The following is a 117,776-nucleotide window of genomic DNA, read 5'->3' on the forward strand; positions in this document are numbered from 1 at the left end:
TTTTCAAATGAAAAGTTCAGTTTTCCTCTCTCTCAGTATGGAACGTATGTATTCCTTGTGTGTTCCTTAGTGTTTAATAATTGTTGTCCATTGTCTTGATAGCAATAATGAAACTGTTATATATATATTATTGCTTAATATGTATTATGTTATATATGTTGTTAGAAGAAAATCTCCTGCCTATTTATCGGATGCTTATCAAGTGTTATATAGATATAGCTGAGTACATGAAATGATGAATAACCTTTAATATACAAAATAATGGTTTTCAAGAAACTAACACTCAATGATAAACTATAGAAAATGTAACTCACAGCCATTGTTGTGGTTTTTAGTCAGACATTTTATTGTCTTTAGCCCAATTATGAGCCATCCAGTTCGCACTAGTTTTCCAACTGTTTTTGAGAGCTTCATCAAATTTCAGACGAAAATGCTTGAGGGCATCGTTGTCCGACATATCGAGAACCAACGTTTCCCTCAGGTAATCTAGATCTTTCTCACTGCTAAGTTCTGGAATGCCAGTGGACAACATCATGGCAAAGAGTGAAATGACCAATGGACCCCAGCGTCGCAGGATCATAAAGGCACGTTCACAGTATTGCTGAAATCTAAAGAGAGAGAGTTTGAAATTGTAAAGAAAAAAAACTGAATACTATGGACAAAGGAGGTTTGAAATTAATAAGTGATATTTGACATAATCTTACTTGGTGAATTCTTGAGATTTTTGAGTGTGTCCTTTGGTGATAATGTATACAAAATCATGAGTTAAGACAAATGGCACTCTTTCACGCTTAATACCGAATTTTTCTTTGAATTTTCCGAGAATGTGTCCAAAGTCAATATGAAATAACTGTAAGAAACAAATTGAATGAGAAATAAATTTAGTTGCATAATTTAAGGTAAATGTACTTTACACAGGATGAACGAAGAAAATGTAATGGAAAATGCAACAGTACGCTTTCCTAAATAAAAACGAGTGTAGTTCATAATATTTAAAACCTTTTTAAAGTAATCATCATTGATTCTGTGACTGTCAAAAATATTTTGAGTCATGCTTGAAAACAATGAAAGAAATGTTGGTTTTGGCAAGAGATTCCCAATTTTTTGTAGTTATGGAACCCTAAATGATTAACTTTTTCTGGGAGGAACCCCGACTTTTATTTCTAAAGTATTAAATGACAATTGTGTACGTTACGTATTAACCAATAAAGGACTACTTTATTTCAAAAATATTTAATAAAAGGAATGACATTTTTTCATCGTCCTGTTATTAGTGATCGATATTTGAATTCGCAGTACTAAAAATGAATAATGAATGGTTTTCGTTGAAATGAAAACTAAAAATATCTGCTATAAACGTAGAAAATGATTATTACGGAAAATATATTAACAAATCTAGTCGTTATTTTATTTTGATTTGAAAAGTGCTATGGAGAATACTAATGCAATTTATTATAAATGCATCTCCAATTTAAAGTTTATTCTATTGCTCTTAAAAAATTATATTTAAAAAAAAAACTTTTCTTTTTCATTGGCATGCCACTTTAAAAAAATCATAAAGGTAGCCGAAATGCTAAATAAATATGTAATTGATTATTTATTTTTTGTTCTCGAATTTAGAAATTGCATTTCGGAATTTTGTATCTAAATTTTGTATTCTTCTTTGGCTGAATAATTTAATTTGAACTCCTGAATATCGTACATGCTTTAATTCAAATTATATTATATTAGGGATACAGCCAGGACTTTTCTTAAAAAACAAAAATAAGTGTTACCTGACCATTTGTCTTGATCATAATATTATCACTGTGTCTGTCAGCCACCCCGAGAACATAAGTTGCAACACAATATCCTGCACATGATAAAGTAAATTCTTCTGCAGCTTTACTCAGGCTTCAAATATGCAAAGAAAGATATTATAAGCAATTTCCAACAGCAGATCTGATCAGCAGAATATCAAAGAGTGTACTAATACCTCATGTCATCCGGATTATGATCCTTCAGCCACGATAAAATAGACCCCTTTTTGAAGGCGGAAGTGGCAGTAAATCCTTTCTCTTTTTGAATGTTTGCAATGGTGTCACTGTCTGGAACAACTTCAATCAAACCAACTTTGTGTCCCGTTGCCATACACTGATAAGGTATCATTCTATTGTAAATAAATATCATTGGTACAGTTAATAAACCCGTGGAATACACAAGGTTATTTCGAGCTTAATTTTATTTATTATATGATCAATTTTTAATTTTCTTTTACAGTGATTCTACGCTTTTGATTCTTAAATACAATTACTGTTTTACCATATTAACTTTCTTAAATACTTATAGTATATAGTATTAACTTTAAGAACATTTGTCTTAAGTTAATTAAACAAACCTGCTCTTTGCTAACAACCTCCGTTATTTAGCAATTCACCAGGCTATATATTGGAAAAGTATTTTTTAATCAACATGATACTTTTTAGGTTCATTGCAGAGAGCCCACGCACATGTAGGGTAATTAAAAAAATATATCACTAATTTCAAAATTACCCTGATTTATTTGAAGGAGTTTTTAATAAAGCGAAGTTTTATTGCAATAAGCCTGATCAAAGTCCATTTGAGTAGTTCTTTACGCATTTTTTAATTAGCCTAAAGGCATATAGACTGACAGCAATAAACTTACACATTATAGTAACTGGAAAATACTGGACACTTTACTTGTATTGCGAAATACCGACATCATTTATTAAGCGCTGTATTTTTTGATTAGTCTACGGCACATAATATTACTCATTTTTCTTCTGCTTCTGAGAATGAACATTTCGATTTGATTTTCTTTATTTAGTTTTAATTTGCTGCATTGACAGAGTCTATGTAATATATGTACTAAGCTAAAGTAAAAAAAGAACAATTAAATAACTGATCTTATCATTGAATTTTTACTTTTTCGAGAGACTAACCTTAAATATACTAAAATACTTTGGCAGACGATATTTTAAGGAACGAAATTCGACACAAAAATTTAGTTATATACTACGAAAAGCATGCCTTTTCTTTTGATGGATTTTGATGTTTGACACCTAAAGCATAGGGGGGAGGATTCCAGGCCTTTAATGGCCGTTTAATGTCAATTTCACTATGTATGTATTTCACCAGATCTCTTGAACAGTTTAAGACAATCAAATGATTTTGTCACATAATTATAAAATTCCTTTATCTGAATATTTAAAAATAGATGTATTATTTATAAATTTCTACTATTCATTTTAAGAATGGTCAAACAATTTAGAAATGTACTCAAATATTTGCCTCCTACTATGTAGTTTTAACTGACAAATTTTAAAATTTGAATGGAATCGGTCAAATAGTTCTCTACAAAAGAATATTTGAAAATACAACATGAAGTAATGATAATATTAAAAATATTTACAAAAAACTAGATTGATGAGGAACTAGATTAATGCTGCAAAAGCCGAATGCGGCAATGCTACGCCAAGCTCAACGTTTTTTAAAGCAATTTTAAGAACCTATTTTACAATAATGAGTTCTTAGAATAATAAAATTAAACAGCCCTAGAAATTAAATCTAATGCAAAAACAAAAGGAAGGAAAAAGTACAATTAGTCAGTACAAAGTAGAAGTGTCATTACAATTCGGATTTGAATGTTAATTGACATTGTTGTTCAAAAAGCGGATACTTTATGAATACGCATAATGGTACAAAAAAACAGATATGTTGTGCTGTGTTAAGCTTTAGGTAGAAAATAATTACAATAGTATATATAATACGCATTGAATGTAACAACAGCAAGCGGTACCAAATAAATTTATCGAAAGCTATATAATTTTTAAGCCAATGTTTTAATGGATTTCAAAATAAGAGTAACTGAAAACTTGTGCTACAAACAATTAAGGTTTTATGTTATTTTTGCCGTATTACTTAAATTGACTGAATGCTTACCTGAAATCTAACCCTTCATCTTTCCATAGCCTATCCATTATACGCAACATTTGTAAAATAAGCATGTCTTGCCGTAGATCTGCGGGAGAAAATAATAATTTTCAAAGAGACATGGAAATGTGATTCATATTAAACTGTGCAATTAGTTAAGACAAATTGTTCCTTAAAAAATGTTTTAGATCTGAGCATATTTAACATGTGAAACACCATCTGAAACAGCACTTGCCGTTGAATGTATGATGAATTTTTGGCGTGATAGGTTGCGTGTATTAAATTTTGTATTTTAGATAGGTCAATTGTCAAAGATAATAAGGAAGAGATGCGAAATTTAATCTTTAATAACATTTTAACTCCAAAATTAAAAGCATCCAGGATTATGATCAAAGACGTAGAACATGAGAAAAATGTAAAGCAATGCGCAGAAATCCGGAAAGAAAAAAAATTTACAATGGTGTATGTACATTTCATTCACTCGAAATTCAGTTCAGTTCATTTCGAAAATTTTTGAAAACCCTTAAAACTTAAATAGTAACTTTTATAAGAAATTCTTTGCAATTTTCTTAAAAAAACAGGCAAACTAATTAATGAACATATTTTGGTCGTGCCTTTAGCAGACCCGAGACTTAGTTTTCCTCTCCCTTCCTTTCAGTACGCTTCATGTACACTTTTCTTAAATTGTCATTTAAAAAAATGTCTGTTACTTTTTCACTAAAGTTCCAGTATTTCTAAATTTCCCTAAGAGTCAACGAGTATACCCGGTTTTATCCTACTAGTGGAGTAACTTTTGTACACTAGTGGTAATTTAACTTTTTGTATAAGAAAATTATTTATTAAAAAAATATTACATCTCTAACTTTTCTGGAGTGGCATATTGCACACAACTAAACAATGAATATTAATTCAGTCTTGACAGCGTATAGGGCGAATACTTTAGTTCCATCAGGCTTTCGAATCTTAGCTACTCTGTCTTATCTCTTATATGACTATGAAAAATTTGTTTTAATTTAAATATGTATGTTTAAAGAGACACATAAAATTTATTATTTTATCTTCAAAAATTTTTTGAAAATGAAAATATTCATAACAATTAGGAAAGTTATATTACCGTCTCCATTTTTGAATATGAGGAAGACATCCTTCCCATAAGTGTCGATATTTTCAAATGCCAACCACAATGGTCTCATCTTAGAATCAAGGAATTTACATTTTTCGATTCTAAAAATTTTAAGAGAATTATAATAAAGCGAATTGTTGTCTCAAAATTTTGAAGCAATAAATTCAGAAAGTCAAATTATTTATTTTTCAAAAAATATATAAAACTAAGTTATAGTGTATACGCAGGGCTCAAAAATTGTATTTACCGGCATGTCGAAATTCCGATTAATCATGCATTTTTTCCCAGTAAGAATAAAAAATACTATAAAATACCGATTATAAGCCCCTTAAATTTTAACGAAAATCCCCAAGATGCCTGACTGGGTGAATAAGTGAATAAACAGCAAAAAAGGCAAGGGGAAAAAAGGAAATCGATTACATTTGATAAAACCTAATTGTTACAGAATTTGATAATACAAATGATAATTTAATTATATAAATAGGTATTACATAAATTAGAACCAAAGATAGTTTTTTTTATTTTTTATTCCCTAAGTCATATGTTTAGTTATTGTGTTTATTTTTATTTAAACAAAAGTTTACCCTAATCGTTATGCACAAGAATATGCATTTAATATAAAACTTCGTTTATTGTCGTTTTAAGGTACATACGACCGTTGACGAGCTTGTACTTTCTGATAATAAGTGTTGTACATTATATATTATAAAATATGAAAAACACATTAGTAATTTTATTATAAAATATCAAAGCCACAACGATCGCTTTTTCGGATAAATTTTGAAAAATTTGATACGAGTTGGCTTGGTTTTTATTTTTATCTTCGTAGTTTTACCCTATTTCATTTAATATAATTCTGAATTACATATGAAAGCAACAGATTTGTTTTCGATATCTTTTAAATGAACGGGACGGACGGGTCATAATCAGTCGAAATAAAATTCCGTTAAGGAAATTAAATAAAATCTGCTATCAGGAAATATAATTAAAAAAAAAACATGCAAAGTTTGCAAATTCTGTAAAATTAATGAGTTTAATTCTTTCTTTCAAAATAAAGTAGCATTTAACAATGTACAAACGATAACTGGTTCAATTTTTTTGGTGCAAATTATCAGCACTATCGTTTTTAAAACACCCAGAGTTATAATCTAGTTCAGCCTTGTTCCAGAAGAGCAGAACTGATAAAACTTTTTCGTCTGCGCCTAATAATTATAAATGAACTTAATGACGACAAATTCAACTCCCAACAGTTAGGAAACGTTTGAAAATTGTATTGTTATCAGATAAAGAGTAGACATTATGAGCAATTCAGTTAGTCAAAAAAGGTCTGGAATGACGGTAAATCCACACTTGTAACGGTCTGAAAACGATTAAAACTTATATTGTCATCAGGCACAGGGTTCCAAAGTAGAAATTTGAGTGCTCTAGCTCAGCGGTTCAAAATTTTTTGCGGCTGCAACCTTCTTTCGGCAGAACCCCATTTTTATAAATATAAAGTTTAATGTAATTGTATACGTTATAACCTATAAAGGAATTTATTTTAAATATTTAATTATGTAAATGAATTTTTTTTTTATCATTAATAATCTTAAATGAGGTTTTATGTCTGACAGCTAAATTTGTAGTACTTGTGCCATATATAGCTAGTTATGAACTTGTTTCTGGTGTATATATATAAGCTGAAAATGATTAAAATAAGCCGAATTATGGTTTATTTCGAAATGAAAACTAAAAAGAACTTAAAAACTGAAGAATAAACCTTGAAAATGGTTATTACGGCAACAGATTTGCATGAAGAATTTTCATTTGAAAAGCGCTAGGGGAAACGCTAATGAAATATTTTAAAAATTCATGTTTTTTCATTGTTTGTTCAATATATTATTAGAAATGTTATATTTTCCTTTAAAAATTTCGATTCGATTCGATAAAAGATTCGATTTTGGTTATGTTTGATATTTTGTCCGTATAAAATTGCATAATTTAAATTGATGCAAAAATTTGTATTTTTGAATAAAAATTTTTTGATTCGCTTCGTGGAAAAATTGTTTGATTCGCTTAAAAAATTCCAAAGAAAACTTATGTATTCATTAATAAATTTGTTACTTGAATTCTCCTTACAAAACAATCTCTATAATTTATCAGAATACGCAAATAAAATTGCTCGTTTCAAACAGACTATTTTCTTTTTGATAATAAATTGAACTTTTAATTAAATTAGTTTTGGGAAATAAACAAAAAAATGAAGACTATGATTATATAAGGAGTTAAAAGTGATAAAAGGTTTTCGTAGGAAAGAGTTATCGATTTAGCTCACCAACAACTTTATCCGATAATGCTAAAAAATCGATTGTTGAGCTTTGTTTTGACGCTAAAAACCCAATTCTTTGCTAACGATAAAGAATAAACTTTTTTTCTTAAAAGCAGAGGTAATGGAGCTCGAGTTCATGCGTTTACTTTTAGAATAATGTGAAATTATAATATACGGCATGATAAAGGATTTATATATGAAGGAAAACGTTAATAAATATAAATTTATTTTGAGATATTTATATTTAAATAAAAAATGAATTGCTTAATTAATCGAGAAAAAAAAACTTTAATTTCAGAATGATTTTTTTAATGAACAGTGACTCGATGAAGAAAAGGAAGAAAAAAAAAGAATACAACTGTAAATAACTTTTGTTCTAATGGTCAAATTATCGCGTACTTACAGGTTCTTAGGTGAACTTTAAACATGCTTAATAATTAGTTCTAAGTATGAATTAAGCTATGAAATCTGATATAAAAGCGTATTTTCTTTGAATAAATGTATCTTTATTTTCCCAGCCAATTCGGATGTTTGACTGTTAAAATATTGAGAAGGGGGTAGCTAGAACACATGGTCTCAGTAATTCAGTAAGGAAGGGTATTAAAATTTTGGATCGTATAATAACAATTGTTATTTTACTTTTTGCGTTTGTCGTCATACGAAAAGTTACAAAAAGTTTTGAACACAAAGTATTACGAAAAGTTTTGCACACAATTACAAAACTTGTTTTTCCAAAGATAAATTTATGCAAAAATAACTTTTAATAACTATTTTTTTTAATTATTTTGTTCAACAATATCTGAAAGAGTTTCAAATAGCTAGGTATGCAAATTTTTACTTAATTTTAAGCTATGTCATTTTAAAAATCAAAATACAAAATTTGAGCAAAATCGGTCGAGTAGTTTTTGAGTTGAAAAAAAGTAGTATTTTTAAATTTTAATTTTGCGAGGCTCGATCGACTTTGCATAAGCTTTGTATTTTTTTTTATTTATGGCGTAAAATTTTATATACCTTATAATACAATATTCTTTTGGCTATTATTAAATAAAATAATAAAAAATTATAAATAATTATTAGAAATTATATTTTTTAAAGCAATTTTTTTGTATAAATGAGTCTTATAATTGCGGGTATGTTTTTTATTGCTTAAAAACAGAGGTTCTAAAGATATAGCAAAATAAGTAAACGATGAAATAAACTTTAGTCCCAGTTAAGCGCAATCTGGTAATCGCAGTTCACAAATTGCGCCTACCCTGCATATTTCATTTCAAGAATCCAAATATGTCGGAAAAAAGGTATGTTTATTCAAAGTGTATCCCACTTCATAACTTAATTAAGAGTTAGCACTAACTAATCAAATATTGAGATTGGCGCATAGTCCTTGAAAATTGGCTCATTAGAGCTAAAGTTTTTCAAGGTAATATTTTTCTTTTAAAGTTTATAGAGCAAAAACTATAAAAAAAGTGATATTTTTCCGTCGGATCAAAATCAACAATATGCAAAATCGCATTAAAATACATAAAGAAAGAGACTTGTTTAATTCGCGGCAAAAATAAATCAATAAATTAAATAGCATAGATTTAAAATTTAATAAATTTGGTGGAATTTTTATCTTTATTAAAAGTTTCCTTCCATAGATGTCGAATGTTTTTAGGGCGCTTGATTAAAGAAATTTAATTTAGTTTTTATGTTGATAGCTATAACTTTTCTAAAGAATAAAATATTTTAAGGCACAAAGCAAACCACATAGAATTTCTACGAAAAACCTGCTAAGCATCATAACGATAGTAAAATTTCATTAAAAAAACAAAATTCGGCTCAAATTTTCAAATTTTACTGCTTTTTTTTCTTTGCTTTTTTATAATGCCTAAAGACACAACGCAATTTCTGAGTTGGTCTACTATTACAATTTCAAATATAATTTTTGAAATAGAATTCAACAAATTATACTTTACCAAGAAAAAAATTCGTTATAGTTCGTTATAGTTAGAAATAGTTTGAGAAAAAAATTCTTGGTCTTTAAAATTTTAGTGTCATAGAAAAATTCATTTTGCTAACTATGCATAAATATATTTCTCTTACACAGTAACAAAGAAAGTCATCATTTTTTTTCGTGTTGGTAATAAAAAAATTGATATATCAAGCGTGTGAGCTGTGATAAGCATCAGCGTAAACGTACATATTTATAAATTTCTGAATGAAAATTCTTTTTTCGAGTCGACAACAAAAAAAGATGGAACAAACTGATCAATAAGTTTGGAAGAATTGACGAGCTAAAAGTGAATAGCTCATATCGGTATACAAAATGTTTAATATTATGTTTAATTTATACTTAAGCAGTTAAACTTCTGAATAGTTCGATCATTTGACAGTGGCAGCTCAAAGTTCTAAAAGTTGAAACTATGTTTTGAACAAAGCTGTGAATCTTCAATAGCAATTATTTTTTTCAAGCTTAATTATTGTTTTGTTTCTGCAAGTTTCCTATTGCATGTCATTTATTTTAGTTTAAAATTTTCATTTTAATTTTCATTTTAATTACGCAAAGTTGACTTACAATTGTAATTTTTTGTTTAAACACATATCTCAAATGGGTTTCACATAGTAGGTTTGCAAAGTTAGGTTTGCACTGTTTGTAAAGTAAATCATATAAGATTGCGTAACTATCATCGAGAGTTAAAGAGTGTCAGAGAACAAAAGGTGTCACCCACTAGTTCATCAAATTTTTGGTTAAGTTCATATCAATACCAGGAGTATAAATCAATTACCAGGAAATAAGTAATGAGTTAGTTAAAATGAAAAAATATTTACTTGATTTTTCCAAATTTGAATCTGGGATCCAAAGGATTATGAAGATTGCAGAAAGGATTTTTATGACTTTTACCCAATAACTTCTGAATTTTAGATTTTAGTTTCTCCCTTCCTTCCTAAAAAAATAATAAAACTTACAACTTACTTCAATATTAGTAACTTATAGAGAATTTTCCGTAATGAACGCTCTTAATTTTAGAATCCTTGTCAAAATTAAATATAGAAAACTATATTCAGCGTGAGAAACAAAAATCATATATCCAATTAACTTTTGATCAAATGGTTGGATTTCTGCGTACTTAGATGCAATTTTGCAGGTTGGAGGGGCTTAAATTAAATAGGCCTTAATAAAATATTTTTACAGAGAATATTTTAAATCGCGATATCAGATATAAAAACGTAAATCATCTAATTAAATATCCTTCTTAATCGGCGGATTTTAAATTTTTATCTTGAGCATAATATATGAATTTTCGGCCTGGTATTTAGATTTTGGTTTTACAACTTTTTCCCACTGTTTAGTGCGAAAGAATGGGAATTAACATTAAGGGACCCCAATTTTTGACTGCTAAACTGTCAGAATAATAGCTTCCAATTTATTTATGAAGTAAAATTGAAACGCATTAGCTAGGAAATTCCTGTAAGTTTCACCCACAAATATCCTGAATTTAAATGACTCTAATCCCTTCTTTGCTTTTATTGGGGATTAATTATTGATCAAAACTAAGTTTTTCCTTATTAAATATTAATTTGCAACCAATGAGCGTTTTTCCCCTAGATATTTTACTATGTTTTGAAAAATTTATCTTAACTGTAGTCGTAATGAAACATCTTGCACACACACACTGATGTTTTTACAATAATAATCAAACTATTTTATTTATTATGACGTTTTATGTTACAAAAATTAAAATAGAGCTTTCATAATACCTAATGCATGCGAAATTAAGGCTTTTTAAAATTTTGCTGAATTTTTGTTAAGTTTGTTCAATACCTATACAAGCATAATATCAGTTTGAAATATGTTCAAAACTACATACTGCCACACTTATTAAGAGCAGCTCAAAACCTATAGAGGCATTTATAGTTTTTTTTTCAATATTCAAACGTTTCGTGATTAAACCCCATATACAGTAACTCAACTAGCAATATTGAATCTTTATTGTAATAAGGATCTAAAAATTTCTTTTTATTGATTGTCAAACATATTATTTATTTCTGTATAAAAATTTAAAAAAGGCTGTCATGTTTAAGCTCCTTGAGATAAAATATATGAGACATATATACCATATTTTTGATGTATGATCTTTGATAAAAAAATTGACAAAGCTTTTTAATGCTTTTGATGAAGTAACGTGCACAATATTTGCATACATATGCATATGCATACGTATTTTGTACTAAATAGTTTCTTGACATCTTTTTAAAATCGAAGTTGTCGTATTATCCATGGCACTAAATCAGAAATTTGTTATCATTTTTTTAAAATTACTGATTTATTACTGTCTTAAAATACGTTTTTAAAGAATATAATTAAAACATTTAAAAAGTTCTGTACTACATTTTTTCTTTGATTGAAACAATCTCAATCCTAATTTTTATATATTTGTAAAAAAAATATTTCGAATACAGCATTCTAGCATTGCAAAATCTAGATTGCAAAAGTTCGTGCTGGATCTAGCAAATAAATAATAAAAGTATTGCTATAACATTGAGATTGCAGAAAAGTGTGAAGAACAAATAATCTGATTAAATGTTAAAATTCAAGCAACTTGACCACATTTTGGTCAGTGAAAAAAAAATTAATTTCTCCATTTATTTTATACCCACAATTGTCAATTTACCTTTTCATTTACTCTTTTGCCTGCAAAATTATTTTAATGCACAAAAAAGTATTTTTGATAAAGCAAAACCAATCTTCACGGCCTTCTTTGGGCTATTTTTCAAAGGTTCTTATCTTTATGAAATATTAGTTTGAAACTGTTATTAATGGCTATTACGTTAAGTTTTCGTAAATAAAATGAATAAAGTTACCTTTCTTGACAGATTTCAATTCTTGACTCTCAAAATATGAAAGTAAGCACAGTTTAGAAGTATGGTCGTAATAATTTAAACCAAAATAGCTGTTGAAAGTTCTATTTTAAAGAAGCAGTATTTTCAAATTTTAATTACTTAAAAGCTATCTAATCAATTCCCTTCAAATTTCAGATTCTTTATTTAAAATTACGTAGATTAAATCGATGTAAAATCTTACAGCTCAAATTTTTTTCGAAGTTTTAGTTATTGCCCTCTATGAAAAAGAAAGTGTTTCGATTAAATTTTTCAATATTTAAAGTCTTATCCAAACATTATATTCAAGTTAAACCTGTCTGGAGGAAGTGGGCCAGTTTTCAATTCACTGGGGAAAAGGGTATGTTCATCAACTGGCAGTACGCCGGGGATGACAGCTTAATTGCTTATGCTCCAATATGCTCTCAAGATCTGCTGGCGTTTTTAAATTCCTCTTTTTCTCCTTTTTTCGTGTCGTATTCACCAAATCTCCAACTATAAGCTGCTGTAGTCCTACTACACTTGGTCCTATCACACAAGGTGTAATAGAACTACACAGAAAGTGTCTGGCTATTTCCATGGAATCAGCCATTAGTCTTACCATGGCAAAACGGAAAACGAAAGCTCTTTTGCTTTTTTCTTCTTCTGGATTCACGTTTACGTAAAACAGTATACTCTCTCCTCTTTTTCTTATAGAATTAAATTAAATTAACTAAGTAACTTAGCTTACCTCATCATAAACTAGATTAACTTTAATTGCTTTAACTAAATATTGCTTTCTTATTATTGTTGTACTAATCTCTTCCTTTTCAGCATACCTTGACAGACAGGCTTAGTGGGTCTGTAGGGTTGTAGAATTGAGCACTCGATGCACGGAAGCCTCACGCAAGGCTTGTGGATGGCGGCTCGTTGGTTCCGGGTTCGATGGGCCTGGATCCTTGGACAATCCGAGGTCCTTTGACCTGGGAATATTTTATTACGCAGAAGGCCAAGATAACCTACAAACCAGCTTTGCTGATCACCTGCAGTGCAGTGACCAAACACTATATTGTTTGGGCTCATAAAAATATGCAAAAGCTGTGAATTATTTATTGATTTTAATGACTTTAATCAGAGGGGAGATATAATCAAATAAACATTTTATTTAAAAAAACTAACTACTTTTTTAAATACTTAAACCATTTGTACTTTTTAAAATCTAATAAATTATTTTTAACATGTTATCATTATTTTCAGCATGTTCGAGTTAAAATTACTCGTGTCTCTCAACTCAACTTTTTTCTTGGTAAAAGAGTATCAACAAAAAAACCTTCAAACAAAAAATCAAAATTGTTTTAAAATTTTAAGAGATAATTATAGAATATGATAGAATAAATTCAGTTAGTGAATGAATATGAAAATATGTTGTATTTCAATCAATTTCAATGCGTACGAACTTTTGCAATCATCTTATAAATTAATCAAATTTTTCTTAATTGAAAGAAAAGAAACTGTTAAAGTTTTAGATAGTGTTAATATTTTTATTAACAAAGTTTTTAATCAAGCTAAGTGACTCACTTTTTTAACATACACTTTACCCATCACGTCATTGTTGGCAGATCTCAACTTTCTTAAAGCTTCCACTTGTTTTTCAAGAGATTCCAAATGAGACGGTAAGCTTCTACAATAAGCTTCTAGTATTAATCTGAATCTTAAAGATGCCTCTGGAAAATCAGTCTCAGATCTAAAAGTTTATAATTCGGATATTTTATTACAATTAGTAGTTTATTTAATGCTTACATTTAATTTCTGTTTAAAATTTTTTAGGCAAAAAATAGTAATTGACAATTTTCGAGAAATTGATTCCTGAAAACTATTAAGTCACAACTTTGAGTGAGGTGAAATTTCTAAGCATAGAGTGTCCCAAAATTTTGATAGAAAACACAGATTTCTGACTAAAGATTCAGACATGTTTATTAAATGCTAAAGTATACAGCATAGAGTTAAGTATGGAACAGCACAGAGGATAAACGGCATACACGGTTTCGCTGGCTCAGCGTACTCTTTCGTTAAAAATTTCGATGACAATTACGCATGAATGTGCTAATTTCATTGATGTAGCTCTAGATTTCCAAATTCAAGGCACGGATGGCTATGGGCTTGTTGGTATAAACGTTTGACTGAAAATGATGTTATATCGCATGATTAAACTAAAAAAAAAAAAAAAAAAAACTCAGCGGCGCAACAGCCCATAGAGGGCCAAGGCCAACTGTGCCCATCTCAGTTTTCTTGACCCTGGGCTCTGGGGTGCAGAAGCAGATGTTCCGGTTAGGTGGTCAGCCGAACGCGGAACCCAAGCATGCTTGGTACCCATTTATCGACCCATTGAAGGGATGAAAGACTGAGTCAACCTTGCCCGGCCCGAGGATCGAACCAGGGACCTGTGGCACGACAGCGCGAAGCACTACCGCTCAGCCACCGGGCGTCATATATATCGCATGATTAAAGCTACTAATTCTGATAATCAAAACGAGGAATTGCACGATCAACAACTTTGTATGATTTAACAATGCTCAAACTATTACTCAGCAATGGAAACAAAGTTCTTAATTTGCGTAACACCCCGTTTTTAATTACTTGATTAATAAAAAAATAGTCATCAAGTTTTAATTCGCTTGCTTTTGCGTCTGTGACGGTGGAATCATGAAATCAGAATTTCTATGACTTTCTGATTAGCTAGAGCACTTAAATCTTTATTAAAGTTCCGTTCCTAACGTAAATTACAAGATTCAATCATTTGCTGATTGATATAAACAGCATTTATTGCCATATTATAGCCAAATAAAACTAAGCACCAGTCCAAATTTTACCAATATACGTCCAGTTAGCGTACCTACATTTTAAATACAGCTTTATGTTGATGACTATACAAGTAACAATAGTTTTTTAAATAGTAAAAATAAATATTATCATCCTCTTATCAATACTTAAAATTTTGATTATTTTTGGATATAAAATAAACTGAAAACTAAAATGGGAAATAATATACAAAACTTCTAAAAACCGAATTTAAATAGATGAATAGATATGAAAAATAATTTTATTTAGGTCAAACCTAAAACGTAGAACACATTACTCTCCAAATAAACTTCTATCACCTCTAGAAAACTCTACCCACGCCTTTTGAAATGGATCCACCTAACGTTTTTTTGTTTTAAATCTGTGAAAAATTATTTCAGTCTATTTGAAAAAAGTTGTAATTGAAATTTTCATTCTATTTAATATTGCCATACAAATTTGCAATAAATAATTTGGTGGAAAATAATAATTGCACTTTTGCAATTACCAAATACAATACCGAATTGAAGGGAAAAAAGGTACAATATGATAGTTCATATATAGCAAGGGCACAAACGTAGACATTTTATTACGCGCTAATTAATGACAATAACAAGGAAAAATACATGGAAACACTATCGATTTAGCAGAAAATGTTTTTAAAAATACAGATAAATTCAATTAATATCTCACCTGAGCAGCCAAAACAGCCTATGTCCAATGTGTCTGTTCTTCAAAGCTCTTTCCAACAGAAATTCGACTAAGCTGTTTTGTAAGTAAGATTCATGCTTCAAAGCCTGTACCAGCTGTAGTAGGTAAAGTGAGAGTTCTTCGTCAGTGATTTTCTCCAAACATTTCACAGCAAAACTTCGTACCCTACAATCAGGGTAAGCATAGTCTAGCAATTCTAATGCTTTGTAAGGCGTTAACTGAGGCCAAACCTCCATTAGTTGCGTCATCTGAAATTATTTTAATCATAAATAAAGATGCTTCATCATTAAGCATTTTTAGAATCCTTGTTAACCCCTTCCTTATTTCTCCCGTCAAAATTATGTTGTGAAGTTTCGCCCTCTATTTCTCATGCCCCGTGATATTGTCGGGCAGACTCCAGACAGCAGTACTAGAAAATTTGTAACATGTATTTTAAACAAGATGTAAGCACCAAAGGTGTAGCGAAACACGAAGATAATCTTTGACTGCCCTTTTAAGTTGGCTCACACCTGTAGAAACTTGAACTTTTATGCCTCTCATGCATTGAAATTTGTTCATTTTCAAAATTTATTCAATTGTTTCGTTTATTATTTTGCTTACTGATCGCATGCATCGAAATAAGTTTCAGTTGAAATTAATGACGAAGTAAAGAAGAAAAGAGAAAAGCACTTTTTTCAAACATAAATTGTGTTCATAAGTGCAGTTGCATAGTGTAGAATAAAAATATGTCTTTCAATTAAAATAGTAGAGAGTGTTTGACCCTGGGTTTTGGGACTAAACAATATAGTGAATTCTGTCACCCGCGAGACGCTAGACTGACTCCTTTTATTCTTACCTCCAAGCTAACTTGTTTTGTATGCAGTTACTGATTGTATATAACGGACATCGTTAGACTGTATTTATACATTCTCCACTCCATCTTCGAATGCTTACGATGTTAGAAGGAGTGCCAGTTGATGACATTTAAGTGTAAATTTGAAACGTTTTATTAAATAACATTAAACTTACAATTTGTATATAGTTACAAACATGAAAAAATAACCAATGCATTTTATAAAAAATTATCTAGGATATTGTCTAATCTTTTTCTTTTCAAAGTTTACATGTAGTTCCACTAAAAAACGAGCAAAATATTAACTCTAAACCAAATACAGCTTTTTTTTTTTCATTTTATACCAAATTTTTATTTAACCATAAAGTAGACAAGTAAATATGTTGTATTCATATAAGGAAAAACCGAAGAATATGCATCTGCTAAAAATGTCGTTGTTTGGATTTGAAATGATTGGAGGCATTATTAGACCTCTTGTACAGTCTGCCTAACCAAAGAACTCTTCCCATCATTGAGTCTGTCTGCTGCTATGGGCTGAATAATAACTTCTCTCGCGGGATCTGAGTCAAAACTTGCTCTAAATGTTTACCCTATACCACTACTTGAAATAGTTTAACCTCGCAACCGTAAAGTCACCGATAGAGCATTAGACCAGCGTTCTCCAAACGGTGGTCTGCGGTTTACTAGTTGAATGTTTGTTACCAACTGCAGATGGACCTCCACTCATCATCTCCAAAAACTTTCAAGGATTGTCACTCAGTAATTTTAATTGACGAGACCTTCTAAATTAAAAAAACATGGCAAAATAATATTAATTTGGTCAGGATCAAGAAAGATTCTAATTAACTTAAAAACTCCCTCCCCCACTAATAGGTTAGATTATTATCTGTCCACTTTATGATTAAATAAAAAATTTCATGAAAAAATTTTAATAATTTTGTTCGGAAATTAAATTTTACGCTCTTGTTGGGACGTTCTAATCTTAAGATAATGAATAGAATGTACCTGAGCGATTTCTCGTCTGTCATTCCACTTGACGCACCTCAGAAGCTTAGGCAGCGAATTCGGAAGTTGCTCGCAACAGTCATTGCGAAGAAACCACATCAATTGCTTATCCTGCTCATGCAGTTGGTACAGGGAATCTTTTTCACAAATCTGTCTCAGTTGTTGCAAATAGGATTTGCTGGCTTGAGGCTGGTTTGAAAAAAATTAAATACATAATCAACACAACTGATTCATGACAGACTTGATTCAAAATGTTACTTTTAATTTACGTAAAAGTTTTTTTACTGAGGATGAAAACTAGTCATGCTTATTTACCAAACTTAATAAAAGTTAGTTTGTATCAAAACAGATTAGGTTCAAAACAACATTTTAAAATTACATAAAATTTAAATATTTCTGAGGAGAGGTGATATGAAAAACCATCAGACTTTTCTTTTTTTTCAGATCCCCAAAGCAATATTACCCTAGTTATGTTTCAGTTAAAAGATGTATTTTGTCTCATTTGTAAAATATCTGAAAACAAATCTTGCTGATTTTTTAAACAAAAGGCTTAACTTAAATTTGTTAAACATTTGAAACGATATAAAATTGACATTGATATACATTCACATCATATTAAATTTATGTTAGCAATCTGAAGTTCATGAAACTCACCATACTGCCATTGGTTAAACTAGTTTCTTCTTTTGCATATTCCAAAATCTGAAATATAATGATATTGTCAATAAAATTTCAATATTTAAATTTTCCACCATACTATCGAGAGAAAAAAAATATGACAAAAAAACAGAATACTTTTCAATGCATTTATCACACGAATTTCATTTTATTCACCTGTGGCTAAATACATTTATTGATTCAATAATGTAATTAATGTATATTTTTTCTCCCGATTATCTGATATATATAAAGTCTTTTATCTTTATCTGATTTTAATATATAGTCTTATGTTTATACTGAATAACACTATATAACAAATTTTCAGAAAAGAAAATTAAATTCTCTGCCCGGTTTGAGAGTATTGTTTTCTACATAATTGAGCCCCCAGTATGTGGAAACGTCGCTTTTTTTTCTTTTTTTTTTTTGCAAAACTATAAACTTTAAAAAAAATTTCTTCACTCTTTTGTTAATACAGTGTTGAGTAGAATTTTTTTTTACATAATATCGCTCATGGGCTGCAATAGTGGCGCAACTCAAAAAACACGCGTTTTGGTCTAAGAGCAGGTGTGAATATGAAAATACACATTCTTTCAGCAGCAATGCTAGCACAACTCATAATGAAGCAAACAGAAGCATTTCTTATGCATTTTGTTTAGCAATGAAAACTTTAAACCCACTTATCTTAAAATTTGATTTTTTGAGTTGTGCCGCTATTGCAGCCCATGAGCGATATGATGGACAAATTACTGTCTGCTCATAAATCTAATAATGAAATTTATTTTTACCACGTACCCGCAGTCAGTGAGATTTATTCACATGGTAAACAATCGCAATATTACACATTTCTAGGTTCCTTGTCGTTAACCCTTTCATGCATATAGGCCACATATAAGAACATATATATTTTTGGCCCCATATTATTCAAATTTCCATATGTGCCGTAATTTGCATGTAATCCTCATTTGAGGACTCCAAGAGCTTCTTGGAAACCACACCAGGTGTCAGGCCATTCAACATAGTTGAAAGAATATGATCTCTTTGGAAGTAAATAGAGGATTGTTTCCCAAAGTGTGGTACGCGTACCCCCAGGGGTGCGGGGCTCGGAAACAGTTTAGCGGGGGTACGCGTTCTTATGCGAAATATCTTGCAACTTATTTAAAAACAAAGCTAGCCTTGAAAATTTACGATTATGTATTTTTCTATTGGCTATTTTTTGTAGAATTAACAGTTAATAATTAGTGGTGTCAACAGCTAGTTGCGTTTTTTTTAACTTTTGTGAATCTTTTTTTATCACGACAGCTGTTATCGCAGCAAAAACAATATCATCCTTCTCACTGATGAAATAAACTTATTAACAAAATTAAGAACGAAAAAAAACAACATATTTTTAAAAAAATATATTCATTTTTTTAATTAGTTGTAGACAGCGTCACGAAAAATTTAGAAAGGGAACACAAAACTCATAAGTTTGGGAGACACTGAAATAGAGGATTGAAGAACCAAGTGAAAAGCTGATGTTTTGTTTGAAGGGTATATTACATTACTGGAAAGGACGGTAGTATTTTAATTCTTCTTTTATACCTTATAAATGAAGTATGAATATTAATTTTTTTTCCAGGATTAAAATTTTATTGATAATATATACCACAAAAGTGTATATCCTCACTTAGACAAAATTTTAGATAATGCATGACAAAACTTTCGAAAATTACACCACAATCTTGAGATACTAAATGGGTTCAAAGCATACATAAATATTTTTTAAAACTCAAATGAAAACTTCATGCATGAGAGGCATAATTTGTAGAATTTTAATTAAAATTTATTATTGATGTGAAATATAGTCTTTAAATAAAGAGAAACCCAACATTTTGTATGTTTCCATCATGACAAAAAAATTTCCATTTTTTGTTGTTCTGAACACAAGAAATTCTTTTGCAGGAAAATAAAGTTTTTTCATATTTTTTTTCTGTAGAACCAATTTTAAAATGATATTTATTATTTAAGAGAAAATTCGTGTTATATAGTGTTGAATCTAATCAAATCTTGCTAAGAAACAAAAAATGGCGACAATATTTCAAAGTCTAATAAATCTAGACTTTAGGGTAAGTAATGGCGGATCGTAATCTGCCCTGTTTTTATTGTAATCAACTAAGTGAGGTAAAACTACTTTTTGGTCAGCAGTTTACGAGGAAAACCACTTTAGTCAGGAGTTACTTGGTAGTTAACGTTTCTTCTTTGAAAAAGAAAAATATTTATACTTTGTTAAGTATACCGAATTTTTATTCTATCATAAACAAGGTTGGATATTTATTTAAATCAATTTCAGAAAAAATATATCACAATCATAGGCTTTAAAATCGTTCTTTTTATTTTATTTTAATCATAATTATTATTATAATTATTTTTATAGTTGGCATTTAAATTTTTTTACTTAATTCAAAAATTGACTGTTAACAGAATATAAATAAAGTATTACAGGGAGCTATCGCCCGTATATTTTTGTTCAGTTTTAATTTGTTTAAAAAAATAATATAAACTTTGATTTCATACATAGAAAATGTAATGTCAACTGATAGAGGGCAAAATAGTATGAATAATATTTGTTTACTCTGATGGGACAGATTTGGAAATTTTTTCCATTTAAAACTGTTACCATGTATTTTTAAATAATTTCATGCAAGCTAAAATATAAAGTTTGATTATTGTGTAATACAAAAGATTCATCAGTAGCACTTTATTAGACATAACCCAAAATACGCATTCATGGAAATGGGCAGTGCTCAAACTATGAGCAAAAAAGTGGACAAAGCTCAAAATACGCCTCTAAGAAAGTGAACATAGCTCAAAATACACATTTAAGAAAGTACATATAGCTAAAAATACGCGTTTAAGAAAATGAACACGGCTTACTATGTGAATTTGAAAAAAAAATGGATATGGCTCAAAATAGTTGTTTAAGAAAATAGGCATAACTTGAAATACGCTTTTGAAAAGATAGACCTGTCTCAAAATGCGTATTTTAGGAAGCAGGCTTAGCATGAAATGCGCATCTAAAAAAATATGAACAAAGCTCAAAATGCGTAGCTATGAAAGTGGGCATAACACAAAAAGCGCCTTTTTAATGTTAAAGAAAGAACCAAAATGTTTTATACTTGCGTTACTGTTTAAAAAAGATCATGCGGAATCTTTTCATGCGGAAATTACCTCAATTTTTTAATCACTACGGCTAATCATTTTATTCACTCTTTAATTCTTTTAAAATAAAACAGACTTTACAATAGATTAAAAAATAAAATGAAATTCAATCTCATACTCTTAAATAGCTTTGTCAATTTCGCAAACACGCATTTTAGGCTATGTCCATTTTTTCAAAAGAGCATTTTGAGCTATGTCTATTTTTTCAAACGCACATTTTGAGCTATGTCCATTTTTTTAAACGCTCATTTCAAGAATATCGAATTTTTTTTAACACTAATTTCCGGTCACATCTATATTTTCAAATACATATTTCAAGATATGTCTATTTTTTTTCAAATTACAATTTACTATATCCATTTTTTAAAGCCCATCTATCGATCTACGTCCATTTCCTTAAACGCAGAATGAGCAATGTCGGTTTTTTCAAATGTGTAATTTCAATAATGTCTAAAGTAGTTATACACAAGAAAAGAATTTTTTTTAAAATTTCAAATGGAATTAAGCATTTTTTTTAAAAAAAAAGTGAAGCCATAGAGAGAGTTATTCGTTTAGAATAGTCTTAAGAATCTATTCAGACCAAATTATGCAGATGATCCATTAAATTTAACGAGAGAATTTTGCTAATGAATTGTTCAAGTGGCTTCTACTTTTGAATATTTTCTTCTAAGTTAGGATTTAAAATTTTTTTTAAGCGTGAAATATGATATGTGACACCTAAAAAATAGCTTATCGATTTTACATCTAATCAAAGTAGAAAATGCAAAAAATAGCGATTAAGTAAATCTTTAGAGATTATAATCGTATGAATGAATAATTGGTGCACTTTAAGTGCCAACTTTTATGAAAAATCTTTCATTTTTTAAATGGCTAAAAGTCCACTTTATAAATCAACGAGTTTTTATTGTTTATTTTTAAGCTGATAATTGTCGAGAACGTTAAGCTTCTATCAAAATGTCTTGAAATAGCACCGTTGGGTCATTTTTTTTCAGCTAACTTTTTAAACAATGAGGTATTTACGAAGTTGAAGTTCTCAGGTAAGAGGAAAACAAAACAGACACTAGAGTTTTGCATCCTTAATGTGGTATGTCATGCATCGTTTTAAATTACTGCAGTTAGAAACTACGTTCTAAATGAATAAAAATAACTCGAAAATATCAATTATTAACGGACAAAATTATTCTTAATCAAATTTCAAAAGTTTTGAATTCTAAAATTACGGCATTTTTTTACCTGCAACAGAAAGATGTTAGGAATGGAGAGAAATGTTTACTCTTATAACAGTATTAATCTAATCTTTAATAAACTGTCATCATTATGTTACCGGATAAAAAACATCATTCACTTCAAATATATATATATAAATAGCAAATAACAGTCGTCATGTTTCAATCGCCTCAAAAAATAGGTACCTATTTTCAAGACTTCTTAGACGTGAATCAGAAGGGAAAAAAAAAGTGATTTGAAAAAAAAAAAACGAAAAAAGTGCTAACGGAAAAATGAAAAATAAAGGCGAGAAACAAAACTAGAAAAACCGCAGTAGCCGAGAGAGAGAAAAAGGGGTAAATCAAGGTGAAATGCATTTCCACGCGATATGGAGAGGTGGTGAGGAACTAATGTCGTTAACAAGGGAATCCATATGAGCAGCTCTATTTATTTAATGTCTTTATTATGGTTATGTCTCATTTCTTTATGTCACGTTGAACAGGGACCCTGAGGTCCAGCCACCTTATAAGTCAAAAAACCAATCACAAGTCAATAAAATGCTTGCGAAAATAAAGGATTGAAGGGACAACTCCAAGAAAATAGAAGATGCAAAGGTTCGGTCTAGCTTAACCCCTAAAAAAAAATAGTGCGTGGAGTCCCTCCGCGCGGAAGAAGTTAAACTTCGCAACCTGCGACGTTAATTGTAGAAGAATCAGCAGTCGTAGAAGGATCACTAGTTCTATTCAACGATTTTTTTTCCTGCTCCGCTCGCTTCCGTGCTCTGTAATCACGGTAATATTGTACATTTTTCCCTCGTGGACTTCTTGAACTAGTGGAAGTGCTTGTGGTTGCCTCATCATCTCGCCCTGGAAAATGTATTTGTATTAATAATGTATGTGAATGCGTCATAATGTAATTTCAGAAGAGAAAACCTAACAATCAATTGATATTCACAAGAGACGTACCTTGACATCACCTTAAATCCGTCGCATTGTCCGTGGGATTGTTTTCACTCAAATTTTTACAATTGTTATCCACTAAATTTGAAAATAAAAAAATACTACCCTATTAAATTATATGTGTATCAAAACAAACTAAAAATATATTTATAGAAAAACAATACTCTTATGAGTTTTTTTATTTTTATGCTAGGGAGAACCAAAACAATATGGAAATGAATGAGGGAAAACTGGATCCTACCACGTGATTTCCCGGCCAATAAAAATGTAGCGTTGAACGTTTAACGCAACCTTGTTGGAAGTCGCATAAGAAGTATAACTTCAATAAAGCAAATACCGGAATCCCACCAAACCCCTAATATTTCATAGTATTAAAATTATTTATTATAAATTACCTAATCTTAACTAGTTACAATATCTAAATCATATAATAACAGATTTTTATGCATCTACCCTCTAACCAAATCCGAAATTAATTGCGATTACTAATTATCTTAATTAGTTACAATAACAGATATTTCGATGCAGATAACTATGCGCCCGTGCACATCTAAGGAAAGAAAAAAAAATTCTGAGTTCGTCAATTATTGGCATCGGTTAGATTTGCAAACCAAGAAATTCATTTCAATACAATGAATTTATTTCGATCACGCGTACGCAATCTACCTAAGAGAAAAGATGCATATGACACTTTTGGATGCAACTCACTCGCAGCCATTTTATTCATTGCGTATTTACAAGAAGCAAAACATGTTTTCAGTGCAATCAGCTGAGGTTTAAATATATAATTGGAAACTTACCTCACTGGTGTTAGGATATACAACTTGGAATGTGGTGTGGTATTTCTTGAATGAGAAACATAAAGCACCTGGGCTGTTTTTTGGATTCGGATTTTGGGCAATTGTGCCAAGGGGTCTCATCATGACGGCAGAATTTTCATCTATTTCTTGGGGGTAAGACCAAGTAGATAATGTTATAGGAGTTGATTTAAGATTATCTTTGTAATCAAAAACCGTTGTGTTCACCCATGCAATAGGGCACACAAATTTGTCCTGCATTAAAAAAAAATCAATAAATATTGTATAGGTTAGCAAACAATATCTTTTTACATTACACAATCGATCAAGAGGAAAATATACTTATTAACTTTAATCGTTCTTATTTATTAGACAATAATTTTATGCGTTTTCTTTTATATTCTGAAAAACTATTTTCCTCATTAAAAATCTCCAGCGAATCTTTCCCAAACTTTCCATAAAACGGCAACACAAATATACACTGAAGAGCTATTACATTATGACCACCCTCCATCTATAACAATGGGCTCGCCCAAGTTTTCATGGTTTCTCGTCCAGGAACAATGTTTTCATGGGGCACATTAGGACCCATAATCCTCATCGAACAATCCCTGACGTCTGTAAGCTGCTTGAACATAGTTGTAGACCAGGTTCACCCATTCAACAGCTTTTCCTGCGGGGGATGGTGTTTACCAACAGGATAATGCACCATGTCATAAGAGTCGAATCGTCAAGGATTGGTACGAGGAACATTCCAGTGACTTTCAAGTCATGTCTTCAATCATGTATTCAATCATGTCAAGTCATGTCTGACCTTAATCCAATAGAGCATTTGTGGTCCTACTTAAAAAAACCAAATTCGTGCTGCTACGCTACCCCCTCGCAATGTGAGGGAATTGCAGGACCAGTTGGTGAGCGTTTGGTACCAGATATCTCAGACTACCTATCAGCACCTTGTGGAACTAATGCCACGGCGGGTGCTAGCAGTTTTGAGGGCTAAAGGTGGTTTTACATGTTATTAGCAGGGTGGTCATAATGTAATGGCTCTTCGGTGTATATTTCCTGTATTCCCAATATTTATGAAACCTATATAACGGCAAAATAAGTGTGTTCAATTCATAGCTACCGTCTAGAACGGTGATTAAAAAAGTTTTTTCCATCATTCATGCTTTAATATAAAAATATGAATTTTAAAGTTTTTTTATTTGTTTTAACCACCACAACTAATATAGATGCACGATATATTTGCTTTCTAAGGTTTTACGACTTAAAGTACTTATGAAGTAGTACAATCATCAGAAATTATTTCTACTTAAATTATTACCTTACTATCACTTTAAAATCTTTTTAAACGACTGTACAAAGTAGGCAGGCCTGCTAATCAAATAGTTCGTTTCAAAATAGTTGTTTGCTATACAAGAAAGATATTTACTTACCAAGGGCTGCGGTCCTCTTTATTCTCCCCAAATAACATAAATGCTTCGCAATCATCTTTGTTTCATGATCATTGTCATATACAGATGATTACTTTAAAATTAAATTATATTCATTTAGAAGAGTCTAGAATTTTGCATTTTATAAATACAGGTTTGTACTTCGGACTCTATTTAAAAAATTTTGAATTTAATAATTCTGCTCAGTTACTATCGCAACTTTATTCCAAAACTTGTTTTTTTTTAAAAAATTGTTCTTAATCGTGAAGTGAATATGCATTTCCTACGATTCTAAATCTGCAAAAGAAAGACAACAATTTACTCTCCATTGAGAAGCAGCTTGGAAACCGACGGAAAACGAGTACCTCCTTAAACTCCAAAGAACTTATCATGGAACAACATCTTATACTTGATAATTTTATACCATATGTTACTAAGTTCCTCTATTATTCAATGATGTAAATTTACAACCAAAAGAAATGATGCGTTGTGTATATTTACCTGACATTTTCTAAAACGTCCATTCTTCTGGGTGGGGCTTACTTCATATATACAAAAGCATAACTTGGCCATGCGAGGTAAGTGATGCAACTCTAACTCAAAACTAAAGGTTTCATTCCAATGGTACTTTTCTTCTTCTAGACATTTTTCAGTTGAGTGGATAATGCTAGTAAGACATTCGTCACTGTAGTAAATAGCACATTGCACAGCTATCTGAAAATGCATCATGGAATAAAACAGTAATTTATGCTTATAATGATAATCTTATTACGAGATCTAATGAGAACTAATGAAAAACTTTATTACTGTATGGAAAGCTCACTGTGGAAACATTTAAACACACATAATTTTCTCTTTCAAATGGAAATATATATAATAAACCATTGATATTTTAGAATTTTGTAGAATTATTTTAGAACTATTTATATATTTTGCCACAGTCAAGTGGTTCCTAAATTTCAAGGTTACAGATAGATGGTAGCTAAAATTCCACTTTCAGAAGGCTGTACGAAAAGAACCACGGTCAGAATGACATGATATATCATTTGTAGTATACATGATATATCATTTAAGTAGCATACTGTAATCAATGGGAATTATTTTTGTGACAGAAAATAAAATAAGCTGTTCGACAAATGATGCAGTATAAGTCATAAAATGCGAAAAATAGGATTGTTTTAAAAGATATACAATTTTAAAGACGCGATGTGTGTACCACACTTTACACTTGTGGGTCGGGATAGCCTGGTTGGTAAGGCGTTGAGCTTAGGTCCAAAAGGTCGTGAGTTTGATCCCCGTGCACGAAATGGTGACTGGTTCACGCTAAATTTGTTGGGGTCATAAAATACCCCAAAAAATCAATCGTCTTTAAATGAAAGGTCGAAGTAAAACAATTTAGGTATAGATAATAGAAACCTGCCATCCGGCCTATGTAAGGGTCAGGGAATTGGCCTTACATCCGAAAGGTTCTGGGTTCGAATCCCGGACAAGTCATGGATTTTTTTTTCATTCTCTGTACCATCTGTTATTACTGTGGGAGCAACGGTGGTCCACCTAATATGATGCCCCTGAAACAGTGTCCAACAAATCTGCCTTCCAGATACCTGTATGACGAAAGGTCACTACCCAAGTGGCCATTGGAGAAAAAATTATGATAGAAACCTCAATTAAAAAGACATTTTATTCGTATTTTCTTTTTTTTGGTAAAAAAATTTCTCGATGCAAGCAAATATTGTAAAGCTTTTATTTTCTAAACTCACTTTAGTTTTAAAAGGTAAGCTTATTTATATAATAAGGAAATGGAACAAAATCATACCTTGCTTTTAATATCACAGTCTAGTTTGCCAACAAAATGCAAAGTGATGGCAATGGGATCGTCAATAGTCCAGGCAGAAACGGTTACAGATTTTTTTAGCTTCTGGAAGGTGACAGAATCATTGGTAAATGAATGACTTCTTTGCCTCTCAATATAATTCTTTTCGGTTTTCACCACGCTGGCTTCCACTAAAAACATATTAAAAAATAGTTTTATCAGGTTTTGTGTTCGAAACATCGCCACAAGGAGGGCTGTAAAGGTTTGGCTTTGCAAAATAAAATAAAATAATATTTCAAAACAATTAGGGGAAAGCTGTTATCACTTGATCAGGTTATATTATTTTAAGCTATTTTCTCCGTTTACTGTTTAGTACACTTTATGAAGTTTGAACACCGATATAGTGATGGTGAGTTAGATCGGGATTAAATATATTCCCCGTATATGAACGTCTGAATTTGGAATTTTCGTCTAAATTTTCAATGAAAGCAAACTATGGATATCAATGAGACGCTGCTAATAGTGTTTTAAATGTAATTGATAATATTATAAAGCTTGTTTTTAAACTATTTTGAGTATTTAATCATATTAATAATAAGTGTTTATTTTTTTAATTGATAGCTGCCTTCAATAAGCTTCAAATGCTTCAGTTACCAGTTGTAAAATGCACTCGCTACCCAACCATAGAAATATTCTTCGAGTTAACATTTTCTGAATTAAACAAATAATATCATTGTACCTGATTGAGTATATCATCAGTAATTAAATCTAAATTATATTCTATTCTATTCTAATTTACTTTTTTTAGATCGATGTACACACATCAAAAACCTCAAAGCATTAATAATTGCTTTAAAAATGACGTAATTATGATCTTACTCCTTAGTCGCATAGGCTCATAAGATTTTTTAAGCATTTTACTCACCTGTATTTTGCTGATATTTTATTCAAATATAAAATAACTGCCTGCCTTTTCCTAGATACTGATTGGCCCAAAGAAGGCGACCGGTTTCCTTCATTGGGTGAATGACATTTATTTTTTATTTTTTTAACATAGTATTATCATGAAGTATATGCCTAGATGAGGTACTTGGTACTTTATTTACGTCGCACTAGAGCTGTACAATGGGCTATTGGCGACGGTCTGGGAAACATGCCTAAAGATGATCTGAAGACATGCCATCGCAATTGTGATCCTCTGCTGAGGGGATGGCTCCCCTGCTTTGGTAGCATTTCCCCTAAATTTAAGAACGTATTTTGGCAGCAAAAGTAGGTCCCGCAGTGGACTGATCGTTAAGACATGGTTCCCAGCAGATCACTGAAGTCAAGCATCACTGGTTGTGGTCAGTTTGCGGGTGGGTGACCACTTGGATTAGTCTGCGCAGGGACCGAGGGTGTGCGGTATTTGTCCTCGTCGTCGTGTGCAGGTCGTCGGGCTTCCGAAGCGGGGGTGCCACCCCCTCTGAATTCCGAAATTACTTTAATTCCTTTACCAAAATTCCGAAGTTACTTTAAACTGGCTCAAATCTCAATCTTTGAACACGACAATAGGTTTTTTTCCTTGTTATTTTGTTTAAAAATTTCCTTTAAATACAATTTTTCCTCCTCATAGATTTTTGTTAAAGATTCATCGCAAAGGGATGCTTTTTAAATTTTAGAACTAACTAACTCATAACTGGTATTTTAATTAACCCAATTTAAACGCTTTTGAAGACGTTTTTCGGTGTCATTTTTTAAAAAAGGAGATTTCTTCAACAATGTTTTTTATGAATTTTACAAAGTTATTAAGTATTGAAGATTTCAGTGGAAAGAATAACGTGATAGTCTGAGTATTTTCAGAGTGGAAGAAAATTTGAAGAGTATTTGGTAACAAACAATAGAAAACCATTAACCTTAACACCGTAAGGTTCGTGGTTTTAATCCTTACCTTAAGGTTAAAAACCTTTAGGTTAATGGTTAAGGTTAGATAACCTCAGAAAACCACTTTTTAGCATATAAGAACGCAAAGACGAGAACAGTTAAAATCGAATTTAGGGTATTGAGTCTATTATCGGAAACAATTAGGAACGAAACTGAGCTTTTAACACAATAAATTTAGTTCAACAAGTATGCGATGTACTCGGGGGAAGGGATGACATGAATGGGACGCAACATACTGTTTGAGTGTTGTCGCTGTATTGATTTAGATGATCGAGCGCTTGTAAACAAGACATAAACCTTATTTCTCTCTCAGCAGTAAATTTTACGTGTTTTTCTTCATTGTATGCATCTCACAAAAACAGGAAAGAATAACATATAAACCGTAAGGATAATTTTCTCAACTTCACTAAAATGTTCCTGAGTTTGTTCCCCTTCGCTAGATGTTTAGAAAATTACGATGAAGAAGACGGTAAATTCTAAAAGATTTCGTGAATCAATAGTTGCAAAAGTAATTGGATTGTCTGAAAATACAACCAAGCCTCCTTTTAGACGAAATCAGGATAATATCAAAGTTTGCAAAAATGATTTTGGTAAAAGAATTCACTAAATATTAATTGTGAAATGGACTAATAAAAAAATCAACTTTGTGTCCAAAATGTCCTAACTAATCTGAGCTTTGCATAGAGTATTTTAATGTCTTACACTCCAAATACATTTTAATAAACAATTTTTACAATAATTCTATAGCTTTATTACATTCTATGAAATATCTGGTGAAATTTTATTTTTTAAGTATTCAAATAAGCATCACCCAAATCGGGATAGTCAACGTGATTGAAAAGCATCAAAATTGTTCTTAAACTGGACATTGTTTTGGGATTTAATCACGCCAGAAAATATAAAAATATACGATTGTTCCTTAACAATGTTTTCACCAAACGTCATAGCTATCAGAATTTCCTACAAATAAATATGCTTCATTAAGTCTCAAAATATTGCATAACTGAAAGCTACTATATCGCGAATAGTAAAGCTGGATTGAATTTTTGATAAGATGAGGTAGAAAATAAGTTTTTAATTGAGAAAAGTGAGTTTTTTTTCAATCTCCTTCTACAGCATAAGTTCTAATATTGAATTTAATTGAATAAAAATAAACCATTAATTGGCTTTTGTCTTAAAATCAAATATTAAAAAAAATCAAATTAGAATTCATTATAAACAGGTTTAAATTTCTAATATAATTTTAATTGATCCCATAATAATTGACTTAGCAGTTAAGTTCAATGAATCGAAAATTACAGAAGAGGTAATGGTAAATTTTAAGCAAAGCTTTCATAGAAAATTGACATACCTGATAAGAATATTTTTAAAATAACGGAAAATACGATGTAATAGTGCCAAGAAAATCGATAAAGAATGACACGCAAGAAATATTATGTATCACATACATGCCCTTTAATTTCCCGTAGTTCAGAATACCAATCGATCAAGTTTGACAAAATGATCAATCCATATTTCCCAAAATATCGCCATGATATTAATTGTTATAAATTAACTAATTATTTTGATTGACAGTGAAAGAGGAGGAAATTTCTCTGTACGATATCAAACCATTAATTTTTCAGAAGTCTTATTTTGACAAAAATGTCTTATATTTTAATTTTAAATTGTGCATGAGTTGAACAAGAATGATCTGCCCTAATTTAACACATAATGAGACCAAACATAATTTTAAAAAAAACTAAATTTTGTTTATTGTAAATAGGTGAAAATTAAAATAAAGGAATAACAAATCATGTTCTGCGTAACTTTTTATCTTATTTTCACGTACTAAGGTTAACGATTCAAAATACGCTTTTCAAACATATTTGTGCTGCTAAAAATTTAATTATTTCTATCTAAACTTAGCTCAAAAAATTAAAAAAAGACTGGACATAAATAAATAAATATAAAATAATTGAAAATAATTGAAGCCTGTGGCAAACTATTAAGCACCCTTCTCCTCGTTAAAAGTTGTATTTTAATTAACTTATTAATTATTTCCAATAATAGTTAACTTTATAGTCACCATTATGTGTCACGCACTCGAAATAGCTATAAAATAGCAATTGACTGAAATTTTAGGATGCGCTTATCAAAAATATTCAATTGCAACATGCTAGAAAAGGTAGAGTGTTGAATTCCTTATGAAAATCGGAACAATCTTTTTTTATTCTGTGTTCGAATCACGAACATCTTTTTATATCTTTGATAATTACCTGCTGTCACAGCCGCGGTGGCTCAGAGGAATCGAAAACTCGCCTCCCATTTGAGTGACTCAGGTTCGAATCCCAGCGACGGCTAATCGATATGAATTCTGCTCTTTAAAATAAATATTAAAATTACCTGCTGACGTGTAGAAGTGGTTCACTTAACCAAGAAAAATAATCTCTGTATCTTTCTGTTTACAGTTAAAATTTATATTCTAAAGTGACAAGATGTTAAACTATAAGTATTTTATTTCCCGAAACGACTGAGTAGTAAATTAATGATTTTCGAATATCTAAAGAAAGGCAGTTTGCAGTCAGACTGGCATCTAAAAATTAAATATCGATATTCATATTTGAAGGTTCTTTTCTTCTGTGACGTCCGTCGAGTCTTGGAACAAAGCCTAAAACTTATCTCCACATCGCTGAGGAATTATACGCGTAGATTGTCAAGTAGTACTTATGAAGGGGAAAATAATGGCCTCTCTCGGGATAATGTCTGGTGTTTCAACGATGTCACTTCTCGCTTCTGGAATTAATGTGCTTCCAAAGGATTAAGGCTCTCGCAGCTTTATTACTTTTTTTCCCCTTGTGGTTTTTCTCGCACCATTACATGAATTATTTCATCATAAGCTTCATTTGAATATGGTTTTCAGAGATTTACAATTAAGAAACTGTTCTATGCAAGGTATGTAGTTATAAAATGGCTTTAAAGTGCTTATAGTAACTGTTCTATGCGAAGTATGTAGTTATAAAATGGCTTTAAAGTGCTTATAGTAACTGTTCTATGCAAGGTATGTAGTTATAAAATGGCTTTCAAGTGCTTATAGTAACTATTCTATGCAAGGTATGTAGTTATAAAATGGCTTTCAAGTGCTTATAGTAACTGTTCTATGCAAGGTATGTAGTTATAAAATGGCTTTCAAGTGCTTATAGTAACTGTTCTATGCAAGATATGTAGTTATAAAATGGCTTTCAAGTGCTTATAGTAACTGTTCTATTCAAGGTATGTAGTTATAAAATGGCTTTCAAGTGCTTATAGTAACTGTTCTATGCAAGGTATGTAGTTATAAAATGGCTTTCAAGTGCTTATAGTAACTGTTCTATGCAAGGTATGAAGTTATAAAATGGCTTTCAAGTGCTTATAGTAACTGTTCAAAATGATTTTTTTTAAAAAGAAGAATTTTATTATTAATCCTTACAGAAGGAATTGAAAATTTCAGTCAGACAGGACAATAGCAAGTGTGTGACCTTAGACAGTACCCAAATGAAATGAACTATTTTAGGCCTTTCTTGTTTAAAGAATATTGCCCGCTAAACATTTAATTGTAGCTGGTACTACATTTCTTGTAGTTTGTAACGTTTGTTGAATTATTATTACCAGACTGCCTACACTGCAATGGAAATCGTTAATGAAAATTATATGATTAATACTTTTGTGTTAGGATTTGGAAACAAAATTTCCTCATAAGAGAGACTGTTTTTCTATATCCATATACTAATGATCCGCCGTTTGCTCGTTTATTGAGACAAAAAAAGTTTCTCGTGGGCTCGGATTCAAGATAAAATTTAATACACTTTTTTTCGATTTTTAAACAAACGTTTGATTGGTTTGCCTTGCCATTGTAAATAAAAAAAAAGCTAGATATGTCCTATTATAATACCCTGTGCATAACGCAACATAAGCAATAGGAAAATTTATGGCAATTAAACAAGACATGTTTCATCACTATGCGTATATAACTTAGCATAATAGGAAAATTATAACAATCAAATTAAGAATGTTCTATAAACTTATCAAACCTTGTAACTTATCAAAAACTGTAGGAAAATTTATGGAAATCAAATTAAATATGCCCTACTAGTATACCCTATATATACCTTAAAATAAACAATGGAAAAAACTAGGGCAATCAAACTAAGCATGTGCTTCTACGATACTCTGTATAGATCTTAAAATAAACAAAAGCTAAAATTATGGTATTCAAAATAGGTCCTATCATGATACCCTGTAACTAAGCAAAACCAACAGGAAAAATTATGACAATCAAACTAAACATGTCCCTTTATGATACTCTGTATGTACTCTGAAATAAACGATAGGAAAAATCATGGTATTCAAAAGAAACACCTCCTTGCACGATACTCTGTATAGATCTTAGAATAAACAACAGAGAAAATTATGGCAATCTAACTAAATATCTCCTACCACGATACCCTGCTTGTAACTTAGAAGACGCTGTATAATGCAATAAGTGTCGGAAATACAACCGTAACCGAACAGAACTTTCCTAACGCATGCGCTAACGCGCAGTTGTTGTTTAAACTCATTAAAAGAAGCATGTCAGTTATCTACTAGTGGCATATTTTGTAATTTACTTATGTTATTAAATGTATACATGTTTTTCAGATCATTTATTATTTGTTAAGAAATCTTTTACAGACCCCGGCGTCAAAAAAAAACCCAAGAAAGGGGTAAGTTTACCCTTTATATATCATTTTAAACTATTATTTCGAAAGCAAAAATAAGAAAGTCAAAATTTTACTTACACAGTACCTTGTCCCGTGATACAAGGACCAATTCTGGAGTCTTGTCAGATGATATGCATTCTCTTATGTACTAAAAGTGAAAAAAATCGATATCGTAAATATACTGCTACAAATCCAACTAAATAAAATATTCTACAACTTTTTTTCTTGCAGTTATCTTTTATATTCTTGTATATTAAATTATTGAGTCATGATCTCTCAGTGAAGTTGCTGAGCTGTCATTGTAAAGGCCTGAGGTTCGATCCTCAAAGACGGCTTGAAGCACACACAGTTTTAGATCAATGGACGTCACTTTGTCTGGGAAGAAATGCGGCATTGGTGCGGACCCTATTTTCATTATCATGCCGTTGGTCACGATGTGGAGCCTTAATCTACAAAACCTTCTTGCCCATGACAGTTTTTGAGAGAATCCTTCTCTTAAATTAAATAATTTCTAATTTTGAATAAAAGTATGCAAAAACCCAGTAAATTGTGTTTTTCCAGAATAAAATAAAATAATATATCGGAAATTCAATTTAGTTTTCTATCAGCGCTGCTGTTCATCCTGTCACATGACTGATTTAGAATTGTACACTCTTTTTGAAATTCAGCTAAAAGTTCAGACTATGTCCATTCATAAGGCTTCTTGTCTAGTTCACAGGTAGAAACACTTAAAATAGTACAAAAAGCGAAGCCTTTTTTTGCACTAGTTTGTAAGTTTGTACTAGATGTCCAGAAAAACTACTAAATAAAATATACTGAAATATACTGAAGCTAGAAAAGCTTCAGTGCTGAGGGCGTTTGTAAGTTTTTAAAAATTATCATCAAAATTTTGTGTTAGAAAAAAAAACTAACATCGAAGCTATGTTTTAGCAGAATTATTATATAAGTTATATTTTAGGTAAAATATCAATAGAGTTATGTGCAAAAAAATGTAATTGAAATACTAGAAACTTAATTCGTGATTTAGGAATGGAAAATTAAGAATCTCGGGAAAATGTTTGGGGACAACAACGTAAAATAGTAATGACGTTTGAAAAAAAATAGTTTAAGGTTTCATTAAAAAATTGGAAGAAAAAAAATGTCCCTTCTGAAGATTTAGTCTTTAAATCTAGCACTTAGATCACTTATCAAACAGAAAGTATGTTGTTAACGCATGATGAAATTTCACGTAAACTGGTTTACTAGTATGCTAGATAATTTAAATAATTTATTTGCTAGATGTTAGTTTCTTAAGTTCTCTTATTGAATGTCATTTTCAGCATCTTATTAGTTAGTCTAGGCCTAAGAACATTACATTTATAAAAATCAATTTATGACTAATTTTGTACTATTTTCCCTAGTCAAAAATTCCCCTATTCAAGAAATATAGCAAGATGTCATGTGGAGACTGTACGCTTGCCATCTGACAAACTGGCATCTGACATTGTAAGCAAGTATCTGGCTGTGGAATTTTTAGGATTTACAACTGCATATTTTTGAACTTATTTTCTTTTATGCAAAAAATACAATGGTTTTTTACAGCAAAGAAACATAACTACAAACAACTGATCTATAATTCCAAGAAATAGTGATTATTATTAATTATATGATCAATAACAACAAGAAAAAGAAAAGATAATGATTAGGCTTATAAATAATTACTAATTACAAAGCATGTTTATTGTTAAATTGGTTACGTGTCATTGCGATATAAAATATTTAAAATTTTGTCAAAAATCTTTTGTCTCGACATAAAACTATATTGCTTGGTTTATTTGGTTGCTTGGTTTATATTTTAAACTTTACAGTATGACATAAAAGTGAAATTAGATCGGCATTGTTAGTTTCATTAAATATGCAACTCAGACATCACAATGACAAGTAATCAATTTAGTTGTACTCTTGGCTTATAATTAAATGATTACTTGTAGTTAGAGAACATAGGATTGTTTTGTAATCATGATTTCATCTCTCAAAAAGAAATTACGATTGCTTGTAATTATTATCACAAGTAGTAGAAGCATTGTAATTGATTGCCCTTCTCCTGATATAGTAAAATACTGAAAACATGATTTTATTTTATTTTATAACAGTTGTTGAACAACCGACCCAATTTTGAGTTTACGACTACCAATGTTCAACTCCGTAGCCTTGTTATTTTGAGCCCAATCGAGAAGACAAGGGAACTCCAGGATCAAGTATCACGAAAAATTTTGCTTTCGCTGAGCTTTTTTTTGATGGAACTAACCTGCTTTTGCGTTACATAAAGAGAAAAATCACAAAAACCTCCCACGATTAATCTGACGACAAGGGGACTCTAACTCATGATTCGTCTACCACTGATGATATTTTAAGTCAGCACTGTGGTCGGTGCAACCGAATGCGGATTCGTATCGACCAGCCATAGCTGGGAGTCGAATCCAGTTTAAATCATTAAGAGGAGAACGCTATATCCCTTGAGCCACTACTGCTCCTGAAAATATGATTAATTGTAATCTCATGTATAGTAATTGTGAAGCTATGATTACGAGTAATTGATTACTTGTAATGATCTAACTGGTTTAGCCTATTGGCTAGATCAGTTTCAGGAGTCGGTATACGTTCAGAAAATACAAAACATGACTGGTTCTTTGTTTTAAACTGTCATTCCCGAATCCAAGGCAGGAGGGGAGATGATTGGATGTGGAATTCGAGATATTACTTTTTCTACCAATAGGAAAGATTTTGTTCAAGGAAAAAGGGAGATTTTGCAGCTTCTGTTCGTCTAGTGGCACGTTTGTCAGAGTAAGGTAGAAGACTGACTTCGGTCTGGTTGGTTGATTCTAATGCCACTTGCCCCACAGGCAAGCCTGCTTGGTGAAACCGAGCAAATAAGGAAGAGAGTGCGATCTTTGTTTTTCAGTGGCGCCATCTATGGCCAAGAATTCGACTTCAGCCACATCATACGTCACACCTGTTTATAAGGCGGACCCATTCATACATCCATTCATTCATCCACAGATCGTAATTTTGACCTGAATCAGAGAAAGATCGATCTCCAATCCAGTAACCCCAGAGGTATTGATTTGTTATGGGAACATGGAGGACTTTTGAAAGTCGACAGAATTCTAACGTGCATCAGTCACCAACTACACGGGAAGTCTTCGGCCTAATTTCGCTTTAATTTCACCTATAAGTTTTACCTGGGTACAATGGAATGGCTTTTATGCCTAAGAGGGCCCTACCAGGAGAATAACTCCAGACGTACATCATCCATTGTACCCAATGTCACCCCCTCGCCATTTTGAGGCAACTCGTAGGACTATAAGAACCGCGATGGCTCAGTGGTTAAGGCGCAGAACCATCATTATGAAGAACTGGGGCTCAATCTCCAGTGGCTGCTTGAATCTCACCCAGCTTCAGATCTATGGGTACCAGAACGTCCTGTGCGTAGTGCTGACCACACTGCCACAATCATGCCGTTGGTCATGAAATTATGGACCCACTTACAACGGGCTGCTGAGGGAATGCTTTTAGTAAGAATATAAACTTCAACTTACGAGTAACAATTCTTATTTATAACCAATGATTTAGAATGATAATAAATGATTTAAAGGAGTAATAATTGCAAATCTTCGATTTTTGCTCTTCTACATTAATATTATAATTGTAAAATCTTCAAAATATTTACCCGGTATTGTGAGAGTGGGCATATTCCAATGAGATATTCTTCTAACCCACATACCTTCAGAACGTGACTTTGAGTGATATGATTGTCATACAGTCCAATGCTTGGTCCTTTCTTCTGTAAGACAAGATCTAAAAGCTCCTCTGGTTTCAAACTTGGTGAAACCGAGATTTTGAAAGTAGACTGTAAGGAAAAAAAATTGTATTTGAATAGAGCGTTTTGAAAATTTGGTAGGTTGTCCCTCTATAAGATTTGTGATAAAAATTTAGTTATAATTGTTATAGTTCGAATCGTAAAATAAATAGTTACGCATAGTGATTAAAACAGTTGAATGGTATGATAAAATGCATCTAATTGTATAGAACATCTTACATTAATTGGCTATCTTTCGTAACGACAAATATAACAAAATATAAAAAATTTTGCTTAGTTTCTTCAAATGAATAATTCTAAATGGCTTGTTACAATAGCTACACAGTAATTATAAATTGCTACCAGGTGTCTCAAAAGTAATTGATGATTTGAAAAATCAAATAAATAAAAACAGGAGGAGATAGCAATGTACGATATGATATGTTCTATTTCGGAAACAAGTTATTTATTCTCATCAAATTACAAAATTAGTTAAAAATTTCAACAATAGATGGTACTGGGAAGAGACAGGAAAATTTTTAAAACAATATCTTCTATTTCTTTTAATGTTCCAGATCATTCGAAATTAATAATAATTTCATAACCATTCGAATAAATTTCAGTGGTCCAGACTTTTAACCTCCAAGCATAAGGCTTAGTGATTGTGAAATTTCTTGAAGGAAAAACTTTTAAGCATTTCCTGACAAAACCTTTAAACCCTTATTACTTGAAAATTTTTTATCTGAGAAACATAGACTGAAGGAAGTAGTTCCGGAAAAAAAGTGGAAAAAAAGAATCTAGCATTTCTCTGACCCAATATTGTTTTTATAAGAATATTGTTTTTATAAGAATCCTTCATTTTCAATGAAACTACAAAAAAACCCCCTTATTTGAACAAAATTACTTAAAATTTCTTCAAATTACATAGCATAGTTCAAATTACAATTATTACGTAGCTTCATAAATGGTTTCTTTTTCTTCTAATGATTATCTATTAAGATTTTATGAGAAAAAAACTAGAACTTCGCAAGTTCTTAATATAAATCTAATTTATGAAATTTATAAATAATAATTATAAAATTTTTTTAAAACTCTTTTCAGATTTTTTAAAAGCATTTTAGCTTCAGAAAAGATAACAATTCCAGAAGCTATCTTTAACAGTTTTCAATCGAAAACGCCTGGTGGTCATAATTACCCCCATTATTTTGGGTAACTTTACCCACTTGGTTTTTAAATTTTTACTGAAAGAGAAAGCCGTAAAGATATATTTAAATAAAACAAAATGTCTGTATGTAATAGCACTTATAATATTTAAGGATTTATAAATATTATTTAACATGTATAATTAATTAATTAATTTACCCTAATTATACTAATTAATTTACACTAATTTACTAATTAATAATTAATTAATTTACACTAATTTTCTAATTAATAATTAATTAATTTACACTAATTAATTTACACTAATTTTCTAATTAATAATTAATTAATTTACACTAATTTTCTAATTAATAATCAATTATTATAATTAATGTTACCATTTAATTTAATTGATTAAATGGTAACATTTTAGAATGTGTGCTATTTTATGTAAATATTATTAATAAAAGAGTTATTTTGAGGAACGAAGAGAATGATATAGAAATAAAACATAATTGTTCTTAGTTCAACAACCTTCATAAAGTACATTTTTAGTTGTATATAAATAAGTAATAAATAGTTACTTTTATCCATGTTTTATGATCTTCAATTATCCACTTGAACACAAGAACTGTTTACTGATTTTATATGAAACGCATTTTATCCAGAAACATGAAGTTGTGGAACAATTTATGATGAAGAGCGATATCTGTAAATTCATACCCCTCGAGAGTGTAATAGACATCTTTCATTCTTTATTTTATCAAAGAATCCGAGCTTCAACATTTAACAAAATCCAGAAAAACCACTTGAACTTCCGAAGTGGCCTCTTGTACAAGTTTATATCATAGTTGAGTGAATTATCAAAGAAAAGAAACTATTCTTTGGAGAATTGAGCTTGAGTCAAAGATGTATTTTAGGAGGAAGCATTTTTTTTAAAAAATGTGTTCTGTTGATTTATTTATGTGCTTAAATAACAAAAAGTTAAAGATCTTGGTACGTTATTATCTGATGTTATTTTTTTATTGGGGTATTTTTTTTAATTTTCTAAAACATCAAATCGAATATTAATAATAAACTAAAACTATGTAATTTTAAAATAAGTTAAACAATTTGCTACATGTTTAAACTCAAGGTGCGCCATAATCACCAAATTCAAAATATCTTTTTAGAGTCCATGTCAAGTATATATATATATATGAAGTAGGGGTTTCAAATTGAGATTTAAGTCAGGATAAAACAATAGGATTTCAAAGTTTGACTAATTGAGAAAAGAGGGATTAAAAAAGTCAAAACCCATTTGATTGTTCAAGGACGTGAAGAGGCGCTCACAAGCGATTGTTTTAAAAGCATTCAAATTTCAACTGGAAATCAAAAAACGTTTTTATATTATTTTCACTAGTTTTTTTTAATAGTGATTTCAGCCAGATTTTAAAAGTTCTTCTATTTTTCATTTAAATATTAACGTGCGTCCCCAATATGAACGCTTATTTTTACTTTAGTTTTGACGATTCTAAAAACATATATCAAGAGTGGTGATTTCGGAACATCTTGTATTTTAATATAAGAAATAATTAATCATATACATATATATATATAAATCATTATTAATCGTATATATAATAAAATAATAAATCTACGAGTAAGCTTGTCTTTCGAGTTTTTGGAAACAGAGTCACAGTTACGTACTTACGGTTATAGGCTACAATTACATAGTTTTACAGCTATAGTTAGTTTACAGCTACGCAATACAGCTACACAAAAAAAGGTGGCTCTGAACCCAACATTGGTTATCTCTACAGCCAGTTTTCGACACTTTTGATTCGAAACATTTTAGATATTCTTTAATATTCGCGTTCATATATATATTAATACAAGAACAATCAATTATAAACAATTATTTCAGGCATTTTTAAGTAGTTTTGACATTCTTTGTTTTCGTGTTAACCGCATATATATTCTAATAATAAGCAACAAAAATTTACTTAAACATTGATACTTAACCAAGGGTAATAAAAATGCTAAAAATTTAAAACTATTTCACAATAAAATGTCTTTTGCAAAAAATTTGCAAAATAATTCTTAAAAACTTAATTAAATCTTCAAATCTTAAATTGTGAGTTAACGTAAAAAAGTCTTCTTTTTGGTACTTAAATAAAGTACTCTTTTATTCAAATGCTGGCAAAATTTAATCTCAACTCCCCAAACCATTACGCGGACTCTCATAAAAAAAATCAGATTTTAATTTGTAAAAAAAAAAAAAAATCCTAAATAATAATCCAAATCACTTCCAGAGCTCTTGGTCAATTAAAAACTTGCACACTCATAAAATTCCGCCTACTCGATTGTAATTAAGATTAATTAAAATTCATCTAGAGAGATGAACAAACACTTAAAAAAGAAGTTTAAAAACAGAACACCTCGTCCGTCATAAGAATTATAATGATTTTGTCACGATCTCCGCCACTGAGAAAATCATTTTCAGTCCCATAAAACGACACTTGAGGTTTCTTTTAATCTGATGTTCAGTAAGTTCAAAAATTGCTCTCAATTTAAACTTAATGACAATTTTTTTTTTAAAGTAACATTCATGGAGTGTGATTGTTTTGCAAATATTTGCCGTGATAATCAAGCGCAAAATCAATATTTGCAAACGACCAGATGGAACTTGAGTTTAATCGTGTTTTTTTGTTCTCTGCTTATCTTTCGTACCTACCTACGCATGATTTAAAAGCGGGTTGACTTAATACAATAACTTTAAAAGAGTGATTATTCTTTCAAAATGTTTCCAGGTTAATATTTCGGAGCTTTTACTATCATTACATCAGTTGGGAAAATTTAAATAGAACCAGTAGAATGTGGAATGCAGTGGTTTTTTTTACCCGCAATTTCTTTTTAACATAGAAAATTAATTAGTTCATACTGATTTGATAATTAATTTTTCGAAAAGTTCAGTATGTTTGTTAATTTCAAGTGGTACAAGACGCAGAAAAGACTTTCTGTGTTGACAAAAGGAGGAATTAATTAATAACATTATTTAACTAAGATGTTTAAATCTTCGGTAAAGCTAAAAACCAAAGGTAATTTAAAATACACTCAATAATAAATAAGGGAAAAATTTTTTAATGGGAAATATATAACTTGAAAGAAATTGAAACACCACATATGATATTGAAATTTGCAAAATTGAATAATGAAGTGGAAATCCAATTAAAGAAACGTAGAAGAGGATAAAAATGTAAAGTTTGCTGAGTTTTGCTATTAAAATCAGATAATTTATTCTCAACAAATTTCCAAAACTAGTTATAATATATGGCGCTGCTGCCAGCGAAAAGCTATAAAACAATGTATGTCATATCCGTCTAACTTAAAATATTTGAAAGAATTAACAGTAAAAACTAAACTCGTAAAAAATAAGCTGCAAAACAGTAAAGAAACAAACTAAAATAACACTAAAAAAAGCAAACTACTTTAAAAGTAAGAAGGCAAATTACTTCGGAACATTGCTGTCCGATACTGATGGCTACAACCAAGTTGTCATCGAAAATCTTCTTTTGCAAATACGTGGGCAGTTTTGGACTGGATTCCATAGACACAGGATATTGCCGAAGTACCCGTTTTTCCCAAGATTCTAGCTCTAACTCAGCGCATACAGATTCACAAAATTGTCTCATCTGCTTACGGAAGTCATTTATTTCTGAGTCGTTCTGCTCATCAAATTCTTCAAGACCTTTAATGAAAGTAAGGAGTTATTGAAGGAACTGTTTAAGAAATCTTTAATTACTCATTGTTATATTTTTTTCGTCTGGCATATAAATTTACCAAATTCCCTAGCATGATGGCGTCTTCATAATATTTCAAGAACTTTTAATTAGAGAAGTTGTGTTGCAAAATATTAATCAATTGAACATAGGGGTCGATAAATGAGTACCAAGCATGCTTGGGAACTAAACACTGGGGGTTTCACGTTCGGCTGACCACTTAACCGGAACATCTGCTCCTGTACCCCTGAGCCCAAGGTCAAGAACACTGAGATGGGCACAGTAGGCCTTGGCCCTCTATGGGCTTGTCGCGCCACTGAGTTTAGTTTAGTTTTAGAACATAGGGATTGTCCAAATGAAAAGTGGACATTAGCGATTGCGTCAAAATATAGCGCCAATAGCAGAGCCACCATTCAATGTTATAAAAAAAGTTGAGAAGTGCGTCACAAATTTGTTTAGGCGTATCGCGTGAGAGCATTTTAAGTGAATATGAAGTCGTGCCAAAGATAAATGCGTTCAGAACAGAACAATGGGAGGTAGTACGATTTTTTTATTACAAAAGTAGGGCTTAATGTGGCCATTTAACGTCAAATGAAGGCTGTTTATGGCGAGTAAAATCTAGGATTCATAGCTGTGAACAAATTGTGCAAGGTTTTCGCAAAGAGTGGATATCGGATGTGCCAAGATCAAGGCAAGTAAATACATGATCTCCATTTAATCCATTGTTGCTGTTGACGTAATGAGGTAATTAAAGAGTTAAAATTGTTGATCTGTGAAGTATTCTGTGACTAAAGAAACAGTGGAACGCTTCGTGCCCCAAAAATTCATACTGATACACATTGTACTGATATTCACGTAATATATTTGACATATATCTGATTAATCAGTTCACGGGAGAGCATTTTAAGTGAATGTCAAATCGTACCAAAGATAAATGCATCCAGGACAGAAGAGCGGGTGTTTACGATTTTAAGTTGCACAATCTGGGAATCTAACATCAAATGAAGTCAGTAAAATTCGAGTATTTTTTGGGATTAGCGTCTGTAAACAAATTGCGTAAGGTTTTTGTGAAGGGTGGATATTAGCATCGGATGAGCTAAGACGAAGGTAAGTAAACTCATGATTCCATTGAATTCATTACTATTGTTGACGCTTAATGAGGTAATCGAAGAGTTACAACTGCTGATCATTGGTTGGCATGGTCGATAACTCTGCCCCCACATTTGGTGACCTCTGGACGTGATTTGTACATGCAGTAACGCCTACTTCAATCTGGTAACGCCTGCTTCGTTGGATGGACCACATTGAGCAGTTGACTTGCTACTTGTGATTGCAACATTATCCAAACCTCCTCACGCTGTTGCTACTCAGTCTCGTCTCGATTAAACAGAACGGCTGCCTGCATACACTCGACTGCTAATAGCAACACAGGAGCGACTATGACTGTGAAGTTAATACACCTCTCACATTCAGCACTCAAAAACCTGCTGACTCTCTCTCCCGGTCTTTCTCAAGTACAGCAACTAGTGAGATCCGTTCATCGAATTCTATCCCTGATAAAACTCTGATGGGGGAGTATTGTGGCGCAACTACCACTTCGAATATTAAACATCAATTCATTGGTATATAAGACATGCTAACTTGATTCAATCACGAGGTACCTTTTGATAGATGGCGGTTGGCATGGTCGATAGCTCCGCCCCCACAATATCAATCTTTAGCTCGATTTTACCTTCTCTTTGATTGCTTTCACGTAAACTGGTTAACCAGTTAAGCGCAAGTCTGAAGGGTGGAGTTACTATCGCTGTTGCATTTCTGTCGCTATCATTTTCATTTGGATAACTGAGGAATGGCAATAGTGGAATAGAGAATTTTTCGAGTTAGGTGATGGATCAGATTAAATAATTTTTTTTACAATCTCAAGTAACATCAACGGTAAAATTAATTTATTTGATAACACTGGATTTGTATAAAGTTTGAAGATAGAGATACACTTACTGAAAATTGATTCAGTGATCTTTCTAATTATAGATTAGCCATCATTAGAAATAGTATTTAATTATATAGAACGTATGCATAACATGATCCATTTTATACCACAAAAGTTTCAGAGACAAATTAATGTGTCATGACTCCTATCGTAAAAGAGGAGACTCTTAAAAGGAAAGACTTACAGGAGAAACTGTTATACTGTTTAACTGTCTGCACTGTTTAGGAAGAAATCATTTTCAAACAGATTGGTTGCTTTTTAACCTTGGAAACGAATCCAGAATCATAAGAGTTGAAAGGTGATGATTATTAGTAACTCTTTCAATTTTCCTTTAGCAATCAAACTGGTTTTGATGCTTTTAATCCCGCTTTCTTCAATAACGATTTGCTAGATTTTGATAAGGTTTTAATTTTCTACTAGCTTAATTATTAAGTTGCAATCACTAAAGTACATAGTTGCGCGAATGTCTTGAAAAGGATTTTAAAACTATTTTTTAAGAATGGTGATTATAAATCATCCTGCATGTATTTATTTATTCATTATGCTAGACGAAATTCACTTAAAAATCAGACATTTTTTGTGAAAGTTAAAAGTAGTAAATTATCAAGGAAATCTCTCCACCTCAAAAGATTCCTTTTATATCAATAGCGAAAATGGAGTATGATTTTATTAAATAATCCTCGATTGAAATTTCTTCTTTTTTTCAACAATGTTATCAATGTTATCAGCTCAGAAACACTTTTCTCTTGTTCTCCTTATTGTAATATTTTATCTTAGAACCTTTCCTTATGTCAGAAGTACACAATAGCTTTAACTGCACTTAAGTTTCAGATTTCAAAGCGTCTTTTTTAGATAACAAATTCTAACAGCAAAATTAGTTATTTTTATTAAAGCAATTAGAAACTAAAATCAACTATGGCTACTAACTACAAAGTACATTTAAAATACCGTTTAAATCTGGGCTGAGGTAGTAAGCCTAAAATGCGAAATATCTAACCCAGCACGATTAATTTCAAATGTTTAAAACTAAACTGACAATTTTAAATATAACAAAATAGTAATTTGAAAAATGTCTTAGAATAATAATAATCAAAAGAAACACAATAACTGTTATACTAAATGAAATTGAATAATATAATTATAAAAATTGTTTTGAAGATTGTTCCAAGCACTTAAAGTTAGTGGTGCATTCTAGCATCATAGATATGCTCAGTTCCTTAATATGTTAAAAGCTACAGTAAGTCAGTATGAGGAAGGCTGAACTTGATTGTAACGATATGTAACAATATGTAACAGTAAAGTTACTGATCTAGTTAAGCCTCGGTATGATGAGTTAGCTAGTAAAACCCCTACCAGAAAATGGATAAGAGGAGTAAAATGGAAATTGCCTTAATTATTCCCTAAACCATGAAAATTGAGAAACTTTTCTGAAAATTCTGAAAAGGCAAGAGGAAAACCCGTAACTCCTAAATGCCTTCATTAGGTGCCTCTTATATCTTGGGACTTAGTATAGAAACTGTGGCATTTTGCATAAAAAGTCTGGGAGTTCCTGATATAGTTAAGTAAAAGAAATCAGTGAGCCAGTCGTTGCATATTATCTCTGTAAGTGACATATCACTTGAAAATTTAAATTATAAATGTTTTTTAAACTGTGCATTACTCTGCCCAATAGCATTTCCTAGCCTGGAGTTCTGTTTCTTTTCCTCTACATCACCTTCCTTCTCTGCCAATCTGAGAAAAGCTTGGAAAGGTCTGACATCGAATAACATGCGATCCTCTTCCACCAGTTCGTCTTTATTTCCAGTATAGGAGTTGACACATTGGAAGACGTAGGCATCACTATCCTTAAGAAGAGAAAACAGTGGACAGTTCTGTGCCCCTTCCCACACTTCCTGCAATGATGTAAAAAAGTTAAAAAATGCCGTTAGGGGAAATCTGCAAATAGCATGACATACATTGCACAGAGCGTATCGAAATGATCAGACCATTATTATACTAATGATACGAGTTAACTTAAAGTAATGTTAGTTAATAATGTATTATTATGTATAATGATATTTTACAAACTATATTTCATACAATGAAAAATAATATTTAAGTAATTCATAAATCATAATATATAATAAAGGAAACCAAAATTATAAAAAATAACTGTTTTAAAACGATCGGACTATTGCACCAAAAATTAAATTGTCTTCAATTTCATTGATTTTTTTTTTCAAAATAAGATGATTAACATTTTTTGACATAGTTTCTATAAGTTTTAATGAACAATTCGTTTCGACTTTAGCCAAATCGGAAGCAAAAGCTTTTTTCTAGACCGTAGAATAGTTGTACTGTTTTGCGAGTAGGCCTACGTGTTTTCTTATAAGTTTTTCTAAGTTTTATTTTTGTATAAGACTCAAGTATGAGCTGAAAGGTGGAAAACTGTGTACATTATAATTTAGAAACTATTCAAAAGTTGACTTTGTAGTGGACACTAGAGAATCGCCCTGTTCAAACATGAAAAACAGATCTTCACTCTGTTTTGATGGCAAACGAAAATATTTTTCAAGCAGCTGTTGAATGTTTGCAGAATTTAAATGACCGTTTACAAATGCTATTTTAATTCTTCCAGGTAATCTGAATCTGGAAGACACCATAACAGAACCACCGTCCACTTGTCTCCCCGAGAATACCTTTCTACTGATACGTAGATTGGGCAACTAGTATTGCCAGTCTTCTAGAACATTCAGGTTGATCTTTTTCAGTTAGAGTCTAGAACAGAATGTATCTTGAAATGGATTTTTACTAGTACATCTATCGCGATTTCTTATCATTAGAAAATCACACTTTTAAGTCATTTTCTGGTCAGTTGTATTGAGTAGGCAGAATTGATACCCATCCACCGTTATCTCCGTTACGAGTGGTATCGCTCTCGACAGGATAGGACTGCAACCGAATGGAACCAGGTCATATTCAAAGATGAATCCAGATTTAATTTTACAATTATCACCATCGTGTAATTGTGTGGAGGCTCCGTAATAAACGCTTCAATTCTGCCTACACTGTACTGCAACACACCACTGCTGCAGTTGGTATGGTGGTATGGAGAGCCATCGAATACGACGCATGATCAACCCTAATATTGATCCACTGTGCCATGATAGCCCAGCGTTATGTTCGTAACATCTTTCAGCCACATGTGTTGCCAAACATAACAGGGCTCCCAGGAGACATTTTTCAACAAGACATTGCTTGGCCACACACAGAAAGGGTGTCACAAGAATTCCATCATCACATTACCACCATTCACTAGCTTGATCGATCCTCGAGCCTATTTGGAATCACATGGGATGGTAAGTTGAACAGCCTCAGAGTTTAGTCAATTATTTAGCTGTGTTTTCACAGTAACTATGGAACGAGATGTCGTAGGACAGCAAAAAATACTTGCATGTCTCAGTGTCCGACCGTATCGCATCTTGTATTTGCGCTAGAAGATAGCAAAACCTCCTTTAACTTGTATTTTTTCCTATAATAAATAATCAGTTTGCTTTGACTTTTTAATAACTTACTTATATCAACGTTGTATTTAGATATGTAAAATTTCGTTTCATCCTGTCAAATCTTTCTAGGTGTTTTAATTTTTGGCGTAATATGTATGGAAACAATATTAGAAGTAATGAAAATCTTGTTTATAAATATTGCTGGCACTGATGTAAAGATTATAAATAAAGGTTTGAAAATGTTATTTATTTTCAAATACTTAATTTATTAAATTTTTGATTTTCTTTTAGTCAGCATGTATTATTTTCAATGAACAGTTCAAAAAGTGCATGAAGTTTTCAAAACATTTTTTACAAAAACTTTTTAAAACTTACCAAAACTTTTTAGAAAATGTAAATATAATATTTTATCTCTCTATAAAAAAAAAATAGTAAGTAAATCCACCGCAGCCACTGATTTGGGTAATCAAATTTATTGTCCATGTTTCCTTTACCTCTGACGTCCTACCAGTTTTTAATAATTTTCTATTTGTTAACAATCAAAAGTATGCATTTATTTGTCATTTATAATACTAAAATGTGTTTGATTTTTCAATTGCGTTATTACTATTAATCTCCACATTGAAACTAAAAATGGGTTTAGAAAAAAGTTTCAAAATTTTCATGAACAAAATATTAAGAGCTTGATAAAAATATTTTATTGACAAATTTTCTTTCTTTAAGAATTATATTTACCAAACTTTTACTTGTTTATCGCAAAAAATATCGACACGTTAGGATGAAACAATGTTGAATGAAAAAAGAAATTCTGAGGTTTGGTAAACGCAGTCTATTATATAAAAGAAAATTATCTGTGAGTTTATAATTTTGTGATTTTGTATTTAGCGTTTTTCCTCATATGCGTCCGGCTTTGCACAGTTTCCTGATTTAAATAAGAAATATTGAATTTTATATAGTTATTCTGCCTTAAAGAATATTTCAAGATTTCCTATAATCTATACAATTTGCCTAAAATTGTCAAAAAAACGTAGTTCAATTATAATTTCAAAGAGCATTATACAATTAATGGGAGCTAGGATATTAATCCAATTGTTAATGCAATGTGGCATTTAAAAGTTGGCCAAAAATAAATAACAAACTAGGCAAAAGACTTAATGAAATTAAAATTTCTGCCTAAATTTATATGCAATTTTGAATTCTTAAGAGTTTCACATTTAAAACGAGGAGCCATTTTATTATATGTATAAAATAAAAGCTATTATTTGCATTCTAAAAACTTGCTATTCAAGATGAGAAAAACAGTTACTAAAAAAAACCAAGTCATAAGAGGATCCGGTGATTTACAATGCTATTTTAACTAATAGCTCATAGCTGTTTAGATTTATAGTAGTGATCTGGTAAATTGCCCTTTTTTTACTCGTAATCTCCCTTGATTACCCTTTAAAAACAAAACCATGCTTTAATGTTTATTTCCCTTTTTGGAACTTTTAGAAAGAAAATGACTATTTTTGTATTGCCTACAAAAATTATTTAAATTCTTTTGAGTAAATAAATATAATAAGCATTCATATTTAGATCATGCAAAGCATTAGTTTAATGTAGGGAGAGTTTAGATTTAAAAAGTTTAATTTAGGCCTTGCTCGTGTACGAGAATTCAAATTTTTTTTTTGGAAATCCATAGATTGCCATAAATAGGCTCTGTTTCACTGTAATTTTTAAAGATCCAACTATTAAATACAGTCAAACCCCGCTATAGTGAACCTTCAAGGGACTGAAATTTCGGTTCGCTATAACGGGAATTCACTATATCCGTTCCGCAAGCAATTTTAACTAATGCTTTCAAACTCCTCCTTTTTATTACATATTATTTAACACAAGATTGCCAAAGGAAGTCATTTTGACTGCAAAACAGTGATGTATATAATGACACAATTTCTCAAAATTTTGTACAATATATAATTTTTTAATTGTTAATATTTACTAATAACTTGCTATATAACTGTAAATAATCTGAAAAGCATTAAAAATTAATTAAAAAAAGTTTTTTTTACACATTATTTACATTTTTACCATCCAGTAATTTTGACTGCTTTTGGGCAATATACTAAAGTTTCCGTCTTTCTAGTGTTCAATAAATGACCAATAAAATGAAATACAAAAATGACTGAAAAATATTACGTTAGCAACAAAAATGAGTTAACTTTTATTTTTTATTACCATTCGTCTTGCGTACAATTTTTTTTTCAAATCTTTAGCTGATGAGCAATCCTCCACATCAGATATGGAAATATTTCCCGACTCTCTGAAAATAATTCATCCTGAATTTATATTATTCTGCTTTTTAAACCTGTCTACTCGGGCATTCGAACGCATAAAAGTAGTCTGACCAAATCGCTCAGCAAATTCATCTGCTTTGACTTGAAGCATTTGTTCAGATACTGGAAGATTGCGGATTTTTTGAATACTGAACCAATTTAAAATTGCTGTTCAATAATGAAGCAAACAGGAAAAAATGTTTATTGCTACATTCCAAGCTATAGATGGTTTCAAAAATCGGTATATGTATTTATTTTGAAGTAGAAATTGAATAATTATTACAAATAAATGAAGAAAACAAATCAGTCTAAGACAGAAAAAAGTTCTTAATATGCAACTTCCTCTCTTGTTTTGGTTCACTATATCCACAAAAAAATAACATTATACGTGTATAGCAAGGCACGGGACCTAACATTTCGTTCACTATATCCGGGAGTTCACTATAAACCGTGTTCACTACAGCGGGTTTTGACTGTATTAAATACAGTTAAAAATTTACGAGTAAAATCAAAATAATTGATTAATAAATGCGAAATAGATTATAGAACAAGAAGAAAAAATTGCATTTCTTAATAAAGATAAAAATAGATTTGGACTGGTGTACCAAAAAGAAATATGAACTTGTTTGTACACAATACTAGCAAAATTATTGTGATATTTTACTTTCTCTAATCTCAAGTTTGTGATGACATTTTTTTAGGAAATAATGCTTTTATACGTCACGAATTCCATCTAAACATGTACAACAAATTTAAATAATAAATGTAAGATTTTAACAGAATCAGCATGTTTTTACCAGAATGTGATAACAGTGTTTACAGCATAAGATAAGATGAAAAATTTGTTTAAACTTTCCATTTATGTTGGTAATGCATTGAACAAGTTCTGTTAAGTGTTATTCTGTTATGAATAACAAAAGTAAACAAAGATTTTTCTTGTACTCCTTTTCTGCATAAGTAAAAAATACATTGAATCAATATCTCGCCAAATCGAATACTGATTCAGGAAACTGAAAATTTTATAAAATATTAAAATGGCATTGTAAAAATAGTAAATGCTTTAAAAATGCAAATAAAACATATTTAAAAATGAAGAATTCTTGTTTTTTTCCCTTATATCAATAAGTTATTGGAAAAAGAATATTTTAATAATTTTGCCATTGTTGTAAACATATAAAATGGTACAAATATAAATCAGAATTTGTATTGTGAACGCATAGAACAGATCAATTCATGCTCAAAAAAGTTAAATTTGATAGTATATTATCTGTTATAAAATCAAATAAGGGCATACATATAAAATATAGAATAATTTGACTTCAGTTTGTGTGATGCGGGAATACAAAATCAAATGAACTAATTAATTACCAGATAAACAGTTGTATTGTTCACCACCCGAAGTTTTTAAAGGTATTCCGAATTCTAATAATTCAAAAATTTCATAATATGGAGAGAAATCAATTTTTAAAATTTAAAAAAAAGCATAAGAGATGTTATTTTTTACATTTTGAGTTATTTATAAAAAAAATCAAAATAAAAAATTATATTTTTAAAAACTACGTTTTTGTAGTGGAGAATAATAATTAAAAAATAAAAATTTGAAAAACGAAAAACGTGGGGAGCATGAAATACATAACAGTAAAGTTATATTAATGTGTGTATGCGTGCTCATGAGAATATGTGTATGTATATCTGCAATTGTAATTGTATCTGAATGTGTATGTGGAATATGTTTGTGTATATGCATGTGCATGTGTATGTATATGTGTATGTGTATGTGTATGTGTATGTGTATGTGGATGTGCATGTGTATGAGTAAGAAAATGTGTATATGTACTGTTATGTATTTCATGCTCCCCACGTTTTTCGTTTTTCAAATTTTTATTTTTTAATTATTATTCTTCACTACAAAAGCGTGATTTTTAAAAAAAATTTATTTTGATTTTTTTTTATACTCACTTCCAAAATCTCAATTTTTTCACTCACTGTACACAAAACTTTTCAACTGACATGTGACACTAATTTGAAATAATCGAATCGACAACAAAAGGCAATCGCGAAAATATCAATTTTTCTTTAATTTATTTTACTTTGTATGTCTTCTTTCTCTTCATTTTCATGCATTGTCTTCCAATTCTGAACTATGTGCTAAATTTGAAGTCTATAGCTAGTCGGGAAGTTAGTTTAAAATCTATTACAAAATTCCACCCGAACACGAAGGCAAGTTAATGTAAACGTGGTAAAAAGCAATCATCATATCAACACTATGTGACATTCAACAACTTCAAACTCTTAACCGCGTGTTTAGCATATCGATATAGGTTTTGCAATAACGTAATGAAACCTAACAAACATACAAGTCCCTTTCATTCATTTCTGTGAAACAAATATTTATGAAATATCCTATTTTTCAATTATATCTTGTTCAAATTTTCAATCTTCAATAAAATACTTTTTATTCATCCACTCAAATTTAAATACATTTTTTTAAACTTGTGTGGATAACAGTAGATGTTACGAACTGCAACCGTAACTCCTTATGCTGTCGAACTGCAACCGTAACTCCTTACGCTGAAGCAGATATGTATATGTACTCAGGCAAGGAAGTCGAACTTTCTCATCATCACTGAACTTGTAGACATTTCATTCATATTTCATTTTCATCGTCATGATTTGTTAATTAGAACAATAAAATGTTCTATTGTTATTCAAATTGGCTGTCGTCATTAGATATTTATCATTAGGTATATTCACGCCAACCCCGGACCTATATATAGAAAAGGTTGGTCGTACTGCTTATACATATAGAACATAGCAAGGTAAGTGATACCTTTCAATGATTCATTTTGGAAGTTCGTAGTGGGACCTTCATTCAAAAGTAACATTTGGCATCCCTGCCCGGACGGCGTATTTAGTATAGTATATTTGATGATAAATAATAAAGAATTTACATTGTGAATAATAGAATATAGAATAGCAGTATAGATAAACAATAAAACATTTAGAATTAGAATTGTTTATTCATATTAGAATACTGTTATATATATAAATATAAGAAACATGTCTACTGACGAAATAGCTAAGCTAAAGAAAAAACGAAGTTCTTTAAGAGCTACTGTAACGAAACAAATTAACGAAATTGATGAACTTTTGAAATTAGAACAAATTAAGACTGATGATTTAGAAGAAACTTTAGAATTTTTAATTAGTAACTTTGATTCTTTAACTAAGATTGATTCAGAATTAGAAAGCTTGTTTAAAGTAGAAGAATTTGATACGGAATTCTCAAAATCAGAAGAATACCGCCAAAAAGTGGTTCGCACGAAAATTCGCGCCACTAAAAGAATAAACGAACAAAAACAAAAGTTAACTACTAATTCTGCTAGTGTAAACGAAACATCTTCTCTTGATTCTGAAAGTGTTTGTGAATTTAAATCTAATGATTATTTAAGAGTCAAACTCCCTAAAATGACTATTAATAAATTTTATGGTGATGTAAACAATTGGTTAACATTTTGGAATAGTTACGAGTCTGCTATTCACAACAATAAGTGTTTAGATAAAGTAGAAAAATTCCATTATCTTAAAGCACATTTATCGGGTACTGCCCTTAGTTCTATTGAAGGTTTACCTATATCTGATACTACTTACGATACTGCTATTGATTTATTAAAAAACAGATTTGCAAAAACTGATTTGTTGATACACACACACATGAACAATATTCTCAACATTAAACCATTAAGAAATTCAAATGATGTGTTTGCTTTTAGAAAATTTTATGATAAAATAAATATTGAATTAAGAAGTTTAGAAAATTTGGGTCAATCAATAAAAGATTTATCTAGTGTATTGTGTACTACGATATTAAAATCCCTACCCAGAGACATTTTAATTCAAATGGATAAAACCACAAACGAAAGTGCTTATAATGATATAAACACATTGCTCACTTTTCTTTCTGATATTTTGCATATAAGAGAAAGAGCGGAAATAATAAAAAATAACACCAATGAATTAGTAGTCAATCAGCCGCTCCCTTCTCGGAAATTTGAGACGAATCGCAGACACATTGACTCTATCGGGTCTTCGAAAACAAAATACCAGCAAAAGAGTTATGATAAAAAAGAAAAGAACATATTTTCAACTTCTGAATTAATATCCACAAACGTAAAAGATAAAACTTTTTGTTGTTTTTTCTGTGAGAATAAAAAAGGGGATATTTTACATGATTCAAAAGATTGTTCTTTCGCGATGACTTTAAGTAATGAAAAAAAGGTTGCGTTATTAAAGAAAAAAGGAATTTGTTTTCGATGTTTACAAAATCGTCACGTAGCTTCGAAATGTGTTTCAAAAGTTACATGCAATTATTGTGGGTTCAGACATGTATCGATTATGTGTTATAAAAATAAAAATGCCGATGATAAAACCGAAACTCAAGATAGCGAAAAAGTACTTTCAAATCAAATTAAATACTCCCCAGTATTTTTACAGACACTTATTGTGGGGATAAAAGGAGGTGATTTAAAGGGCTATTGCCGTTTACTGATCGATACTGGTAGTCAAAACAGTTATATCTCCCAGTATGCCGCAAAAAGGTTAAAATTAAAGAAGATAAATTCCGAAGTTGTTAAGCATGGACTGTTTGGAGGTGTAGAGAAATCAGAGCTACACAATCGTTATCAATTGAACATTAGTAGCTTCGAGGGAAATTTTAGTTTTGATATTGAGGTCCTAGATGAAAAGAAAATCTGCTCTTCTGTCCCAAGGGTTCAAGATGAAAATTTAATTGGTCTTTTAAGAAATAAAGGGATAATTTTAAGTGACATTCAGGAAAATGAAAATCGATGTTTGTTCCAAGATAGCCCGGATGAAATTCATATACTTTTGGGGGCAGATAATGTTGCACAGCTGTTCACTGAAAGAATAGAGCATTTCCCAGATATTGGCATAGCAGCATTTGAGACTAAGATAGGCTGGACATTAATGGGGAAAAGAAGTGACACTGATATTTCGGATAGCACATTTTCAGGCCTCTCCTTATCTTTACATGTTTCTGACGCGAAATTGTCGGAATTATGGCGTTTAGACACAATAGGCATTTCTAGTGAGGAAAACAAAACTGAAAGTATGTTAGAAGAAGAGACCCAAAAACATTTCTTAGAAACTGTAAAACGAGACAATACCGGAAGGTATGAAGTGTCTTTGCCCTGGATTACTGACAGTTCTGTTTTGCCAAGTAACCGATTTATTGCTGAAAAGTCCCTATTCAAAACTGAAACTAAATTAGTTAATTCGAATAAAAAGAAAGATTACGAAGAAATATTTGACTATTGGGAAACTAATAAAATAATTGAAGTAGTAAATGACGAAAAGGAAGAAAGGGTTCATTTTTTAGCCCACAGGCCGGTATTCAAAGAATCGAGCGAGACCACAAAAACCAGGCCAGTTTTTAACGCCTCTGCTCGCGCTAAAGACTCCCCTTCACTAAATGACTGCCTCGCTGAGGGTCCTAACTTAATAGAAATAGTCCCTAGCATATTAAATCGATTTCGAAAATATAAAGTTGGATTGTCTTCAGATATAGAAAAGGCTTTCTGCCAAATAAAAATCGCAGATAAAGATCGTGACTTTTTAAGATTCTTGTGGTTTGACTCAGACAAAAATTTAAAGACATACAGGCACAACCGCGTAGTGTTTGGACTTACATCCAGTCCTTTTCTGTTAGCAGCGACTTTAAATCATCTGCTGAATGCTGTTCCCGAACATTTAAGTGAAACTTCACGGATTTTAAAGGACTCTTTTTATATTGACAATTCTCTGGTTAGTTTAGATCAAATCGAAGAAACCGAAAAGTTTATTAGTGAAGCCAAAGAAATTTTGTCCTCAGCACATTTTAATTTGAGATGCTGGCGATCAAACATGTCTGTTCCGATGATCGACAGTACAGAAAGTAAACCACAGTTTGTACCTGTGTTAGGGCTAATCTGGGATACACAAAAAGACACTTTAAATTGCAAAATTACCGAACCAGTTCAAATAAAAGAACCCTACACTAAACGACAAATTTTATCAGCAGCTCAGAAAATATATGACCCAATTGGTTTCACAGCTCCTTTAACTTTAATTCCTAAACTTATCTTACAACAGACTTGGATTCAAAAAATAAAGTGGGATCAACAACTTCCTCCAAATTTGAGTAAACAATTCAGCACTTGGATTAAGCAATTGGATTTACTACCGAAAATAGAATTTCCTCGTTGGCTCAATATAGATTACCAAAATGAATACACCACAACACTACATGTTTTTTCTGATGCGAGTAAACAAGCTTTCGCCACTTGTGCATTTTTGAGAACTGAAAATAAAGAAGGTGTTCAAGTACAGCTAGTAAATGCTAGAAGCCGAGTTGCACCGATTAAAGAAATGACAATACCACGACTAGAACTCCTATCATGTCTGATTGGAGCCAGACTTGCTAAAAGCATCTTAACAGACTTAAGACTTGAGTATTGTAAAACAATATTCTGGAGTGACTCATCCACAGCTCTAGGATGGATAAGAAGAGATCAAGCGTGGGGAACATTTGTTCACAATAGAGTCCAGGAAATAAGAACTTTAACGAAAATTTCTGATTGGAGGCACGTACCAGGAAAGTACAACCCAGCAGACCTGCCTTCCCGTGGATGTTCTTTTGAGCAGTTATTGGAATCAAGATGGTGGGAGGGTCCCACATGGCTTTATCTACCAGAAAAAGAATGGCCTCATGCAGAAGAACAACCCGATGAAGATGTTCTAAATAGAGAAAAAAGGAAAACAGTTTTGAACCTCTTAGACAAAGAAGATAAGCCTGACTGGTACTACCGCTATTTTTCTTCATACCGGAAAATAGTTAGAATGATTGCCTGGATTTTCCGATTTTATCAAAACTCAAGAAAAATAGAAAGAAATTCCTCAGAAAACCTATCTGTGTCCGAAATTGAAAGAGCTGAAAAAGCAATTTATCGTTTGATACAAAAGGACGCTTTTTCCAATAAAGCTGATTTAAATTTTCGTACTCTCAGAACCATTGAAACGGAAGAAGGAATTTTTAGAGTGAAGACAAATATAATTCAAAGGAAAGATAAAGAATGTTTTCTATATCCTGTGCTTTTACCCTCCAATCATCCAGTGGTACACCGTTTAATAATTGAAAAAAACATCGAACATCAACATGCAGGAGTAACAACACTTATGTCACTTCTAAGAGAAAACTTTTGGATTTTAAAGTCAAGGAAGACCATACGTAACATCATAAGAAAGTGCATTATATGTCAAAGATTCGATAAGCGAAAACTAGAAGTATTACCAGGGATTCCACCAGAAGATAGAGTCCGAGACGCAGCGGTATTTAAAGTCATCGGTATTGACTTGGCAGGACCACTGTTTCTTCGTGATGGCTCCAAATCGTGGATTGTGTTATTTACCTGTGCGATATACCGTGCACTACACCTGGAACTGATAACATCTCTGTCGACGGAAGCCTTCATCCAATCCCTGAGGAGGTTTATTTCAAGAAGAGGCAGGCCATACATAATCTATTCTGACAATGGCACCAATTTCCTAGGAACGCAGAGAGCACTCATGAACATCGATTGGCAGACAGTGCAAAATATGACAACTGCTCAAAAGATACGTTGGAGATTTAACCCCCCTTCCGCCGCATGGTGGGGTGGATGGTGGGAGAGACTAGTTAGAATGGTTAAACAAGTCTTAAGAAAAGTTCTGGGTCATGCTTCCCTGAACTATGAGGAACTTAATACAATACTATGTGAGTGCGAACAGATTTTAAATTCTAGACCAATTACATATGTGTCAGAAGATGCAAAAGATCCTTCCCCTTTGACACCTATGATGTTTCTCCATGAACTGCCATTATCGGGAGTCCCAGATATTGATGAAATAGACGCTAAAGAACTTAGTCGTAGAGCCAAGTACAGACAACAACTTCGTAATGATTTGAGAAACAGGTTTCGCAACGAATATCTAGGGCAGTTAAGACTCTACTCTGTTAAGAACAAAAGATTTGATAAAGTGAATGTTGGAGACTTAGTTCTTTTAGAGGAGGCCAACAAAAAGCGTATCCATTGGCCCTTAGCTAAAATTGTAGAGATTCTACCCGGAAAGGACAATGTGATTCGCCTTGCTAAAGTTAAAACAGAAAACAGTGTTTTCCTCCGTCCAGTACAAAGACTCTATCCTCTAGAACTTCAACCCCTAGAAAATGTTCCTAGAACCATCGAAAGAAAGGACCCAGCTGATTCAACAATTCCTGTGAGTGACCAGAATGATGGTGTAGCCATTCAAAAGTCTGATATCCCGAGTGGCGATCGAACCAGCTACCCTATCACTTTTCCAGTGACCAGAGTTGGACGAGCTATTAGACCACCACAACGTTTGAACTTGTTGAGCTCTTCAATTGTTTCAGACCTCAAGGTGGGAGAATGTTACGAACTGCAACCGTAACTCCTTATGCTGTCGAACTGCAACCGTAACTCCTTACGCTGAAGCAGATATGTATATGTACTCAGGCAAGGAAGTCGAACTTTCTCATCATCACTGAACTTGTAGACATTTCATTCATATTTCATTTTCATCGTCATGATTTGTTAATTAGAACAATAAAATGTTCTATTGTTATTCAAATTGGCTGTCGTCATTAGATATTTATCATTAGGTATATTCACGCCAACCCCGGACCTATATATAGAAAAGGTTGGTCGTACTGCTTATACATATAGAACATAGCAAGGTAAGTGATACCTTTCAATGATTCATTTTGGAAGTTCGTAGTGGGACCTTCATTCAAAAGTAACAGTAGATGTTAATACTGTTTTCACAAATATTAATTCATTAATTAAATTTAATTAATTAACTAGTAAGAAGTCGGAATTGACTTTAAATTTTTTCGGTATTACTTGTTTATTCTTTACTAGATTAACTAGACTAACTTGACAACTAGTCTAACTAGTTTAACGAGATTAACCGTTAAAGAATATACAAAGCATAAATAAGATTGAGCGAGAATTAATAAGTTTCAAATGCCTCAAAATGTTTACCTCTTTAATTTGATGAAGAGTGGCATATCTGTTGACGCTAATGGTCATGAAATATCCATTGGGCATCAAAATGTCCACAGCAATGTCAGAGTCCACATCTTGATCCCAGCAGTTCTGTACTTCATTTACAACTTCTATGTTCGCGTAAGGACTACATTCGATTTCCATTACTCTCTTGGGCAGAAGATAGCATTATTCTGGAGGGGAAAGAATCGACAGTTTTTAAATGAATTTATTAAAAAATGCTTTTTAAAACTTAGGAATTAATGTCTACGTTAATTTACTGTGAAATAACTCTCATTCAAACTATAGTGCAAATTCCATTTAGCTAAATTCAATTAAACTATTTTTTGCGCACAGGATGCATATACTTCTTCTACTTTGCGAACCTGCACCAGAATACTCTAGCTACAATGGACCTTTAAAAAGACGCTATAACACGAGAGAATCATTTCATGACAAATTAGGTTTTACTTACATTAGTAATTTAAAATTTTAGGCTGTTTTTTGAAGGCTCCATCGTCCTATGAAATGCTTTTTTTGAAAATAATATGCTATTTTCATAACTTCTGTGAGTTTGCAATAGTTACTTATGACTGCTAGGTCAAGTTTAGCCTGTCTAAAGTCAGCGCTGTCTATGCTTATTCTGTAAATGGCGCAAACAATATTGAGAAGTTTTGTGAAAATAAAAAGCATTTGAGGTCTAATTTTTAGTATTTAATTTTTAATATTAATATTTACTCCAATGCTGCATTATCTAGGGTCATAAAAATTTGTAAAAATTAAGAATAAGACATTAATTTTGATAATTTTCATCTAGGTGGAAAAATGTCGCCAAATTGGCGATTTTTAAAAAAGTTTGCTAACATGTAAAATATTTCAGTTATTTGTCCGTTCTAAAACCTTCAGTGGAACATGATGGATTTATAGTTTAAATCTTTGTTTCAAATGTGAGGCTGTAAACTGTGGCCTTTTTTATTTTCCTTGGCGACAGAGCTTCGAAAACATATGTTAAAGTGTAGAAAAAAGTGAGATCAGATAAACCACGATGTTTGAAATTGTGAAATTCTTTTTTTTTCTCCTTAAAACATTAAGATTAATTCTCGACAACGCATTCCGGAGTAATAATAACATAATTTGTTTCTATTTTTCACGCACTTTTTTCTATGCTTTTAATTTCAAATTAGTGATGCAGGTAAAACAGAATTCGGGTATCACATGTTTCTTCTGCGGTACAGTGTCATCTTAACTATTAAACAAACTGTTAACTCAATGCCACAAATTCAAATTTAAAAGATTTTCGGCTGCCATATTACATCCTTATTAATAGGTGGTACCCTCTATGGTAATCTTTTTCCTCCTTAAAGATACATTGATATTGAGTTTATACATCAATATAGTTTACAAAATAAAAATAACTGTTCTTAAAAAGAAATAATCTATTTTTTTAGATCAAATTCTTGGTGCGTAACGCCCAATTCTTCCTATCCCAGCAAAAAAGTAAAAGCTATTTAACAATTATAGTAACATCACATTAAATTTATGCACATCTGAGGTGAAAATTGTGGGTGAGTTTTCAAAACTAGGGATATAGGTATATTTTTAACCCAACCCCTAATGGAGTGTTCTTAGGGGAAACACAGGTCTCATGATCCTGAAATGTTTCAAGGGATCGTCCTAAATCTTTTTTAAATGTTTTTTGTCGTCAAACTTCGTTTATAACAGAGTGTGTTTTTGATTTTTTAAACGCGTAATATTGCTTTATTGGAAGCAGTACAGCCACTTCCATTTTTTGCGCCATCACATTAAATTATATGGTACATACGCGTAATTTCTTACATTACGAGTATGTGGCATATCATTTAATGTGATGGCACGAGAAATATATATGTCATTATATGTCTTTGAAATGTTATATGTAATTGATGTCACTTATATGGCATTGAAAATTGACAACATTTAAAGCGTCTAAAGCGAAATTAAAGCCTGTCTAAATTTTAAAGCAATTTATTGCTTGTTTATACAAAATAATCGGCTTAACGTACTCCTGTCCATATTTTGGAATCCAAATACTTTCGCAATAAAAATTTCATAGCACAATATATTAATTAATAAAAAGTAAAAAACGAGTAACTTTACACACGCGTTAAATGTTTATATTTTTTTTACGGAAGTTAGTGAGAACGATATGTAGAAACATGAATTAATACGTAGAATAATTATCAGAGCAAACAAATACTATCGAAATATTTGGATACTGTTTCAAATTATATGTTCATTAAAGTAACTTACTTTGAATACACCGAAATAAGATTTATAAGCAAAATACTTGGATAAAGAGAGCACCTAGGTGTGCAACTAAATATCCTTTAGTTTATGATCTCATCAAAAATCACCAAATTGGTTGAAATGCATGTTTCCATTTCTTTGATTTAGGGATCGTAGGGAGCTTAAAACTCTTCATGGGTATTAGAAAGACTAATGGAAACCATATTTATTGCTCTTTTTTACTCTTAATTCTATTATAAAAGGAAACTTATAAAAATTTTAGTATGGTTATTTTATCTTTGGAACACTTAATGTTTTTTTTTTCTTTTAATATTTGTGATCGAGTGAACTTTTCCATTGAAAACACCTAAAAACGTCTTGCTACAGTCAGTGTAGATATTCCGAACAGCCGAATCGTAAGAAAAATGAAAAAGAATTATGTGAGGGCTGGTATTGATTATAAATACAATAAAACATAACCGTCTGCCTATTTGCGATGTATTCGCAGAAACTTCGCAGTTAATCAATAAAAAAAAATTAGTGAACCAATTGCTAAGAACAAACGAGGCAGATTTCGAGTAAAAGGATTGTAAGTAATTCGAGGAAATCAATCAAAATTGTCATAAATTGGTTTTGTTCTTCATTCCTTGTTAAAAATGTGTTGGTCTTCTTTAAATGATAAAAGGGCAAAATGTTCTCTTTTTGTTTTTATCTTATTAGTTTTTTACTTATTTTTTGTCCATGCATTGATTCATGTACATGCAAAGTAATATTTATTTCGAGCAATAGAATACACAAATATTACGTGTTTATATTTAATGTATGGATTAATATTTTTTTAATTTCATTCAATTGTAGAATTATGATGGGTATAAATTTTTTCGGAGCATGAAACATCACAAATAATCTCAACTTAGGTTGATTTTGTCTACCCATAAGTTTAGTCAATAAACTGGAAAACAGTTCTTAAGTTTTTTCCCGCTTCATTATAACATTCTTAAATTATATTATACCATGTAAAATAGAATATTTTCTCCATATAACAGTAAATATAGCTAAACAAAAATAAATTATGTCTATCCATTTTAATAAATCATATGTAATTGCATTTAAATATCAAAACTAAAAGCATACTTAAAACAAAAGTATACAATATTTAAACAACAAAAAGTAAAACATTACATTTTAAGTCCAAAAAAAGTAAATAATTATACGGTCCCTTGTATCCTTTTTCAATTTAAATGAAAATGAGAAAGAAGCAATGTAGTCTAAAGAATTCACCGCATCTCCATCTTCTTAGTAAGAGAGAGAAAGGTGAAAGCCATTGTTGGGAGAAAAGCGTAAAAATGTAGTTCCGTCTGAGCCTGGTAACTTGGCAGACAGAGTGGCCAGATATTGATGTTTTTGCAACAGGAATTTTCTTACTTCCTGTTTCACCGACGTCATTTCCTGTCGGGATCTACCTTTTCGGCTTCCGGACGGAGAGAAATTCGATTTCTTATCATCGGTTTGATGAAGGAAAAAACTTTTGTTGCCAGTTTTGGATCGAATTATTACTCATTGGTAAAAGAAGATAGATTGAAGAGATGACTAGGAAAGGTGGACTGAAAGGTAGCTTTGATATTGTTCGAAATGGAATTCATTTCATAACTGTCAGAGAATACTGTCAAATACAAGATTTTACTCTATGCTTAATGGTAAAATGTTTTAAAAGAACATTTTCAGGTATTCAGATTCCTGTTTCATTTTGTAAAGCAAAGGCAGAAAATTATTATTTTTCGAAATTTATGACAAACTGGATTGAGGATAAATAAATTTAAGAAAAAGAAACAGTGAAATGGCACAGAGGTTATATGCGGGTATATTGCGCAAAAATTAGACTCACGTGTCCAGTGTATAAAAATTAAAAGTTGATAAAATCTATGTCTCACCCAAAAACTAAGATAAGAAAACGATGAAATAAACAAAATAGGAAGACAAATAACTAATTGGGATACTTTACGGTAACAAGACTCGTATTTATCTGACGAATTCAAACTTTCAGGGGTTGAAATCTACATTAAAATATCATACGTCCATCATGTTAAAAAAACAAAAACATTATGGATAATAGGAGCCTTTATTCTCAAGATAGAGACATGTGGACAAAGAATAGGTTTTTGAAAATTCGCTTTCAATTTTTACAAATAAAAATAATTATTGTTGCTTAGAATGCATTAAGATATGATCCGCTTAAAGCAGGCTATAAATATATAAAATACAAGCGCGTAACTCAACCATAATGTAACAGATATTTGTTTTTGCATCGTGTTCTGGTAAAAAATTTTAACCATATAAATCGTTTTTTTTTTTATTTGAACAAAAATGAAAGATTAGTGCTTAAAATAAAAAGTGAACAAGCTGAATAACTTTTGATATAATGATCGGAATTTCACGTACTAGTGCCTAATCTGAATTTTAACCATAATTTTAATCTAAGTCCAAACTTTCGATCGCTCTCCTGTCCACACTTTTGGGACCATGTTTTCCAGATTGCTATTATTCAACCCCCATCTTTTGAGAGTCAAAAATAAAAACCTGTTTGGAAAAAATGCGTGTTTATTAAGAGAAAGTATTTAAAATATCATCTGCAATAATTAATATAGTTAAGGTTAAATGATAGTTCATGAAAATCCAATTACTGGGTGAAAATTAATACAGAGTTTTTCCTTTTTTATTCTTCTCTCTGTACATTAAAAATATGAAAAGGACTGACATGCAATAATAAAATACTTATCCAGCACTACGCTTTAATGCTTTTGTTTTCAATTGTTTTTTTTTTAAAGTTATTATGTTCTAGATTATTCAACAATCAAAATTTTCTAGGAAACAGGGCAAAAAAATCAAAAATTTAACTTAAAATCGAAGATGACAAAGGGTGAAAGCAATTAAAGTATAAACACTCAAATAGTTTCTTGGCCATAGATGGCGCCACTAGAAAACAAGAAGCGCACCCCTCTTGCCTTCAGGGGATACGACAACAGCAACAGCACTCAAATAGTATTAGAAACTATGCCTGACGCAAAAGGAAAAGAAAATGTACGAGAAAATAACACGGGGTCGTGGAAACCGTATTTAACCAAAAGAGGTTTAAGTAAGGTTTATTATTACTATAAAATTATATAATTAAATGGGATTTCAAAATTTTAATAAATATAGACGAATGATTGAATACACTTGCAGCCTTACTTTTACTAACGCACTTAACAGGGTCGAAACTAAACTAGCCCAAAAGTGAAAAAAATATATGCTTTGCAGTACGTATTCATTGCAAATTCCACTAAAAGCCAAATATCCAACAAGGAATTCTTTTAATGTAAGAATTGACAGACTCAGAAAAGTATGGTTAAAACTACTAGAATATGGAAAAATTTACCATGTTTCTGGCTGTATGGGAACACCAAAAAGGTCGGTAATTGTGATGCCACAATTGGCATACACATATTTATTTTCTATCTTTTAAAATATCTTTCATTACTTAAGCTGATTTTTTTATTAATAGAATTACATTTAAAATAAATCACAAACTTAATCTTTTTAAAACAAACATAAAATATTTATTTCTTCTCTTCCAGATCAATGTAACGGATATTTTTTTATTTCATTACTAATGCAGACTTATATATTCACTGTCGCCTCTAATCGAAAACAAAAATCTATTTATAACTTTTTATTCTAATTTTCCAACGGCTAAATGTTTCGGTTGCATGGTTATAAGAATTCACATAAATTTGTTGGCGACTCGTGATCGCCAAGGTATTCTTTTAAACCCAATATTGATATGCTGGTTGGCCTTGTTTTGGCTATGCTATATTTTAATAAATCGCCAATTTTGGATCTCCTACCAATGCTTCTGTGTCCGCTGGGAACAATTTACATGTACTTTTTAATTTGGCTTTTGATTAGGCAGGTCGTGGGGATTTGTCTCCCATGGCCTGACCTATTTTAATATTACTATGCAAAACTGATTCAACTGAAATTCTTATGAAATGATTTTTATATTTTGTAACTCGAGCTCTACAAATACTACTAAATAAAAGCCTTTTTATTAATTCTAATCCGGCTCAACTATCAATTTTCATCTTCTTCTGTTTATCATCACCATCTTCAATTTGTCAATATCTTCAACTAATCCACTATACCAATACAAACCTCCATCCACACCCTGAGATTTTCTATCAACTTCACCATAAAATGGCATCCTGAATCATTCTTTCTTCTTCATAGTAATTTTTACAGAAGCACTTGGATAATGATTTTAGAAAAATGATATTACGAACTAAGTCTTTTTTTTTTTTTTTAAACGGCATTTGACCGGGGTCTGTTGAATCCACAATTCCTTGTATTTACTTAAAGAAGGCAAAATTCTGGAAGCGACAGCGTTTTAGCACTTAAACGTCACCAGTATTTTCCAAACAACGTCGTGAACATCCCGTTGCGTCAAATTTATACGCAAATAGTATAGTGCATTTGCTTCGGAGCATCACATACTCACATTAAATTTGAGTGTTCGGTTAATACTTTTAGCAATATACTAAATAACTTATATCGCTTAATGATATTGTTAGTGCAAGGGTGAGCCTAGGTTAGATGGCCATAGAGGAGAGATGACCGCTAATAGATTGCATGCTTTGATATTTGCTAATAGATTGCAACAAATGCAACTTCATAAAAAGCAATTTAACTTTTATACAAAGCGTTATTTTTTATGACAACTAAAGTAGGTTAAAATTTGAATGTATATTTTATTTGAGGGTTGAATATTTTTCGTGAATCAAGTATTTTGTTGCTTTTCAATACGTAAATGAAATTTTTTTTTCTAACTAGCTGGACCTATAATGTACAAATGTAGTTCAATTCCTGAGTAAAAAATAAGGAATTATGATAGCTGAATAATGCTACAAATTTAGTATCCTTCTCATCTTAAACTTCAGGAGAGATGGCTACATAAGATAAATGAGTGATGACCCCCTTTCATTTATATACATAGACATATCAGAAATAGTAGGGTACTTAAAAAATTTAAAAAATGATAATAAAAGTAATAAAATAAATACATTCCAGAAGATTCAGATTCACAACCAAGCTTAATATTTCCAGATAAATAAATAAATATGGAAAATCTGTTGTTTCGTATTATTTGCTTTAAAATGAAAGCTAATAAAAAAGAAATTCTTAGCTTTTTTATGACAAAATTAAAAACAACTTTTTACAGTTTTTAAGGACCCTACCAGCCCTGCATATTAACATTCTGATTCTCTTTGACAGAAGCCTACTATAACCTACTCGATAGAATTCTACGTATTATCCGATTCTACATTCCCAGAATTTGATGAATATCAATGTGTTGGCTTTGGAGATGTTTGTTGGTCTGGAGAGCCTTAGGGAGAGCAATTGCAACTCCTTCTGAGGACCATCCAGTGACTGAAAATAGCATTACTGAAAGAGTGGGACGAACTGCCACAGGAACTCATAAACTGCCTTATTTCTAGTATGAAATCACGGCCTGAACGAAGGGGCAACTATCAAACCATTTTTTTTAATTTAATTCTGTAACCACTCTTTGATTCTATTCAACTCTGCAGTTCTAAACTCGATTATATACTTATATTGTGCACGATTATGTAAATAGTGTATTATAATTGTTGAATGATTATTATTTTTGTATTATATAAAACTATGGTCAAACCAAATTTTATTAAAATCTGTTAAGTGGTTCTGGAGATAACTGATCAAATGTAAAAAATTTCCAATTTTTAACACCAGGGTAAAAGTAATGACTCAAGATGTGCAAGGTGCATGCAGTGATTCCATAAAACATTTACAAACTTTGCCACGATTGTGATGAAATTTTTTCGAAAGTGACGGATTAAATCTGTACAATAGACTTTGTTTATTAGATTCTTTTTGCTTATTTGTCGTGATAAAGTTCATTTTTTACTACTTACTGAAAATTTTTCATGGTTAACTTGTATGGAATGTGTTATTTTCCATATTTTAACCTAATATTTTCTTTACTGGATGGCCAACTCACCTTGATATTAAAGAGAGATGGCTGCTTATAAATTTAATTTCCAACAATTTTTTCTCAATATTTTATTATTTTTTGTTCAAAATATGTTGAGTACATACATGAGAGTTTAAATATGCATAAACGCTTCGTGGATCTCTATTCTTAGTACTTTGATATCGATTTGAAAATAATTATGGCCATCTATTTTAGACTAACTATATATTTAAACTGTTTTAATAACCTTTCAAAAAATATTTTATAAAACAATATAGACACATTTCGCTTTTCTTATCATAACTCTATGCTAGAAAGAAAAAATCAAGTTTATAGTAACTTTGCAATGTTGCACTTAAGTTTCGATGGAAATTTGAGAACTCTAGTTAGTTTCTAAGTGGCCAAAACTTAGAACTTTGAAGAATTTCATGTTGTTGTAAATTCTGCTTGCAGAAATCGAAAAACATTTGAAACACGTATTGGTATCAGACAGAAAGCTCTAAATAAGATTTTAGCTCTCTAATTAGTTGGAATGTTGTATAAAGTTTATTTGCAAGACTCCACCTTCATAAGTGTACACAGTAAAAAATCTGATAAACTTACGGAAAAAAATTGCCAGCTGGTGTGCTAGCATAAAGCAGTTTATTTCACAGAAAAACACTGTTATTTAAAAACAGATGCCTGTTTTTTAAACAGATATGCACTGTTATTTCAGCATACAAACTTCTGTTATTTTAATAAAAACTGTAAAAAATTACTATGCTAGCATTGTATTCGGTGCGAGCTGAGAGTAGCGTTCCTACGACCATCCGACGACGGAAATCGAACCTAGGTCACCTCATTGGGAGGCGAGTGCTCTGTTCCCTGAACTACCACAGGTCTAGTGGTCTTTCAGTATGAAAAAAAATCCTGTGACTGCTTTTATTTTAAAAGTAATACTTATTGAAATAATATGCAAGTGTAAAAATATTTAAAACTCTTGTTAACGTCTCGTATAGAAATGTCTGGCAATTTAACTTACCAAAAAATGATATCAAGAGACAAAATCAGGTAGGGTATCGATTTGACAATAAACAACAGTCGAATCGCAGTTTCGTTTATACGATATTCAAAACCGTAAAATAACTGCTAAAAAAGAGCAAGAATAGAAAATAATTCTGAAATGATTTTTTTTAAAAAAGGGCAGAGTTATTGTACGATAAGCATAACTGCATGGTATGAACTAGTTTTAATTCTTTTATGATTAGGATGAAAGACAGAAAAAACCTGTTTTGTCAAGAAAATAGTTTTAAATGGTCAAATATGCAAAGAAAATCTGAAAAAAGAACAGGAATTTTCTGCAGTTTACGAAAGCCAGTTAATAAAAACGTATAGTTCAAAAATTTGAAATTTGTTGTAAGATTTTCTTCTTTAAAACATTTTAAAAATAACATTTTAGATTAAATCTCATTTTTTTATCTTCAATATTTTAAGTAAAACAAAATACAAATAGAATGAAATTCTATTAAATAAGATTTTGTTTTCTACGTCTAAAACAGATTCTATTATAAATGAGAATAAAATATTAAGTGATTTTCTCGTTTAATCAAAATATATTATGTTGAATAAATAAACACAAATACATCAGCCCTCATTCACGCATTACTCAAACATCATTGGCTTCTTTTTTTTGTTATTTGTTTACTTTAAAACATATTTTCAATCAAACAGAACTTGTATTTGCAATTAAATATATAAACATGATAAAACTACAATCCATTTTTTAACGTTTATTAAATTACTTTTTTGAAGTAATAACTTCAGATTTGCCGTAGTTAATCGTTTTTTACAATAATATAAACAAAACATTAAGTACATAATACTTCTTAACACTACACTTATTTTACTAACATGTCTGATTACAAAGTTTTTTTTTTTATAATAGAGAAAAAATTACGAAAGTAAAAAAAAAAATATATAAATTTGATAATAATTTTTTTGCATTTAAACTTAGTATTTTTCAGTATACGTATTGAGATTTCTTCATACAGATTCTCTGACTCTATGTAGTGCACACTTTAAAACTTTAAAATCAGCTTAAAATTGTATAAAAATTAAGTAACATATGCCAATAAATAAAAACGAATGTTTTTCACACCATTATACAAACAAAAATCTACAAAATAATAAGCAAAATTCAAATTATTTCTACCTGATCCCATTCTATCAGCAGCGATTGAATAATTCTAGATACTGCCCAAATTGGCCAGTCCTTCAACAGCAACAACAATAAACATTTCCTATCTTCGCAGTGGTTCTCAAATTCCAAGAGTTTGTTGTCTTAAAGGGTTACTAATAATTCTATTTACCGAACTGCTAATTCTGTTATCACTAACCACACAGACGATTCCTTTCCGAGTTAGGTCACGTGATTCGGCTGGCGGTCAATCAGTTTCAGAAATTAAAAAAATTCTTACTTTTGGCTTATTTTATTTCGAAAATATTCCGCGAATATTCTTTATGTTATGCGATGAAGGGTATAAGCGTGAATTGTAACTGATAAATGAAAATAATCTCGCTAAAAGCATTAATTGCATGTTTGAACAGCCTTTGGGGGGCCTGCGATATCTATAAATAGAGATATTATTGAGAGATAGACAATCGAGTGCGATAGAGACTAATCGAGAAGTACATTTGTAGATATATCAGATGAAAAAATCTTGTAACTAAACAAGAAGAAAGGTTTTATTTTTTTTTGTATTATTCGTGTTTTATTTTGGAGATAAAAAGTTATAGATTTATTTATTTGCTTTGTTAAAAAACATGAAGCTTCACGTATTATAAAAAAAAGGATTGAGGTTTTATGAAATGTTCATAAAGTATAACAATGAAATTTGTCTTATTTATATTTAAATATTTTTAAAAAAAATCTGTTTCTTTCCCTAAGCTAGCGAAACGAAATTTGATACACTGGCAGTTTGAAACACGGGTAAGGTTACAATCGACATTATTAAATCTAACTCCAATTGTTCAAGTGGGCTGAATGAATAAAAAAAAATTTTCACGCGATTAGTATAACATATAGTTGCGATTTAAATTGCAAACATTTCTTCATTTGAATCATAACAACTATTAATTTTAATAGCCTATAGCTCTTTTACTCAAAAAGAGTTTCACTAAAAGTTTTCAGCAAGTTTTAAATAATTGCTCTCCCACAGATTGTTGTTGTTGTAGTAGTTCATTTACGTCGCACTAGAGTTGCACAATGGGCTATAGGCGACGGTCTGGAAAACATCCACGAGGATGATCCGAAGACATGCCATCACAATTTTGGTCCTCTACAGGGGGGATGGCACCCCCTCTTCGGCAGCCCGACGACCAGCACGCGAAGTCGAGCACTTTACGGTAGAACATTTTAACGAGGACCAATACTGCACACCCTCGGTCTCTACGCAGACTAATCCAAGTGGTCACCCACCCGCACGCTGACCGCAGCCAGTGATGCTTGACTTCGGTGATCTGCTGGGAGCCGTGTCTTAACAATCAGTTCACTGCGGGACCCCACAGATTGTAACTGATGTTATTCCTCATATCGTATAGACACGGTTCCCAGTAAAGCACCGAAGTCAAACATCATTGGCAGTGGTCAGTGAGTTGTGGGTGACCAATTTGATCAGCTCGCGAAGGAATCGAGGATGTGCGATATCGTCCTCGTTAAACTGTTCAATCTTAAACTGCTCAAATTCGCGTGCAGGTCGTTGGGCTGCAAAAGCGCGTAAGGACTGAAGGACCATTATAATGGCATATCTTCGGATCATCTTCAGGGCTGTTTCCCGGTCCAGTCTCCTAATGCGATGTAAATAAAGTAATATTATTACTTTAAATAATTATTGAATGGGTAACAAGTGAATTCAAGTAAAAACATCGTTAATAATTTGGGCGGCATGTGGGGGATAGCGATACCAAATTAGTATTTTAAAGGCTAATTAAAACACGTGTTAATTTTGTTTATTATTACACTTTACAATTATAGTTTTTGAGCCGTGGTGGTTCAGGGGATAGGGCGATCGCCTTCCAATGAGGTGAACTGGGTTCAAATCTCAGCTCTGACTGGTCGATACGAATTCCGCAACCGGCTCGTAACGACCACAGTGGTGACGTAAAATATACTCAGACGGATCATGGGTTATAGTCCCAGTGCCGTCAGGCTAACCGTGGGAGGTTTTCGTGGTTTTCCTCACAATGTAACACAAACGTGGGTTAGTTCCATCAAAAAGTCCTCCATGGAGGCAAATTTCTCCCAATACTTTCGGTTACGATTATTTATACTAATGATTTATAATTGCTCCCCAAGATATTGATACAATTTCGATTCGCCAATCATAAATTGAATTCGGAAATCGGAAGGTGTATTTTTCCACCAAACAATAAACTATGGATTCATATCATTAGATTATTGCTTAACAGTTTAATTCAAACTTTATTTAGTAAAATGGTAATTTCGCATTGGTTGTGTATAATTTTGGTTTAATAAGAAAATAAATGCATTATTATACTTTCTCTAAGTCTTAAGTCAACGGAAATTTAAATAGTTAAAATAGAAGTTGCACACTTTGGTGTTAATTCACCTGGAAAACGAATGTCAAAGTAGGCAGCGTTCAGTAGCATTAAGGATAAGTGTCCTTCTAAAATGTGATTTGACAAATAATATGAAATCACCGAGAAAGGTAAAAACTGTTGTTTGGTAGAAAGTGCTAGTTGAGCGGAAAAATTATAGCATGGATAAAAGAGGGATGATTTCTTCATAAAAAATTATAATTGAAACATTAATGCAACAATTACTTATTTTTCGAGAATTCGATGCTGTATTTACAGAACACGAAGTCGGTATCATGTCAAAAAGATGAATCTGACTCATCAGCATGTGACAGATTCGAATTTTGGTCGTGAAGCTTATAACTTTAGGGTCCTCTTCAGACATGAAAGGGATATTATTTCCCACTTGTTTCCCACTACGACAAGTCCCGCAGTGGACTGATCGTTAAGACACGGTTCCCAGCAGATCACCGAAGTCAAGCATCACTGGCTACGGTCAGTGTGCGGGTGGGTGACCACTTGGATCAGTCTGCGTAGGGACCGAGGGTGTGCGGTATTGGTCCTCGTTAAACTGTGCTACCGTAAAGGGCTCGACTTCGCGCGCAGGTCGTCGGGCTACCGAAGCGGGGGTGCCATCCCTTCCGCAGAGGATCAAAATTGTGATGGCATGTCTTCGGATCATCCTCCGGGATGTTTCCCAGACCGTCGCCAATAGCCCATTGTGCAGCTCTAGTGCGACGTAAAGTAACAACAACAGCAACACTACGACAAGTTATTATGAGGAGTTATGAAAATTATATATCCAGAATTTTCTTATATTTTCAGTAATAAATTACTATTTTTTAACTAGCTTTTGTTTCAATTTATTCATTCTAATGTGTTCTATTGAATATTTGATTGATGTGTTTAATTGAATTTCGAGGTTTAAAGCTTCGACATTGAAGAAGCTCAGAAAAAGCTTTAAAAATCCTAAAAACCTTAAAATGTGAAATTCGGTAACTGAGTTAAACAGTACAAATTTTTTATGAATAAGATGAAACAACCATTATTCGAAAATATTAATTAGTTTCTGATTAAATAAGGAAATTCCAGATATATAATTTTTGTCGGCGATATGTAGGAAGTAGAATTATTTCTCTGCTTTACGGGAACCCTAAGACAGAGTATCTTCGCGAATACTGAAACATAATTTGTTTCAGAATGTAGTTTTAGTAGTAGTTTTTATTTTAGTTTAGTTTTTAGTGTTAGCTTCGCACTGAATTAACGCGATTGAGCTATTGATGGAGGTTTGAGATATATCCTTAATAATGACCCAGAGACAAAACTGGCGCACGCGTACTCTACACTACCACAATTACTGTTAGAGGATAAATGGTGATAGCAATCATTCGGCCTTTGGACCATACTACCCAATCACATGTGAACTTTTCGGGTTCTTAAATCCACGAAGACATGACATTAGTATGGATTCCGAACCACCTAGACGCAATCTGAGAAAAGGCAGTCCGATCAGACATTCACTAGCATCAGCAATGGAACCTTGACCCAAGCAATGGTAGTCGAAGATTATAGCCACAACACCGACTAATCAACCAAATGTATGGGCAGCTGGAATCCGTTAAGTGCCGTCTTTGTTTAAAAGTAACTTTTAAATATGGTTTAGAAGTTGGATGAAAGTACTGATCAAATCATTTGAACAAAACTAAGTTGTTTCTTGCAATTTTTGCTATATACATTATAATACTATGAAGATTTATCGGTAATATTTTTGTTCAACTGCAATAATTATGAAGTAGGTCTGACTTCCAATTAATACTTGTATACGCCGGCACGAAGTTTGTTAAGAAACTTTAAGGCACAAACTTGTAACTCTTCCTGCCTTGCCACTGTCTGGAACCTTAAATTCCAAAGCATTTTGCTCTACTTAGCAATTTCTGTTTCTTAAAATAATCTTCAGATTTAGATGTTTAATGGTTAGTTCAGACTTATTAGTAATTTAAGATTTACTAGTAAGTCTTCCTTTATGGATGCCATAGGAAGAAAATTTAATTAAAGAAATTTTGCAATTGATTCGATTTACATTTCTGTTTTCCATATTCATTATAGCGATTGGTGGAAGGACCCTACTCCATGATTCTGGAGACCTCAGATTTTTGCTTAAAGACTTTTGCTTGTAGCCTTTCAAGAGTTGAGACTTCGACTCCGGGCGAAATCGTAAGGGACTTTTTCAGCTATTCACTACTTTCTCGTTGAATAATAAGGGAATTAAATATTTATTCTCTGACATATGTGTAAGATAAACTCCAGGACGCCGCTGACAGCAAGAAAATCTACAACAAAAAGGGGATCTGATGCAAGATCTACCTTAAAAAGTCCAAAGCAAACCAGATACCGGTGAAGCTGGTTGAACACAGCATTCTTTTCAAAGTAGGAAAGATACTTTCTGCTTCTCTCAAAAGTAAGGATGGCCACTTGCAAATCTGGCCAAAGCAGTCTTGGTTCTTCGATCGTATTTTATGTCCGGCAGGGTACCAGGGGATGTCCTATGATACCTGTGGTGTGTAGGTGGTACACGCCTTAATAGAAGAAGCTTGGATCTTTCAATGGAACAGAGTTACCTATGAGTGAGTGAGGAGCCATTGGCTGTTTCGTTTTCACTACCCTCTTTCGCCAGTCTGATACCTCATTACCACGAATATCCACGTAGTGGAGGTAAGCATCGTGATTCTCAGAGTTTGTGTGAAGCATTCTTGAAACAACCTTTAGAAATAAAATTTAATTTTACTATATGTAATGGCTTTACTCATGCATTTATTATAAATAAATAAAAATTTAGCCTAACTTATTTAATTAAAAGTTTATGCTAATGATGAAAAGTAAAATAAATTATAAATAAAAAATAATTAATAAGAGATAAATTATAAACAAAAAAAAATAGTGAACAAAAAATAAATTAATGAAAAAGGAATAAAAAATAAATTATAAACTAATTGTACCGTTTTGGTGACGATTTACCATTAAAATTTGAAAATTGATTTAGTGAAATGATTGTATGAAATATTTCTATCAATGCATAATAATTTTGAAAACATTAATAAAAAAAATAAATTTGACGCAAAAAGGATTTAGCAGAGGATTTTTTTTTGCTCAAATTATTTTTTACAGGCTTGAACATCTAAATATGTCGATATAAAACAACTAAAAAATACGAAGAAACTTATTTGATTTCCGGTAACATTATTTCCAGTAACAACATTCTGATGGCTCTTACCTAACTCTAAGAAAGATTATTTTATTTTCTCCTACAATCAATACTACAAATGTTGATAAATTATAAGCTTGAAAAAAAAAAGCAAAACAAAAAAATATGGGCAGTAAGAAAAATCAATAGCACTTATGTATGTGAGTTAGTTTCTTTTATTAATAAAAACATCGGGAAAAAAAACTATTCCTCAAAAAAATATTTTTTTCTTTGTACAGATGACTTTTTGAGAGAAATCCGAGAACAATAAATATATTGTATTACGAAGACGCATTTTTCTTTTTTGGAGTAAGCTCGAGGCTAATTGGAGTAGAGCTTTTAGGCAAGGCGTGAGGGAAAAAAACTAGTAATACAATGCAATGCGCGCATATAGAATTCCTTGCTTTTTATTGGAAATCGAATATAGCGCGTGTTTATTGAAAAATTTAACAAAAATTAATAAATAGCTAAAAGAGAAAGAGGAAACACATTGTTACATCTTTTGAAATATTCCACCTACAAAGAAATAAATAAAGTAAATTTCATAAGAATTTATTATATGTGGATGTAATAATGCAAAGACATACGAAATGGTATTTCGACTAACTGGAAGCTGTCGAGCCTCTACTGGAGCCCTGTACTTGATGGCAATTCAGGTCTCAGTCTGTCAATCGATAATCCGCTAATCACTACAAACAGAATTAATTATTTTTTTTATTGCCAAATGTATTTGCCGTCAATCAAAATTTTGATCACATTCTTGTTGGCTAGAGTGCATAAATCTCAACTGGAGTTTTATGTCAGATGACAACACAAGTTTAAATCATTTTCAAGCTGCCATGAGTAAGTTTTAACGTCTTTCTTATTACAAATAGAATTCATCATCAATCAAAATTTCGACCACTTTCGACTAGCTAGAGTGCTCAAATTTCAAATTTAACTTTATTCCTGACGCCAGTAGAAGTTACAACTGTTTTCTAAATGCTGCAAGGGGAATTGATTCGCATTTACTTACAATCGAAATTTCATCGACTGTCTTGCGTGAGCAAACTAACTTAGGTCAACTATCTAAAAAGAAGAAAATATTAAAATAAAACTTTGAAAATTAATTTTAATTGCTAACTCTCAAGTAGACTAAAAAAAAAAGAATTTATTTTTGTCATACATGAAAAAAGAAAGTCTGTTATGTATAATAAATTTCTATCACCACCGAAATTTTCTTCATATTATTCAGAAATTATCCGCTCTACGTTTCTCGTTTGAGGTATGTCGATAATATATTAATTTTTCTACTTTTCTTGAAAAACATACACAATTAAAAATAAATTTGAACCAATCAAGCGTACAAAAAAAAATCGAGTCTAATAATGATCCCAAAAATAATTTTTATAGAAATGTTACTAAATAATTTCACTAATGAGACATAAGACTGAGTGGTTTTGCAATTCCGTCTAACGTCTGGAAGTAGCGGGTTAAAATCCCGAGATAACCCCTTCATGCATATATCCTTCTTTTACTCAGGCTCTCTGTTCTTCATTTTGGCCAGGGCTTATAAGCCGTGCTTTGTTATCAGCACACCTGCCTGCATATGTAAAAAATCATTCGAAAATGCAAATATAAAGAAAAAAAATTGTACACTAGTTGAGTTGTTTATTACACCCTTTAAAGTTTTTCTCTAGTCTCTTTTTCTTATTTGCTTCAAAATTATGATAACTGCATAGAGCTATGTTTTGTTTCGGTTCTTTGCTTGCCGAAAGACAGGCCAACTACAAAGTTTGGAAAATCATTGATGAACTGATTCAGCTCTTACAATAAACCATTTTAATTTAATTTCATTTCGCTTGAAACATTTTATTCTAAAAACAACTTCTCAGCAAGAAAATTGACGTTTGTTTTAAAGTAATGTAATACTTTATTTGACAGATGATAGAAAATGAAAGCTCAACTTGGAACTTTATTAAAGTTAACAAAGTAAATCCAACAGTTAAAAGGTTAATTTGATAGATGTGCCAAGTATAGCTTCTATAGTTATTAAAAGTCAATTATTTAAGGGAATATATGTTAATTTAATATTATTTTTGTGCCAAAAAAATACCTTGACAATCACCTTATGTTAAAACTACTAGGACATTTTTGCTCCGTTTCTCTTCGGTATATTTGGACTTTCAAGCATATTTTGGCTTTTTCGGAAAGGTTACCCATAAATCCCTAAAATCATAAAAGGTTACCCATTACTGCAATAGTTTAGAAAATGACTATATGAAATAGTTTAACAAATCATTTGAGAAATCAAGAAAAGCATGGCTTTAAATAAAAACTACGAATATGAATTATAATACTAGTGAAATACGGTTTAGAAATATGCGAAAAATTTTAAACTGCAAAGAGAACACCGCGCATCAAAATAAAAAACCAATCATATTACTGGTTATACAATAAATTGCAATAACATTAAGGAAAATAAGACAATTCGTATCTATGAAAAAAAAGAGTTTGTTGATTTTTTTTTTTTTTTTGGATTACCATATTAGAAGTGCCATGAGTTGGTAAAGGACAGTAAAGCACCAGAATAAGCATAGTAGTTCTTAGTAACAGTTACTACAGATACTTATTAGTTCTTTCTTCTCTTGGTATTGCCCTCTGATATAAAAGGAGAAAATCATATATTTTTTAACTAATCATTTCTTGGTTTAGATTAATTTTTTTAAATAAAATTTCTTTAAAATAAAATAGTATTTAAGAGTAAGCAGCAAACGACGCTGCTAAAGAAACTCAACCTTCCTGATGGCTACGGGTCATCTTCTTACGATCTTTAACCGATATTTACACGACAAGATAATTTTCAATGAATATTAAACATTGGTAACTAACCTAAAAAACATTGATTACCAATCAAATGCTTGTTACAAAAATTGAAATTTTTGGCATTCCATACACAAATAAAGAGAAAATAAGTAAATTTAATTGAGAAGAATAAGTTTTATTCAGTGACACTGAGTATTTGTTTATTTATAAAAAATATTTAATTAATAAAATACATTTTATGAAGAAATAGGTAATTTTAAAACAAGTAAAAATTCAAGCAATATCGATTCAGTGTTCTTTGCAACACCGTTAAAAAGCGTAATAGGATTACAATAGTTCTTAATTGTTAATAAAACGGTAATAAGGCATCTCAGAAAAAGAAAACAGGAAGTTTTAAAAACAGCGAAAGTCAGGATAATCATAGAGCATCCCTAATTCTCGAAGAAAGGAGCATGTCAGCCATGACGCACCCCCTTTCTTGATAGAACCCTTTTCTTAGAGTCTTTAATCCGAAAGGACGGGGCACGTCTTATCCCAAGATGCGGGTCAGGAGCTCAAGGAAAGGGATGATGAGAGCAGCGAGAAAAATATCAGGATAAAGAAACGAGAAAAAAATTCTCGTGCGGAACCGCTTAAAGAATGTTACATTCACTTGTACTCTACTCGCTCCAATAGATCCGTTGTTTGAATTTTGAGTGCACTACCGTATCTTCACGCATCTTCTGCAGCAATTTTGGCCACTGGGGTAGAATTTTCACGAGTTTATGAAGGATAGAGAGTGGAGTAGAGTTGAGATGTGTATCTTCCGAGAAAACGATCCATTTTTATTTCTTGTACTTCTATTAAGGTGGTAAAAATCGTTTCCTACTTGGGAAATTTAGAATTTCTGAAGCATTATCAAATTTAAAAGAACTGGTTCTCATATTTCATATTTCTTCATACTTTATGGTGCTATAGCAATTGAAGATTAACAGGCAAGCAAAGCATTTTTTTACATTTTGGAACGATTGAATAAAGTTTAGGTGCTTTTCCTCCGAGAAAACGATTAATTTTTTTGTTGTTGATGTATTTTTTTAGGTAGTAAAAATCGTTTGCAATCTGAAGCAATATCAATTGGCATTTCTGAAGCATTATCAAGTTTAAAAGAAATGGTACTCAGATTTAATACTTCTTCATACTTTTTGGTACTAATAAATTAATTAAATATTTAAAGACGAGCTAATTTTTTTGTTGCTTTTAAAAGATTAATTATAGTTGAGGTGTTTCTCTTTCGAAAAAACGTTTCATTTTTAGTTCTTGCCTTTCTATAGTGGTTGTAAAAATCGTTTGCGAATTGGAAAATTAAAATTTCTCAACCATTACCTATTTTAAAAAAATGATGATGAAAAATGAGTCTGATTTTAGATATGTTTGTATTTTGCAGAACTAATTAATTATTCTAGATATGCTGATGAAATAAAGATTTATAGATAATTTCCTATTTTTATTCAGTGCAGTTTGAAGAATTATAACATTACTGTCTATATAATTTATACATTTATAATTTGCATTCTTAATAATACCCAGAAACATATTTTGAATCCTTTTTATCATAGTATAAATATAAACATCAGTTTTTTTGCAGTGACAACTCTTTATTTCTTTTTAACACTAATATATAAAATTCTTTATAATTTTTATATTCATTTATAATAAAGTCTTTTATATCATTTTTAAAATGCGACATATTTTTGTATTGTGTAAGTTTCTATCACTCTAACTTTAATATTTTAAATCCTATTTTTCGCGTTGTTTTTTGTATGGTTTAAAATAACAAATATTATGAAAACTGTTATTTATATAAAATAAAGTTATTGCGTTTTTGTTAAACCATTTCGTGATGTTTTTCGCCAACTTCTGGTCATAAACGAAAACTTTAAATCACGCAACTAAGACAAGAATTTAATTTTTATAAAAATCCTTAAATGGGTATCATAAATCATTGCTTTGAAACGAGGAAAAAATATGAACCAGCTACTTCATTAAATTCTGAAGATACCATACACATACATCATCACTATCTCGAAAGAAAAAACCATTTTTTTAAGTTGGATACGCTGTAAACTAGGAAAATAAATATTAAATAAAAAAACATTTATAGAAATACTATATAATAAAAAGAAGTTTTTTCTACTTTTTTATTTAATGATTGGCAATGCCACCCATTTCAAAAACACAAAGTTCACAGTTACCGCTGGCAACTCACGTGAGTCTAAAATATTTTTCGCTCTTAGAAATCTTTTTAATAACATTTCATATCTGGCAACACTCCAAAGCACTTACCTTTAGGTAACAGACGAACTGTCAAAAACTCTCTACGTTCTCCTTCCATTTATCCTAAAAAGCAGACATCAGAAACACGTAGCATTACATGAGAAATACTTTCTCAGTTAAAATTTATGTGAGCCTTAAGACATTTAGACATTTTCTTCCATCCAACTTAGGGCGTATTCTACCTCGAATCTGACAAATTTAAGGAGTTTCGTGCCATGAAAAATTTCTTATAAAATTTTTTTTGTTGCTCTTTTAAAGAATTTTCGGGATTATATGTAGGAAGTTTACGTAATGGTACAAAATTAATGACGGATATTTTAAAGCTGTTTTAAAGTGCAGTAAAGGAACTAAATGCTCAAAACTAAGTATATTTCGCGGTACATTTTTAACAAAAATCGGTTCAAAGTTGAACTATATTTTGTTGAACCTTGTATCAGAATTCGCTAAAATACTAGTACGTAAGACAAAGATTATGCATCACTATTAGTCTCGATGTGCAAAAAGTGTGAAGCTTAGAAAAATAAGTATTTATTTACTGCTACAATGAAGTGTTATTAACTATTGAAATATGACTATTATTTTCTAAAAACTCAAGTGTTCATTGAATTTCATTAGTTGGATACATATTTATCCCTAAATTTACAGGTGGTACATAAAATAAGATAGATTTTAAAATTTATACACATGTTGCAAGTCTTAAAATTTTATGCACGCAAAGAATACGGTTTAGTCTATATACGCAAAGAAAAATTGTTTTGGGGAGAGTGGCATAAAACCGGGTAGTGGGGTAAGACCAGGGACTTGATTGTGGCGAAATTGGTTCTATTTTTGTAGCGAACAATATTTAAATTACACTTAATTGGTCAAAAAAAGGACATTATTTGGCGTGTATTTTGGCTATATTGGCGTGTTGTCGTTGAATAATTCGCAACGTCTGAGTAGATACATAACACACTACATTAACATGTGTACTGAAGTTTGTTTTACAAAATCAGCTTTCTAATGTTCTCTTGTTTTACAGCAATCTTTATTTATTGGTCATTAGAGCTGTCCCGCAGTGGACAGATGGTAAAGACACGGTTCCCAGCAGATCACCGAAGTCAAGCATCACTGGCTGCGGTCAGCGAGTGGGTGGGTGACCACTTGGATCAGTCTGCGTAGGGACTGAGGGTGTGCGGTATTGGTCCTCGTTAAACTGTTCTACAGTAAAATGCTCGATTTCGTGTGCAGGTCGTCGGGCTACCGAAGTGGGGGTGCCATCCCCTCTGCGGAGGATCAAAATTGTGATGGCATGTCTTCGGATCATCCTCAGGAATGTTTCCCAGACCGTCGCCAATAGCCCATAGTGCAGCTCTAGTGTGACGTAAATGAACAAATCAAATCAAATCATTAGAGCTAAAAAAATTCATTTTAGACCAGCTTATTATACGTTTTGTAAGGAATCATACCCAACAAACAATAAGAATTTCGTCCAATCGTAGCACTGATATATGATTTGTTTCGATAACGTCTGCTCTCGAGGTAAGACCGGGTACCACTTTGATGTGTGTATATGCTGGGCCCACGAAAGCAGCAGTGCAGCGGAAGAAGAAGAGAACTACATCCAAGGATGAACAACGAATTTATAGCAGACCCCTTCTTCAAAGCACGAAAAGTTTGATTTTTGTACTTTGTAGAATTTTTGAAGACTCTTTATAGAATGTTTTCATAAATGTATTAAAAACTCTCTGTAATTTAAAAAAAAAATTGATTAATATGTACTGTATTTTTTTAAAATAAATTTCGGTTGAGCCCTTGTCAGACCTGGGCCCCATAACAATTCAACCTTCCTCCCTCCTCCTTCCGAACTGTCATATAAATTGCATGAATAATTAACTTAAATTGTCAGATGGAATAGAAATGTCCACTACTTTTTCACTGACATTTCGACTTTTCTAAATATTCCATAGAGTTAACATGTGTACCCTATGTTACCTCACTTGTGGGCTAAGACCGGGTGATTTGATTTTTTCTAGAAAAAAAAATCATTTATTAAAAACAAAAGTAGAACATCAAAGATTTTCAGGAGTGATATATTTCACGTAACTAAATATTGAATATCTTAATTAAATCTGCAGTTTCTAGGTCGAGCAGTTTAGCTCTAATAGGCCTTCGAATATTAACTTCCTGGTATTGCCTGACTTTCTCCTAAATGTATGAAATGAATTTCTTTTTTGAAGAAATGCATATACGTTGAAAAACTGTACATGAATGGTGTACAAACTAAAAAAAGATATTACCCTAAATGACTTCTGTTGATTGCATTTTTACCAAAATGCAAATTTTAATTGTTTAAAGGGGGATCTCAAGTATGCTAATTAATTAATGCTAACTATTAAGTTACAGAAACAGACACAAAAACGTACTTTCTCTGTAAAAATAATGCACCTTTTTTCGACGGATTAGGATTGTTGACTGTCAAAATAGTGGGTTTACCGTTATCTGAAAAATATGGTCCCAATGGTTTACTTAAGAGAACGGTCAAATGTTTTACCACTTAATGTTAATTCCCTTTTTTGCAGATTTTACCATATCTAGGGAATTTTTTAAGAGAATCGAAATTTTCTTACACATAATAATAGAATTCGTTTATTCAAAGGTAATTCCTTGTAAAAATAATTTTTAATTCCTTATAATTTTTTTTTATCATTTGATTTCATAGGGCTCCTCAAAATTTAGATATACAAATTTTTGTACCATTTTCAAATTGAACTAAATGACCAAATCAAAAATTTAATTGAAAATTGAAATAAATTGAACGGAATATTGAACTGAAATATTACTTTAATTTCTAATGCATTTTGTAATGAACTTATTAAAGTAGCCTTAAAAAAGTTGTATTACCTTATCTTAAACTACAATACACCTTACTGCATATTAATATACATAACGCTGACCGTAGCACCACAGCATTTTTTTTCTCTATTTCATTTCAGAAATAAAATACAAAATGAAATTTATATACTTAACGTAATTAACCTGTGTGAACTTTTCACTATCATGTTATTCATATGAGGAAAATTTATAAAACCGGAAGAAGATCAAGAAAAAATGATAATGTATTCATGGAAGAATTTTTCATATTTCAGATAAAGTGATTTTTCGTGTAATGTTCCTATCATTTGATGTTGACCTGCTCTAGGGACGCATTATACTGTCTCGCCTGAAAGACTGCAAGTAAAACGTGATGTCGGAAAACTGTTCTAGCTCGTTTGCTCTGAATAATTTTGTATAAATGCTTTCACATTTAAAGTTGATTAGGAAGTGGATTAATTTCATAGTTTTATGTCGTTGCACCTAATATGATGCCCCATTCATCATTTGGAATTTTGTTTAATCATATATAAACGTAATATTACTTATACACTCTTTAACAAAAAAATCGATTCGCCAAGAAGGAGTTGTCCGATTGAAACGAAAATAGGTGGATAGGAAGACAATGTACAGAGTAGTATATGATTAAAATTTCCGAACAATTGAATAATTTATTGCAGAGTTACAGTAACAAGTTCAATAAGGTGTTGACCCGCCTCTACGCTGGATACAAGCTGCCACACGGCGTGGCATAGACCGATAAAGTTCCCGGAATGAAATCGAAAACGTATATACTTTAAGAGACGCAAATTAAAATTTAAGCATGTGAAAAACAAAGACACTATTGAAATCTGGTAAATCAATATTGATGAAGGTGGGACTGAAAATATCAAAATCTGTTTGATTACAAAAGAAAACAGTAACGAGTTGAAAGACGTTTATGGAATATACTTCTTAGTTTTATCTATATTTAAATCCGATTTAGACTTTTCATTACACCTTCCTCATTAGTAATTCAATAAATTTCAATAGTTTGTTTTTACCACATCTAAATACTAATCTGCGCCCCCTATTGCTGATAATCTTTTTAAACAAAACTTTCTTATATTAAAATTGGTGAATATGGAAAAAAGCGTTTTTTTAAAATTTGAAATAACGAAACATTTCATTTAGATAGTAATTATTAGAACTTTTATTAATGAACTAATAGCTATATTAAAATGGAAACCAAGGATTTTCTTTACTTACGTATTGACATTTGTTTTCAATTTTAAATATTTATAAAAATTATAATATAATCATTTTATTACGATAGATTTAAATTAAATTCAGTGCTCCTAATACTAATTTTGATGCATATTAATTTTTTTCCTACCACTTGTAAAAACTTGTAAATGCGCTACATTTCTGAAAAGGCTTGTTTTAACGTGTTGAAATTATTTTTATGATTGTTTTCCCACTTGCTGCATAAACTTAAAATACCCCCTAGTGAATTGTTTGATAAATATGATTCTTTCTTTTGTCTTTTCAAATTTTTATATTTAATGAGGATAATAGTGATGAATTAAAAATGTATTCAGCGAGAGTACGTCGACTCATTAAACAAAGGAAATAAAATACTTAAGAATAATTTCAAAAACTTTACCATTTAATATTTCCAATTTAAACCTCAAATTTAGTCAGAATAAACAAAATATTCGCATTCAGTTTACATTAGGAACAAAGTTAAAATCTTATTTGATTTGAGGTCCTTTTACAATTACTTTTTGTTCTTCTCTCTAAACACAAGTTTGCTTTTAAAAAAGGAATTTGAAACTGCAATTGGTAAAGATTTCATTTATTCAGTGGATATTAAACTAGAATAAATTCAATCCAATCGAATTTATGCATTCGTTTTGTTTTGTTTTTTACCCTGGAGGTATTTTGAAAATCGAAAAATTCCTTAGCGACGAAAAATAAATGATTTAGGCATTTAGGTTTAATATAGAAATAATATTCCTTGCACTGTGAAAACTTCTTTAGATAAATCCAAATAAGAAATACTTTAATGTTACTATTCGTCGCAATCATCACATCGTATTTAATTCTTTTGTATATAAAATTGGCTTAACACTGAATATATGTCATGATTTAATTTGTTTATTGGACATAGTAGATAAACTGTTTTACACAAAGTTCAAAAATTTAAGTTTACACATTATATTTAGTTTTACACTAAAATTACTACGATAAAATAATAATTGACTGTAACACCAGAAAGTATTTGTCTATACATATTTTAAGATTTAAATTAATAATTTTATTTCAGAGAATATGAATAGTTTTAAATTCCTCCATTTAAAAAAATCAAAACGATATTTATAATAAATTTAAGGGTTTAAATTACAATATTCTTTCATTTATTTTATTTGAGTTGTTGAACTAAGAACTGATAATTAACAACTCGGTCGAAGACTACGTTGTTTGATTGATGTCCGAAACTGCTTTAATTTCTTTAGATATTGGAAGCTTATAAAAATTAGTCAAACTAAATTATAATTGCTGAGGTTAGTCGAAAACAAGGTTGACCTCTTATTTTAATATAAACTTGAAAGTTTTATAAAAATACACACCATGCTCGATAGAATAATAGAACTTAATTAACCAGTAATAGAACTTAATTAACAAGTTTATTAATTCTCATATTTCGTTTTAAATTTTATCATTTTATTACTTAACTCCGGATATGATATTTTTTTTCATTTCATGACTAGTAAGTACGAAAATAAATAAATAAAAGATAAAGAATTTGTAAATGGTTCTTACTTTGTATCATTTCAGTAAATTTTACTAATAAAAGAAGATTCATTGTTTGAAACAGATTGGAGGACTTAAACTCGATTGTTTCCTTGAAAAATAGAACTATTTAAATTTAAAACTTTAATTTATAAATAAGGTATTATGACAAACTTTCCTCTTTCCCCCACTGTTACAGCGCCTCTAGGGGTGAAATAAGACAGTCCGAAAATTTCTGGACTTTATTATTTACGAATTGGTTAAATCACAAATTCACCCAGTCACCCTACAGTATATTAAAATGAATTTAAAGACCTTTTCATAATAAACATTCATTTGAATTTGTTAGGAATTACTTTTTCCATATAATAAGTGTATTCATATAATAATTGTCAACAGTATTGACGAATAACAATAAGTCATTTTAAGATAACGGTACATAATATAACGCATAATTTTAAAGCAAAATATTTAAAGAGATATAAAAATTTTAAACTTGAAGACAATGAGATTGAGAGAGTCAATAAAATAATGTTTTTTATTTATAAAATCTGAATTATAATAATTTTAATCTGAACCTAGCAGGTTTTGATATATGTGTGAATCTAATCTTGTAAAAGAATAGAAATTACAGCAATCTATAATTTTCATATAGTTAAAGAAAAAATTGATAAAGATAAATTGATTACTAATAAAAATATATGAATATATTTATATATAAAAAATATATTTATAAAAATAAACTATTTATTTATTAAATATTTTATGCATCATTTTTTCCCAAAAATACTAATAGGAGCATGACTTAAAATTGCTAACTAATCATTTAAAATACTTGTAAAGTAAAATTCATAGATAAAATACTGATTAAATAAAACAACCTATTTAAAAAAATATAAAAGCAGAACTCACTGCTTAAAACTTTTCAATGAATTGAGAATTTTAAGTGACTTCTATTCTTGGTATGAATATTTAATTAAAAAGTAAAAACGCCTTTTTCCAAGATGCAAAAATAGTGGAAACATTTTTTTGAGGGTACACAACGAGACTTATGTACAAGATCTCTTTTTTTACCGTTTAAATAACTATTAACACAAACTTTTTCAATTTTTGAAAGATTTGAGAATATTTTGAGAATCAAAAGTAAAATTATTATCATGAAAAAAACTAGTTAAGTTTATTTCAGTTGAAACTGAAATTGAAATATCTGAAATTTGAAAAGCAAACGGCTAATTTAATTGCTTTTGTTCCTGCTTTAATTATATTACTTATATTTCTTTTAATCAGCTTATTTATGCTACTATATTTTATTTACATAATGTTTTTGAAGATGTTAGCTATTTAGATATAAAAATCAGCTTGTTTTTATTTAGAATTTTAAAAAAATAAAGAAATTACTAAAAGCATCTTACTAAAAGGAAAGGTCTATATTTGAGACGTTTTTTTCGGACATGGAGATTGAGTTTAAAACAAGAGTTGAAAAAAACTAAAACATTTATATTCCAAGAAAGTAACTGAAACCACATTTTTGAGCATGTTAGAGGTCACAGGTCACAATACCGATGCCATATTAAAACATATTTGCCAGATTTGTTAACCTTTTGACGCACAACTTTTATTAAACATATTTTTCATGCTTTTTTTCATTATTTTGCATTAATTTAAGCGAAAATAAATGAAAAATATTATATTTAGCATTTTAATATATATAATATATATAATTTAAATATTATATTTAGCACTTTAATATTTAATGAATTTATGGTTAGGAAATACAACATAGAACACTGGCGTCTTTTTCTATGTTAAAGATAAAAATCTTCCTAACACGGCTCACTTCCAGAAAATAATTTTTCGAATTTGCACTTACTTGCAATTATTTAGATTTAAGAGAAACAGTTATTCATCGTTGAAATTTATTTAATATACAAATTGATACATTTTTTAAATGTGAATGAAAAAAAAAATTCAGACTACTCTATTTGGATTTTATATTTTACTACAAATATAATTTCGACAATCCAACAGATTTTTTTATTAATTATTAGACACTTTTTTATAATTTAAAAATACCAAAATATATTTTTACTTGTAATTAGAGTATCAGAAAAAGAATGTATAAAAAGGATACCCGCTTCCCACCTACGTCAAAAAGTTAAAAAAAAAATATTTGAAATCACCAGCAATGTTTTTGAATTTTTTGAGAATGATCCTAAAGGTTTACCCCCCCCCTTAAGACACAATTATACTAAATACAATAATAATGACCATCATAATAATTACCCTATTCCAATCTTAATTTTTAAAAAAATAACATATCGTATCTTTTCCCTTATTGGTAAAAGTATATTCCCTTATTAGATAAAAGTAACCTGAATTTTGAATGACCTATGAATTATGAATTATTATGAAAAGTTGGTCCTTCATAAGTGAAAACCTCAAAATTAAGTATTTATAAATAAATACTAAACTTTATGAAGATTAAATGAAACTTAATTATTAAATTAAATATTATATGAAATGCAGTACTGAAGTTTAAATTAAAAACGGAGAAAGCAACAGTTTTCGAAAGCAATAACCCACAACAATGATCCATAAAGTCACTAAAGCAAAAAAAGTTTGCCGTTAACCGCCTAAGAGACCCGCATCAATAATTACCCACTTAAGTGATCACCTTTTAGCAATGAATACTTGTCAAATGATTTTAGCCCGAAAAGACGTTCAGATGTTAAAAACAAAGCGCATAAAGAATGTATCAGCTCTCAGAGTATTCTTAACGGTCGGATGTGCATCAAAAAGTACCTCAAGTGTACCGTATCCGACCATCTTGCCAAACGCGTTATCTCGAACGAGATAGAAAAACTGGATACCCGAGGGTCATGATGATGTAAGAGGAGGTCCTCCGTTACCATGGTAATGATGCTGATGAATGCCTGAACGCGTTAGAGATGGGAATAATGAATGTCGGTGATGAATTTTGCTGCTTTACATCATTATTCACTTCTCGTCTGTTTGCAAGAAATGATGTGGAGAAACATCACCGACTGGGGATGTCACGGTCTTCTAATGTCGGAATGAAATTTTTCGTTCGTTTAAGTTACTTAATAAGCTAATTTTTGGTTACCTTGAGAATGATATTACGGTTTTTAATGAAATATTTTGAGAGAAATGTGGCAGGAAAAAAATGGATTGGAAATGAGTTTTTTAATTAAAATGTTAAGCTAGAAAATTAAAGTTGAAGTTGAAGAAAATTTGCAAATTTTCTTGAAAGCAAAAATTAATTTTTATGCACTTTTAAAAGCAATTAATACACTGTTGGTCATACTACACGAATGTCTAAAATCTACACTCGCAGAAAAATTGGTTCAACGTTGAACCATATTATAGTAACTTGAACCATAATATTGTGTAAACTCGGAGTTAACTTTGTGGAGAATTAAATAGAATATACATACCTGTAAAAAGAACACTAATGTCTGAAAGTTACACTAACAGAAAAATCGATTCAAAAAAATCAAAATGTTAAACCATATTATTGGTATCTTGAACGATAATATTGAGTCATTTTGCTTTAAGCTTTGTAAGGAATTAAATAGAATATACACCGTGTTGGACAAAGTACACTAATATCTAAACGCTACATTTCGGTTCAACATTGAATCATACTATAGGTAACTTATACCATAATATTGTACAAAATTGCTGTAAACTTCGTAGAATCTTGATTCTTGAAACATATTATCGTGAAATCAAATATAAGAAGTACGATAGTATGTTTCAACTAAGCACCGTATTAACAACGCAGCAAATTTTAACGATATTGTGGATGAAACATGCCAAAAGTTTTAACTATATAGCTTCTTTTTTGAATAACATAAGCTCTGTTCAAATATTTTTAGCAACATAACCTCAGATATACAGTCTGTCAGATATTGAAAACTCGCAACAAACCAGTTATCGTTTAAACTTTGATCTTTCAATTTGTCAATAACAATTTAATTCTTCAACCGGTTTAGCTAAGAAATTTTTAAAATAATGTAGTAAAACTAGAAATTTACGTAAATATTTTGTAATGAACTCTCGGAGAAAAAAATTTTGGTAAAATTACCATACTATAGAGTAATAACATTACCATACTGTAGAGTAATAACAGGTAAAAAAAAAAGAAAAAAAGCATAATTCTGATTAATAAAACCAAAATATACGGTATTTAAATTATTCATTTGGTAATTTTTCCGTTCATATGATAGCGGTTTACCGGGAATTCTGATTTTCAAAATTATAGCTTCAATTATTACACTTTTCATAAAAAATCCAAATCTGAAAAGTTAGTTTAATCGAATATATTGTTTTAATAAAAAGCTTTAAGGTGTCATGATAAAATTACTAAATTTTATCACATTTACCAAATTTTATCATACATTGTAAGACCGTATCATATTGTTGATCTTCCCGAATTCATTACCAAAACACCTTCGGAAAAAATTATTGAACTTTTTGGTGTTCCCATGGTGCCAAAAGCACGATAAATATTACTATATTCTGGTAGTCATGACCATATCTTTTTAGTACAGATTTTTTTAAAAAAAATCGATTTTAATGTACTTACAAAGTAGTAGATGTAATGTTGAAGTGTTCTTTTTTTTTTTTTTTTTTTTTTTTTTTTTTTTTGTAAAAGTTAATCAGAGAAATCAATAAGGTAAAAATGTTTTCAAAATGTTGTTTCATTGTGTGTGATATTCTATGTATATATTATATATGTGCTTAGTTTACTGTAATAATAAGAAAAAAAACTGAAGTTTAGAAAATTTTTACTGAAAGCAAAACATATATCCTTTGCTATGCAAACTTCAAAAAACTTCCTATCTCAAAACAATATCAAAATTATTTCAAATGAAGATTAAAACTTTTAAGCTGGGAAAGTCTACACTGAAATATGATTTCACGGTACAATCAAACTGATACTGGTGTTTTTATTCCAAGCATTATTCCAATTGTATTCGATAATCATTCGTCATGTTTTGATAACGTGTTTATTTTTCTATCATAATATTAATTTAATTCTTCTTCTGTAGCAACTTCTGAATTGGTGTTGCCTGCGTTCCTGATGGATTCGTACCAACTACATAAAATTTGTACAAACTATATTACTACAAGTTGGTTCAGATTTGAATAACATCAGTTCTACAAGAAATTTTAATTTTATTTCTACAAGAAATTTTAATTTTATTTCTACAAGCAATTTTAATAATATTTAATTCAAAATTATGAATATATTTAATTCAATGATAAGAAATTTACAGAGGGTATATGGTTAGGTAGAATTTTTAGAATATTTGTTTTTATAGACCCGAATAAATTTAAGCTTTATGTGCTTTTTTCAACTCTCGAAATGTATAGATTACACAAATTGCTAAATCATACTTAAATAATAAGTATGTTTTAAATATAAAAAGTACTTTTTTTCAGAGTAAAAAAAACTAATTTAATTGTTATGTTTTTCAAGAAATCATTATAATTTTTGTAAATTTTAAAACATAATTAATCAATGGTTGCTTTAATATAATATGTTACTGAAAGAAATGTCAAAGTTTTTTTAAAAAGAAAGCTTTGGTGGGAAAAAAAAATATTTGTTTAAAAAATTCTCCTGAATATTTTCATCAAAAAGTTTGTGTAAGTGATTATATTTGTGTAACTTATTCAAAATAAATCTTCCTATTGTGCATTTAGAGAAGAGAGGCATTTATTTTATTGTGCATTTAAAGTTTACCCTTAAATTAGTTTTTTAATTTCCTTATGAAAACAACGTTTTATAATTGTGAAAGTCAGGTTGAAAAATTAAAACACATACTTTTAAGCAGCTTTTCTTGGATTTATAATAACTGCTGTGCTTAAGCTTCGCATTTTATAACAAAAGAGAATTCTCATAGCATGAAGAGTTTCTACATGGTTTTAGAATTCATTCTGTCGTTTCTCTTAGAATTCATGCAGAAACTCAGCAAACATTCATATTTACCTAAATGTTACAGATGAAGCTATGGATGATTAAGTTAGAATTATAAAGGTATATTAGGGGCCATTAAAATTTTATTTAGATTAAAATATTAAAATATTATATTTAATTAATATTTATTATATACGTATTAAAATATAATATTAAAATATTAGTATATATATTTATACTTGGGATATTATGGTAAATTATGAAAACACAAATTTTTCTCAGAAAAAAAGAATTAGTTTTTATTTCTTCGAAACTATTTTAATTTTGTTTGCTTGTCAATTAGAAATTGTAAGGGCTTAAAATAATAATAATAATAATAAAAAAACATATAATTACGGTAACACAAACTACGGCAAGGTTGCTTCATTCAGAAAAAAATAGTTTTCTCGCTATTTCCTCTACATGCTATATTTTAAAATCTGTTTGTCCTGAAATTTTGTATAAGTGTACTATATACTTTACTATGTACTTTAATAATAATAATAAAACATATAATTACGGTAATACAAACTACGGCAAGATTGTTTCATTCAGAAAAAAATAGTTTTCTCGTTATTTCCACTACATGCTATATTTTAAAATCTGTTTGTCCTGAAATTTTGTATAAGTGTACTATATACTTTACTATGTACTTTAATAATAATAATAATAAAACATATAATTATGGTAATACAAACTACGGCAAGATTGTTTCATTCAGAAAAAAATGGTTTTCTCGTTATTTCCTCTACATGCTATATTTTAAAATCCGTTTGTCCTGAAATTTTGTATAAATGTACTGTATACTTTACTATGTACTTTAATAATAGTAAAAAAACATATAATTACGGTAATACAAACTACGGCAAGATTGTTTCATTCAGAAAAAAATAGTTTTCTCGCTATTTCCTCTACATACTATATTTTAAAATCTGTTTGTCCTGAAATTTTGTATAAATGTACTAGGCATGCAGTTTTATAAATAAACTACTCATTAACTGATAGAACTATCATCTTTATTTTGCAGTCAAATTTGTATTATGAAAATTATTATATTCTTGAACAGTTTTGCTGTACATACATTATTATAAGTTAATATTGTGTCTAAAGCATAGTATATTCTCAGTTCAGTATTTTTGAAAGCAAGAAAAAAAAATTAAATTTAAAAAATAGGAATAATAAAGTTATAATTGATTTTATGAAAGGTTGATTTTTATAGATTTTGACACTTTCCATCTTTCAATTTGAATTTCCTTTTAATTTTACATGTATCGTCATTTTAAATACATAAAATACACTATATTAACAAATCCAAATTAAATTACGGTTTGAAGTGAAACTTTGGGTGCATCATCTAGAAAATCCTTTTTACTGCAAAATTTTACTACTGCATTTTTACCGTAAAACATTATACTGGAATTTTTACAGTTCTTATTTGATTAGAAGGAGTCAGTGATTTTACGGTAACTATTACTGTAAAAATATTGGCATAGCAGATTTTTTGTTCCGTAACATGTTGTGGTAAAAATGGATTTTACTTTAAACCGCTCCGGTACCAGGTGTGTTTGCATTTTTTACCGTAATTTGATCCAAACTTTTGGTGTAATAACTTTTACCCTAGATCTTACTCTTTACTATAATAACTGTTACCATTTTTAGACCTTTTACGGTAATAATTCGAAACTTAAAATTGAAATATTTTTTCTTTGAATGTATTTGGAAACCTTAATTTTGAATTTAAACTAATAATCCCATAAATAAAATAATTGCCGATAAAAACAATTGGGTTGTAAAAACACATTATTTATTGTTTTTTTAATTAAAACTCTTTGAGTGCGATAAATATTGTTAGCTCACCCGTCGTGAGAAATCACGCTTTTGTTTCAGAAATGCTTCACATTACTTCACAGAAATTCACAATAGCTGCATGTTAAAGAAATTCACAGAAACATCTTTTTTTCAGTTTCTAAAATATCAAAGATTAGCTTTTCTTATAAAATGATTCAAATTTGCATAAAATTTTGAAATCTATCATTGCAGTAGTGAATTTATTATATTAAATGCAAGAATCTGAGATCTTGTTATACTTTCAATGTTTGTTATAAATAGAAAAATTAGTTTTTGAAATTACCCATTTTAACATCATTTATTAAAAAATCAATATTCGTAGATATAAAATCAGGAATTTTAAAACAATTTTAAAATTTGGATACAAAATGGTTTTTACAATAAAATGTTGCATTTTAAACTTTAATTCTCGATCAATGATAATTTATAGCTTTTTAAAGCTTTACAATGTTTTTATTACATATTAATTGAATATGAACTACTAAATATGTCGATAGAAAAATTATTTCTTCGAATTTGACATTTATTTTTAAAGACATAAAATGCCCAAATGAAAAAGATGAAAGAATTGCTTCCGAAATAATATTTTTCGATTGACAGCTTTACTGATTCTGGTTTTCTTTCAATTCTTACAGTTTTTATCTCATTTGCTCTCATATTTCAGTTTCAATTTATTCTTAAATTGTTTTATATAGCCTACTTGGAAAGTAACCAAAGTAGAATCTAACCAGTATCTACCAGTAAAAATTTAATACTTACGAAAAATATTATATGGACTTAAGAGAAGATTTTATTTTTGCTTTCTTAAACACTTAAAAGTTTTTAAATATGTGTCTAGACATTTAGAGATATTTCAAAATTAAAAAAAAGAAGAAATAAAACCATTTCTTAAACTTGCCTCTCATATTTTTCTTAGAGATTACTTTGTGAATAGAAATCTGACCTCAAATCCTTAGCCCAGAATTTTTTTATCCAATTTAATTTTAAAATTATTTTGTTATCCAATTTAATTTTTCTTCAATAAAGCTTGACAATATCTTTAATTTCGGGCATGTTTAACTTACCTTCAGGTTTTTTATCACTATGGTGCCATTTAGTATATCAAACACTGGATTGGAATCTTTGAAAAACAGCTACATTTTAATTTTAAATGTATGCAAAACAGTATTGTGGAAGAAAACATGCAATCCTTTTTACTAAGGAATGCATATTTTCACTACATTCACAAAATATTCGTCTCTGATAATAGCGTAATCCTTCGAGCACTGAATAAGGATGCTTTAAAAGCTTTTTCTAAATTTTAAATACATACATTAAAGCTATAAATATATATTAACACTAGATTGCCTAAGGAAGTCATTTTGACTGCTTTTAATTTCAATTAGAAAAACAATGATGTATATAATGACACAATTTCTTAGAATTTTGTTCAACATATAATTTCTTTATTGTTAATATTTACTAATAACTTGTTATATAACTGTAAATGATATAAAAAATATTAAAAATTAATTTTAAGAAAATTTCTTTGCACATTATTTATTCTTTTTACAATCCAGTCATTTTGACTGCTTTTGGGCAATATAGGTATATACTAAGTTTCAGTCTTTCTAGTGTTAAATATATACGTATACAAAATTGAACCATTTAAGTATATATACATTTATTATTAAATAAATTTAATACAAAACAATATTGCTAGACAAAAAAAAAATTTCGTACAGAAATTTATCTTTCCGAAGTAGGGTCTCATAAAATTAATGACGCTTTAATGTTACTTGAAACTTTAAACCAGTTGACGTTCTTAAATGTCTTCCTAACCCCATTATAGGATTATAAACTATTTTTAATTGCTCCACCCACATAACTTTTTAATAGTAAGCAAAAACGGCATGTAATTAGAGATCTTTCGGAAAAAAATATTTAAAATATAAAATTGAAGGACTTTTAAAGACATGCTTCAGTGAGACAGTGAGAAAATATATACATACATTCTTGTAATCAGAGCTTAATTTTCCCTTTTTTTAAAGCTATACGCTGGGTAGGAATCATTTTAAATAGCTTAATGTGTGCGAAAGTTTATTTTTTTTAATTTCCTTTTTCATTAGGAAATTACGAAAAAAAGTAAAAGGAAGAAATTAAGAGAAACATATTTACTGGTGTGTATAGGTTACATTTAGGTTGCTAATTTGTTAAACGCTTCGAGGTTCCGCTTAATTACATTTCACCTTCGTTTTTGCTTCCGCTTTTTGAGCGGAATTAAGTTTATGTCATATTTTTCTCGGCATTTGTTGCTTCACTTTTCTCACTAATTCCACAAAGGAATCGCATTTTAATTATTTTCAATGCCGTTAGAAAAATTCTGCTCTTACAAACAAAATATAATATTTTATTTGCTTGGTGCTGTTATATGAATGTTAATAGGACGCGGAGAAAAAAATTTTGGTAAAATTAACGTACTGTATGGTAAGGACACTTCTGGTAAAAAACAACAACTTAATTCTGGTACTGAAACCAAAAGTACTGTATTTAAACTATTCATGTGGTAACGTTTTCCTTTCACGCGCTTGCAATTTACCAGAAAACTCCAGCTTTTAAAATTATAGTTCTTATTACTTAATATAGTAAAAATTTAAAAAAACTGAAAAGTAAATTTGACCAAATAAACCATAATTTTAGAATGAAATTTATAACAGTGTAGAATTCCGGCATTTCTTCACGTTAATTTTTACATTAACGCATGATAGTTTCATAATTTATAACACTATAAATTGATTTTGTAACTATAAGGTATAGAAATTTAATTATAAAAAACATAAAATCATGCTTGATACAATTTTCCTAAAAGTGTTGTTTTTTAATGCCAAATAATACTAACAAACAAAATTAGTTGATGCCCTTTCATTAAATAAAATTCTGAATAAATATTATTTTAAATAGGGAAAAAAATTCTGTGATTATTCTTGATGTATTTTTTTATAAAATTTTACAGTTTATAGGTATGAGTATCAAGAATGCACTGTTCTTCGAATTTTTAGTTTTGAGAAAACTGCAACTACTTTGAGGTTTGTTTTTTATTGCCAAATGATACTAACAAACATAATTAGTTGGTGACCTTTCATGAAATAAAATTCGAAATAAATATTATTTTAAATAGGCAAACAAATTCTGTGAATATGCTTGATGTATTTTTTTATAAAATTTTATAGTTTATATGTATGAGTATCAAGAATGCACTATTCTTCGAATTTTCATTTTTGAGAAAAATACAACTACTTTGAGGTTTGTTTTTTATTGCCAAATGATACTAACAAACATAATTAGTTGGTGACCTTTCATGAAATAAAATTCTGAATAAATATTATTTTAAATAGGCAAAAAAATTCTGTGAATATGCTTGATGTATTTTTTTATGAAATTTTATAGTTTATATGTATGAGTATCACGAATGCACTGTTCTTCGAATTTTTACTTTTGAGAAAACTGCAACTACTTTGAGGTTTGTTTTTTATTGCCAAATGATACTAACAAATATAGTTAGTTGGTTCCCATTCATTAAATAAAATTCGAAATAAATATTATTTTAAATAGGCAAAAAAATTCTGTGATTATTCTTGATGTATTTTTTTATAAAATTTTATAGTTTACATGCATGAGTATCAAGAATGCACTGTTCATGGAATTTTTATTTTTGAGGAAGCTACTTTTATTCAATAAAAGCTACATGTTGTTTCCAGCGTTTAAGGATTTTTTATAAATACTTTAAAATGTAATATTTTTTTGCAATGAATACTCTGTATATTTCGTTACGATTACAATTAAGAAAACTTTTTGATAAAAATAGTCTTATAAAAATAGCATTACTATGTGTTCGTTTGTTTCATTCTATATAATAATACATGGTATAAAAGAAAAATAAGTTCAAGACAAATTTTTTTAAAAATAAATAGAGTTTTTTTTACTTAATTTAAATGTTGCTTCTTAAATGAAATTGTAATGAAAAATTAAGTTGTAATTCGTTTCTTAAAAGTGTATAAAATGTATGTAATAGTCTCCAAAAAATTAAAAAAGGTTTTGAACCTTTGGAATTTTTTATAAGTTTACCAAAAGAAATATACAAATTCTGTTACGTATCACATATTAAATAATTCATGATAATTAACTGCCTCGAAATAAATTTGCATCAAATATATTATATATTATTTGTATCAAATATATTATAATATATCGAATATATTATATACATACTATTTAGAAAATATCAAAATATACTCACTCGTGAAAATAACACAATAATTTGGAGAAAAATAATTATTATTCGCTCTATCTTACTTAAAATAGTTCAAATTGCCAGAAATATTTGAAAATTAAATATAAAATCAGAAAAGCTTATGATTTTATTGCTGATTAGTTTATTGTTATGTCACGTAATTAATGTCTTTATCTATTCAATAATGATACTTAAAAAAATAAAGAAACAAAACCAATAAGAACATGTTTTATTGTTTAGCCCTTAAAAAAGACTTAGTTAAAATAGCTGAAACATCACTTTTTCTTACAATTTCTAAACTCTTTTTATTTCTATCTATCAGTGTGGGACTTTAGCATCAAAATCTAATTTGAAAGAATTTTTTTATTCTTTTGATGGAATAATATTTTTTTTTGTCTCTCAATCTTTTTCGTTCTGTAGCGAAATAATAATTTCTTCTCCTCAATTTATCCAAAAGAAACTTCATCGTCAGCATCTGGCAACGATGAAGAAATGAAAACGATAAAAAAATCGTTATTATTTTACGATTTATTATGTGATGCAAAAAACTAAAAAAAGAATTTTTTTTTGATGTCTTCTTTCAAGTCAGCGAGTTTTTGAGGAAAAATACAGATTACTTTTCGACTTTGTATTTCCATATTGTCTGCTCCTTTTTTTTACCCTTGGCGGTTTCGAACTTTCTCTTGTCTCGGATGATCTGTATCCTATTTGAATTTTTCTACACTCTCTCTCGAAAATAATAATCACAGCTTTAAATTATATCACTCTTTCTTTTCAAAAATAGAACCTTCATGCAAATAGGGTGACTGTTATGTGTCGTAGTGACATAAGGTGATTTAGAGTGTGAAAAAAAATATTTTCCTTCTTATTTTCCGGAACAGTAAAGACTTATAAAAAAAATTCTTTATAAAAAAAAAATCTTTTTTTTTCTCCGTGAAGAAAACTAAAAATGCATGAATAAGAGCGTGCTTTATTGCTTTTTTTTAATGGTTGTTTCCCTAAATACTTTCTTCCTTATTTAACTAAATGTTTTGCTATATAGAATATTCTTCATTAATAACAGATGCAAAACTGTTTTATGAGACTAAATTATATTTTTAGACACCAGAAGTTTTTGGAAATTTGGAAACAAATTAAACAATAATCAATTCAAATTAGCTTCAACTTTAATACATCACTAAACCGTATTATCGTACAAATTAAGCCACTTGAAAGATATTATGGGTCAATCTGATCGGAAAAAAAGTTTAATTTTCGTGTCATTCAGATGACAACGAACTTTTACAGTGTTATTTTTTACTTAACATAGCTCAAAGTGGAACCAATCTTTCGGAGCGTGTAAGTTGTATTATTTATAATATTAAAACCTGATAATTTATAATCAAATTTTGTAAATACAGCATTAAGCCTTAGTATCAAAAAGCTAGTTATAATAACTATAATTTATTAATTTATTAACAAATGAAATTTAGCATAATGTTGTTTTCTTTATTAGTTTCCCTATGACTTACAAAGTTAAATTCCGTATCACGCCATACCATAATACTGCCTACTTCAGCCTTAAGAAGGGGCCAAGATTAACCATATTATTGGGCCAATGAATTATTTTGAAAATGATTTCATGATAATATGGTTCAACCTGAATGAGAGCAAGGTTTAATTTAACATATCATTATGCAGAAATAAGATTGATAGCTATATATTATGATTTATATATAACTGTTTAATGCAACAAGGTTATGGAACAACGTTGAACTAATTTTGATTGAAGTGAAGATAAATTTTCTAAAATCGATAATACAGTTAGTACTTTTATTAAAAGAATAGTTTTCGAAAGATGTTATCAGATCGTAAGTGTTACAAGTAGATTTAGACTTGTAATTTCAAAATTTAAAATTTTATGTACAAAGAAACAATTATCAGATTAACTTTTTGTGCATATTTTATTATACATAGAGGTCTCAGTTAGATACGTTGGAATTTAAGGGATTTTTAAGTTTTCGGAAAATATTGGGTGCAAAAAAAATTTATATATATATTTAATTTAAATTAAAATTTAGAGAGTTGAAATGAGATGATAAATATCTATTCTGATTTAAATAAAAAATACTTTAAAATGTTTTTGGGTCTCATGTTTGATTGATAATCATTGAATATTATTGCCGATTCTGCTTTAAATTGCTACGGTTTTGCAGGCAATCAGATTTTTTTTTCTTTGAAGCTCAAAAAATATATTTTTCTACCGAAAAATATTGATTCATTCTTTTTTTTACAAAAAAAAATTATATTACGGTGATATTTCTCCAATAAAAAGGTCTTGTTCAGGTGTTTTGAAATTAAAGTAAAATTGTTTTAAAAAAACACATACCTCTTTAGCCTACATATAAATTCAATACATATTTATTTCAGAAAGAATTTCTTTAATTGCGATAATAATATTTTTCATTACATTATTTAAGTTTAAAATTGGTTGGTGATTCAGATATTGATAGGTTATTTTAATTTGTCTACTCTGGTCACATTATATCTTATATGAAAAAAAATTTTAAAGTTTATTTTAATGTGTTCTGTAATAATTATGTTTAGTATACAGAATAAATTATTTTATACGATAATATAATATTATAAGCATTTCAATATATAATTTTTTAAGCAATTTTTTTAAATAGTGAAAACTATCAAGAAAATTGTAAATGATGATTTATAATAGAATTATTTGAAAATAAAATAATTATGAAGGCTCACTTCAATCGAAATCTCTGATTTATTTATTAAATTATACAATTTTTGGAATTAAATATATAAAATCAAAGCGCAAAAATATTCTTTTATTATTAGAAAATATTATTATAAATGTTTAATATGAATGAATTCACTAAAATTGATTTCATATGAGCTTTTTGTGCCTAGACTAATAAATGTAGGAAACATCTTTTTAATAACAAGTAAATTAAATGAAAGTAATTTAAAAACAGAAAACTATCATTCCATTGCAAGAGAGTTAAAAAAGACATGGTTTCATCAACATTCCTCAGGTTTCCACTCAGGTTTAAGCTATTCGGTTTATGCCAATAAATGTGGTCATAAACCCTGATAAGTCTATCTTCGTGATATTCCTGTGCTATTGATTTCTTCTGCCCATGATTGCCTCCACAGGCATTCTCACAGAGTTAAACTGGTTCTCGATCCTATATGTTTCATGTATGTGGGATAACAAGGACATGATCAACTTGCCTCTTAATTCTGCTTCTGCATTCCTGTTTCTTAATAGAAGCAGATCTCACTAAAGAGAGACCAACTTTTTTCGGTACGAATGCCACTTTCGAAAAATGAAATTGTGCTTGCTTCTTTGTACTTTTCCGACATGCTGAAAATATTAAGAAGTAAACAAATTACATTTACAGAATGATAATACTTGCGATTTCAACTAACTTACACACATACTTAGTCCGTTGGGTCACGTGTGATGCTCATCATCATGCGTGACTCGGGGCCTTGTGCCGATGAACGCCCAATTGTTTGGTGCTCCTATATTGCGTACTTCGCTTTCGGGTTGCCAAAAATTTGCGAATCGGCATAAATGTCTCGTATGATTATAGGAATTTTACTCCAATAGCACATTTTTAATTCAAGTCTGTGAAATGAAGATATGAAAAATAATTTAACCCCCTCCTTCTCGCTCCCGTGAAAATGATGGGGTGAGGTTTCGCCTCTATTTCTCGCTCCCGTGATATTTCCGGGCTGGAGTGTTCAGTAGTAACGCGCCAATAAGAATAAAACTAATTCCTTTTTTTTGCCCGAAAAACATTTTATTTCTCATTTTACACACCAGATGGCAGTCCCAGGATATTTTTAAGGTAACTGTGGATAGTTTATTTTAAACTAGATGTCAGTAATCAAGGATACAGGGATAAAAAAAAATAGGAACTTTTATGACCGTTGTCTTGGAAATTAACCGATCGTTAAGGGGTTAATAACTAAAATAAGAGTAAAAAATTGCATTAAGTTTTACCGTTAATTATTATTTTCAACGGTTAAGTCAGTTGACTTTGTGCAAATTAAAAAGGAATAGCTTGAAACCTTTACTTCTAAATAGATATAGACGTAGTTAGACAGTCCATATTTAGGTAAAGTGTTAAATTATTGTTTTCTTTTCGTACCAAATCACCTTTATTAGTATTGGTTCTTGAAAATTCTAATTTTACGTAACATTGCGTACATCTCAGTCAATCTTGAATGACAAAGAGATCTTATTTTGTTCATGATAGAAAATTTTAGTTACGTGTTGATCCAAGCCTACAATAATTCCTGACAGTTAAATAGTGTACATTTGGAAAATCGCTACTCAGTAAAAATTTCTAAAAATCAATATATTTTGATTAATAGGATTTTGGCAAATTTTTGTGACAAAGTTTCAGAAGTCAAAGTTTAAATGTTTCAACAAATTTTTATGGGCCTCTGTTATAGCTCTGGCGTATCATACGTGGCAGGAGTAGCTATCCACGTATTAACTGATTTAATTTTTTCTTGCATTTTTAAAATACTCTCTATAACTATTGAAAATTTAAAAAAAAATAAAGGTATTATTCAAAATCCATGCTAAATTCTACTTCTGTAATAGAATAACAAAATCGTCATTTCAAGATAGACTATGAAGATACAGTTATAAGCCACAGTAGATATTTTTATTTTTTAAAATATTTTTTTAGCATACCCACACATTTTTTATCGTAAAGAAACAAACGGTCGCTTACTTCTTCATTGCATAAGAAAGAAATCTTCTCCACGTATAAGTTCAATATCTTCGAAATTTAATCTGACGCCAAGGTAGCGCGTGTATACGAAAAAAGCATTTCATAACCCATTCACGTTGCATCCGTTTTCGATAGAGTATCCTTCAGATATCATTTTTCAGTCAACAAGAAGCCGTGGTGCGTGAAAATAAGTTAGGGATTACGTCTTTTTCTCATTTCCTATCATTTGCAATCATTGTATGTCAAATACAGAAAATGCCGTTTACAATGAATAAGAGATATGGCCTTCTATTTTTGTTTTATGGATGAAATTGCGTATAAAAGGTGTATAATTCTAGTAAAGTTTAGTAGGTCTTGTTCATTCATGACTTCAATATAAAGAGGGACTTGAGATATGTGTTTCCGCGAAGAAAATACGATAATATTTTTTTATTATTATTATAATCGGTAGTTGATTCAATCTTCAACGTTTCGTAAAGAAATTTTATTGCTTGAAAATAATCCTTAGAAACAAACAGGAAGTGTATAGGCAGTCCTAAAACTAATTTATCGACTTATTATAACATATATTAATAAACTAAACAAAAGCTTTAATAAGTACGTTTTTGGGCAGCTTAAAAAGAAGAAAATTTTATTTTTGTCAGACAAAAACGAAGAAAATGTTGGAAAAACATCGTTCTCAAAAGCGGTAAGAAGTTAACTACTAAAGAAACACTCCCTGCATATTTCCTTATAGATTTGAAAAAACGTTTTCACTTGAAACACGTAATTTGTAAAACAAAATTATTTTTTTCTCTTTTTTTTGTTAAGTGAGCGGGATTTTGATTCGCAATGAAATGGCGATTGCTAGATGCATTCAGGAAAAAAGTTGTAACTTGTATTGTCAACAGTCACAGAGCTTAATTAAAAAATAATTCCAGTTGAAACTAAGGGGAATGTAGTCAAAGATGTCAATTGGCGTTTAATTCTACTTGTAACACCAGGAAGCGATTCTTCTAATGTTACCCTACAGTCAGCACATAGCTCCAGCTAAAATGTTAACATTCTACACTGAGGAATATAGCATGGTTAAAACTACCAGAATATGGTAAAATTTACCATACTTCTGGCACCATGACAAACAACCGAATCGCTAACTGAATAAATGGTTTTTATGCCATGCTCTAAAGCAGCGGTTCCTAATTTTTTTCGGTTATGGAACTCTAAATGATTGAGTTTCTTTTGGCGAAACCAACGGCATTATTAAAAAAATGTTCATTGACAGCTGTGATAGCAACCGAAAAAAATATTAATAATTATTTTGAAACTATTTAATGAATAGAAATAAAATATTTAATAATATGATTTTTTTCTTGGCGTATTCACATGGTGAAAATGAATAAAATAGGATCAAATAAGGCTTTAAAAAAGAACTGATATAAACGATGAGAATCGATCTGAAAAACGTAATTATTATTCTTGAATTTAGATATTTTATTTTGAATTGAAAAACTCGACGAGAAATTCTTATGAATTGTTTGTAAATGCATATTCTTTTTATAATTCATTCAATATGTTGTTTTTTGAAGAAAAAAAAATCCTTTTTTTATTTTGCTACTTTATTTTCATTCTCATTTTACACAAAATAGTTCATATAAACAAGCGAAATATTACATAAATTACGGATAATAGATTGAATAAAAATATAATTATTGCTAGTTGAAAATATTTTAACTCTCGGAGCCTTTGTCAACGTTCCAGGGAGCCATAGAGTTCCGAGGAACTCCTTTTGGGAATCACCGCTCTAAGGAATCATGATGAAACTAATACAACATACATACATTTTACCACATTTACCGAACTTTATCACATATCATAAAATCATATTTTATAGTTAGTTTTACCAAAATCACTACCAACACGCTTCGGTTGAAATTATTGAATGTTTCGGTTTTCCCATAGAGCCAGAAACACTGTAAATTTTCCATATTCTGGTCGGTTTGACCATACTCTTTTTTATCTGTGTAAGAATCATACCATTTAGTTTTCGATAGTTCAAAGTTAGCCATTACTTTTTTAGAAATACATTAATATGTTTGAAATGTTTAGTTATTCAAAATTATTTATTCAACACGTTACTCGCTTCATAAACAGTATCATTACTTCAGGAAACAGAAAATACCTTAAATTGTAGCCAGAAGCAATAAAATGCATTAGAGGGCCGAATAGTTCCCATTTTTAAACAGCTTACCGCGCAGTCAATTTATTATTCATATTGCCACCTACAAGATTAGGAAATCGATCATCCTTAAGAACAAACAAAATTTTCGAAATGGAAAGGAAAATATCTTCGAATTTCAGAGACTAAAGTGAACGAAATTCATAGCATATTTCATATTGACACTTAATGTTTATTTTCGGAAACAAAAATTATAAGAATTTGCATTAAAATAATAATAATATAAAACTTGAACACCACCACTCTTGGAAATTTTGAAAAAGGTTAACTATAACATCGTGCAAATTGTTTAAACCTTAATATGGTGCAAAATTGAACTATGTAATTGCGCACTTAATTCTTTTAGAATTTTATCACACACTGAAAAAAAAAGCTTATGAAATATTTTACCGTGTTTTGGCCTCTATGGGAACACCAAAATACTCGAGCCGTGATGCGTCTGGCGATAGAGCCTTCCATTGAGGGGCACCGGGTTCGAATCCCAGCGATAGCTGGTCGATACGAATCCCGCATCCGGCTTGCACCGAGCACAGTGCTGACGTAAAAAATCCTCAGTGGTAAACGGATCATGACTTAGAGACCCTTGGCGTTAGGCTAACCCTGGGAAGTTTTCATGGTTTTCCTCTCATTTTAACGCAAATACGGGTTAGTTCCATCAAAAAGTACTCCACTAAACATATTTCTCCCAATACTTGATCCAGGAGTTCCTTTGTCCTCTGAGCATTAGTAGTCACAAACCCAAAAAATTGTGTCAGCTGTTTAACGATAATTATAAATAAATAAATAATAAGTAGGGGAGAGTGGGGTCAATTGTAACACTTTTTACTTAACTATTTTTAACTAACAAAAAATCCAAAATATTATTAGTATTTATTGACAGACGTGTAAAGTAGACTATCCTCTACTAGAAGAAAAATAAATACCTGATTTTAAATATTATTATATTAGTTATTAACAATTTTTGACAGTCGTGCACTTGTTACAATTGTCCCCACTTACAGGGTCAATTGTAACAGTTCATAAATTCAACTAAAACATAGTTAATTATACATATTATCATAGTTGTGATATATTTTTTTATTGATCAAAATAGTAGTGATATTTTAGGAGTAAAAATAATAATGAACAGAGTCCTAAAGGGTTAAACTTTTAACTTTAAGGGGTTAAAAATCTTAATTTATGCTGTGAAAGGTGACAAATAAAATAATGCACATGCAACATAATATAAATGCTATAGGAAACTATTGGTGGTTCTTAAAGAGTTAAGTAATGGTTTGTAAACATAAGATTATTTATTTTCAACTGTTACAATCGTCCCTTTACTTATTGTTACAATTGTCCCCAAGACGCCATTTCAGCTTCATTTGTTAAAAACAATGCTAATTAATTAGCGAAACTAATCTTTTTTTTATTGAAATATTAATTAAGGTGTCCACTTACATATTCGGTTACTAATTTTTATTTGTTTAAACAAAATTACTTTGTTATAATATAGGATTCTAATACCAAAAAAAGTACTTGCGTGGCGTGAAAATATTTTTTGCGATGTAACTCTTTCAAAAGTACATAAAAATGGTTGCCATCAGGGGTATACATGTAGATTTGTTAAATGCACCTTGTGCGCCACCTAGTTACCAAATCTAGAACCCGACACTCGAAATTTTTGCTCGGTTACAATCGTGCCCTGTTACAATTGACCCCACTCTCCCCTACTCGTAATTTCTACTGAGGGGCTTTGGTAATAATTTTGGTGAAATTAGTTACAAAATATGCTTTTATAGCATGACATAATATTTGGTAATTTTTTCATGATACTTTGAAGCAACATAAGAAAAAAGAAACTTGGATAAATTTACTTTTCAGTTTCGTATTTTTTTTTTTCAATTTGTGTGGTAATACGAACTATAATTTTGAAAACCAGAACTTTCAGTAAACCCATTATCATACGGCTAAGCACCAATTGAGTGGTTTAAATATCGTATATTTTCTTATTTAATACCAGAATTATGTTTTTTTTTTTAACTGTTACCACGCAGTGCGGTAATTTAACCAGAATTGTTTTCCTCCGTCAAAGCTCTCAGAAATTTTGAGATATGTTTACTATAACATAGTGTAAATTTGCTGCAACCTTAATATGAGGCAAAACTGAACAATATTATTGCGCGCAACTTAATCCGCTTTAATTTTTATCACACGATATTATGAATTAAATTAAGGAGGAACTTATTCAATTTAACATTTTACTAAAGTTGCTTTAAGTTCGCATGGTATTGCTCAAAGTACTGTTGTGTATTGCTCAAAGTACTGCTTTCGACAATTTTTCAAGAGTTTAAGAAGTATGGAATGCTTAAGATACATAGTTAAAGTTATTTAAATTAGTCACAAAATTAAATCTGTCCCGAAAAATTAAATCAGTTTACAAATTTAAATCAGTTTTAAATCACCAAAATTAAATCAGTTTACATTTAAAAAAAAATTTCTTGCATGTGATTATTTGAAGACAAGCGAGCTTAGGACATAAAAATATTATTTGCGTGACTAACTTCAGAGAGTTAATACGATAGTGTTTGAAAATAGTTTACATTCTCACAATCTCATAAATTTCATTTTCAAGAGAAACAAAAATTCTCATAAAATTTGGTCATTTTATTTCAGAACTAAAATGTGAAAGTTTAACTTTCTGTTTTATTTGACTCATTTTACACTATTACATAACTATTGTACCTTATAATGTTATGCAAAATTATTATATCTTAAAATTTACAAACTTTTTGATTATCATGAATCAAGGTTACATTTAAAAATTCATTTTTTGCAAGGCATTATTTGAAGATAATTTGAAGACCTTTAAAAATTTTTTTAAAAAAACGATATTTTGAGAATCTGATTCTTGAACCAATAATTAATTTTTTAAAATCGTGAGGCTTTTAGAATTTTGCTCTTGTGATTGCTCGTAGGATTTTTGCATCGAGTAAGGATGGTTTAATATATAATAATGTACTAAGGAAAAGTTTCATCATTTAAAAAAATCTTTTTTAAATTACAAGAAGAAAAAAAATATTATAATTATTAAGTTATATTAATGGTTATTATTAATTTAACTTATTTCTTACTATTATATAAATAATTAGTGCAGCATCCAATCTGCAATTTAAAAAAAAAACGCTATTTCAAGAAGTTGACTCTTGAACCAATAATTAATTTTTCAAAATCTATTCATTGAGGCTTTCAGAATTTTGCACTGATGACTTGCTCTTGACTGCTCGTAGGATTTTTGCATCGAGTAAGGATGGTTTAATATATAATAATGTACGAAGGAAAAATTTCATTATTTTAAAAAATCTTTTTTAACTTAAAAGATGAATAAAAATAATTATGATAATTATTAATTTAAATTAATAATAATTCTTAATTTAATTTATTTTACACTATTAAGCAATTTTATGATTAGTCTATCATACCATCTTCACTTTTAAAAAAAAATTCGAAATAAAAAGTAATTTTTTTAAAAACCACGTTTTTGTAGTGGAGAATAATAATTAAAAAAATTTGAAAAACGAAAAACGTGGGGCGCATGAAATACATAACAGTAATGTTATATTAGTGTGTGTATGTGCGCTCTTGAGAATATGTGTAGGTATATCTGTAATTGTAATTGTATCTGAATGTGGATGTGAAATATGTTTGTGTATATGCGTATGTATGCGTATATGCGCATGTATGTGGATGTATATGTGGCTGTGCATGTGTATGAGTAAGAAAATGTGTATATGTACTCGTATATGTACTGTTATGTATTTCATTCACCCCACGTTTTTCGTTTTTCAATTTTTTTTAATTATTATTCTCCACTACAAAAACGTGGTTTTTAAAAATATTACTTTTTATTTCGAATTTTTTTATTTTAAATTATAATTTTTCTTAATTTTTAATTTTTATTTTATATTTTTTAAAAATTATTACTTTTTAATTATTATTCTTCACTACAAAAAACGCGATTTTTAAAAAATATATATTTTTATTTAGATTATTTTTCTTAGTCAAGAGTAGTCAAGACTACTACAAGACCACTACTAAAATAATAGAACTTTCATTTTAAATTAGGGATACAAAAATCTTTATAGAAAAACAATACCTTTACGACTTTCATTAGTTTTATGCTGATGACTACCAAAACGATCTGGAAATGAATGAGGAAAAACTGGATCCTACCACGTGATTTTTCAGCCAATAAAAATACTATAAAAATCTTTTCACCTGACATGTAATACTAATTTTAAATAATGGAATCGACAACAAAAGACAATCTCGAAAATAATTTGTTTTTCAAATTTTAATTTTATTTTACTTTGTATGTCTTTTTTCTCTTCATTTTCATGCATTGTCATCCAATTCTGAACTACGTGCCAAATTTGAAGTTTGTAGCCAGTCAGGAAGTTAGTTTAAAATCGATTACAAAATTCCACCCGGACAGACATACACGGAGGCAAGTTTATATAAACGTGGTAATAAAATACACGAACTTAAGAGTATTACTCTTAGGATCTGGATGTAGTATTATATGCTACTACACTCTCAGAAATTAAAATCCTTGAGATACATTTCATTAAGTTTGAGAACTATTTCGTCGCAAAATTCATAAGTTTTGACGATTCATGAACTCTCAAATATGTGACGAAGATGTTTCCTCAACTCGAAACCTCATTGTAGTGCATTCTGGGATGTAGTGCATTCTGGGATACGATAGATATTTCGTCAAATTCACGAAATGTTCACTCGGAGCATATGTCAGGAAACGGTTTTGTCAAAAACGAAGAAAGTTTGTTGAAATAATTTGACTATCCCATTTCTTAAAGTATATTCATAGAACAAGAATTGTTTTTCATAACACTATTCATTGAAGTTCTTATGATTTTGCACTAATGACTTGCTCATAAAATTACTCATAGGATTTCTATATAGAATAAGTATTTGATATACATCTATGTCAGAACGAAATTTTCCATTATTTCAAAAAATATCTTATTCAATATACAAGATGATTCGGAATTTTTATCTAAAAAGAAAAAATCTGTTCACAGAAAGGATCAAAAAAGAAAATTTACCTGTCATCATCTTCCATCTGTCCTTTTTTTTGTATTTTTTTTAAAGAAATGTTGAACTCATAGAACAACGCTGACACAACAAAACAAAAACAAAAAAAAAGTATTTTAAATATTTTCGTAAGTTATTTCCTTTTCATATGATGAAGGTTATGTATACAAAGCAGTAATAGACGCCTTCAAAACATATATAAAACACATCAATCAAGACACAGCAAATTTTATTTTTAAATGACCATGTTTGCTTTTTTAAAACTTTGAGTGTTATCAGTTTCAAAATTAATGATTTTTTCCGCTCTGATTCTTTTTAAATTTTACAAAACAGGCAGTTTTATATACCACTCAATCTTACAAAAAATAAACAAGGGCTTTTAGACTGATAAGTTAAATTTGGTGCCCGGAGCTTCCTGAAATGATGAATAGCATCAGCTCAATTTGAGTTCAAAGGGGAAAAACACCAAGAGTAATTTAATTTTAAAACTTGAAAATTAAATAATAGAGTATTGGAGCAATAGATTGTTTAAACTTATTACATTAAAGACAGTCAAGGCCCCAGCAAGATGTGTTCAGTTAACCGTGAAATAGGCTACCATTCTCTACAATTGGAAATCATTTTAAATAATAATAGTTGATAGAAGAAGAACGAATATCGTACGGCTTAGACGTTGCTCCTCATTTACGTAAGCAATGGAGCGGTTTTCAGAAATAATAAAGAGCTAAATAAAGAATTGGCTGTCTGTTACGCTTTTTAGCTTAAACTTTGCCATCAAAATAATGAATACCTGTGTTATCTTCAAAACAGATTGGTTGACGCCAACGTTTTCTTTTAAATTTAATTTTGTTTCGTAGCTGTGCGAATGCCAATCATAAAAATTTGTTTGAGAGTCAGGAACTTAAAGAAGGGTTGTATTATGTTGTTAAAAAAATTGCTACGAGCGAATAAAAAGAAAGCGACTATTTTGTGCTATAAGGAAGAGAAAAAGACTAAATGGTGGAAAAAAAATTAAAAAAATTTTTTTTTTATTTAAATGCATTAATGCATTAACATTTAAATTTAACTATAGTGATATTAAACGAATTTTTTCTTAATCCATTAAATGGTATAAACGTTGTCCCTTAAGTCATTCCTTAAACTATATAAAAGCTATTACATGATACACTCATCAAACTATTTTCTTTTATATTATTTTTTTTAGTTTTCCTGAGTTATTTGATATGCCTTAGTTGAACGTTTTAAAGAAAAATATATCGTGAAATTAAATTAAAATATTCATAGAGGTTTCAAAAACTAGATTTAATATATATATATATATATATATATATATATATATATATATATATATATATATATATATATATATATATATATATATATATATATATATATATATATATATATATATATATATATATATATATATATATATATATATATATATATATATATATATATATATATATATATATATATATATATATATATATATATATATATAAAGGACGATTAACAATTAACGATTAAATAACAAAAAAAATAATAAATGAGAGTTCGTCTAAAAGTTTTGAATAATCAAAGCTCCTCTTTGGAGAGCATATCAACACGTCTTTTTCGGTTCGTTCTCCATCCCGCTCTTCCTCTGGGAAATCCCCACTGCTTCCTCGTCGTGCACAGGGATGAGCTTTAAGCTTGCATTGACTGGCGGGACATCTAGCTTAAGGCGACTTCTAGCTTACGGATCTGAGAACTGATATCAGGTTACAGCACAGGATAAAATAATAAATGAGAGTTCGTCTAAAAGTTTTGAATAATCAAAGCTCCTCTTTGGAGAGCATATCAACACGTCTTTTTCGGTTCGTTCTCCATCCCGCTCTTCCTCTGGGAAATCTCCACTGCTTCCTCGTCGTGCACAGGGATGAGCTTTAAGCTTGCATTGACCGGCGGGACATCCAGCTTAAGGCGACTTCTAGCTTACGGATCTGAGAACTGATATCAGGTTACAGCACAGGAACTGGCACCACAGAGAACTGAGATCGGCTTTGTGTACAGGAGCTGGCACCACACACACACACACACACACACATATATATATATATATATATATATATATATATATATATATATATATATATATATATATATATATATATATATATATATATATATATATATATATATATATATATATATATATATATATATATATATATATATATATATATATATATATATATATATATATACGTGTACATGAAAATAAGTTAACAAAAAAATTATTAAATATATTTAATTATATACATGAAATGCATTAAAAAGCAAGCATAAAATAATTAAAAATATTAAACGACATCAAATGAATCACAACTACACTCAATAAATGAATAAGATGATGTCATACATAAAATTCTGTGGAAGAGGAAGAAAGTGAAATTAATCGCTTCACAAGCGATCAAAAAGACGGCCTTAATTCGGAGAGCGTAATAAAAACGACAGGAGAACATTTAAATTTGAAATCAGTTTCTTTACAAAGAGCAGAAAAGTAATTAAACGCACGTCGTACAATACAGTATAATAAAAAAGGTTTAAATTTAAAACTACGCAATAAAGTAAATTGATGTTGGGACAGGAAAGCAATAAAATTCTTAATTCTAAATTTATTATTTTTTTATTAATTTTGCTTCAAATATAAAAATTGTGTTTGCGTGTGGCAGCAAATTTGCTATTTATTCAAATTTTAATCAATATAACCTCTATTTACATTTATTTTAGTGTCAACGTAAAGCAAATGTGGGAAATTAAGAACTCGATGTATTTGATACTCTAGAAAGCATAATTCCGTAAGAGTACACTGTAAAAAAAATCCAGATCTAATTACGTTATAAAGTACCGGCACTTTGGATACATCATCCGTAAAATCCATTTAACCATAAAACCCATTTTAACTGTAAAATATTATATCGTAATTTTTACTACAATATTTATAAATTAGAGTAGTTTTGCCGTAATTATTACTGTAAAAATTTCAGTAAATCAGAGATTTTGTTATGTAACATGTTCCAGTAAAAATGGATTTCACGGTAAAAAGTATTGGCACCATGATTACCGGTAATTTTTACCGGAATTCATTTGATCCGGAAATTTTCACAGTGGGATAAGACATTTTCTACTATAGGCAATGTGTTTCTAAACTTATGGATTATTAAAGGATGACTTTTGTTTTAGAATTTTAATCTGTTTGACGTGATTGAAATTCTGAAAAATGTTCTATTTTAATTCATTGATTTTTTAATTTAGACTAGAAAAAAGTAGGCCCACTCTTAAAAATAAAACTCCAATATTTGAAGATTCAGTGCTTCATTACTTATGATATTAAAAATTATTTTATCTTTGAAATCACGTGATTTTTAACTAAAAGCAAGCTCTCAAATATTTGGCAAAACTGCATCCCGAATTACATTCCATCATTTTTCTGGTATTTGTTTTTCATGAATTAAAAACCGTTTGTGCACAGGAATGAAAGCACTCACCTGTTACGTAGCTATCTTGGGTTCAGTTTTTCGTGCATTCAAGCTTTCTACTTTTATGTTGCATTTCTTAATCAATTGCTAACCGATGTGTTAATCCTAATACTTATGTTAGAATTCTTATTCTTAAACAAGCAAAGATAGTAATTCATTTAATTTGACAAAAGAACGCTTGACGTTTTCATAAAAGGGTTTCATCAACAAAGGAAAAATCGCAAATTTCATGTGCCCATTCGAAATTGTATTGCCAGATTCAATTCCGTGCAATTTCGAATGTAATTTTTATAGTGCAAAATTAAAGGCACTGCAATCTCGGATAAAATGTGACATCTAAAACATCCAAAATGTGTATAACAGACCTGTTGATGTAAATGTAATACGTATTTTTAACGAAAGATAACAAATAAAAACAAAATGATGTTTTAATTTAGCTAAACATAGAATTTCGAATAATTACTTTTCTCGAAGCCAGTCAAGCGAGTTAGCAGGCATTTAAATATTTTGCGCAATTGCCCATCTCCCCTCTTTCTATTTAGACAGAGATGCATCAACTTATTGAAAGAGGAAAAATAATGGAGAGAAACTTGAAATCAGCAACAAAACAATCTCGATTGCTAATGTGCCGGTAGAAAATCAGAAACATATTTCAATTGCCTTTCAGCTTTTTTTTAAAAAACGAAAGATTTTTTTAACTTTTTTAAAAAGCCACACTTTAAATCTTTACGCGTGAAGTATTTGTTAATTGTGATGAACCAACTTCTATTTTTCAGAATTTTTCACTTTTTATAGCTTTTTTATAAAGTAGTATTCACAAAGATTTATACATTTACTCATTTTAAAATATAAAGATAAAATAAGTGTGTACTTTAAATTTCAGTTTTTATCTAATTAAACATATTTTTTAACATTGAATATTTTTGTAAATATTACTTATAAGTACATTTTCAAATAATTAATAAACGCAACTTTAATACTCTTTCTTACCCTATAATATACTTAATCAAATATAAAATAACTAAACGACACTGATTAGTACTGAAATTAATTAAATTAATTATTAGCTAAAATTGTAGCATAATCAGAGATTTTCAAATTTTACTCGAATAATTAACTACAGTCAGAATAATTATTAACCATAACTTTAATATTCTGTCTTACCCTATCAACTATAAATAACTAAACCCTTGATCAACTATAACTAAACGAGACTCTGGTTAGTACTATAATTAATTATTAGATAAAATTGTATCATTATCAGAGATCTACAAATCTTACTTGAGTAATTAATAACCGTCAGAATAATTAATAACCGTAATTTTAATATTCTTACGTACCTCATAACATACTTAATCAAGACTTTGGTCAGTGCTATAATTAGTTATTAGCTAATATTGTAATATAATCATAGATCTACGAATCTCATTTGCCAAAGTGCCAAAAAATTTCCTTCTATATCACGCTGGCCTCTAAAAATTGGTCCTGACTTTTAAAAAAAAATTGCACTTTTGTAGGTCTCTGAACATAATTATATGTTTCACTAACCATGGTTTTCTATATTATTTTTCTGTACTTTTTAATACATTTAACAAACATACATAAATAATTGAAAAACCTTTCTACTTTTATGGTAAATAGTTGAGAGTTGTAATTTTTATGGTAAAATTTTTTTTTCACTGCCCACCTAAGGAATGACCTTTCGTCAATACGAGTATCTGAAGGGCAGATTTGTTGACCACCTTATTATTGTAACAATAATTTTCAATATTATTTCGTCGTACACTATATTTAATAAAAAATTATGATTACTTAAAACCATTCTATAATTTAATATATTTAATTGTGGAACATAAGTTTTATAGTAGCATAACATTTGGTTCATTGATTAAAATTTTCATTACTTATAATTATTCAAAATTTGAGCAAAGATTGAAGTGAATAGTTGCTGACCAAGTTCATATTCTGAGTATTTTCAAACATCGTCTCGATTTGTGATTATTTATCATGTATTTTCCGAAATTATAATGTTTGTCATTTTAATACGTGTTTAACGCAAATTTATACAGCTTTAATATGATATGTTTATCGCTTCGAAATTCTAATTATTGAAGTATATTTGCTGTATTATTGTATTCCATTGTAAGGTACATATCAATTTTGATTAAATTCAAAACAAAACTGTTTCAAAGCGAAATTTAAAATAAATTTACCAAGCTGATTAAAAGATAAGTAAAGTTTCCCGAGAAATTGAATCCGAAAAGCAATGTCTCCGGTACTAATTACATCAAAGACATTGATAGCGAAAGGAAATTAAAATATTTACTGAGAATTTATTGTATCAGAAGCAAACAACTTAAATTTATTTTGAGGCTTGTAAATGTAGAGCATAAGGATAGGAACACTTTCATGCCTTTATTTATCGATTTGGCAAGATGATTAAAAATTAAATATCTTTGTCTTCTGAATTGTGTTTCAAACAGCGAGGGGGGTGGTATTCAGCTTAAATGTCTGTTACGTGTGGACAGTGGTTGGCAGAAGTATGTGGATGCCCGGAGCAACTTCTCTATTAAATACAGTTGAGTCGCGATGGCTCAGGGGAGAGAGCGTTCGCCTTCCAATGTGGTGAAAGGGGTTCGAATCCCAGCGATGGCTGGTCAATACGAATTCCGACCACATATTGTCGGTCACGCTCGCACCGACCACAGTACTGAGGTCAAATATCCTCAGTGGTAGACGGATCATGGGTTAGAGTCTCCTTGGCGTCAGACCAACCGTGGGAAATTTTCGTGGTTTCCATTTTCATGTAACACAAATGCGGGTTAGTTCCATCAAAAAGTCCTCCACGAAAACAAATTTCTCTCAATAACTTCCTTGTCTTCTAAAAATTAGCACTAGATTGCCTAAGGAAGTCATTTTGACTGCTTTTAATTTCAATGTGAAAAACAATGATGTATATAATGACACAATTTCTTACAATTTTGTACAACATACAATTTTTTTTATTGTTAATATTTACCTATAACTTGTTATATAACTGTAAATAATATAAAAAATATTAAAATTTATTTTAAACAAATTTTTTTACACATTATTTTTACACATTATTATACATTATTCATTATTTATTTATCAGCTTATCCTTCCAGTGTTAGTAGTCGTAAACTCAAAAAATTGCGTCGACTGTTCAATGATTTCCAACACGAAAACAAATTTCTCCCAAATTTCTCCCAATTTCTTCCAAACAACCGATCCAGGAGTTCCCTTGTCTTCTGGATTGGGTTCAAAA

At 30.1% G+C, this 117,776-nt stretch overlaps 1 protein-coding gene across 2 annotated transcripts; it reads right to left on the bottom strand.

Annotated features, from left to right (window-relative positions):
- Positions 1-228: 228 nt before the first annotated feature.
- Positions 229-70,825, bottom strand: Pi3K92E (phosphatidylinositol 3-kinase 92E). Of its 2 annotated transcripts, none has more exons than XM_043053017.3 (20): positions 70,426-70,825; positions 59,921-60,117; positions 46,683-46,914; positions 42,766-43,001; positions 38,000-38,179; positions 34,369-34,438; positions 27,656-27,843; positions 26,341-26,553; positions 24,410-24,661; positions 18,241-18,288; positions 17,587-17,775; positions 15,732-15,997; positions 13,779-13,944; positions 10,173-10,288; positions 5,048-5,157; positions 3,943-4,021; positions 1,976-2,149; positions 1,776-1,893; positions 705-850; positions 229-608 (listed from the first exon to the last, which is right to left on the bottom strand). In XM_043053017.3, the coding sequence occupies exons 2-20, from the start codon at positions 60,086-60,088 to the stop codon at positions 332-334; spliced, it is 3,228 nt and encodes a 1,075-aa protein (XP_042908951.2). In that variant the 5' UTR covers positions 60,089-60,117; positions 70,426-70,825; the 3' UTR covers positions 229-331. The 2 variants fall into 2 exon arrangements, with proteins under 2 accessions (XP_042908951.2, XP_042908959.2); XM_043053025.3 differs by lacking the exon at positions 70,426-70,825 and adding an exon at positions 63,371-63,569.
- Between the last annotated feature and the right edge of the window lie 46,951 nt (positions 70,826-117,776).

The sequence above is a fragment of the Parasteatoda tepidariorum genome, chromosome 3 (genome assembly GCF_982258835.1).
Source record: "Parasteatoda tepidariorum strain Cologne lab strain chromosome 3, Ptep-v5.0, whole genome shotgun sequence".
Lineage (NCBI taxonomy): Eukaryota > Metazoa > Arthropoda > Arachnida > Araneae > Theridiidae > Parasteatoda > Parasteatoda tepidariorum.

Coding starts and splice junctions, on each gene's coding strand:
- Pi3K92E (XM_043053017.3), bottom strand. CDS start 60,088: ATGGAAATCGAATGTAGTCCTTACGCGAACATAGAAGTTGTAAATGAA. Junction 27,844..34,368: donor ATCACGGGACAAGGTACTGT/GTAAGTAAAATT, acceptor ATATGTTTTTAG/TGGAAGCCAGCGTGGTGAAA. Junction 10,289..13,778: donor GTAAAGTGTATGTTAAAAAA/GTGAGTCACTTA, acceptor TTATTTTTTTAG/GAAGGAAGGGAGAAACTAAA.